At 36.3% G+C, this 144,179-nt stretch overlaps 1 pseudogene; it reads left to right on the forward strand.

The window, feature by feature from the left end:
- Nucleotides 1-67,606: 67,606 nt before the first annotated feature.
- On the forward strand, nt 67,607-68,511 carry LOC100983488 (large ribosomal subunit protein eL18-like; annotated as a pseudogene).
- The last annotated feature ends 75,668 nt before the right edge of the window (nt 68,512-144,179 follow it).

Here is a 144,179-nt window from a genome sequence, read left to right on the forward strand (position 1 = left end):
ATAGTGCCGCAATAAACATATGTGTGCATGTGTCTTCATAGCAGCATGATTTATAATCCTTTGGGTATATACCCAGTAATGGGATGGCTGGGGTCAAACAGTATTTCTAGTTCTAGATCCTTGAGGAATCACCACACTGTCTTCCACAATGGTTGAACTAGTTCACAGTCCCACCAACAGTGTAAAAATGTTCCCACTTCTCCACATCCTCTCCAGCACCTGTTGTTTCCTGAATTTTTAATGATTGCCATTCTAACTTGTGTGAGATGGTATCTCATTGTGGTTTTGATTTGCATTTCTCTGATGGCCAGTGATGATGAGCATTTTTTCATGTATCTGTTGGCTGCATAAATGTCTTCTTTTGAGAAGTGTCTGTTCATATCCTTTGCCCACTTGTTGATGGGGTTGTTTTTTTCTTCTAAACTTGTTTGAGTTCTTTGTAGATTCTGGATATTAGCCCTTTGTCAGATGAGTAGATTGCAAAAATTTTCTCCCATTCTGTAGGTTACCTGTTCACTCTGATGGTAGTTTCTTTTGCTGTGCAGAAGCTCTTTAGTTTAATTAGATCCCATTTGTCGATTTTGGCTTTTCTTGCCATTGCTTTTGGTGTTTTAGACATGAAGTCCTTGCCCATGCCTATGTCCTGAATGGTATTGCCTAGGTTTTCTTCTAGGGTTTTTATGGTTTTAGGTCTAACATTTAAGTCTTTAATCCATCTTGAATTAATTTTTGTATAAGGTGTAAGGAAGGGATCCAGTTTCAGCTTTCTACATATGGCTAGCCAGTTTTCCCAGAACCATTTATTAAACAGGGAATCCTTTCCCAATTTCTTGTTTTTGTCAGGTTTGTCAAAGATCAGATGGTTGTAGATGTGTGGAATTCTTTCTGAGGGCTCTGTTCTGTTCCATTGGTCTGTATCTCTGTTTTGGTACCAGTGCCATGTTGTTTTGGTTACTGTAGCCTTGTAGTATAGTTTGAAGTCAGGTAGCATGATGCCTCTAGCTGCCAAGGATTGACTTGGCAGTGCGGGCTCCTTTTTGGTTCCGTATGAACTTTAAAGTATTTTTTCCAATTCTGTGAAGAAAGTCATTGGTAGCTTGATGGGGATGGCACTGAATCTACAAATTACCTTGGGCAGTATGGCCATTTTCATATTGATTCTTCCTATCCATGAGCATGAAATGTTCTTCCATTTGTTTGTGTCCTCTTTCATTTTGTTGAGCAGTGGTTTGTAGTTATCCCTGAAGAGGTCCTTCACATCCCTTGTAAGTTGGATTCCTAGGTATTTTATTCTCTTTGAAGCAATTATGAACGGGAGTTCACTCATGATTTGGCTCTCTGTTTATCTGTTATTGGTGTATAAGAATGCTTGTGATTTTTGCACATTGATTTTGTATCCTAAGACTGCTGAAGTTGCTTATCAGCTTAAGGAGATTTGGGGCTGAGATGACGGGGTTTTCTAGATATACAATCATGTCATCTGCAAACAGGGACAATTTGACTTCCTCTTTTCCTAATGGAATACCCTTTATTTCTTTCTGCTGCCTGATTGCCCTGGCCAGAACTTCCAACACTACATTGAATAGGAGTGGTGAGAGAGGGCATCCCTGTCTTGTGCCAGTTTTCAAAGGGAATGCTTCCAGTTTTTCCCCATTCAGTATGATATTGGCTGTGGGTTTGTCATGAATAGCTCTTATTATTTTGAGATACGTTCCATCAATACCTAGTTTATTGAGAGTTTTTAGCATGAAGGGCTGTTGAATTTTATCAAAGGCCTTTTCTGCATCTATTGAGATAATCATGTGGTTTTTGTCTTTGGTTCTGTTTATATGCTGGATTACAGCTAACGTCATAATGACAGGATCAAATTCACACATAACAATATTAACCTTAAATGTAAATGGACTAAATGCTCCAATTAAAAGACACAGACTGGCAAATTGGATAAAGAGTCAAGACCCATCAGTGTGCTGTGTTCAGGAAACCCATCTCACATGCAGAGACACACATAGGCTCAAAATCAAGGGATGGAGGAAGATCTACCAAGCAAAGGGAAAACAAAAAAAGGCAGGGGTTGCAATCCTAGTCTCTGATAAAACAGACTTTAAACCAACAAAGATCAGAAGAGACAAGGAAGGTCATTACATACTGGTAAAGGGTACAGTTCAACAAGAAGAAATAACTATCCTAAATATATATGCACCCAATACAGGAGCACCCAGATTCATAAGGCAAGTCCTTAGAGACCTACAAAGAGACTTAGACTCCCACACAATAATAATGGGAGACTTTAACACCCCACTGTCAACATTAGACAGATCAACGAGACAGAAAGTTAACAAGGATATCCAGGAATTGTACTCAGCTCTGTACCAAGCAGACCTAATAGACATCTACAGAACTCTCCACCCCAAATCAACAGAATATACATTCTTCTCAGCACCACATCGTACTTATTCCAAAATTGACCACATAGTTGGAAGTAAAGCACTCCTCAGCAAATGTAAAACAACAATAATTATAACAAACTGCCTCTCGGACCACAGTGCAATCAAATTAGAACTCAGGATTAAGATACTCACTCAAAACTGCTCAGCTACATGGAAACTGAACAACCTGCTCCTGAGTGACTACTGGGTATATAACAAAATGAAGGCAGAAATAAAGATGTTCTTTGAAACCAACAAGAACAAAGACACAACATAACAGAATCTCTGGGACACATTCAAAGCAGTGTGTAGAGGGAAATTTATAGCACTAAATGCCCACAAGAGAAAGCAGGAAAGATCTAAAATTGACACCCTAACATCACAATTAAAAGAACTAGAGAAGCAAGAGCAAATACATTCAAAAGCTAGAAGAAGGCAAGAAATAAGTAAGATCAGAGCAGAACTGAAGGAGATAGAGACACAAAAAAACCCTTCAAAAAATCAATGAATCCAGGAGCTGGTTTTTTGAAAGGATCAACAAAATTGATAGACCCCTACCAAGGCTAATAAAGAAGAAAAGAGAGAAGAATCAAATAGACGCAATAAAAAATGATAAAGGGGATATCACCACTGATCCCACAGAAATACAAACTACCATCAGAGAATACTATAAACACCTCTACGCAAATAAACTAGAAAATCTAGAAGAAATGGATAAATTCCTCGACACATACACCCTCCCAAGACTAAACCAGGAAGAAGTTGAATCTCTGAATAGACCAATAACAGGCTCTGAAATTGAGGCAATAATTAACAGCTTACCAACCAAAAAAAGTCCAGGACCAGATGGATTCACAGCCGAATTCTACCAGAGGTACAAAGAGGAGCTGGTACCATTCCTTCTGAAACTATTCCGATCAATAGAAAAAGAGGGAATCCTCCCTAACTCATTTTATGAAGCCAGCATCATCCTGATACCAAAGCCTGGCAGAGACACAACAAAAAAATAGAATTTTAGACCAATATCCCTGATGAACATCGATGCAAAAACTTCAATAAAATACTGGCAAACCGAATCCAGCACCACATCAAAAAGCTTATCCACCATGATCAAGTGGGCTTCATCCCTGGGATGCAAGGCTGGTTCAACATATGCAAATCAATAAACGTAATCCAGCATATAAACAGAACCAAAGTAACTGGGAAATTCTACCAAATATTTAAAGAAACACTGAGACCAAAAACTGTACAATCTCTTCTACAATAAAAAAGAGGAGAGAATCTTCCCAGTATGTTATTTGAAGGTATGTATAAACTGATAGCCAAGTAGAAAAATACAGCCTATAAAAGAAAGAAAAGTACAGACTAATATTTCCCATGTAGATTCAAAAACCTTTAACAAAATATTAGCAAACAGATTGAGCATTATATAAAAATAATTACACATTATGACCAAGTAAGTTTCATTCCGGGGATGCAAATCTGGTTCAGTGTTCAAAAATCAAACAAAGTAATTCGTTATATTAATAAGGGAAGGGAAAAAGTCCCATGAGCATACCAGTCAATGCAGAAAAGTCTTTGAAAAAAGCCATCACTCATTTATGATAAAAACTCCACCAAAATAGGAACAGAGATCTTCCTCAAGTTGATAAAGAGCATCTACCAAAAAACCCTACAGCTAACATAGTACATACTGTTGAAGAACTGCATGCTTTCCCCTTAAGATCAGGAACAAGGCAAAGATATTCACCCTCACCAACTGTGTTCACCACACTGAAGAAAATTCTAGCCAATGCAATAGAAATATATGGTATAGGGATGAAAAATGAAGATATAAAACAGTCCTTTTGTGCAAGTGATATGAATGTATACTTAGAAAGTCCCATAAAATCTATCATAAGAAAAAAAAACAACAGCCTAGAATAAGTAAATTAACCGAAATAAAAAAACCCCATAAATCTATAATTTCATTCAATGTCCTAGCAATAAACAATACCAAGTGATATATTTTTATAGTAGCTCAAAATAATGTAATACATAGGTAAATCTAATATAATAGACACAGGATTTTTATACTGAAAACTGTATAATTGTGATAAAAAATTTTGAGTATCTCAGTAAATGAAGAAACATAACATGCTCATGGATTGTAAAACTCAATATAGAAAAGATGTAAGTTTTCTTCAAATTTACATATAGATTTAATGCAACTGTTATTAGAATCTTAAGACTATTGGAGATATAGACAAGATTATTCTAAAATTAAATGAAAAGGCAAAGAACTGGAAGAGCAAAAACAATTTTGAGAGATAATAAAGTGGAAGGAATCAGTCCACTAATCAGTCTTTCTTTCTTCTTTCTCTCTCTCTCTCTCTCTCTCTTCTTTTTTCCTTCCTTCCTTCCTACCACAAATTGCACTGCTAAGCATTTATTCCAGAAAACAAATTAAAAAATTATGTTCACAAAAACCTATACACAAATGTTTATAGCAGTTTTATTTGTAATAGCCAAAAACTGGAAACAACTAGATGTTTTTCAACAGCTGAACTGCTAAAGAAACTATGGTATAACTACAAAATGGAATGCTATTCAATAATTTCATAGAATGATCTGTTGATACACGAAACAACATGAGTGAATCTCCAGAGAATTATTCTGAGTGATAAAAGAAAGGCGTGGAACAGAAGTGAGGTGGATGCATCTATAAAAGGGCAATAGAAGAAGTCTTTATGCTAGCAAAAACATTCTACATGCTAACTATATTAATGACAGTAGTCTGGTTGTGATGTCAGACTATAGTTTTTGCAATATATTGCCATTAGGAAAAAATTGGGTAAAGGAAATATAATTTGTCTCTATTATTTCTTAAAACTGCAGATGAATATACAATTACTTCAAAATAAAATTTTTAAATAAAAAAGATAAATCCATATTTAAATGTAAATACAGTATGTTATACTCAGAATACATTGAGGGTGATATTATAGAGAAAAAACTATAACCAGATATTTTACTATATCAGATAAATGTTGAAGTAATATGCCAAACAAATTATCGGCTTTAAGTGTTGCATAGAAGATTTAATCCTTTTCCTCTTTGCAGGAGCTCCATATTATCATGAGTTTCATTAGAATGCCATGTGCCGTTAGAGATTTGAACCTTTTCAGTTTAAGTTGCTAGAAGCTCAACATTGGGAATATATTATGCTCCTATGTCTAATCTCCTTGTTATTAGATACATTTAGTTAAAATAACCTAACAATCCATTTAATAACTAATTTGATTATTCATTATATTAAATGATAAAGAAAACATTAACAGCAAACATTCTTCATGCACCATTTTAATTTTATATGAAACACAATTTGCTTATTCTTGCTAATTTAAAAATTTTAATTTTCTTTTCAAAAATAACAAAGATGAAGAGTTTCAAGTGTTCATCCCACCACAGAAACATCAATTTCAACAACTATTTATACACAAAACACCTTCACAGAGCTAAAGAAACCCAGTGAGAGATTCAAGAACCTGGGTAAAGCACAAAAAGAAGGAAAAAAATGCATTAATGAGCATAGGAAAGATAGTTTTATATTACCTTCTTTACCCTTTGCTCAACCCCAGGCAGCACAACCTGGAGAGAGATATCTTTGCTTAGGAGAAGGAGAAGGAAGTGAGCACTGTACTTTGCCTTGGACCCCAGAGAAAGTCCACCCCAGTTAAATCCAGCCTTACACAGGATTTAATGGACCCAATGGACCCAGACTCCACACTGGTACTTACAACTGAGCCTCCATGCTCACTCCATTGCCAGACTTGATTCTACAACCCCAGGTTCTAGGCCCACAAGTCGTGGCAGACTTAATCTCTAGGCCACCCAACAGCCAGACTGACCCCGGTGGCTTCAGGTTCCAGACAAGACCCAGCACAGACCTCCACACCCTGTAGTCCTAGTCCTCAGGCTGACACCTGAGGACTTAGCCAACAGTTTGGGCCCTGTGGATACAGACTCCAGGGTGTGCAGCCCCAAGCTCCAGACTGGTGTCCAAAGACTGAGCCTTCAAGCCCACCTTGGTGCCAGGCATAATTTCATACGCTCATGATCTAGTGTGCACAATGGAATCCTAAGGACTCAGGATCCAGGCCTTTCCCAGTGGTCTTAGGTACCAGGCCTACCCCCATGGACTTAGGCACCAGGCCTATCCCTTTGAACCCAGGCTCTATCTGAGCCACCCAACATCTAACCAGCCCATGTAGACTTAGGCTCAAGGCCACCCCACTGCCAAGTCAACCCCTGTGAACCCAGGATTTATGACAGCCCCTACAAGACAGGCTCCAAGCTTACCCTAATAGATACAGGCTAAAGGCCCATTCCTTCAGACCTAATGAATAGGTTCACCCCAGAGGATCCAGGCTTCGGGCTCAGCCCTGCAAACCCAGGTGCCAGGCCAACCCGTCCAAGGAATCCAGCAAACTATAACTCCCTCAAACTACACTAGATGGCATACTGAGAATTTTTATATGGGCTGACTGATCCTGGACTTTCCGAGGCAAAGCCAGGCTGCAAAGACTGGAATAAGTCCCTACTTTTTCAAAGTGGCAGACATCAATGTAAGGCAACAAGAAACATAAAAATCCTAGGAGACATAATAGTCTTAGTCCATTAGTGCTACTATAACAGAATATCTGACTGAGTAGTTTAGAATGAACAGGAATTTATTGGTTCAAAGTTCTGGAGGCTTAGAAGTTCAACATTAAGATGTTGGCAGCTTCAGTGATTCTGATTTCGTGATGGTACCTTGAATATTACATTTTCCCTCAGGGTGGAATTCTTTGTCTTCACATGGTGGAGGACAGAAGAGTAAAGATGAAAAAAAAAAAAAGCCAAATTTGTCCTTTATAACAACACTGATCCCACCCATAAGAGCAGAGCCCTAATGGCCTTTTTACCTCCTAAATTCTCAGTTTCTAACACCACCACGACAGTGACCAAATTTTAACATGAGTTTTGGAGGGGACAAATATTCAAACCAGAGCAAACACCAAAACACTACAATAATCTCCCAATAGGCAGCCACACCCCACCCCCAAAAAATGAAGATATATAAATAGGCTGACAAAAAAAATTCAAAATAATTGTTTTAAAGAAGATAACAAACTTCAAGAAAATAAAAAGAAAGGATTCAATAATATTAGAAAAATAGTAAATGAAAAAATAAAAAACCAAAGATGGTAATTAAAACAAAATGAAACCATGGAGATGAAAAAAATACAATGATTGAAGTAAAAAATGCAATAGAGATTATCAAGAGCAGAATTATCAAGCAGAAGAAAAACTCTCTGAACTCAAAACTAGGTTATTTTAAAATATACAGTTAGAGAAAAAATGAAAGAATGCAAAGGAATGAAGAAAGCTTATGGGACAGAACTATAGGGCAAATTTTTTGAGTTATAAGAGTTAATGACAGAAAATAGAAGATCAAAGGGGAGGAAAGATTATTTAAATGAATAATTTAAATATTGTGGGAAAGATAAATAATCAAGTACAGAATAGTAAAAGGTCTCCAATTAGATTCAATGCAAATAAGAATACAGCAAGGCATATTATAATCAAAATATCAAAAGTCAAAAAACAATGAGAAAATCATGAAAGCTGCAATAGAAAAGAAGAAAAATGATATAAAAGGGAGTTCTAATAAGGCGAACACCTTATATCTCAGCAGACACATCACAGCCAGGAAAGAATGGGATGATATATTCAAAATGCTGAAGAAAAAAAACAAAAAAAAAAGTTCCAACCTAGAATACTAAACTCAATAAATCTGTTCTTCATAAATGAAGGAAAGATAAACTTTCTCAGATGAACGAACGTTAAGAATGTTCATCACCATTAAACATATCTGACAAGAAATGCTAAAGAAAATGCTACAAACTGAAATCAAAGAATTCTAATTAGTAACACAAAATAATATGAAAGTATAAAGTTCACTGTTATAAGTAAATATATCATCAAATTCAGAATACTCTGAAACTGTAATAGTGATGCATATATCACTTATATCTTAAGTATGAAGGTTAGAAGATAAAACTATAAAAAATAATAGCAAAAAATCTGTTCAGGGAAATACCATATAAATATATGTAAATTGTGACATTAAAAATGTAAAGTTTTTGGAAGGAGTAAAACTATTTTGTAGGCAAATTTGTTAATTTGTTTAAGGTAGGCTGTAAGATTTTTTTGTAAGCCTTATGGTGACCACAAAGCAAAAGCCAATGGTAGAGACAAAAAGATAAACAGCAAGAAATAAAAGTATATTATCAGAAAAAATCACTTAATTACAAAAAAAGACAGCAAGGAATAAAGGATTTACAAATAAAGCAACAAAATGGTAGTAGTAAGTTCTTACTTAACAATATTTACCTTAAATATAAATGGATTAAATACTTCAATCAAAAGACATAGAGTGACTCAATAGATTAAAAAAAGAATCAACTACAGAAGACTCACTTCACCCATAAAGATGCATATACCCTGAAAGTGAGGAAGTACTAAAAGATTATTTCATACAATTGGACAACAAAAGGAAGGAAGAGTAGCTATACTTGTATCAGATAAAATAGACTTTATGTCAAAAACTGTAAGCAGAATAAAATAGATCATTGACATGGTTTGACTCTGTGTCCCTACCCAAATCTCATCTCAAATTATAATCCACATGTGTCAAGGGAAGTAAGTTATTGAATCACGGGGGCAGTTTCCCCCACTCTGTTCTCCTGATAGTGAGTGAATGCTCATCAGATCTGATGGTTTTATAAACGGTAGTTTTTCCTGAACTATCGCTTTCTGTCTTTCCTGCCACCTTGTGAAGAAGGTGCCTGCTTCCCCTTTTCCTTCCACCATGATTGTAAGTTTCCTGAGGCCTCCCTAGCTTTATGAAACTGTGAGTCAATTAAACCTCTTTCCTTTATATATTACCCAGTCTTGGGTAGTATCTTTATACCAGTGCAAGAACAGACTAATACAATTATTATTTTATAATGAAGGAGTTAATTCAACAAGAAAATATAATGATTATAAATATATTTGTACTAAACATTGAGTAACCTAAATAAATACAGGAAATATTAATAAACCTGAAGAGAGAGAGAGATTGCAAAACAATAATAGTAGCATACATGGAACATTCTCTAGGATAGATTAAAAACCCTGGATGCAAGAGGAGAGGGAGATGAGCACTGTATTTTGCCTTGGACCTCAAAACTAAGCCTGCCCCAGTAAAACTCAGCACTGAAGTCTCTTGTAGCCCCAGATTAAAATCTGGTATGCACAAATTGATCATCCAGGCTTTTTCTAATGCCAGAGTAGATGCCACAACATTAGGCTGCACTCCAGCATGGGCAACAAAAGCGAAACTCCATCTCAAAAAAAAAAAAAAAAAAAGGGCGGGAAGAGAGAAAATAATAAAGATCTAAATGAAAATACATAAAATAGAGACTAGAAAAGTAAGAGAAAACATTAATAAAATTAAGAGTTGGCTTTTTGAAAGTATACACAGTATCAGCAGACATTTAGCTGGACCAAGAAAAATACAGAAGATTCAAATAAATAAAATTAGAAATATAAGAGGAGACATTACAACTAACAGCATGGAAGTACAAAGGATTACAGGAGAGCACTATGGAGAATTATACACTCCTCAAGATGTATAACCAGAGGAAATGGATTCATTTCTAGACCATACAACCTACTAAGACTGAATCATGAAGAAATAGAAATTCTAAACAGACAAGTAACAAGTTAGGAGATTGAATCAATAACAAAATATCTCCCATCAAAGAAAAGCCCAGAACCTGATGGCTTCACTGATGAATTCTACCAAACATTTGAAGAACTAAACCAAGCTAACTCAAACTGTTTCAAAAAATTGAAGAGAAAGAAGTACTTCCAAATTCATTTCACTAAGTATCATTATCCTAATATTAAAGCCAGACAAGAATACTATAATAAAAGTTACAAGGCTATATGCTTGATAAACACATGTATAAAAATCCTCAGCAAAAACATAGCAAGAAAAATTCAATACCACATTAAAAGGATTGTTGACAATTCACCATCACCAAGTAAGATTTATCCCAGGAATACAAGAATGGTTCAACAAAGCCAAATCTATAAACGCAATATAGCGCATTAACAGAATGATGTACAGAAATTACATAATCATCTCAATAAGGCAGGAAAAGCATTTGACATAATTCAACATCCTTTCATAATAAGACTCTCAACAAATTGGTATAGAAGAAATGTACTTCAACACAATAAAAGGGCATATATAACAAACATACAGCTAGTATCATATTCTAAGGTGAAATTTGAAAGCTTTTCCTCTAACATCAGGAATACAAGGATACTCACTTTCGCTGCTTCTATTCAACATAGTACTGAATGTCCTAGCTAGAGCAATTACACAAAAGAGAGAGAGGCAAGAGACACTAGAAATGGAAAGAAAAAAACTACATTTTTCCTATTTTGGGATAATATAATCTTTTATGTAGAAAACCCTAAAGATGCCACACTAAAAAAAATCTCTAAGAACTGATAAATTCAGTACACAAAAAATTTAAAAACCATAGAAAATAAACAAAAAACAGCACAAAACATTGCAGCATTTCTACACACTAACACAAAACTATCCGAAAAATAAATCAAGAAAACAATTCCATTTATAACAGCTACCAAAAAATACATAGGAATAAATTTAACCAAGCAGGTGAAAGCCTTGTACACTCCAAATTATAAAACAATAATGAAAGAAAATGAAGAAAACTCAAGTATATAGTAGGAAATCCCATGTTTACAAATAGGAAGAATTAATATTGTTAAAATGTCCCTACTTCCCAGAAGAATTTGAAGATTCAATGCAATTCCATCACAATTTCAATGACATTCTTCACAGAAACAGAAAAAAATCTAGAATGTGTACGAAACCACAAAATACTGAATAGACAAAGCAATCTTGAGCAAAAAGAACCAAGCTGGAGGTATCACACTACCTACTTTACAAAGCTATACTAACCAAAACATCATGGAACTGGCACAAAAACAGACACATAGGCGAATGCAACAGAATAGAGATCCCAGAAATAAATCCACATGTGTGGTCAATTCATTTTTACAAAGTTGCTAATAACACACAATTGGGGAAGAAAGCCCTCTTCAATAAATGGACACATGGATTATCTACATGCAGAAGGATGAAATTAGGCCAACATCTCACACCATATAAAAAAATCAACTCAAAATATAGTAAAGACTTAAATATAATTCTTCAACTGTAAAACTAGTAGGAAAAAATAGGAGAAAAGCTCCTACACACTGGTTTCAGCAATGATTTTTGAGATATGAACCCAAAAGCACAGGCAACAAAAGCAAAATTAGACAAATAGGATTACATCAAATCAAACTGCTTCTTCTCTGCTAAGGAAACAATCAACAGAGTGAAGAGACAACCTACATAGTAGGAGAAAGTATTTGCAAATATACATCTGATAAAGTACTAATATTCTAAATATATAAAGAATCTAAACAATTCAATAGTAAGAAACCAAATGACCCAATTTAAAAAAATGAACATAAGATCTAAATAGGCATTTCTCAAAAATATATACATACAGATGGCCAATGAGTATATGAAAAAATGTTCAAAATCACTAATTATCACAGAAAAGTAAATTAAAACCACAATGAGATATCACCTAAAACCTGTTAGAACACATATTAACAAAAAGGTGAAAGACACTCGTTGATAAGGATGTGGAGAAAAGGGTACCTTTGCACATTATTTGTGAGAATATAAACTAGTGCAACCATCAAAGAAAACAGTATAGAAGTTCATCAAAAATTAAAAATAGAAGTACCAGATCATCCAGCAATTCTGATTCTGAATATATATCTAAAGAAAATGAAATCACTATGCAGAAGGAATGTCTTCACTTCCATGCTCATTGCAGTATTAGTCACACTGGCCTTGATACGGATTCAACCTAAGTGTTCATCAACAGATAATGGATTTTAAAATGTGGCATATATACACGATGGAATACTATTCAGCCTTAAAAAGAAAGAAATCCTGTCATTTGTAACAACATAAATTAACCTTAAGGATATTATATTAAACAAAACAAGCCAGGGACACAAAGACAAATACTGTGTGATCCCACTTATATGTTGAATCTAAAAAAGCTGAATTCATACTAGTAGGGAGTAGAGTGGCGGTTACCAGGGACTGTGGTGTGGGGTAAATGTGGGGAGACATTAATCAAAAGATACAAAATTTCACTTATATGGGAGGTGTAAATTCAAAAGATCTATGGTACAAAATGATTATTATAGTTAATATCAATGAATTTTATTTTTGAAAATTGGGAAAAGGGTAGTTTTTAAGTATTTGCATCACAAAAAAAATCAGTGTTAGGTAATATATATGTTAATTAGCTCATTAGCGATTTTATAATGTACACATATTTTAAAACCACATGTGCATGATAAATATATACAATTTGTATTTGTCAATTTAAACATTTAAAAAATCAATTAAATGTGAAAAAAGGCAAATGGATTCCTAAGGAATAATTTTTAACTACACTGCAGCTGTAGAAAAGTATAATTGAATATGATCTTTTTAAGTCAAGTAATTATTAGACCAAAATTTCTTACTAAAATGACAGCTTGGTAATATAACAGGTTTTCAAGGCATTAAAGCCTCAGAGCTCATTAATATGTTACCTAGAAGTAAGCTACTGTAAATTTATAAATAACCTGCTACACAGAGGAATTAACAAAAAGCTTCAAAATCACTGTTTAATTTTAAATTTGCTAACAGTTTATCAGCTGAGATGATTAAATGGCAAATTATAACTTAAACTCTATTATACTGATGTAATGTAATTAGTGGTGTCATAAGGCACACCTACAAGCTTCAGAAGTATTGAAATTTACTCACAAGGCTGACACTTAATGCCTTTGGAAATATTAAAATTCCTCTCAGTACTCTTAATACATCTTTTTTAATATAGTAAAAAATGTGCTTTCTAAATTGAAAGTACCCTGGTTTGAGAGAAGTTTAGCTATTACAATCATTCTTCCAGGATTTTCTTTTAGAAATCCAATTTAAATGAATGTTTCAGATGACTAATTTCTTAAGCTTGTTATCTCCAATATTTGAACTAATTGGCAGTTATTAACCATATAACACATAACATTTTGCCACCTAACATCACTAACAAATTATTATTGAAATATGGCCCAGTATGTCACTTGCACCTGTAATCCCAACACTTTGGGAGGCTGAAGCAGGCAGATCACCTGAGGTCAGGACTTCGAGGCCAGGCTGGCCAACATGATGAAACCCCATCTCTATTAAAAAAAAAAAATACAAAAACTAGCCGGGCATGATGGCGCACAGCTTTAGTCCCAAATACTAGGGAGGCTGAGGCAGGAAAATTGCTTGAACCTGGGAGGCAGAGGTTGCAATGAGCCAAGATAGTGCCACTGCACTCCAGGCTGGATAACAGAGTGAGACCCTGTCTCAAATTTAAAAATATGTATATATTGAAACAAGACAAAATTTTATTAAAATAGATTTTCTCCCTTTTTGGGGAGTGGTGGAGATTGATTTTCATATCAGAATTTCTTAGAGACCTGAAAATATAAGTTATCTATTTTCATAATGTCCTTTTTTATAGTTTTATTTCATTTTTTAAAAATGTGTACATATTTACAAGGTACATGAAATATTATGTTATATGCATATAATGTGCAGTAATAAAGTCAGGGTATTCAATGTGTCCATCACCCAAGTACAAGACATTTTTAAATATAGTCATCCTATCAAACATTGTATTTATTCCTGATATGGTATGGCTGTGTCCCCACCCAGATCTCATCTTGAATTCACACGTGTTGTGGGAGGGACCCAGTGGGAGGTAAGTGAATCATGGTGGCAGGTCTTTCCCGTGCTGTTCTTGTGATAGTGAATAAGTCTCAGGAGATCCGATAAGGGGTGTTTCCCTGCCTTTTGCCATGATTGTGAGGCCTCCCCAGCCACATGGAACTGTAAGTCCATTAAACCTCTCTTTCTTTTGTAAATTGCCCAGTCTCAGGTATTTCTTTATTAGTACCATGAGAACGGACAAATACAATTCCATCTATATTACTGTATGTTTGTATGCATTAGCCTATTTCTCTTTATCCTCCCCCCCCCCACTCCCTCTTCCCAATCTATACTTTCTATTTTTCACTCTCTACCTCCATGTGTTCAAAAGTTTTGGCTCCCACATATAAATGAGAACATGCAATATTTGTCTTTTTGTGACTGGTTTATTTCACTTAAAAGAATGGCCTCCAGTTCCATCTGTGTTGCTGCAAAGGACATGATTCCATTTTTGTATGGCTGAATAGTATTCTATCGTGTGTATATACCACATTTTCTTTATCCATTAATCTGTTGATGGATGCTTAGGTTGATTCCATAGCTTTTCTAATGTGAATAGTGCCATAATAAATGTGTGAGGTGAGTGCAAGTATCTCTTTGATATATTAATTTATTTTTCTTTCAGTAGATACTCAGTAGTGAGATTGCTGGATGGAATGGTAATTCTATTTTCAGATTTTTGGAAATGCTGTTATCTCTATTCTTAAAAAATCTTTCCAAATCCCTAAATCACCCTTAAATCTTCTATGACTGCACCTCTTAGTCTCCATGTACCTTCATAAATGTTGTTAGATGCCCTTCCAATGTGCTTGTATAGAACTATGCATTTACATGTGTCATTGCACATTTTATTACTTCTTCCTCTCACGATGATATAAATTCTTTGAGGACTAAAACTGTACCTTATTTACTGTTACATACCAAAGATCTCACATACTTCCCATAAATATTGTGTGCAACATTTGTGCTGTGGAATTAATAAATATTTGTATGTAGTCTATTGAACTTCAAAGTATTTTGCCTACTTCCAGCATTCTTGTATTTGATAAATAGGTGATGGTTATACAAATATTTTATACACTTACAGACTTCTACAGTTTTTCTTAGTCTTTGAATTTTCAAGTGCTTTTCATTTTTTCTTTTTCATCATATGGTATGATGGTTTAACTTATTACTTTAGGGTTTTTTGCAAAATCCATTATGTTTTCTCATAAATAATTCTCCAGAAATGCATACAGAATTCCAACTATGTTTTTATTGCTTTCATTATTATATTAGTCCAGTTTCATGCTGCTGATGAAGACATACCCAAGCCTGGGTAATTTATAAAGAGAAAGATTCAGTGGACTCACAGTTCCATGTGGCTGGGGAGGCCTCACGATCATGGCAGAAGGCAAAGGGCACATCGTACATGGAGGCAGATGAGAGAATGAGAGCCAAGTGAAAGAGGTTTCCCCTTATGAAACCATCAGATCTCATGAAACTTATTCACTACCACGAGAACAGCATGGGGGAAACTGCCGCCGTGATTCAACTATCTCCCACCAGGTTCCTCCCACAACACGTGGGAATTATGGGAGCTACAATTAACGATAAGATTTGTGGAAGACACACACAGCCAAGCCATATCAATTACATAAAGTGCATTAACTCACCAAATGAGAAAATTAATCTGAAGCCCCACCAAATAAGAGTTACCAAATAAGAGTTAAGAAGAACAACATTAACAGATGTTAGTCTAACATAGTAATTTTCCAGATTTCTAAACTGTCAATTAATCAAGTATTATTTGACTCATGCTTTTGCTTGATAGATTCTTTCAGTAACCATGTATATTTCAGTAGTCATGTTCAATTAAGGTAGCAATGGGAAAAATATTCTTGAGATTAGCTCACATTTTAAAGATCTTCTTGATTTGTTTCCATTATTCTTCACTATACTATTTGGCACATTTTAAGTCATTCTTCTTTGTGTATGCCTCTGATTAGTGTTTGAAAGTAGTTATCTTATTCCTCATTTCATCCTTTGACAGTGTACATATTGAACACTTTTTATCTTGCCACATTAATCATTTCTCAAGGTTCTTTAATCATTTCATTCAAAATATTCACTCAACTTTCCCCAGTCAGCTCATAAATTTTTGATTACACAGTGTTCAAATTTAAATGCAAAAATGAAAACATGGTCCTACAGGAATACTGCAGACTACAATTTCTTGCTATGATTATGTTCAATGGGATAGAAGCATCTTCAATTACTCCCAACATAGGAAGACTTCAGAGAGGCAATTTAAAGGCAAAAATTCAAACAAATAGTCTATAACTGCTCTTTTATTGGTACAAAAACTTATTTTTATATCTTATCTAGCTAACTATGGTTTTAATTTTTTCTAATATCTTGTTTTGCAATAACAAAGTGAACTTACTTTATTGGAATCTACTGCTGATTTCTAACTTTTCTAACTTCATTAATAGAAAAAATTAATGTCACTGTATTTCAAATGAATATATACTTTATATTATTCAAAGAAATTATGTCTTTATAGATGATAATTCTCAAATTACCTGTTTTTTTTTTAACAATTTTCTCCTCTTTTCTATTCCTTTGGAGACTGGTTTGCATGGATGAATAATGAGATGCCTGTGGTTTCTGACTTCTGATTAGTTTGGCCAAAGGAGAACACAGGAAGGAGTTCAAATAAAATAAGGTCAGGGTATTCATTCTCTTGATTCCTTTCCTATAGAGTTAATACTAAAAAGCAGTGTCTCTTGACTGAAAGTCACTGCTATTACTACAAGAAGTCTCCATAGAGAGATAAACTTCCAAAATGGTGGAGTGAGGATCTCAGTGAACTTGTTCTCCCTCTAAAACCATTAAAATGTGGGCAAATCAACTAAAATCAACGATTTTAGTACTCTGACAATTAACACAACTACATAAAGGTAGGAAAATAATCTATCTGAAAGGTACTACTGAACCTTGGTAAGAGAGCAGGTTCTGTGATGTTTCCCCATTCCCCTTCCTTTTCCAGTTCAGTGGTACAGTAGACAAAAGCCAGCAATACAGCAAAAGAGAGAGAAAGACAGACAGAGAGAGAAATAGATTGAGAAAGATCCCTAAACACTCTTAGACCTCTGTTAAAAGCACCATCCCCAGAGGGCTATCAACATTTTGTCTACATTTGAAGTTCACTGGAAAATATATATTCTTAGAGTACAGTGGCTATTTGATTTGATCTAGAACTCCTCTCAAAAGAGGGAGGAGAGTCTAACACTACGATATTACCCATAAAATAGCAAACTACTGGTCATATCTCACTTACATAAAGTTGTGATTTTAGTTGGGCCATACGAGAGCCTGCACACATCTTTAAAAGGAAATCCTGGGGAAGTAGATGGCCATAGGATACTTTGAAAAGTGTCCAGTTATTCCTAGGAATCTAAAAGATTGTATGCTTGTGCAAGCCAGTGCACATGCCGGAGAAGACCTGAGACAGAAGACAGCACCAGTGGATCACCGTTGATTGACCCTGAAGCTTTGCAGAAGAAAGTGCAAGCTAAGTTTGTCTTGTAAACTGCCTAAAGTTTGAAGGTATGCCTTATCACTCAGGTCATCTTTTCACAGAGTGAAATATATAAAGACAATGAAATTAAAAAATCTCCCAAGCAATCATCAGCTCACATTAAATTACACTGAATAAAGCATGACAACTAAGAAGTCAAGCTTAAAATTCAAAATAATAATAATAATAATAAAGCCAACAGAGAACTCAGGGGTAACACACTGGAAAGAATACAGAAACTGCAAATTTGTTTCAAGAATTATGCTAAATAATGAGTAAAAAATTAAAAAAAATATATCCCAGCAACAAATAACACAAATGAAAACAAAAAGTGTAATACAGACCTTGATGGGGGTGGGGCACGATGTGGAGGAATTTGATCCCCACTTGTTACAATACAGTATATAAAATGTCCAGTTTTCAACAAAAAAATGAAGTCCAATGGGACAACAAAGTATGAGTCAGGGGCTTAGATCTTTGGTTCATTAATAGTCCCATCACCCACTGCCACTCCGCATCCCTGCGACGGTTCTCAGCTGCCTTCTCCTCTAGTCCTACTCAGTGTTCATGTAAGGATCTACATTTACTGTCCACATTGGGGTGTAACATCATATAGTAAAATAATAACACTCTTAAAGATCAACAGAGATCATGGCAGAAAGGAAAAAGGGTTCTTTTTCTAGCTTTTGAAAGAGAGACCCTACATTTGAATTTTGTACTGAGCCTTTTAAATTATGTAGTTGGCCCTGCTCCAAATGAATACATTTCACAATGTCAACAAATCAAGAGCCTCATGCTTCTGCAGTTGACATTAATGTACTCACACTTATGAAAGTTTGCCAATCCCTGACCTCTGTTTAATACATTCTCACAAATCTCTATAAAAGTCAGTAGTTTGTTCTTCTAGAAGTGACTGTGTCTGGTCAATATAATGTTCTCTTACTTTAGTTTGCAATAAATTCAGCTGAGTGGGATTTGGTGATTATTGTGGTTTGTTTCAGATATTTTGTGATAGTCTCATTACTTGAGAGAACCAACATTTGGGTATATAAGGATGAGAGATCTGATTATGTGTTTCCAGTGCCCTTAACGTTAAAAACAATTTGTTCAAAGAGAGGGTGGTTATTTGGAATTGATAAGAAATACTAAGAAATAGCACTGGTGCTCTATTCTCAAAAATTTTTCCCCACATATTCCAGGAAAGAGCTTCATTGCTAATGAAAAACTATGTTTTCATAATATAATCATTCTAGGTTCAGGAAAATAAGAAAGTTATCATTCATTTATAATTTATTGAAAACTTTTCCAAACCAGTGGTACCTATGTGACTACCAAATCGTATATGCTCAAAAATGTTACATTAATGAAGTTATTAAACAACACATTAATCATCATTGAATTTTTCCTCTCAATTGTGAGCTGAACCCACATTGAAAAAGTGAACAAACGCATGCAAAGACTAGGAGAAGCAAATTTTTAAATGATAAAATGCAAATAAATCATAAAGTAAAATATGTAGTAAAGACTAGTCAAATTAGTGGTATCATAAAAGTGGATGTATGCAAAAAAGATAGGCAATGGTACTTATAAGAAATATAAGATAAAGTGAAGAAGAAATATGACTATGTCTTAAACATAATTTCTACCTTAGTTTAATTTTCTTGAGCTTGCTGCTTCAGATGACCTAAAAGTATCCAGAAATGCCTTTGACATGCATGCTATATATTGGCAATGGTTTATATACACTAATTTGGAAGGAAATAATAAAATAGATCAAATATTTAGATGATTTTATATAGAAAATAAACTGATGTTTACCTATTAACTGTTTATATACTATGAGGGCAAGTAAATTGGTAATGTATGTTAAAATTTGTTTTGTCCCACAATTAATATAAAAAAAGAAGTTGAGGTATTATATCCAAAATATTCTAGAATTCACTACTCTTCATTTTTATCATTAGAAAACAAATCCTCACTTTGATTTTAGATTTAAGAGCCTTTCTCTAATAAAACCTGTCAGAATGGCATTAATATTCTTGTGGTATTTTTATTGGTATATCTCATTTAACATGTCCAGTAATGAATCTTTTTTATTATAAGACATATCTATTTTTATAAATGCATTCTCTTGGTATAACAGGTTTGTAGTCACTCTTACTTTTCCTAGTAGAAGGAGTGTTTTAGTACATCATAAAGAATATATAAGTAAATGAAACTGTAGACATGAATTATAGATTCTTCTTTTGTTTTGTACCTCTTTTCTTTGCTCTACTTAGAATTTTTTATAGTTTGGTGAAATAAAAGAGAAGATTGACAAGGGGAATTGTCACATACAATAGTTACCAGGTAGGATGTGTTCACCTAGTACTGGCTATGGTCAAGTGGTGAATTGTGTGGTTGGTCTAGCATTTTATTACTTTCCTCATTGTGTTTGGATATCTAGAGGGCAGGACTTTATATCACTGCATATTAGAATAATTTTATCCTAACATGTACATGAATAGAAGTTCTATCTTTAGGAGTATATTTTAATCTACTCTCTCAAAATTCATACTTAAAAGAAATTTATAGGCTACTCGTACCTGCAAGGCTTTCAAAGGATGTTACTGTTTGGCATTTTTTCAATAGAAGAAAAATATTTCTTTTTTTTCTGGTGAAATGATATATACATATATAATTAGCCAGTTGGACTCAGTTTACATGATCCCAATTTTGTTGGCAACATCCAAAGCATCGTAATCAGGAGCCAGTTGAACATATGCCTTCTCTCCCTCAGGCCTAATCAGGGTGTTGACCTTGGCTACATCGATGTCATAGAGCTTCTTCACATCCTGTTTGATCTGGTGCTTGTTGGCTTTAACATCCACAATGAATACAAGCATGTTGTTGTCTTCTATATTCTTCATGGCAGACTCAGTGGTCAGCAGAAACTTGATGACAGCATAGTAGTCAAGATTATTTCTCCTGGGGGCACTCTTCTGAGGATATCTGGGCTACCTCCAGAGTTTCAGTGTCTTGGACGGCCGGGAGGTGGGTGACATATGGATCTTATTTTTTTTGTAACTCTTGACACCCTTCAACATTGCCTACTTGACTTTGACCTTCAAAGCCTTGCTTTGGCTCCTGCTTTAGGAGGGGTAGGAGCTTCCTTCTTCTCCTTCGAGCCATCTTGTGAAAAGGGTCTCTGAGGCCCATTACAATGGGCTTATAGCACTCAAAGATAAATATTTCAATTGAGGGAGGAGCCAAGATGGCCGAATAGGAACAGCTCCGGTCTACAGCTCCCAGCGTGAGCGACACAGAAGACGGGTGATTTCTGCATTTCCATCTGAGGTACCGGGTTCATCTCACTAGGGAGTGCCAGACAGTGGGCGCAGGCCAGTGGGTGCGCGTACCATGCGCGAGCCGAAGCAGGGCGAGGCATTGCCTCACCTGGGAAGCGCAACGGGTCAGGGAGTTCCCTTTCCGAGTCAAAGAAAGGGGTGACGGACGCACCTGGAAAACTCGGGTCACTCCCACCCGAATATTGCGCGTTTCAGACCGGCTTAAAAAACGGCGCACCACGAGACTATATCCCACACCTGGCTCGGAGGGTCCTACGCCCTCGGAATCTCCCTGATTGCTAGCACAGCAGTCTGAGATCAAACTGCAAGGCTGCAGCGAGGCTGGGGGAGGGGCGCCCGCCATTGCCCAGGCTTGCTTAGGTAAACAAAGCAGCCAGGAAGCTCGAACTGGGTGGAGCCCACCACAGCTCAAGGAGGCCTGCCTGCCTCTGTAGGCTCCACCTCTGGGGGCAGGGCACAGACAAACAAAAAGACAGCAGTAACCTCTGCAGACTTAAATGTCCCTGTCTGACAGCTTTGAAGAGAGCAGTGGTTCTCCCAGCAGGCAGCTGGAGATCTGAGAACGGGCAGACTGCCTCCTCAAGTGGGTCCCTAACCCCTGACCCCCGAGCAGCCTAACTGGGAGGCACCCCCCAGCAGGGGCACACTGACACCTCACACGGCAGGGTATTCCAACAGACCTGCAGCTGAGGGCCCTGTCTGTTAGAAGGAAAACTAACAAACAGAAAGGACATCCACACCGAAAACCCATCTGTACATCACCATCATCAAAGACCAAAAGTAGATAAAACCACAAAGATGGGGAGAAAACAGAACAGAAAAACAGGAAACTCTAAAATGCAGAGCGCCTCTCCTCCTCCAAAGGAACGCAGTTCCTCACCAGCAACGGAACAAAGCTGGATGGAGAATGATTTTGACGAGCTGAGAGAAGAAGGCTTCAGACGATCAAATTACTCTGAGCTACGGGAGGACATTCAAACCAAAGGCAAAGAAGTTGAAAACTTTGAAAAAAATTTAGAAGAATGTATAACTAGAATAACCAATACAGAGAAGTGCTTAAAGGAGCTGATGGAGCTGAAAACCAAGGCTCGAGAACTACGTGAAGAATGCAGAAGCCTCAGGAGCCGATGCGATCAACTGGAAGAAAGGGTATCAGCAATGGAAGATGAAATGAATGAAACGAAGCGAGAAGGGAAGTCTAGAGAAAAAAGAATAAAAAGAAATGAGCAAAGCCTCCAAGAAATATGGGACTATGTGAAAAGACCAAATCTACGTCTGATTGGTGTACCTGAAAGTGATGCGGAGAATGAAAACAAGTTGGAAAACACTCTGCAGGATATTATCCAGGAGAACTTCCCCAATCTAGCAAGGCAGGCCAACGTTCAGATTCAGGAAATACAGAGAACGCCACAAAGATACTCCTCGAGAAGAGCAACTCCAAGACACATAATTGTCAGATTCACCAAAGTTGAAATGAAGGAAAAAATGTTAAGGGCAGCCAGACAGAAGGGTCGGGTTACCCTCAAAGGGAAGCCCATCAGACTAACAGCGGATCTCTCGGCAGAAACCCTACAAGCCAGAAGAGAGTGGGGGCCAATATTCAACATTCTTAAAGAAAAGAATTTTCAACCCAGAATTTCATATCCAGCCAAACTAAGCTTCATAAGTGAAGGAGAAATAAAATACTTTACAGACAAGCAAATGCTGACCGATTTTGTCACCACCAGGCCTGCCCTAAAAGAGCTCCTGAAGGAAGCGCTAAATATGGAAAGGAACAACCGGTACCAGCCGCTGCAAAATCATGCCAAAATGTAAAGACCATCAAGACTAGGAAGAAACTGCATCAACTAACGAGCAAAATCACCAGCTAACATCATAATGACAGGATCAAATTCACACATAACAATATTAACTTTAAATGTAAATGGACTAAATTCTCCAATTAAAAGACACAGACTGGCAAGTTGGATAAAGAGTCAAGACCCATCAGTGTGCTGTATTCAGGAAACCCATCTCACGTGCAGAGACACACATAGGCTCAAAATAAAAGGATGGAGGAAGATCTACCAAGCAAATGGAAAACAAAAAAAGGCAGGGGTTGCAATCCTAGTCTCTGATAAAACAGACTTTAAACCAACAAAGATCAAAAGAGACAAAGAAGGCCATTACATAATGGTAAAGGGATCAATTCAACAAGAAGAGCTAACTATCCTAAATATTTATGCACCCAATACAGGAGCACCCAGATTCATAAAGCAAGTCCTGAGTGACCTACAAAGAGACTTAGACTCCCACAAATTAATAATGGGAGACTTTAACACCCCACTGTCAACATTAGACAGATCAACGAGACAGAAAGTCAACAAGGATACCCAGGAATTGAACTCAGCTCTGCACCAAGCGGACCTAATAGACATCTACAGAACTCTCCACCCCAAATCAACAGAATATACATTTTTTTCAGCACCACACCACACCTATTCCAAAATTGACCACATAGTTGGAAGTAAAGCTCTCCTCAGCAAATGTAAAAGAACAGAAATTATAACAAACTATCTCTCAGACCACAGTGCAATCAAACTAGAACTCAGGGTTAAGAATCTCACTCAAAGCCGCTCAACTACATGGAAACTGAACAACCTGCTCCTGAATGACTGCTGGGTACATAACGAAATGAAGGCAGAAATAAAGATGTTCTTTGAAACCAACGAGAACAAAGACACAACATACCAGAATCTCTGGGACGCATTCAAAGCAGTGTGCAGACGGAAATTTATAGCACTAAATGCCCACAAGAGAAAGCAGGAAAGATCCAAAATTGACACCCTAACATCACAATTAAAAGAACTAGAAAAGCAAGAGCAAACACATTCAAAAGCTAGCAGAAGGCAAGAAATAACTAAAATCAGAGCAGAACTGAAGGAAATAGAGATGCAAAAAACCCTTCAAAAAATTAATGAATCCAGGAGCTGGTTTTCTGAAAGGATCAACAAAATTGATAGACCGCTAGCAAGACTAATAAAGAAAAAAAGAGAGAAGAATCAAATAGACGCAATAAAAAATGATAAAGGGGATATCACCACCGATCCCACAGAAATACAAACTACCATCAGAGAATACTACAAACACCTCTACGCAAATAAACTAGAAAATCTAGAAGAAATGGATACATTCCTCGACACATACACTCTCCCAAGACTAAACCAGGAAGAAGTTGAATTTCTGAATAGACCAATAACAGGAGCTGAAATTGTGGCAATAATCAATAGTTTACCAACCAAAAAGAGTCCAGGACCAGATGGATTCACAGCCGAATTCTACCAGAGGTACAAGGAGGAACTGGTACCATTCCTTCTGAAACTATTCCAATCAATAGAAAAAGAGGGAATCCTCCCTAACTCATTTTATGAGGCCAGCATCATTCTGATACCAAAGCCGGGCAGAGACACAACCAAAAAAGAGAATTTTAGACCAATATCCTTGATGAACATTGATGCAAAAATCCTCAATAAAATACTGGCAAACCGAATCCAGCAGCACATCAAAAAGCTTATCCACCATGATCAAGTGGGCTTCATCCCTGGGATGCAAGGCTGGTTCAATATACGCAAATCAATAAATGTAATCCAGCATATAAACAGAGCCAAAGACAAAAACCACATGATTATCTCAATAGATGCAGAAAAAGCCTTTGACAAAATTCAACAACCCTTCATGCTAAAAACTCTCAATAAATTAGGTATTGATGGGACATATTTCAAAATAATAAGAGCTATCTATGACAAACCCACAGCCAATATCATACTGAATGGGCAAAAACTGGAAGCATTCCCTTTGAAAACTGGCACAAGATAGGGATGCCCTCTCTCACTGCTCCTATTCAACATAGTGTTGGAAGTTCTGGCCAGGGCATTCAGGCAGGAGAAGGAAATAAAGGGTATTCAATTAGGAAAAGAGGAAGTCAAATTGTCCCTGTTTGCAGATGACATGATTGTTTATCTAGAAAACCCCATCGTCTCAGCCCAAAATCTCCTTAAGCTGATAAGCAACTTCAGCAAAGTCTCAGGATACAAAATCAATGTACAAAAATCACAAGCATTCTTATACACCAACAACAGACAAACAGAGAGCCAAATCATGAGTGAACTCCCATTCACAATTGCTTCAAAGAGAATAAAATACCTAGGAATCCAACTTACAAGGGATGTGAAGCACCTCTTCAAGGAGAACTACAAACCACTGCTCAAGGAAATAAAAGAGGATACAAACAAATGGAAGAACATTCCTTGCTCATGGGTAGGAAGAATCAATATCGTGAAAATGGCCATACTGCCCAAGGTAATTTATAGATTCAATGCCATCCCCATCAAGCTACCAATGACTTTCTTCACAGAATTGGAAAAAACTACTTCAAAGTTCATATGGAACCAAAAGAGAGCCCGCATCGCCAAGTCAATCCTAAGCCAAAAGAACAAAGCTGGAGGCATCACACTACCTGACTTCAAACTATACTACAAGGCTACAGTAACCAAAACAGCATGGTACTGGTACCAAAACAGAAATATAGATCAATGGAACAGAACAGAGCCCTCAGAAATAACGCCGCTTACCTACAACTATCTGATCTTTGACAAACCTGAGAAAAACAAGCAATGGGGAAAGGATTCCCTATTTAATAAATGGTGCTGGGAAAACTGGCTAGCCATATGTAGAAAGCTGAAACTGGATCCCTTCCTTACACCTTATACAAAAATCAATTCAAGATGGATTAAAGATTTAAACGTTAGACCTAAAAGCATAAAAACCCTAGAAGAAAACCTAGGCATTACCATTCAGGACATAGGCGTGGGCAAGGACTTCATGTCCAAAACACCAAAAGCAATGGCAACAAAAGCCAAAATTGACAAATGGGATCTAATTAAACTAAAGAGCTTCTGCACAGCAAAAGAAACTACCATCAGAGTGAATAGGCAACCTACAACATGGGAGAAAATTTTCGCAACCTACTCATCTGACAAAGGGCTAATATCCAGAATCTACAGTGAACTCAAACAAATTTACAAGAAAAAAACAAACAACCCCATCAAAAAGTGGGCGAAGGACATGAACAGGCACTTCTCAAAAGAAGACATTTATGCAGCCAAAAAACACATGAAAAAATGCTCATCATCACTGGCCATCAGAGAAATGCAAATCAAAACCACTATGAGATATCATCTCACACCAGTTAGAATGGCAATCATTAAAAAGTCAGGAAACAACAGGTGCTGGAGAGGATGTGGAGAAATAGGAACACTTTTACACTGTTGGTGGGACTGTAAACTAGTTCAACCATTGTGGAAGTCAGTGTGGCGATTCCTCAGGGATCTAGAACTAGAAATACCATTTGACCCAGCCATCCCATTACTGGGTACATACCCAAATGACTATAAATCATGCTGCTATAACGACACATGCACACGTATGTTTATTGCGGCATTATTCACAATAGCAAAGACTTGGAACCAACCCAAATGTCCAACAATGATAGACTGGATTAAGAAAATGTGGCACATATACACCATGGAATACTATGCAGCCATAAAAAATGATGAGTTCATATCCTTTGTAGGGACATGGATGAAATTGGAAACCATCATTCTCAGTAAACTATCGCAAGAACAAAAAACCAAACACCGCATATTCTCACTCATAGGTGGGAATTGAACAATGAGATCACATGGACACAGGAAGGGGAATATCATACTCTGGGGACTGTGGTGGGGAGGGGGGAGGGGGGAGGGATAGCATTGGGAGATATACCTAATGCTAGATGACGAGTTAGTGGGTGCAGCGCACCAGCATGGCACATGTATACATATGTAACTAACCTGCACAATGTGCACATGTACCCTAAAACTTAAAGTATAATAAAAAAGAAAAAAAAAAGAAAAAAAAATATTTCAATTGAGGTAATGTAAGTCTAATAAGTACATGGAAGAAAAGGATGCAAAAAGAGAAAAATGATTGAAAAGTGATAGAAAGATCTATGCAAAAGTAAAAATAATACAAATGCATATGAAACAAAAGATTTGCCAGAGAAAATCAAAATAATTATTGAAATAATTGAATATTATTCATTGAATATTCAATTGAATATTGAAATAAATAATTGAAATAATTATTCATTAATTTTTCAGTAATAAATGCATATTACTTAAAACAGTATCATATATCCACTAACAGTTTCTTTTATTCTAAAATATAATGCTGATTTTTCTGAAATAAACATGGAACATTCTTGTTTCCTCCTCCATGAAATCATACAAAATATGCAACTTAGCACAGTTGTGCCTGGTGAAGGAAAGCACTTTCCAAGATGTTTGTCACTACTGAGAATGGTGAAGATGTAGAAATTGTGGACTTCATAACAATTAAATTTTCTCTCTATGAATTTTATAAATCTTAATCTACTTGTGAATGGAAAGAAGTGTAAGAAAACGGGCCTTTTTTTAAATTTCCATGTGGTTAAGATGGGCATGGTGGTCAGCACCTGTAATCCCAGCTACTCAGGAGGCTGAGGCAGGAGAATTGCTTGAACCAGGGAGATGCAGGCTGCAGTGAGCTGAGATGGCACCACTGCACTCCAGCCTGGGTGACAGAGCAAGACTCTGTCTCATAAAAGAAAAAAAAAAGAATAAGAAGTGCATTTACTAATAAACCAAGGGTCAAAGAAAATATCACAATACAAAGCATAAAATAATTTGAACTCAAGGAAAAATCTTGAATATGGAAATATGTGGGATGAAATTAAAGTTGTATTTAAAAGGAAAACACTTATTAGAAAAGTAATCGCTGGCATCGAGGTCCTCTTAGAAACTAGGAGAAAATATCAGGCAAGTAGCAAGTACTTTTGAGTTTACTGAATGTAATAGCTCAGTATTGGTTAAAAATTAAAATTCCTGTATGGAAAAAAATTTGTAGTAACAAGGGGATAAGGTCTTAACACATCTATTATTAATTCAGTTAAACACAATAGCAGTTGAAGAGGTATTTAGCAATTTTTAAATTTTCTAATACCTTTATATCAATTATAAAGTGCCTTCTCCCTATGTCATCTCCAGAGTTTTATTTAAAAATAAACATATGAAATGATTTTAAAGGTACAAGGTACTGTGGCCAGCGCAGTAGCTCACGCCTGTAACCCCAGCACTTTGGGAGGCCGAGGCGGGCAGATCGCAAGGTCAGGAGATCGAGATCATCAGGGCTTACAGGGTGAAACCCCGTCTCTACTAAAAATACAAAAAAAAAAAAAATTAGCTGGGCATGGTGGCGGGCTCCTGTAGTCCCAGCTACTTGAGAGGCCGAGGCAGGAGAATGGCGTGAACCCGGGAGGCGGAGCTTGCAGTGAGCCCAGATCGCGCCACTGGCTCCAGCCTGGGTGACAGAGCGAGACTCCGTCTCAAAAAAAAAAAAAAAAAAAAAAAAAGGTACTGTTTATGAACTGATAATGTTTTCAGAAACTAGTTAAAATGGTTTTCTTGTTTATTAGTTATATTTAGGACACTGAGAAATAACCAGGAATAACAGTTACATAAAATAAAAGGAGCTGTTAAAATAATTAAGAAAACAAATGAGTTTTTCCTACTGGGATGATATTCAGATTTATACAACAGTACTTTTCTCCCTAGCTATAGTTACCAAATACTTGATACTGATCAAATAAGACTTCAAAATAATTCTGGAGAAAAAATAATTTAAAAACCAAGTATGACACTTTAAAAACATAAAAACACTTTGGGAGTCCCAGGCGGGTGGATCACTTGAGGCCAGGAGTTCGAGACCAGCCTGGCCAACATAACAAAACCCTAACTCTACTAAAAATACAAAAATTAGCCAGGCATGGTGGCGGATGCCTATAATCCCAGCTACCTGATGACTGAGGCATGAGAATTGCTTGAACCCAGGAGGTGGAGGTTGCAGTGAGCTGAGAAAGGACCACTGCACTCCAGCCTAGGCAACAGAGTGAGACTTTGTCTGAAAATATATTTAATATAATTTAATTTAAAAAATAAAAATAGTAAAGATTTTATTAAAAAATAAAAATCACTAAAGAAAAAATTATTTGGTATCTTTTTTAACACCTTACTGGGGTGTTACTCTTAATTAAAAATGAAGTTTTTGTAAACAACACTACAATCTCATATTACTTGCCAATGAGAAATATTACAGGTTTGTAGGCCCCCGGCCTGTTTTCTTAAAGGAAAAAAAAAGCTTCTTATCCCATATATTTGAGTGGCTGTAGAAAATCACCTAGCCAATAAAATTGGTAAAGACAAATTCTGGAACTGTATGGACTTCCCTCAGTTTTCTATCCTGCCTTGATAAGCTGCCTACTAAGCTATGAATCAACTTTAAAAGGATAAATGGGCCAGTGTAACAATCACAGGCCTAAGAACAAATGCCTGGGGCCAGCGACAAATGCTGAGGGAGGATGAGCTAATTCTAGTAAACCAAACTGCCTATGCCATGGGTGACAGCCTGTGAGAGAGCGTGGAATTTCACCACAAGAGAATAACGTGTGTGAGGGCCAGGGCAGTGTGGCATGTTGATGAGCATGGAAGTACTTCATGTTAGCAATGCATTTCTGTGCTCTTCTGACCAAGAGGGAGTGCCAGAGGCTGTCATAGGTGAGGCCTTCGCAACTATCTTAAGTAATATCCTTGAAATTTAAACAACTTCAAATGAAACTTATGTTAGTTATCTAAACTTAAAAAAAATAACAGAGCATATACAGAATTCTCAGAAGGAGGTAAAAAAAGATCCAGGGAGAAACAAAACAAATCAAAATGAAGAAAAAAAGAAGATGCAAATATAATGGGGTATCTTAGTGACCAGCAAAGAAGGGGAGAATAACTGCCAAGAAATAAGGTGCTGATTGTCTTTCTATTTACCTTTCAATCTTTATGTTCTGGTACTTACTTTAAAACTTTACTACATTTTCTTCTCTGTGTTTCTTGATGCTACTCATCAATTTCCCCTTGTTGTTTTCCAAGTCCCTTGTTTTATTTTTCCGCAAAGAGATTGGGGAAGTTGGAGGACTACCCAAGTTTCCTCAGCAGGGGCATGCAGGCTTGTATGTTCCTTCTACAGTAAACTACAAGAAGGGAGGATGCTTTATCATCCACCACTTGTGAGGTGTTAGGACTCCTCCAATGACTAGACCTGATCTGCTATACCCAATGACCCATTTAGGGAAACCTAAAAATTAGAGAAAGGGAGATCACTGAAAAAAACAAACAAAAAAATGAAAGAACAAAAACAGCAAACCCACAGTGAGTAAAACAGAGTGCTAGAGGAAACACATAGCAGTGTATAATTTTAAAAGAAATACAGTAAGAGCAAAATATACAAGACTTTCTAGATTAAAAATTAGTTATTATTTTTTAGTTAGCAGTATAATACATGGAATAAAGAAATGTCTGGCCTCTGTGGAAAACTCATTTAATGGTCTAAAAAACCATTATTCCAAAATCAAATTAAAAATATAAATAAATGGAAATTATGAAGAAAATGATTAAGAGGGAGAATATTGATCCATGAAAACCAACATGAACATATTAGAAGGAGCCATAATGGGTAACATCCCAAGCTGATGATGAGGACATCCACATGGAAGGGCTTCCCAGTGTGGGATGTCAGAGCTTAAATGGAGTGAGGAAGACATTCCTGTGGTAAGGGGATAGCCTGGCACATAGGGCCAGAAACTGAGCAGAATGAGAAGGGAATCTCCATGGGGGTGTGGCCCAGCACAGGGCATTTAGTCTAACAGGTAAGGAGGGAATCCATCCAGTGTGGTGTGTTGGAGCCAGACCAGGGTGAGAAAAGCTTTCCCTGGAGGGCACCCAGTGTGGGGTGTTGGAGACAGAGGGATGAAGAGGATATTCTTGTACATGAGGTACATGGTCCTACATGGAGTATCTGAGCCTGAGTTAGAAAATAGGGTGTCTAAGCAGAACAAAAGCTTCATGCACGGTTTTGAAGACTGAGTCAGGTATGAAGGTCATCTACGTAAAGAAAAGAGAGTGGGATGAGCAGTCTGCACTTGTTGTTGAAGCTGTCCTGGAGAGCGAGGGGCAGGGTTTCAGAGTGGGGTGATGAGGATTTGCCAGAAGGTGCATCGGTGCTGATAGGAGATTGACACATTGTGGTTTTAATGAAATAAATAAGTACATTAAATATAAGGGAAGCCAGGTTTCTCAGTATAGAAGAAGGCAGTCAAAAATATGGAGCAAGCAAAATGAACAATGGTGGCTTTACATTGGAAGTATTGGTATATACCCACTGCCTTCAAAAGGAATAGATAAATGTGTAAATAATTTTAGACATGATGTGTTTATGTGTGTATATACACAATACATATTTATATGTATACATAACTTTTTAAGTTCTGTCCATTGAGAAGGTTTGGAAGCAGAACATTTTAAAAAAGGACTACATCCAGCACCCAGATATTGGCTTCCGAATGCCATTTTCTAGAAAAATAACCAGGGCAAATTCTAGGGATTGAATAGATGACATATGCTACCTTCCTCCACTTTTGACTCCAATTCTACATAATAAATTATAAGACAAGTATAAGAAAATTCAGAAAAGTTCTATTTTTTCCTAATGTGACTATATTTCTTCTTTTCTTACACTGTGAAAAAAAACTAAGTTATTTTAAAAGAAAAATGTGCCTTATATTGTTGATCTATTAAGGAGATAGTTGGTCTGAGCATTGGATAATTCATCTCATAAATATGGATTAACTGGTTGTCTCATTCTTCACCTTGTATGACTCGTTTATTTTCCTGAGCTGATCTGTTTTGCTATGCATTTTTCCTCTGTCAGCCTGCACTAGGAAGGGAAGCTGTAGTACGTTTACATTTGTGACCATAAGAGTAAGATGAGATAGGAACAAAGCTGCCATTTATCCAAGGGCAGGACAAGGCCAAGCAAAGACTACAATTTAGAGACACAACTTCTGGTGACTCTTTTATGGGCATCCTCCTCATGATAATAATATATTGATAAAATAAGTCACATATAAATTATGACATTAATTAGGTATAGAGTGATGTATAGCAGAGGGAGGAGTTTTGACTGTGGATAATGGATGAAATCACAGCTCTTTGGCCACAGGTGATGTAAAAATGTACTGAAGTTTCAACATAGAGAACTTCACAGAACTTCACTCTGTGGATCTGTCTCACTCTGCAACATGAACATAGTTAGTGGATATGTCCTGGGTATAAGTACCTCAGTGTGGCTTCCCTTGTGCTATCTAGACCCATTGCTATATGGGCAGAAGCCCAAAGCCTGGATGACAGGAAAGTACATTCTCTAGGTGACTGTGATGAATTGACTTGAACTGTTAACGACAGTAGCTGCTTACTCCACCGACTGATTTTTCTCTTCTCTCCTACCACAGAGAAGGACTGAGTGTCCTCAAAGTTATAAAGATTTGGAAAGGCCTCATGAGAATAATGAGGATGATAGTAACAATAACTACAACTAAAATTAAGTTGTTAGTAGCAGTATTGAGCACTTCATATAGACTGTTTCACATAGTCCTCAAAACAATTACATGATATCTATACCATCATTATAACCTTTGGAAAAGATAGATAAACTAAGGCTCAGAAATGTTAAGACCATGCCTATAATAGCAGGGTTAGTAATAAGTGGAGGTTTAATAGTAACCTTGATCAACATTTGTGAATGTTAAACATTTAATTAGTAGTAACATATGGGCTTTGTAGTTTGTAATGGGAGGCAGAAGGACATTTTCCTCATATCCCTCAAAACAAGTCCGCATACAGCTGTCTTTTCTAAATATCTTGCTGATTTTGACTAAACCTACACTGAAGCCATTGTAGTATGCAAAGGTAAGTAAAAATAAATAAATAAAATTAAAAAAAAACAGGTTTTCTCCATAGGTAGCAGAAAATAATACGCCTGGACTTCTTGTAAATAATCCGCTATGTCTGAATCAAAAGCTTAGAATTGCCTCATATAACTATACAGCAAACTATGCCTTGACAACACAGATATGGCCTTTGGCTTTCAAGAGCTGCCCAGGGTTGAAAAATCCTTGATCTATACCAGAGTGTGTCTATTCTTGTTTTAGTGAATGTATATAAAAAAAAAACAAACACTACCCCATCTGTTTGGTTTATCATTTACTATTTACAGCAAATCTTCAGTTTGGAAGTCTGATCAATATAACCTTAGAATCATGCAGAGTCATCTGGCCCAGCTTGAGCTTTACCCTCAGAACAACAACAACAACAAAAATCAGTAAGGGGAAAAATGAGAATTTGATTTATAAACACTAGTACATTTAGGGGCTTTGATCAGTGGGCAAAGGAAGTAAACTATCACCACAGGAAAATCCAGCATTTTCAAAAGAATGCTTCTTAGAATTTGTCTGAATTCATCAATACTCACATTTATTGTATTGGATAATCTCACAGTTAGAGCTTATTATTTTAAGAATACTTCTGGCAGTATTCTGGGATGTCAATTACACACGGATTAAACCAAACCACAAAGCAAGACGTTCTGATTGCTCTTACAATTTCTGTTTTTGTTTTTTTTCTTCTCAGTTTTCAGCTATAGCATTTAGAGGATATCCTCAGAGTAGTTGAATTTGAAGATGAAAACGGGTGGGAAAATAGCTCAGAATTTATTTACATATAGACTTCCTCTGCTATTATTTTCTTCCTTCAGAAAACTGATTCCTTCAAAACAAGGTATAAGAATCTTAGCTTGCTTCCACACTCTGGAAGACAGGGAAAGTTTTGTTTTTTTATGACAAATATGAAAATATTGTTGTCGCAATGACAAGAAAAGACTGCATTTGCTCACAATAAATTGTTTACACAAAAATTTCTGTGGAAATTAGAGTAGAAATTAATGTTTCCAACATAATTATGTCCCCATTTAGATCATCGACTCTAAGTCTGAGAAACTCTAATGTAGTCTCATAGAATCCTGTTTTACAGAGTAGTTGACCAAAGAAGACCCTTAGGGAATAAATGAAGTAGTTCAAAAGGAAGTAGATTTTAATAAAAACCTAAATGAGTAGCATCAGAAAACTGACCTTACCATACATTACAAATAATTAAAATTTCTTCTACAGAGAGAGCTATCTTTTACTCACTCAGTAACGTGTGACTAGCCTCAAATGTCAAAAAAGCCAAGAAAGAAAATTAATAAAAAGTGAAAAGGAAATGAAGCAGAATAACAACAGCATTTGGAACACAAAAGCATAGGCAGCAAAACTTCGTTATTAGTATACGAGAGAGATTTAAGAAGTCATGCTGCTATAAATGCCTAGCAGCATTATTGTCAGCAGAATGAATCTCAACCCAGGAAGACGAGGACTACATGAGGAGGAAAGAGTGATTTAAAAAGTCAGAAGTGGACATGTTGGATGCATTGCAATCAATTTTCGATGTGTTTTAGTTAGCCATGAAATATATATTAGGCCATTACTATGGTTCTTTTTCTCAGATTATTTGTTTCAAAATTAAAAGTTAAAGAAATTCATACCACTGTTGCTTAAGTAAAGACACCAGGACCTACTATCTCATCATGGTCATGTGGTCCAGGTAGAAAATATGTTAATTTTCTTTAGTAGGCCATGAATTTAAAAGTCTCTTAGGAATTATTCCTAGTTTGGGTCCACTTATAGGCTACTTGTGTGTATGTGTGTGTGTGTATGTGTGTGTGTGTATGTGTGTGTGTGTGTGTGTGTGTCTACCATATAACAACTTTTTGGTCAATGAAACCACATATGCAACAGTGGTCCCATAAGATTATAATGGAGCTGAAAAATTCCTATCACCTAGCAGCCATGGGAGCATTTTTTCTATATTTTAAAATGTACAGATACACAAATACCATTGTGTTACAATAGTTTCAGTACAGTAACATGCTCTACAGATTTGTAGCTTAGGGGCAATAGGCTACACCACATAGCCTAGATGCGTAGAGGTTTATGTGCGTATACTTTTCGATGTTCATAAATGACAAAATAGCCTAGTGACACATTTCTCAGAATCTATCTCTATTATTAAACAATGCCTAACTCTATAGTAATTACTATCGATCAATTGATAGACACACACACAAAAATATAGCCTTCACCAGTTCATGCTGCTATAACAAATTGTCACAAACTGGGTGGCTTGAATGACATACATTTATTTTACAAAGTTGTGCAGAGGTTGGGAAGTACAAGATCAGTGTGCCAGCAGATCAGTGTCTGGTATGGGCATGCTTCCTGGTTTGCTGATGGCCATCTACTTACTGTATCTCTACATGGCAGAGGGCAGAGAGCAGAGATATGGGGCTAGCTCTCTCTTATTGTAAGGACACTAATCCTATCATGGCAGCTCCATCCTCATGGCCTAATTACATCACAACATCCCCATATCCCAAAACCATCATATTAGGGGTTCCATATATGAATTTGGGGGTGATACAAGTATTCAATCCAAAGCATTTCACTCCTGCCCGCTAAAATGCATGTCCTTCTGACAATCAAAATATATTCTTTCCATTCCAACAGCCCCATAATTCTTAACTTGTTCCAGAATCAACTCAGTTTAAAGTCCAAAGTCTCATCTAAATGTTATCTAAATCATATAGGGGTGAAACTCAAGGTATAATTCACTTTGAGGCAAAATTCCTCTCCAACTATAAACCTATAAAACCAAACAAGTTATGTGCTCCCAAAATTTAATAGTGGGAAAGACATAAAAGAGGAATTCCCATTCTAAAATGGAGAAATGGGAAAGAGAGGAGGTAATAGGTTTCAAGAAAGTCCAAAACCTAGCAAGATAAACTCCATGAGATCTCAAAGCTCAAGGATATTCCTCTCTAGCTTGACACTCTGTCCTCCATGCCCACTGGGGTGTCAGCCTCATCCCCACAGCTTAGTGGAGTAATGCCCATGCCACAGCTCCCTTCCAGGGACTCATTTATATTCTCTGCTGGGACAGGATTCACTCCTAGGGCTCCCGTGGGCAGCCCCATACTCACAGCTTTTCTTGCAGGCCTCTTGCCCTGTTGAAACCTAGGCAGTGGCCCCACTGATCTGTGAATCACCTGGGTCCTTCTTCCCTTTTCTTGAAAGAAAAGCACATTCGTAGCCTTCCTTCATTTCATCTTATTTTCTCTGTTCCCTTTCTTTCCAACTTGCAATGTTTATGCTAGTATAATACTATCTCCATTCCTGGTTTGTGTTGAGATAGCTGATTAAGTCCATGGGTCACACTCATACTAATCTCCTTATCAACGTGTCAGCACATTCAGTGTCTGGTGAGGACCTGTCTCCTGGTTTGCAGATGGCCATTTTCTTATTGCATTTTCATATGACAGAGAACAGAGAGGGCTAACTCTCTTCCTCTTCTTCTTGGGATGCTAATTTCATCATGGGAGTTCCACTCTCATGATCTAATTACTATTAAAGTACTTATTAATTTGGGGAGGACACAAACATTTAGTCCATAGCATGTATTTTCTTTTTTTCTCATAGAAGATGCAAATTAGCTTTGCAATTATTGTATAATAGACTTTACCCCAAGCTTATCTCTTTCTCTTTAGTCCTATCTAATGGTGGCATTTTTGTATGCAGCCCCATGCATACCTCAAGGCCTGGGAGTAAGATAGTTGACATTTTTGGGGAACTAAATCTCCTCATCTTCTTCACAATACACAGGTTTTCCTAAAGGTCTTACCAATAGAGTTTATTCCTCTGTCCGCTGTCAACCCACTCTCTTACTATCTAATTATCTCCTTGATCTAATGCTGCCTCATGACTTTAGCACCCAGACAGTGGTCTGTATTTCTCTGTTTTCACACCACCTTCTGTCAACATAAACAAACTTATAGAATTGCAAAGATAAATAGAAAAATACATAATGATATTCAAAGATTTCAATACTCTTCTCTCAATAATTGAATGAACAATAAAACAGAAAATCAATAAAGATATATAAGACTTAAAATGATATCAAAGAATCTGATCTAACTGGCATTTATAGAACACTCAACAGTAGAATACATATTTTTACTGTCCACAAAGAAAAACCAAATTAATTATAAAACATATCAGTTGAAATTTGAAATGTGTTTTCTAACCACAGTATGAGTACCTAAAAAATTACAGAAAGATGTATAAACAACTATAGAAGATATAAAATCAAAATAACATACTTCTAAATAACTCATCTCAAAAGAAAAACTATGAAACATTTTCATCTAAATGAAAATGATAACATAATATTTTTAAAACGTGCGTGATGTCACTAAACCAGTACTTAGAAGGAAAATTATGGCTCTAAATGCCTATTTAAAATGAAAATAGATCTCAAATGTATTATCTTAGTTTGCATCATAAGAAGCTATAAAAAAGAAAGTAAATCAAAACTAAAGTAAACAGAAGTGAAATAAACAAAGGGGGATACAGATGGAATATAAAACATATAAACAATAGAGAAAAATCAGTAGTTCAAAACCTGGTTCTTTCAGAAGTTCCATAAAATTGATAAACTTTTAAGCATACTGATTAGGAAAAATAAAAAGTGACAGATTACTAATACCAGGAAAGACAGAGGTGACATTACCACAGATGTTACAGATATTAAAAGGGTATGGGAATATTATAAAATATTTATGCCAATAAATTTGACAACTTAAGTGAAATAGATTAATTTCTTGAGCACATATTAATAAAGCTCACTCTAGTGTAACTAAGATCACTTCCCCTGCCACAAAATAATCCTGGCCCATAAGACTTTCCTGATTTAATTCTGCCAATATTTAATAAAGGAATAACTACCATTTCTAATCAAACTATTACAGAAAATTGAGGAAGAGATAATACTACCAAATTCATTCTACAAGAACAACATTTCTATACCAAAGCCAGACAGTAATGAAAGAATTAAAACTTTCATCGGGACAATTTATTCCTGGGATGGAAAGGTAGTTCAACATAGAGAAGACAATTAATAAATGTGATATACCATGTTAAAGGACAAGAATAAAGGACAAAAACCATATGATCATCACAATAGATGCAGGAAAAGCTTTTGATAAAATTCAACATCCTTTTATGATAAAAACTCTTAATAAATTAAGCATAGAAGGAATGTACCTCAACACAACAAAGGGCATATATAAAAAGCCTGTGACAGGCCGGGCGTGGTGGCTCACGCCTGTAATCCCGTAATCCCACACTTTGGGAGGCTGAGGTGGATGGATCACCTGAGGTCAGGAGTTCAAGACCAGCCTGGCCAACACGGTGAAACCCCCTCTCTCTACTAAAAGTACAAAAAATTAGCCGGACATGGTGGTGGGCACCTGTAATCCCAGCTACTCAGGAGGCCGAGACAGGAGAATTGCTTGAACTTGGGAGGTGGTGGTTGCAGGGAGCCAAGATTGTGCTGTTGCACTCCAGCCTGGGCAACAAGAGTGAAATTCTGTCTTAAAAAAAAGAAAGAAAGAAAGAAAAAGAGAAAGAGAAAGGAAAGAAAAAGCCTATGACCAACATTATGCTAAGGTGAAAAGTTGAAAGCTTTTCCTCTAAGATTATGAATAAGACAGGGATGCCTGCTTTCACCACTACTATTCACTACTATTCAACATAGTATTGTAAGTTCTAGACAGAGCAATTTGACAAGGAAAAGAAATAAAAGATATCCAAATAGGAAAGGAAAAAGTTTGTCTCTGTTTGCTGATGATATGATTTTTTATAGGCAACTCTAAAGACTGCATCAAAAAAACTGTTAGAACTGATAAACAAATCCAAGAATATTTTAGGGTACAAAATCAACATGCAAAAATTTTATGGTACAAAATCAACATACAAAATATTTTAGGGTACAAAATCAACATAAAAAATTAATGGCATTTTTTCACACTAATAAATTATCTGAAAAAATTAAGAAATTAAACCCATTTACAGCAGTATAAAAAATACTTAGGAGTAAATTTAACTAAAGAGTGAAAGATCAGCATACTGAAATAATAAATCATTGATGAAAGAAATTATAGAAGGCATAAATAAATGGAAAGCTATCCCATGTTCATTATCAAAGTATTAACATTGTTTCTTTTGGCTGCATAAATGTCTTCTTTTGAGAAGTCTCTGTTCATACCCTTTGCCCACTTTTTGATAGCTGGAAACCATCATTCTCAGCAAACTATCGCAAGGACAAAAAACCAAACACCACATGTTCTCACTCATAGGTGGGAATTGAACAATGAGAACACATGGACACAGGAAGGGGAACATCACACACAGGGGCCTGTTGTGGGGTGGGGGGATGGGGGAGGGATAGCATTAGGAGATATACCTATGTTAAATGATGAGTTAATGGGTGCAGCACACCAACATGGCACATGTATAATACATAACTAACCGGCACATTGTGCACATGTACCCTAAAACTTAAAGTATATTAAAAAAAAGTGTTAACATTGTTTAAATGTCCATACCACACAAAGAAATCTGCAGATTCAATGTAATCACTTTCAAATTTCCAATGTTATTTAATATAGAAATAGAAAAAAATTCTTAAAATTTGTTTGGAACCATAAAAGATCTCAAATAGCCAAATTAATCTTGAGAAAAAAGAACAAAGCTGGCGTTTTTATGTTACCTGCCTTCAAAATATACTACAAAGCTATCCTAATCAAAAGAACATGGTACTAACATAAAAATAGACACAATGATTAATGGAAGGATATAGCACCCAGAAATACATACACATATTTATGGTTAATTGATTTTTGACAAAGGTGCCAAGAACACACAATGGAGACAGAACAGTCTTCAACAAATGGTACTGGGAAAACTTGATATCATTGCATCATTATTCACAGTAGCTAAGATATGGAGGCAGTATAGGTGTACATCATAAATGGATAAAGAAGCCAGGCACGGAGGCTTACACCTGTAATCCCAGCACTTTGGGAGGCCAAAGCAGGAGAATCTCTTGAACCCAGGAGGCAGAGGTTGCAGTGAGCAGAGATCATGCCACTGCACTCCATCCAGCCTAGGCAACAGTGAGGCTCTGTCTCAAATAAATAACTAAATAAATACATACATAAAATGTAGTGTATATACACAGTGAAATACTATTCAGCCTTAAAAGGAGATGGGGGGATCTTGTCATTTTCAATAACATTAATGAGTCTGGAGAACATTAAGTTGAGTGAAATAAGCCAGGCACAGAAATACAAATAATGCATGCTCTCACATATAGATGGAAGCTAGAAATGTTGAACTCATAGAAGCACAGAATAGAATGATGGTTACCAGAGATAGGGAAAAAGAGAGATATTGATCAATGAGTACAAAGTTTCAGTTAGGAGGAATAAGCTTTAGTGATGTATTGTATGGAATGGTGAGTATAATAAATAATAAGTTGTGTATTACAAAATTGCTAAAAAAGCAGATGTTAAATGTTTTTAACACAAAAAAATAAGTATGTGAGGTGATGGATTTCTTAGTAAGCCGATGATATTATTCCACATCATAAACATATATCGAAACATCACCTTGCACTCCATAAATATATATTTCTCAATTTAAAATAAAATTTTAAAATAATAATTAAAAAGAATATAAAATTTATAATACAAATTCTCCATGAACACAATTTTTAATAAATGAAGTATCTAATATATAAGAAGAATTTCATGGTCAAATAGGATTCTGTCCAAGAGAAAAAATTCTTAACATTGAAAATTAGTCAATATTAAATATCATTTAAAAAACTAAAAAGGAAAGAATCATATGATCTTTCAAAAGATACAGGGAAAGCATTTGACAAATCCAACATTCTTTTCTAATAAAAATTCACAGCAGAGTCAGAAGAAAAGGGAGTTTTCTTAAAAAGATGAAAGGTAACAAGTAAAAATTTACAGCTAACGTCATATTTCATATGCTTGCTTTCCCAAAGCCAAAGAGGGACAAGGATATCTGCTCTCAGTAAATCTATTAAATATTTTACTGGAAGTATGATCCAGAGCAATCAGACACGATAAAGAAATAAAAGGCATCTAGATTTGAAAAGAAGAAATAGAGATGCCATAATTTTCATAAGACAATATGATCTATATAGAACATCCTACATAACTAAAAATGTGCTACTAGAACTAACAAGTGAGGGTAGCAAGGTTGCATAGGTTAAATACATGGAAAAACCCTGTATTTCTACATAAACAGATCTAAAAACAAAACACCCTTGATTATCTCAACGTGTCTACAGAAAAGGCTTTCAATAAAGTTTAGCATCCCTTCATGTTAAAAATCCTCAACAAACTAGACACTGAAGGAACATAACTCAAAATAATAAGAGCCATCTTGGACAAAACCACAGGCAACATCATACTAAACGGGAAAAAGCTGAAAGTATTCCCCTGGGAATCAGAACAAGACAAGATATCCACTCTCACCACTCCTATGCAATACAGTACTGGAAGTTCCAGCCAGAGCAATTAAACAAGAAAAATAAATAGGCAGAGAGGAAGTTAAATGATCTCTCTTCACAGATGATATGATTCAGTACCTAGAAAATCCCACAGTCTCTGCCCAAAGGCACCTAGGTTTGATAAACAACTTTAGCAAAGTTTCTGGATACAAAATCAATGCACAAAAATCAGTAGCATTTCTATACACAAATAATATCCAAGCTGAGAGTGAAATCAAGAACACAATCCCATTCAAAATAGCTGCAAAAGAAATAACATACCTAGGAATACAGCTAACGAGGGAGGTGACAAATCTGTATAACAAGATTACAAAACATTGCTGAAAGAAATCAAACATAACAGAAACAAACAGAAAAAATATTCCATGCTCATGAATAGGAAGAATCAATGTTGTTAAAATGGTCTTTCTGCCCAAAGCAATTTATAGATCCAATGCTATTCCAATAAAAAAACCAATGACATTTTTCTCAGAATTAAAAAAAAGATTATTCTAAAATTCATGTGAAACAAAAATAAGAGCTCAAATAGACAAAGAAATCCTAAGGGAAAAAAAAAAACAAAGTTGGAAGTATCACACTACCCAACTTCAATATACTACAAGACTATAGAAATAAAAACAGCACGGTACTGATATAGAAACAGACACATAGATGAATGGAACATTTGATCTTCAACAAAGTCAAAAATAACAAGCAAAAGGGAAAGGACTCCCTATTCAGTGGTGCTGGGATAACTGGCTAGTCATATGCAGAAGATTGAAACTGGACCCCTTCTTTTTACCATATGCAAAAACAACTCAAGACAGATTAAAGACTTAAATATAAAACCTAAAGGTATACAAACCCTAAAAGAAAACCTAGGAAATACTATTCCGGACATAGGACCTAGCAAAGAATTCATGATGAAGACTCCAAAAGCAATTGTAACAAAAATGGGACTTAATTAAACCAAAGAGCTTCTGCACAGCAAAAGAAACTATCAACAGAGTAAACAGATAACCAATAGAAAGTGAGAAAATATTTGCAAACTATGCAACTGACAAAAGTCTGGTATCCAGAATCCATAAGAAACTTAAGCAAATCAACAAGTAAAACCCAAATAACCCTGTTAAAAAACCAGCAAAGAATATTAACAGTTGCTTCTCAAAGAATACATACCGGCAGCCAACAAGCATATGAAAACATGAGAATATCACTAATATTAAAGAAATGCAAATCAGAGATACCATCTCACACTAGGTAGAATAGCTATTATTAAAAAGTCAAAAAATAACATAGGTTGTTGAGGTTGCATAGAAAAGAGAAGACTTACACACTGCTACTGGAAATCTATTTAGTTCAGCCACTGGGGAAATGAGTTTGGAGATTTCTCAAAGGATTTAAAACAAAACTACTATTTGACCCAGCTATCCCATTACTGGGTTTATTCCCAAAGGAATATATATCTTTTGGCCATAAAGACACATGCATGCCTATGTTCATCACAGCACTTTTCACAATAGCAAAGACATGGAATCAAACTAGGTCCCCATGAATAGTGTGTTGGATAAAGAAAATGTGATACATATATATAATAGAATACTATGCAGCCATAAAAGGAATGAAACTATGTCCTTTGCAGCAACATGAATACAGCTGGTGGCCATTATCCTAAGTGAATTAATGCAGAAATAGATAGCTAACTACCGTGTGTTTTCTTTTATAAGTAGGAGCTAAACACTGAGTACACATGGACACAAAGAAGGGAACAATAGACATTGGAGACTACTTGAGCGTGAGAATGGGAGGATGGTGAGAATAAAAAAAAATCTACCTATTGGGTAATATGCTCATAGCCTCAGTGAAAAAATAATCTGTACACGAAACATGCATTTACCCATGTGAAAAACCTGCACATACACCCCCTAAATAAAATCAAGTTAGCAGAAACAGAAAACAATTATATGTCTAGATTTTGCTCACAAGCTATTGAAAAGGGAAGAAAAATACCATTTATAATAGCATCAGAAATTCGAAATACTTAAGATAAATCTGGCAAAAGATAGAAAAGAATTATATATTGAAAACTACAAGATGTTGCTGAGAGAAAATAAAGCAGATCTAAAGATGTGGAAAGATATATGCCATATTCGTGGATTGGAAGGCACCATATTGTTAACATGTCAATTCTCCACAGACTGGTCTATAGATATAACATAAGCCCATTCAAAACTGTTAAGAGGCAGATTTTCTGAAATTGACAAACTGGTTATAAAATTCATATGGAAATGGCAAGGACCAAGCATAGCCAAAATATTTTGAAAAAGAACAAAGTTGGAGGACAAATATTACCCAACTGCAAGATTTATTATAAAGTTACAATAATCATGACAGCATGACAATGAGAGCATTAAAATAAAAACATATTTCAATGGAACACAAAAAAGCCCAGAAAAAAAAATCCACTCATAAATGAACAATTTTGACAAAGATCCAAAAGTAATTAGGTGTACAACAAATAGCATTTCAACAAATTGTGCTAGTACAGTTGGATATCCATATGTAGATAAAAGTTACTTTAATTTATACCTCATGCCATATTCAACAGTTTACTCAAAATGAATCATAGAACTAAATGTAAACATATTTATAAAACTTCAAAAAATTGGGTTATACAAATAATTGTATGTAATATCAAGCCATGACAGATTTTTAGGCAGTTCATTACACTATATGATCTACCCACATCCACCAAAGCCATCTATACAAATGTTCAGAGAAGCTTTAATTTTAGAAGCTAAAATTGGAAGCAACCCACATGTTCTTCAACAAGTGAATAAATAAACAACTGTAGAGTATTAATACAATGAATTACTACTAAGCAGTAAAAGCATAAGAACTATCAATACACATAACAACTTGGATAAACCTCAAATTATGTTAAATAAAAAAGTCAGGAAAAAAAAGGAGCCCACACTAGACAATTCTAAGAAAATCAAACTAATATATATAGTGAAAAATAGAGAAGTGGTTGGCTGGGAACAAAAAGGAGTCAGAGAGGAATAAGAATGAAAGGGAACAAGAAAACTCTTGGGAGTGGTAAATGTACTTATTATCTTGGTTCTACACTTATGTCAAAACTTACTGAATAGTACACTTTAAGTACAAGAGGTTTCTGTATTGTATGTCAATTGTACCTCAATAGAGTTATTTAAAATATACAAATTACATCATCAAAATGTCTTCTTTGATACCAAATTCTGTGGTCACATCTATGCCTTGTTTTAATTGTCAAGTCTGTAGCATTTGATATACCTTTTTTTTTCTCTTTGAGAAAAGGAATTTAAAATTCTGTCATCATTCCTCTTTTTTCTCTCACCACTCTTTACCAGTCACTTTTTCAGGTTGCTCTATCTCTGCTTAAACCATCTCTGCTCATCTATTCTATTTTGGAACACTTGTTGCAGCTCATCTTATTTAGCCCAATGACTTAAACTTCCCTATCACATCCAAATGCAAGCCTCCAGCCTGTATTCCTTTGAAGTATTTCAGATTCATATATTTCTAATTAGACAATATTCATAGTGGGCTTCTTAGAGATACTATGTTTAGAATGGAACTATCAATTTTACCCCTATTTTATTCTTCCCCAAGTTCTCACTATTTCAGTAAATGGTACCACCATCTACCCCTTATGCTTAAAGATAAAATTGTAATTACTATTTTTGATTCTGTCCTTTTCCTCCCAGCTTCTACCCAATATAACAGGGAGCCACATTGGCTTTATCTTCAATGTACAAGTGAATCCAATTATTTTTCACCATTTTTACTATAATCATTATTGACTAAGCCATTATCACCTCTTAAATAGGCTATTGCAATAGTTCTCTTACCGTCATGTAAACCATTTGCCACACAGTAGAGTGATACTTAAAATTGCAAATGAGACTTTTATTACTGGTTTACTTAAAACTCATCTATGTCTGCTCATTACTCTTATGACAAAATCCCAACTTTTTATGGCCTAAATGGCTCTACATGATTCTAACTTCACATCCTATCTCTTTTCTCCTGACATCCAGGCACCCTGGCCTATCTTCTATGCCTTATGCACACTGTGTCTGGTAAGGACTAGAATTACTTCTGATTTTTTTTTCAGCTCATACAAAAATTGCTTTAACAAAATGAGGACCTAAGTCTGAAATATATACCATTTCAGTTCTCAATGATAAAAACATTTCCGCCAACTTAACAACAGTAAAGAAACGTAATACAAGCTTGACTAAATGCTCATAAGCAAAACCAGTCCTGCTGTGCTGACTGGAATTGCCTTAAGGCAGCAATAAATTCATCATTAAATGTTTTCAAGCATCAATAGCTCTAAACTTCCCCATGCAGAATCAATCACTTTTTCACCTAAACTTCCATATAACTTTATAATTGACATTTTAAAATCATTTGCCTATTAAGTAAATATAAGTATTTTGTTAAATGCCACCCTGGCCGTCTGGACTATGAGTTACTCAAGAATAGGATCCTATATTCTACAGAACCAAGATCATCTTTTGTACAACTTCCCATCACTTCATACATATTGTGAACTCCAATTGCCTGCTGCTTTCTTTGACCAATTTACTCTTAGTCACTATTCAAGAATTGTCTTCTAAGAATAATGCTTGATACACAGCAAGCTTTCAATATATTTATTGAACTAATTATTTATATTACAGTAGTGGTGATAATTTCTTGGGGTGGTAGAGTTAGGGTCAAAACATCCAGAAAACAAACATTTCCAACGTTTCTATTAGCTCCAGGTGTCTTTGCCAGCAGAGCTCAAAAAGAAATGTGGCTGGGCATGGTGGCTCACGCCTATAATCCCAGCACTTTGGGAGGCCGAGGCAGGTAGATCACAAGGTCAAGAGATTGAGACTATCCTGGCCAAATGGTGAAATCCTGTCTCTACTAAAAACACAAAAATTAGCTGGGCATGGTGGCACACACCTGTAGCCCCAGCTACTGAGGAGGCTGAGGCAGGAGAATCACTTGAACCCAGGAGGCGGAGGTTGCAGTGAGCCGAGATTGTTCCACTGCACTCTCCAGCCTGGTGACAGAGTAAGACTCCATCTCAAAAAAAAAAAAAAGAAAAGAAATGTGATTTTCAAAAATGTACATGTGACAGATAAAAATATTTTCCTAATGTGTCCCCTTATCATGAGATGAGTTTATCTTAACTCTTATTTATCTGTTTTTAATGCTCAGCCATAAGACTCAGTGTTCCTGGGAAGAAGGAAAATGTGACATAACAGAAAGAAAAAGGGGAAGCAGAAGTCCAAAGGAAAAGGGGAAGTAGAAGTCCAAAGAAAAAGGGCAAGTAGAAGTCCCATTCCTTCTACCCAGAGAATATGTGAAAAGAAGGAAAGAGACACATGAGGGGAGCTGGTCAGGAATCAGTTATTGATATACTGCCTGTATGGGGCTAAACGTCAGTGTAAGGGATTACATTTTAATGTTAAGGAACCTGAAAACATCAGGACAAGTGACATACTTCCATAGGCATAGCCTGGGTGAAAATATAGCATTTTGTGGGAAGCCTGGCATTTGGTTTATTCCCAATTCAAATGTGAGGCAGGAGCACTAGAATGGCACAGAAACAAAGAGATGTCAAGATCAATCAGACTGAGACAAACTTCATATCCCTTACTCCCTATAGTCTGCAAATAGTACTTAGTGTATCTAGAACACTCCACATGCCTCAGTGAGCTGACTTAGAAATGCTGACTGTAGGAGATTGGTCAGAGTGGTGAGAGAAACTACAGGGAAAGGAGCAGGCCTTCTGAAAGGTCAGAAGGCTCTGCAGAGCTTTAGGGGAGAATAGCTGAAGGCAGCTGTTCTCTCACCTTGAGGCAGAGGGCAAGGAGTAGGTACAAGGGAGTGTAGGGGAATTCATCTTAAACAGGCTTGTTTATTTATGTTGACCAGGAGCAGACCTTTGATCATCCACATGCCTGATGTTCCCTGAAAGGGGAACAATAAATGTTAATTACCCACAGATTGTGTTTGCTCCAGGCTTTTGGCATTGTGCCTACACTGAATAAAAGCAAGTAGCTCCAGCTTCTCAGGGTGGCGGCACTTTGGCCACTAGAGACCAGCAGTCCCCTAGCTGCTCTTATACTGTGTACCTGTGTCTGAGTACTCCTTTCATCTGTCGGTTAGCCAGGTCTGCGGGAAAGACCCGGCAGCTGAGAGAACCAGTTGGCCAGTGAAATTATGAGATTGATAAGAAGTGTAATGAGTGAGATCTTTACAACAGGGAGCAAGTAGTGTGGTCTGTAGACTTCAGCCATGGAAGCTTGCAAAACGCCAGGCAGGAGTAGTGTCATTGGGTTGGGCAGTGTTGGGAACAAGCCCCCCAAAATCTGGCCATAAACTGGCCCCATAACTGGCCATAAACCAAATCTCTGCAGCACTGTGGCATGTTCATGATGGCCATAACGGCCACGCCGGAAGGTTGTGGGTTTACCGGAATGAGGGCAAGGAACACTTGGCCCGCCCAGGGCGGAAAACCGCTTAAAGGCATTCTTAAGCCACAAACAATAGCATGAGCAATCTCTGCCTTAAGGACATGATCCTGCTGCAGTTAAGTAGCCTAACCTATTCCTTTAATTCGGCCCATCCTTTGTTTCCCATAAAGGATATTTTAGTTAATTTAATATCTATAGAAACAATGCTAATGACTGGCTTGCTGTTAATAAATACATGGGTAAATCTCTGTTCAGGGCTCTCAGCTCTGAAGGCTGTGAGATGCCTGATTTCCCACTTCATACCTCTATATTTCTGTGTGTGTGTCTTTAATTCCTCTAGCACCACTGGGTTAGGGTCTCCCCGACTGAGCTGGTCTCAGCAGGGCAGCAGCATAGTGTGTAGACTAGACTAACCTGCACATATCAGAGAACATCAAAAAACAGAAAGGAGCCTGCCTATCCAAAGGCCCAGCTCCTTCTCACTGTAGTCAGGTAAGTCACTCTCCAGGGTAGGAGAGAAGGAGGGTGAAAAATTCTGCAAGAACTTTTGCCCCCAAGAGACAAAGTCAAAAAGACAGTATTAGAATGGAAGTTGAATCAGTTTTAAGTGCCTTCTCCTTCTCCAATCTCCGTTCCTTCCCAGTAACCCTACTGTGTAATGTCTCATGAAAAAAATGGAATCAGTTATAGAAAATAAAATATAATTTCTATGATTCTTTAATAACTCTGCGCAGTATTTGTTTCCACATTAAACTAAAGTAAGAAGGCTAAACCTCTCAACTCCACTAGCAATTGTGCACAGTGCTGCTAAAAAGAGTATTATTCAACATAAATCTAATCACAAATGTCAAGTTAGGACAGTTTAGGCAATATGAATGTCATTTCCTATGATTAGACACATATATAATTCTTACTGAGTTGGACTTAAATAATATGGCTACTTTTCTTGATTCCTTTTCACCAACAAAGATTATATTCTACCTATTGCCTGCCCTTGTGTTAGCACTTGGCACTCTTTATGAGTTGGTCAAAACAAATAACAAGTATAGCCCTCTGATACTTTAAAAGAGGAGGACTATATTGCATTTAACTAAAAGTTGTTACAAAGGAACCACTAAGCATCTTGAGGCCCCAGTTGACTCTATGACAGCAAGTATGCGAAAGTACAGAGAAAATAGGCAACACAAACAAAAAGAGAGAGATAGATTGACTGATTGATTCATTGTCAAGTCTTCTTTGGAAACTGAATTCGAAAGTGTTAAATTCAATTCCAGTTGCAAAGACTTCATCCGTAAATGGGGTGCCTTAGACTGCAAATAATTATACCTGAGTTTTGTAGGACAAGCAAAAACTCCACAAGCAAGCCAGAAAGAGAACCCACTGCAAAAATGCAAACACTAAGTTGGGTATTGCAGTCAAGGCAGAAAATAAGCTATGCAATTTGTGCAAAACTAACTCAGCTTATACCCATTGCCTCTAAATTTAGAAGCCAAGACCAGAGACTGAAGAGTGACCTCAATAGCTCTCAATCTTTATACTGAATAGAATCTCACCATGCTTTTCATTTGCATTTCTTTGATGATTACTTATGTTGACCATTTTTTCATATGTTTCTTGGCCACTTGTAAGTCTTCTTTTGAGAAAGTGTGTTTGTATCTTTTGCCCTCTCTTTAATGTGGTTGGTTTTTGCTTGTTGACTTGCTTAAGTTCCTTATAGATTCTGGATATTACACCTCTGTCAGTTGCATAGTTTGTGAATATTTTCTCCCATTCTGTACATTCTCTGTTTGTTGATAGTTTCTTTTTCTGTACAGAAGCTTTTCAGTTTAATTAGACCCCACTTGTCAAATTTTTGTTTTTGTTACAATTGTTTTTGAGGATTTCATCATAAATTCTTTCCCAAGGCTAAATGGTGTTTCCTAAAAGGTAATGCTTAAACACTTGTTGGTGGGAATGTAAATTAGTTCAGCCATTGTGGAAAGCAGTTTGGAGATTACTCAAAGAACTTAAATCAAACCTACAATTTGACCCAGCAATCAATACCAATAGTAGGTATATATCCAAAAGAAAATAAATTGTTCTACCAAAAATACACGTGCACTTGTATGTTCATTACAGCACTATTCACAATGTCAAAGACATGGAATCAGCTTAGCTGCCCATCAACAGGGGACTGGATAAAGAAAATATTATATATACACACACACACACACACACACACACACACACACCATGGAATACTATGCAGACATTAAAAATTGAAATCATGTCTTTTGCAGAAACACGAATGTTGCTGGGAGTCATTATCCTAAGCAAGTTACCACAGGAACAGAAAACCAAATGCCATATGTTCTCACTTATAAGTGAGAGCTAAACATTGGATACTCATGGACATAAAGATGGTAGCAATAGACACTTGGGACAAATACACTTCCTGTCTAACTGAAATTTTGTACACTTTGACCAACCTGTCCTCTTTTGCAATCTCCTCCCCCACTTCCAGCCTCTATTACCTACCGTTCTACTCTCTACTTGTATAAATTTAACTTACAAAGTTCTACCTGTAAGTGAAATTATGCAATACTCGTCTTTCCGTCTGGCTTATTTCACTTAACATAATGTCCTGCAGGTTCATCCATGTTGTCACAAATAAGTAGATTTCCTTCTTTGTAAAGGTGAAATAGTATTATATTGTTTATATGTACCAAAGTTTCTGTATTCATTCATCTGTTGTTATGCACTTAGGCTGATTTCATATCTTGTCAGTTGTGAATAATGCTTCCATGAAAATGAGAGTCTGTATACTTCTTCAACATACTCACGTCATTTCCTTTTGATATACAAAAAGAAGAGGCAGGGCTGAATCATATAGTAGTCCTACTTTTAGTTTTCTGAGAAATTTCCATGCTGTTTTCCATAACAAGTGCACTAATTTACATCATCTCTAATAGTGTATAAGGGTTCTCTTTCTTCACATCTTCAACGGGTGTGATCTTTGGTCCTTTAGATAATAGCCATTCTAGCAAGTGAAAGATAATATTTCATTATACTTTTAATTTTCATTTTCCTGATTATTAGTGATTTTTAGCATGTTTTCAGAAACCTGTTCGCCATTTATATATTTTCTCCTGAGAAATGGCTATTCAGATTTTTTGCCCATTTTCTCTCACTTCATAGGTTTTTTTATTTTTTGCCCATTTTATGATTTTTTTGCCCATTTTCTCTCACTTCATAGGTTGTCTCATCACTCTCTTTATTGTTTCCTTGGCTGTGTAGAATCTTTCTAGTTTGATATGGTTCCATCTGTCTATTTTTTGCTTTTATTGCCTATGCTTTTGTTGTTACATCAGGAAAAAAAAAGATTATTGTCCAGACCAACATCATGGAGCATTTCCCCTGTTTTCTTCTACTAGTTTTACACTCTAAGACTTATATTTGAGTCTTTAATTTATTGCAAGTTGACCTTTGAATATGGTGTGACCTTTGAATATGGTGTGAGATAAACATCCAGTTTTACTCTTGTGCATGTGGATATCCAATCATACCAACACCAATTATTGAATAGATTCCCCTTTCCCCATTGTGTGATCTTAGCACTTTTACCAAAAATCGATTGAATGAAAATCTGTGGGTTCATTTTTGGGCTCTCTATCCTGTTCCATTTGTTAATGTGTCTGTTTGTATGCCAGTGCCATGTTTTGAGTACCACAGCTTTTAATATATTTTGAAATCAGTAAGTATAATGCCTCCAGCTTTCTTCTTTCTCAAGATGGATTTGCTTATTTGGGGTCTTTCATGATTCTAGACAAATTTTAGGATTTTTTATTTATTACTGTGAAAATGGCATTGGAATTTTGATAGGGATTACATTAAATCTGTAGATCACTTTGAGTAGTTTGGACATTTTAACAATACTAATTCTTCCAATCCATGAACATGGGATATCTTTTCATTTATTCGTGCCTTCGACAATTTTTTTCATCAATGTTTTATATTTTTCAGTGTATAGATTTTTACCTTCTCAGTTAAATGTATTCCTAAGAATATTGTTTATCTATTGTAAATAGTATTGTTTCCTTGCTATCTCTCCTACATAAGTCATTATTAGCGCATACAAAAACTGCTGATTTTTATATAATGATTTTGTATATTGTACTTGTATTGAATTTATCAGCTCTAACAGTTTTTTGGAAGACTCCATAGGGTTCTCTGTATATGAGATCATGTCATCAGCAAACATAGACAATTAAACCTTTTTTACTATTGGGATGTCTTTCCTTTTCCTTACCTAATTGCTCTGGCTAAGACTTTCAGTACTATATTGAATAGAAGTGTTAAGAGTGGGCATCCTTGTTTTATTTCAGATCTTAAAGAAAAACCTTTCAACTTTTCATCACTGAGTATGAAGTTAACTGTGGGTTTATCATATATGACCTTTATTGAGTTAAAAAACATTACTTTTATATCTAATTTGCTTTTCCCACAGTCTTCACAACCTGCAGACCAGGAGATTCCCTCAGGTGCCTACACCACCATGGCCCTGGGTTTTGAGCAGAATACTGGGCAGCCATTTGGGCAGACACCAAGCTAGCTGCAGGAGTTTTTTTTCATATCCCAGTGGTGCCTGGAATGCCAGCGAGACAGAACTGTTCACTCCCCTGGAAAGGGGCCTAAAGCCAGGGAGCCAAGTTGTCTAACTCAGCAGGTTCCAACCCCATGGAGCCCAGAAAGCTAAGATCCACTTACTTGAAATTCTCACTGCCAGCACAGCAGTTGAAGTCGACCTGAGACTCTTGAGCTTGGTGGGGGGAGGGGCATCCTCCATTACTGAGGCTTGAGTAGGCAGTTTTCCCTTCACAGTGTAAACAAAGCTTCCAGAAAGTTTGGACTTGGTGGAGTCCACCACAGCTCTGAAAATTCCAAAAACCAGAATGCCTCTTCTCCTCCAAAGGATCACACAACTCCTTGCCAGCAAGGGAACAAAACTGGACAGAAAATGAGTTTGACGAATTAACAGAAGTAGGCTTCAGAAGGTGGGTAATAACAAATTCGTCCTCTCTGGGCAGGGCATCTCTGAAAAAAAGGCAGCAGCCCCAGTCAGGGGCTTATAGATCAAACTCCCATCTCCCTGGAACAGAGCACCTGGAGGAAGGGGCAACTGTGGGCACACCTTAAGCAGATTTAAATGTTTCTGCCTGCCAGCTCTGAAGAGAGCAGCAGATCTCCCACCGCAGTGCTTGAGTTCTGCTAAGGGACTGACTGCCTCCTCAAGTGGGTCCCTGACCCCCGTGCCTCCGGACTGGGAGACAGCTCCCAGCAGGGGTCAACAGACATACAGGAGAGCTCTGGCAGACATCTGGCAGGTGCCCCTCTGGGACGAAGCTTCCAGAGGAAGGAACAGGCAGCAATCTTTGCTGTTCTGCAGCCTCCACTGGTGATACCCAGGCAAACAGGGTCTGGAGTGGACCTCCAGCAAACTCCAACAGACATGCAGCAGAGGGGCCTGACTGTTAAAATGAAAACTAACAAACAGAAGGGAATAGCACAAACATCAACAAAAAGGACATCCACACAGAAACTCCATCTGAAGGTCACCAACATCAAAGGCCAAAGGTAGATAAATCCATGAAGATGAGGAAAAACCAGCAAAAAAAGGCTGAAAATTCCTAAAACCAGCATGCCTCTTCTCCTCCAAAGGATCACAACTCTTCACCAGCAAGGGACAAAACTGAACAGAGAATGAGTTTGATGAACTGACAGAAATATGCTTCACAAGGTGGGTAATAAAAAACTTCTCTGAGCTAAAGGAGCATGTTTGAACCCAATGCAAGGAAGATAAGAAGCTTGAAAAAAAGGTTAGAGGAAATGCTAACTAGAATAACCAGTTTGGAGAAGAACATAAATGACCTGATGGAGCTGAAAAACACAGCACGAGAACTTCATGAAGCATACACAAGTATCAATAGCCAAATCAATCAAGCAGAAGAAAGGATATCAGAGATTGAAGATCAACTTAAAGAAATAAAGCACAAAGACAAGATTAGAGAAAAAGAAAGAAAATGAATGAACAAAGCCTCCAAGAAATATGGGACTATGTGAAAAGACCAAACCTATGTTTGATTGGTGTACCTGAAAGTGACGGGGAGAATGGAACCAAGTTGGAAAACACTCTTCAGAATATTATCCAGGAGAATTTCCCCAACCTAGCAAGACAGGCCAACATTCAAATTCAGGAAATACAGGGAACACCACAAAGATACTCATCGATAAGAGCAACCCCAAGACACATAATCATCAGATTCACCAAGGTTAAAATGAAGGAAAAAATGTTAAGGGCAGCCACAGAGAGAGAAAGGTAGGGTTACCCACAAAGGGAAGCCCATCAGACTAACAGCTGATCTCTCTGCAAGAAACCCTACAAGCCAGAAGAGTGGGGACCAATATTCAACATTCTTAAAAAAAATTTTTTCAACCCAGAATTTCATATCCAGCCAAACTAAGTGTCATAAGCAAAGGAGAAATAAAATCTGTTACAGACAAGCAAATCCTGAGAGATTTTTGTCACCACCAGGCCTGTCTTACAAGAGCTCCTGAAGGAAGGAATAAATATGGAAAGGAAAAACAGGTACCAGCCACTGCTAAAACATACCCAATTGTAAAAACCATCGACGCTATGAAGAAACTGCATCAACTAACAGGCAAAATAACCAGCTAGCATCATAATGACAGGATCAAATTCACACATAATAATATTAACCTTAAATGTAAATGGGCTAAATGCCCAAATTAAAAGGTGCAGACTGGCAAATTGGATAGAGTCAAGACCCATCAGTGTGCTGTATTCAGGAGACCCATCTCACATGCAAAGACACACATAGGCTCAAAACAAAGGGATGCAGGAAGATTTACCAAGCAAATGAAACGAAAAAAAAAAAAAAGCAGAGGTTGCAGTCCTAGTCTCTGATAAAACACACTTTAAAACAACAAAGATCAAAAGAGACAAACATGGGCATTACATAATGGTAAAGGAATCAATGCAACAAGAAGAGCTAACTATCCTAAATATATATGCACCCAATACAGTACCACCCAGATTCATAAAGCAAGTTCTTAGAGACCTCCAAAGAGACATGGACTCCCAAACAATAATAGTGGGAGATTTTAACACCCCACTGTCAATATTAGACAAATCAATAGGACAGAAAATTAACAAGGATATTCAGGACTTGAACTCAGGTCTGGACCAAGCAGACCTAATAGACATCTACAGAACTCTCCACCCCAAATTAACAGATTATACATTCTTCTCAGCACCACATTGCACTTATTATAAAGTTCACCACATAATTGGAAGTAAAACACTCCTCAGCAAATGTAAAAGAATGGCAATCATAACAGTCTCTCAGACCACAGTGCAATCAAATTAGAACTCAGGATTAAGGAACTCACTCAAAACTGCACAACTACATGGAAACTGAACAACCTGCTCCTGAATGACTACTGGGTAAATAACAAAATTAAGGCAGAAATAAATAAGTTCTTCGAAAACAATGAGAAAAAGACACAGTGTACCAGAATCCCTCAGACACAGCTAAAGCAGTGTTTAGAGGGAAATTTACAGCACTAAATGCCCAAAGGAGAAAGCAGGAAGATCTAAAATCGACATCCTAGTATCAAAATTAAAAAAAACTAGAGAAGCAAAAGCAAACAAATTCAAAAGGTAGCAGAAGACAAGAAATAACTAAGACCAGAGAAGAACTGAAGGAGACAGAGACACAAAAAACCCTTCAAAAAATCAATGAATCCAGGAGCTGGTTTTTTGAAAATATTAACAAAATAGCTAGTCAGCTGGGCAGACTAATAAAGAAAAGAGAGAAGAATCAAATAGACACAATAAGAAATGAAAAAGGGGATATCACCACTGATCCCACAGAAATACAAACTACCATCAGAGAATACTATAAACAACACTATTCAAATAAACTAGAAAATCTAGAAGAAATGGATACATTCCTGTAAACATACACCCTCCTAGTTCTAAACCAGGAAGAACTTGAATCCCTGAATAGACCAATAACAAGTTCTGAAATTGAGGCAGTAATTGTTAGCCTACCGACTAAAAAAAGCCCAGGACCAGACAGATTCTCAGCCAAATTCACCAGAGGTACAAAGAGGAGCTGGCACCATTCCCTATGAAACTATTTCAAACAATAGAAAAAGAGGGACTCCTCCCTAACTCACATATTGAGGCCAGCATCATCCTGATACCAAAGCCTGGAAGAGACACAACAAAAAAAGAACACCTCAGACCAATATCCCTGATGAACGTCAATGTGAAAATCCGCAATTAAATTCTGACAAACCAAATCCAGCAGCACATCAAAAAGCTTATCCAACACGATCAAGTTGGCTTCATCACTGGGATGCAAGGCTGATTCAACGTACGTAAGTCAATAAACGTAATCCATCACATAAACAGAACCAGTGACAAAAATTACATGATTATCTCAATAGATGCAGAAAAGCTATTCGATAAAATTCAACACACCTTCATGCTAAAAATTCTCAATAAACTCAGTATTGATGGAATGTGTCTCAAAATAATAAGAGCTATTTATGACAAACCCACAGCCAATATCATACTGAATGGGCAAAAACTGGAAGCATTCCCTTTGAAAACCAGCACAAGAAAAGGATGCCTCATCTCACCACTCCTATTCAACATAGTATTGGAAGTTCTGGCCACAGCAATCAGGCAAGAGAAAGAAATAAACGGTATTCAAATAGGAAGAGAGGATGTCAAATTGTCTCTGTGTGCAGATGACATTGATTGCATATTTAGAAAACCCCGTTGTCTCAGCCCAAAATCTCCTTAAGCTGATAAGCAACTTCAGCAAAATCTCAGGATACAAAATCAATGTGCAAAAATCACAAGCATTCCTACATACCAATAACGGATAAACAGAGAGCCAAATCATGAGTGAACTCACATTCATTATTGCTTCATAGAGAATAAAATACCTAGGAATAGAACTTACAAACGATGTGATGGACATTTTCAAGAACTAAAAACCACTGCTCAAGGAAATAAGAGAGGACACAAACTAGTGGAAAAACATTTCATGCTCATGGATAGGAAGAATCAAAATCATGAAAATGGCCATACTGCCCAAAGTAATTTATAGATTTAATGCTATCCCCATCAAGCTACCATTGACTTTCTTCAAGAATTAGAAAAAACTACTTTAAAGTTCATAAGGAACCAAAAAAAAAAAAAAAAATCCCATACAGCAAAGATAATCCTACGCAAAAAGAACAAAGCTGGAGGCATCACGTTACCTGACTTCAAACTATACTGCAAGGCTAAAGTAACCAAATCAGCATTGTAGTAGTACCAAAACAGATATATAGTCCAATGGAACAGACCAGAGGCCTCAGCAATGATGTCACACATCTACAACCATCTGATATTTGACAAACCTGACAAAAGCAAGCAATAGGGAAAGGATTCCCTATTTAATAAATAGTGTTGGGAAAACTGGCTAGCCATATGCAGAAAACTGAAACTGGACTCCTTCCTTATACCTTACACAAAAATTAACTCAAGATGGATTAAAGACTTAAACGTAAGACCTAAAGCCATAAAAACCCTAGAAGAAAACCTAGGCAATACCATTCAGGACATAGGAATGGGCACAGAGTTCAGGATTAAAACACCAAAAGCAATGGCAACAAGAGCCAAAATTGGTAAATAGGATCTAATTAAACCAAAGGGCTTTTGGCCAGACACGGTGGCTCATGCCTGTAATCCTAGCACTTTGGGAGGCCGAGGCAGGTGGATCATGAGTTCAAGATATTGAGACCATCCTGGCCAACATGGTGAAATCCCATCTTTAGTAAAAATACAAAAATTAGCTAGGTGTGGTGGTGCACGCCTCTAGTCTCAGCCACTCAGTAGCCCTATGCAGGAGAATCACTTGAACCCAAGAGGTGGAGGTTGCAGTGAGCCAAGATCACACAACTGCACTCCAGTCTGGCAACAGAGTGAGATTCTGTCTCAGAAAAAAAACAAACAAACACAAAAAAACTTCTGCCCAGCAAAAGAAGCTATCATCAGAGTAAACAGGCAACCTACAGAATGGAAGAAAATTTCTGCAATCTATCCATCGACAAACGGTTAATATCCAGAATCTACAAGGAACTTAAACAAACAATCACATCAAAAAGTGGGCAAAGGATATGAACACACACTTCTCAAAATAATACATTTATGCAGCCAACAAACATATGAAAAAAAGCTCATCATCACTGGTCATTAGAGAAATGCAAATTAAAACCACAATGAGATAGCATCTCATGTCAGTTAGAATGGTGATCATTAAAAAGTCAGGAAACAACAGATGGTGGTGAAGATGTGGAGAAATAGGAACACTTTTACACTCTTGGTGGCAGTGTAAATTAGTTCAACCATTGTGGAAGACAGTTTGGCAATTCCTCAAGGATCTAGAACCAGAAATACCATTTGACCCAGCAATCCCATTACTGGGTATATACCCAAAGGATTATAAATCATGCTACGATAAAGACACATGTACACGTATGTTTATTGCAGCACTATTCGCAATAGCAAAGACTTGGAACCAAGCCAAATGCCCATCAATGATAGACTGGATAAAGAAAATGTGGCACATATACACCATGGAATACTACGCAGCCATGAAAAACGATGAGTTCATGTTCTTTGCAGGGACATGGATGAAGCTGGAAACCATCATTCTCAGCAAACTAACACAGGAATAGAAAACGAAAAACAGCATGTTCTCACTCATAAGTGGGAGCTGAACAATGAGAACACATGGACACAGAGAGGGAAACATCACACACTGGGGCCTGTCGGGGGGTGGGGGGCTTAGGGAGGGATAACAGAAGAAATAGATGATGGGTTGATAGGTGCAGCAAACCACCATGGCTCATGTATACCTATGTAACAAATCTGCACATTCTGCCCTTGTATCCCAGAATTTAAAGTCTAATTTTAAAAAGAAAAAAAAAAGCATAAGACTTCATCAAATTAAAACTTTTGTGCTTCAAAGGACACTATCAAGAAATGAAAAGACAGCCCATAGGTAGCTCACCCAAATTAAAAATAGTCACAGGATTTGAATAGGTATTTCTCCAAAGAAGACACACAAATGGCCAATAAGACAAAGAAAAGATGCTCAACATCATTAGTGGCAAGATACAATTTCACACTCACCAGGATGTCTACATTTAAGACAACAGCAAGGATTGATGAGAATGTGGAGAAACAGGGTCCCTCGTCCATTACTGGTAGAAATGCAAAGTGCTGCAGTCATTTTGGAAAATAGTTTGTCAGGTTTTCAAGTCTTAATAATAGAGTCGCCATATGACCCAACAATTCCACTCCTAGGTGTACCCAAGATAAATAAAAACACGCCCACAAAAAACTTGCACATGAATCATCATAGCAGCATTACTCATATACTCAAAAAGTAAAGAGAGTCCATAATTCCATCAGCTGACAGGAATGAATAAACAAAGTGTCATATACTCATATAACAAAATATCATTCAGAAATAAGGATCAAGAATTTGTACATAGAACAACACAGGTAAACCTTGGAAACATTTACACTAAGTGAAAGAAGTCAATCACAAAAGGCTGCATATCATGTGATCCCATTTATGTGAAATGTCTAGAACAGGCAAATCTATAGTCAGAAAAATCAGAAGAAGTTGCCTGGGACTGAGTTGGGAAGGTGGCAGCAGAGAAGGAATGGGGAATGACTGTTAATGGGTATGGGGTTTTTGGAGGAAGAGAGTAATAAAACTATTTGAAAATTAATTTTGGTGATAGTTGCTCATCCTGCAAATATATGAAACAAAACTGAACTGTACACTTTAAATAAGGAAATTATATGGTATGTGTGAGGTGTCATATTTTCTATTCTCTGGAAAATAAATGTTTCTTAAGAAATTTTAAAACTATAACTTCTGTGATCTTACAATAATCTCAGTATCTTAGAAATTTTTTTAGCAGCATGTCAAAAAGACTCAAAGTTTGTAGTTGCAAGTAACAGGGAACACAACTCCAAAAGGCTTAGCCAATAAAATAATTCATAATCCCACATAAGCAGAACTTTAGACTAGGGTAGTATTTGAGGTTAATACGGTTGTTTAATATTTTCATTCAAATCCCAAAGTATCTTCCATTTCATCCAGTCTGTCACTGTTAGCATGTTGTCTTCAGTTTAGCTTCTCTCCTAACCCTAGACAGTTGCTAAAATCTCATGTACCACATGCTGACATGTCAAAGACAACTTGCAAAAAAAGGGATTGCTTAAAAGACTCTTTATAAAACTTTATAAACCTCAAACCCTTCCCAGAGCCTTCTGGTAGATTTACTGCCCTCACAATAGTTGTTTACAACTGCATCACATGCTTTCTCAGGGTGGATTTTGTTTAGTGTGAATTTTGTTTAGTGTAGGGGTGCATGCTGAAAAAAATTCACTCTATTGGGCTGGAGAGGGGCCTGCTCCTCTGCAGAACATGAAGTGTGGAAACAAGAAACCCAGGGAGTTCATTAGCTCAAGTACAACAGCTGCTAATTATAATAGGGAAGGATGCTTATCTGCTATATATAATCATTTCATTCTTATTTCTACTCTATTAATTAAAATGTGCACTATTTTAGTTCCTACTCACTTGAATCTATTCATTTCTAAAACATACAATATTTGGCTTTCCATTCCTGAGTTACTTCACTTAGTATTTACCTTATGCAGAAAAAAAAATGTTTACTATCTCCAGCCATTCACTCCTATAAAGTATTTTTTCTACTCTCCAATGACAGCAACTGGTTTTATGATTGTTCTTAAAATAAATAAAAAGTGATTTAGAAATTACGGTAGTAAGTTAAAGACCACTTTATCCAACTGCAAGGTTTTGCAGGCAGGAGACCAATAAATAAAAAGGAGAGCAATTAAGAAAAGGAGAAGAGGAAATAGAGAAAATCAAGGAGATAAAAGAAGAGAAAGGAGGTAGAAGAAATAGAGCAGCCAGAAGAGAAGAGGAAGAGGGAGAGTAAGAAGAGATAGGGGAGGAGAAATAAGAAGAGGAAGAAGCTAAAATGAAAAAACAAAAGGAAGAAAAGAGAAAAGGAAAGATAAAGGCAGACACATAAGACTGCAACATAAAATGTGCCATTTCTCCACACTTTGACATATAACCATATGGTAACCAATGTTGGCAGCAAAACTTTATAGCACAAAAACCTTCATGTAAGCAAATATAAAAAGTCATTTAGAAGTTGAAGTTATCTCAGAAAGGAATGCAGGTGGTGGCAAGTCAATCTTACTGTATTATAAATGTATGTAACAAATCACTGAAAAAAAAGTGATGGGGAAAATACTGATAATAACTTTGGAAATGAGGACTTCATATAAGCATTGTACTCTAGTTGACAAAACTCTCTCACATGTAAGTAGACATTAACAATTCTTTCATTTTTTAAATTTCCATTGGTTATTGGGGAACAGGTGGTGTTTGGTTACATAAGTAAGTTCTTTAGTGGTGCTTTGTGAGATTTTGGTGCATCCATCACCCGAGCAGTATACATACACTTCACCCTATTATAGTCTTTTATCCCTCACCCCCTGCCAACCCTTTCCCCCTGAGTACCCAAAGTCCATTGTATCATTCTTACGCTTTGGCATCCTCATAGCTTAGCTCCCACTTATGAGTGAGAACATACAATATTTGATTTTCCATTCCTGAGTTACTTCACTTAGAATAATAGTCTCCAATCTCATCCAGGTTGCTGCAAATGACATTAATTCATTCCTTTTTATGGCTGAGTAGTATTTCACCATATACATATATATATATATATATATATATATACACACACACACATACACACACACACGTGTATATATATACACATATATACACACATATATAATACACACATATACACATATATATACACACATATATATATACACATATATACCACAGTTTCTTTATCATTGATTGATGGGCATTTGAGTTGGTTCCTTGTTTTTGCAATTGTGAATTGTGCTGCTACAAACACGCATGTGCAAGCATCTTTTTCATATAATGACTTCTTTTCCTCTGGGTAGATACCCAGTAGTGGGATTGCTGGATCAAATGGTAATTTTACTTTTAGTTCTTTAAGGAATCTCCACATTGTGTTCCATGAATAACGGTGGTATTGTGATGGGAACTGCGTTTTGAAGATTGCTTTTGGGACTAACATTTCTGATACTGCTACCTATAAATATTGGAAATGAGCAAATAAATAAATGAGTGGCAAATTGTTGGAGCCAAATTTCATATTGTTGGAGTGAAAATTTACAGATAAGCCAAATAAGAAGGCTGGAGTGACTTATGTGGTGATGGATTACAGTTGAAGACATCAGTGTGAACTCATGTTTAATTTCATAAAGATACAAGTGGTTACATAAAACAAAATTTATAGATATGCCTATATTCATGGGTTATTAATGCATATATTATCCAGCTCTGTCAGCTGAGAGGGCCTAAAAACAATGACACCCAGTAGTAATAAGCAGAATAGTGCTCAGATCTAGAGTCCTAATACTATTCTCCAATAAAATAAGCCAAGGCTCCTTGGAGCAATGTCTGATTCTGAAACTTCGGCAGAAAATACAACAGATGAACTGGGAGAATCTTATTGTGCCAAAAAAGTATTAACACACTCACACAACACACACAAATACACACAATTATGGAGTTATGTCAAAAGGACACAGGAGTCAATTGAAAGATTTGCCAAGGGCCCAAGCTAAAACAAGTCAAGCAAAGGAAAAGAAAAAAGAACAAAATAGTATTGGGTTATAACCCAAAGTATAAAATAAATATCTACGTACATACTGAAAAAAAATCAATAAATAAATGAATGGGAGTGAGAATAGGCAAATCTCCTATACAGAAGAATTCCAAATAGCTAATGAAGACTCTGTGTCCTCAAATGGTGAGAGCTAACTCCTCACTTCTTAAATCTAGGCTGCATGTAGTAACTCCTTCAGAGAATACAGTATAAAAGGGGGGGATGGATACAGTAATATTACTCTGGAAAATTGCAGTGGAAAAACATGGCAAATGATACCTGACCCAGGTGATCAAGGTCATTATAAGCAATCATACAGTGAAAGTACATACTCAAGATTATAAAAATAACACTTTATGTCTACAGCATTTCTCTGTAAAACCTACAACCCCAGTTTAATCATGAGAAAAACAGTAAAATCCCAACAAAAAGGCACCCCACAAAAATACCTCATTGTTGTCAGTTTTCATATTTCTTTCAACTCTTTTTTTTTTTTTTTTGAGACGGAGTTTTGCTCTTATTGCTCAGGCTGGAGTGCAATGGTGCAATCTCGGCCCACTGCAACCTCCACCTCCCGGATTCAAACGATTCTCCTGCCTCAGCCTCCCAATTAGCTGGGATTACAGGCATGCACCACCATACCCGGCTAATTCTGTATTTTTAGTAGAGACGGGGTCTCTCCATGTTGGTCACGGTGGTCTCGAATTCCCAACCTCAGGTGATCTGCCCGCCTTGGCCTCCCAAAGTGCTGGGATTACAGGCATGAGCCACCGCACCCGGCCTCTTTCATCTCTTTTTATCTGAAACAGTACCTTAGTTTTCTTGTTTTTTATGAAGTTGATAGTTTTGAAGGGTTTCATTTATTTTATTGACTGTTCCTTAAACTGGGTTTGCTTGATGTTTTCTCATAAACAGATTCATGTTACAAGTTTTTCTAAGAGATTCTATAGAAATGATATGTTTTTTTCAAGTGCATCATATTCATAGGCAAACGTCTGCTCTGTTCCTTTATTGGTGATAACTTTGATCACTTAGTTTAGATAATATTTGCCAGATTTATTTTTCACTGTAAAGTTAATCTTTTTCCCTTTCTATTTAATAAATATCTTATGTCAAAATGTTAAGATGCTATAAATATTCTGCTTCTAATTAAACTTTTATCCACTATTTTTAACATCCGTTGATTATTACCCGAAACAACTATTAATGTGATAGTTACCAAATGGTAAGTTTAGAAGGTTTCATCAGTCTTTCTATAGCTTTCAATTTGCAGTCCATGTACCCCTGATTTAAGTAGGTAAAAATATTAGAATAGTTGATATATGGAGATAATTCATTTATCCAAGGTTTTAAAAGGTATTTTTAGAATAGGAATATGTCAACTAAAAAAAAAGCTTCTGTAGCAATATACAAAAAGTTATTTTCAATATAATAATTTAAACATTTTCTGTATTTAGTTTAGATCTTTACCATATTTTTTGATGTTGACTAAATGAATATTTTAAGCCATTTTTTAACTTTTATCTAATCAAGATTCACTGTTCTGTCACAAAATAAAATTATGGTGTGAATAGAACTCATTTTTGAATACGACTCCAAGCAAATTATGAGTTTTTCTGTATGCAGTGGAATGAAACAAGTTTAAAAGTAAATCAATATACTCAAATTTACTTCACTAGTATTTTACAGCATTTACCAGACAGTGTATCATATGACAGTTAAAGTGAATCTCTATACAACCTGATAGAATGAACTCCCAGAAGGCAATGGTATTATCTTTTTTTGTATTAAATAGGAATACTTATCTTATATTGTTCATATAATGGAATGGATTTAGTCTGTTTAATGTATGTTTCTATAAACAGCTTATTGCTAAAGAAATAAAATGTTTTAAGATAAAAGAAACTATAAGAGCATTTAAAAACCAGAAACGTATCGCCTTTCAGCCTTTTGGCTAAGATCAAGTGTTAAAAGTGGAAATATGGCTAAATTATAAGCAAAAACAGGGATAGCCATAAAGAAACTGTATTAAAGTTGTACCTGAAAAGAGAACTATGACCAAATGTGCCAATTTATCAGAGAATATCTTTCTATAATACTGACATGAATGAAAGACAACTGGAGTCCAGTGGCCTTTGGTTTTGTTATTATATTCAACATATAAAAACAGAAGGCTATTGCACTAATTCTAGAATAAAGAGTTATTTGAATTATACCACCATATATTTCATTCAGATGACACTATATTGTGATCGTCTGCCAAATGTTGTCAGGAATGCTTACGCTTACTAATATGTCCTTTTCTGGGCAACTGTCTTCTAATACCTGGGTTTTTCCGAAAGTAACAATTATCCTCTGCATTTCTGAAGGCATTACATGGGGGCAAGGGGGGTGAGGAAAGCAGGTGGAGCAACAGATTTTCACTCAGAAATTCTTTCTCTCCAGAGACTTTTTGAGCCTACTGGCAGAAGAAACCACTCTCTTCGCACTTGGAATGGTATTAATGTTTCTTCTTGCCTATTTTAATCTATCTTTCACACTACTAGACAACAAGATTCCAGAATTTCAAAATCTTAAAGAATTCAATCTTTTCCTACAACTATAGGTGAAAATTTTAATTTCGTATTGTAGAATCCTCAAATCTTAATAAGCTAAGCGAGTTTTAAATGAGTCAATATACATTCTCTGTTATATTCAGCTTTTACTATTTCTCGTCATTCTTCAGTTTTTAAGTTTGGACATCAAATTTTAAATCCAGAGTAATTAATGATTAATGAAATATTCAAATTTATTTTAAATGAAATCATAACTGAATGGGGAAAGGTGCTGTATTTTTTTGTGAATATAACCACATATTTACTTGACTCTTCTAAAACATCTAAATCCATCACGGCTTTTTTCTACCTATTCCACCCCTTGAAAACCTCCAAAGTATCTGTATTCTTTATCCCAGTATTTAACTATTACACATTGCTATAATGTTATATTCTGTAATGTGAATACATAATACATAGTTACATTATCAGTACTGCTGCTAAGTAAATCACTAGGTAGAGAAGGATGTATTATTTATACCACATAACACTTAGAATTCTGCTATAGAATAAACTAGAATACAGAGCAGGTATAGGTGCTATTACATGAGTTCTCACTGCTACATAGTTTTGATAATTAATTTTAATGTCAATTCTATGAGGTAGGCATTATGATAGCCAATGTACAGATGTGGAATCTGAAGCTTGAAGTGGTCACATAACTTTTTGAAGATGATTCAGCCAGTCACTGAGAAGGATATAAATCAAATGCACTTTTCTTTAATCACAGCCTGTGACTTTTCTACTACACAATACCGTATCTACACCTTTACCAAATAAGTACTTGTTTCTACACGTTCCCTTTATTTGTTCCACGTGTGGATTTTTATAACTTTACCTTAATTTTATGCTCATTAAAGAAAAATAATATATCATATTACTTTTATATTCTGTACCTTATGAAGAATCAGTATGGTTTCTGGCCATGGCAAAATGGAAGAAGGGCCTCACATTAAGTCATAATATACTCCAAAATGTCAAAATGAAGTTTGCATGTTACAATTTATATATCCAAGAGTGAAAAATGCTGACAATCCCATACATAGTAGGGCATCACATATGGCAGAGGATGACATATAACTGGCAACCATAAATAATTTGTATTAGTTTTAAGACAATGTAAAAATTATAAATTATTCATCTATATAGAAAGTAAAAACTAAGGTTAATTCACTCTGTGAGAAAAATTTGTCACAAATCTTCAAGGCAGGATGTGTCTTTTGCCCTGCCCCAACTTTTATGGTAGAAATCACTTTAGAAATCTATTTTAAATCTGTGTTCTATTTAAATGGATTTTGTAAAGTTAAATCATATGGAGTGACGCAAATTCCATTTAGATAGCGAAGTCTCTTTCAAAACATAGGCAATAAACTATTCTACAGAAGATGCAGGGTTTTATAATTTTTTTAAAAAATGTAAATTTGTTCAATTATATATAAACCAACTGTGGATTACCAAAACATGGAATGTCATAAAACTTACAAAATAAGTTCTTACAAAATAAAGGACTATTGACACTTAAAAGTTGCATTCAAAAAATATTGGGGGAGAAAAACTCTCAGTTGTTATGCTACTTTAACGAAAGCTAGTATTTTATCAACTGTGATTTTTTAAAAATATATTTATTGTAAGTTATGGGAGGGGAAGACTCAAAAAAGCTGTGGAACTAGGAAAGGTTTTTAAAAAGAGAGGTTTTTCCCTTAAGTTGTTAGAAATGGAAAACTAAGCTTTATGGACCTGGCCCAGTGTAGGCGCCATCATGGGAGTTCACATCCGCCACAACAAGGACCAAAGGTTCAGCGCAAGGAGCCCAAGAGCCAGGATATCTACCTGAGGCTGTTGGTCAAGCTGTACAGGTTTCTGGCCAGATTAATCAACTCCACATTCAACCAGGTTGTGCTGAAGAGGTTGTTTATGAGTCGCACCAAACAGCCACCTCTGTCCCTTTGCCAGATGATCCGGATGATGAAGCTTCTCGGCCGGGAAAACAAAACGGCTGTGGTTGTGGGGACCACAATGGATGATGTGCGGGTTCAGGAGGTGCCCAAACTGAAGGTGTGTGTGCTGCGCGTGACCAGCTGGCCAGACCGCAGCAGCATCCTCAGGGTGGGGGCAAGATCCTCACTTTTGACCAGCTGGCCCTGGACTCCTGCAAGGTCTGCAGCACCGTCATGCTCTCCGATCTTCACAAGGGTCCAGAGGTGTACTGGCATTTCAGCAAGGCCCCGGCAACCCGGCACAGCCACACCAAACCCTACGTTTGCTCCAAGGTCCCAAAGTTTGAGTGCAGTGGAGGCCTACGGGCCAGCCGAAGATATGAAAACAAACCCTGGATCCTATCCTCTTATTAAAATGATTTTGGATACTGACAAAAAAAAAAGAAATTAAGAAATGGGAAACTATGGCTCCTCCTTTAGTGAAATTGAGAGGTGAAGCAGGCTGGGCTTCTGGGTGGGGTAGCGACTTGGGGAACTTTTCTGTCTAGCTAAAGGACTGTAAATGCACCAATCAGCGCTCTGTGTCTAGCTAAAGGTTTGTAAACGTACCAATCAGCACTCTGTAAAAATGCACCAATCAGTGTTCTGTGTCCAGCTAAAGGTTTGTAAAAACACCAATCAGCACTCTGTAAAAACGGACCAATCAGCACTCTGTAAAATGGACCAATCAGCAGGATGTGGGTGAGGCCAAATAAGGCAATAAAAGCTGGCCACCCCAACCAGCAGCAGCAACCCACTTGGGTCCCCTTCCATGCTGTGGCAGCTTTGTTCTTTTGCTCTTTGCAATAAATCTTGCTGCTACTCACTCTTTGGGTCCACACTACCTTTATGAGTTGTAACACTCAACGCAAAGTCTGCAGCTTCACTCTTGAAGTCAGAGAGACCACAAACCCGCCAGCAGGCAGGAACAACTCCCGACGTGCCATCTTTAAGAGCTGTAACACTCACTGCGAAGGTCTGTGGCTTCACTCCTGAAGTCAGAGACACCGTGAACCCACCAGGAGGAACGAACAACTGTGGACGCAGCACCTTTAAGAGCTGTAACACTGACTGCGAAGGTCTGCAGCTTCACTCTTGAAGTCAGCAAGACCAAGAGTCCATCAGAAGGAAGAAACAACTCTGGACGCGCCACCTTTAAGAGCTGTAACACGCACTGTGAAGGTCTGGGCTTCACTCCTGAAGTCCAGCGAGACCACGAACCCACCAGAACAAAGAAACTCTGCACACATCTGAATATCGGAAGGAACAAACTATAGACACACCATCTTTAAGAACTGTAACACTCACCACGAGGGTCCGCGGCTTCATTCTTGAAGTCAGCGAGAGCAAGAACCCACCAGAAGGAACAAATTCTGGGCACAAAATCAAAGCCTGCTAAAAGATGCCTGGAAAGGATTTTAAAAGGTTTCTTTTCCCAAAGCTTATCCAGGGCATAACAAGGATTTTCACAATTTAAAAAGAAGACTAAATTAGCGCCAAGAGAAAAATTAAGAAAGTTTCATTTGTCAATTATGTGCATGTGCACATGCAGTGTGACATTAAATTCCATTCCAATTAGTTTATTTTATAAAGAGGGTAACTTAGTGTTGCTAATTGTGTATGGTCACCTTTTGACCTCAAGACAAATTTGGCAAAAGAAGAGGAAGACCTATGCATTGCAAACTACAAAACGTCGCTGAGAGAAATTGAAGAGAACGTAGACAAATAGATACACTGTGCTCCTAGTTCAGACAACTGAATAGTGTTAAGATGTCAGTTCTTCCAAAATTGATCTATAGAGTTAATGCAATCCCAATCAAAATCCCAGCTTTTTAGTAGAAATTGATAAGCTGACTCTAAATTCTATACAAAAATGAAAGGATCTAAACATTTGAAGACAACATTGATTAAAAAGTTGGTGGATTTATACTACCCGATTATAAGAATTATTTTAAAACAACAATCAAGTATGGTACTGGCATCAAGACAGATAATAAAAATAGAAAATGAAGTCTAAAATAAACTGACAAATCTATAGTCAACTGATTTCTAAAACACACAAAAACAATTTAATATAAAAAATCATTTCAAAAAATGTTACTGGAACAATTCAATATCCATACTAAAACCCAATATTATGTCACATGGTATAAAATAACCCAAAATGATCATAGACCTAAATGTAAAAAGTAAAACTGTAAAATTTCTTGAAGAAAGCATAGGTGAAAACGTTTAAGACTTTGGATTAGGTAAAAATTTCTTGGATATGACAGCAAAAAGCATGATTCATTTTTTAAAATGATAGCACTTCATCAAAATTAAGAATATCTTCTCTTTGAAAAACATTATTAAGAAAATGAAAATAAAGGCCAACCTGGGAAAATACAGTCACAAATAACTGTCTGAAAAAGTACTTGTATTCAGAATACATTTTTTAAAACTCAAAATATAAGCACAAACAAACCTATTAAAAATAGGCAAAATATTTGAATAGACACTTCACCAAAGTAGATACAGTAACCACATAAAAAGGTTTTTAATATCATTAGTCATTAGTTACACAGAAATTAAAACCATAATAAGGTATCACTACACACCTTTCAGAATGGCCACAATTATCAAGACAGCAGACCAAGTGTTGGTGAGAATGTAGCGCAACTGAAGCTTTCAAACACTGCTTCTTGGAAATGTAAAATGCTGCAATCACTTTGGGAAAAAAAATTAGCTTTTTTATTTTAAAGTTAAACATATACCTGGCTTATGTCCCATATATTTTACTCGTAGATGTATATACCTAAAAATAAATGAAAGAATATCTTCATACAAAGGATTTTATATGAATGTTCATATGGTCCTTACATGCTGTTGCTCAAAACTGGAAATAACCCAAATGTCCAAAAACAGCTGAATCAATAAATGGATTATGGCGTATTCATAAAAGGGAATACTATTCAGCTATAAATGTAATGAACTAAGGATGCGTGTAGCAACATAGAGGACTCTCAAAATAATAATGCTGAGTGAAAAAGGCAGACAAAAGATGGTACATACTGTAGGATTCAATTTATATAAATTTATGGAAAATATAAAGTAATCTATAATGGCAAAAAGCTGTTCAGTGATTATCTTGGGTAAGCTGAATGGGATGATGTGATTACAGAGAAGGACATTCAGACTTTGCCATAATAGATATGTTCATTATCTTGATTATAGTGATGGCTTCATCAGCATACAACTAGGTCAAACATATCGAATTGCATACTTCAAATATGGGCAGTTTGTCATATATCAATTATACTTCAATTAAGTTGTAAAAATAGTTATAAAAGCAAAAGGTATGTCTGCACTGTTTTATATATATTCATTTTAATTTAAAATGTGTGGAATTGGCCACTTGTCTGACTTTTCTCTCTACTAAATAAAAATAAATACTATTTACTCATACTTTTCTATTTCTGTTGTTCATCTGGTGTCAAAGTTCACATGAAAAGAGAAATTGTAAATTATATATTACAGAATACAGGAAATCTTCAAGTATTATGCTCTCCAATTATACCATAATTACAAGATGATAAGGGTAGGAATTATAACTATCTCAATGTCTGTGCCCCTGTTTGTTCTCTTAGCTTTCTCTCCCTTAGTAGAAAAAATGATGCAAGAACTTTAAGCAAACCTGTCACTCCTATGAAATTCAAATTCTAATCCAAAAATTGTTTTAAAGTGGCCCCTTAAAATGCTTCAGGGCACATATATAAACAAAGTATAGCTGGAACTTGTGAAATGTAGCATAGAATGTCTAGTCCACAAGATTCTTAAATTCGAAAAATGTACATGAGCTAGGTAATAAAAACTTTTCACTTCCTAAATATCACGACTTAAGATTTCTTCTTTTCTGAAAATACTAAGTACATTTTATTAATATATTTCTAAAGGGAAAGCTAGAACACCAGACAGGTAAATTAAAGCATATTATAATCATCTACTTATGTATTTGCAAAAGCGTCAAATCTGTTATAAAATAAATCAATTCCCCTTAGGAAATTTATTTTGATGAGAATCACTTTTTAAGAAAGCATATGCTGTATTGATTTACATTGTTAATATATTTAACTCTACGACTATAGATATTATGTAATAGTCAAGACACACATGGAATTTTCATTTTAACAATAAAATCTCCCTAAGGCAACAGAATTCAGAAATAAAGACAGTTACAGAAAGCCCATTCTTCTCCTTTCCATTGGCTAAATTCCTCTTCTCCTCAAATCAGCCATCCCTTGAAATAAGAAAAGCAAGAGAAATTTATAAACTGAGAGTGGCATGATAGAAGATAAAGAGTAGGAAAACATATAACTACCAGAGCAGCATATCGTGACCTTTTCCACATCATAGCACACATAGGAAAATATAATATTTGTAGGGCACACTGCAGTAAGTTGAGAATGATTACAGCTAGAGGGAATTCTACCAATTCTAGCCTCCTAAGGCCCAATCAGACCATGTCAAGGGCCACAGGGAGAAAATCTCAGACATATCCATCACTCATTTGTGGTATACCCACTGTGTGCTCTGACACTGGGAATAGTTAAGCTAGAGGATTTTTATGTTCATCCACAACATGGAAAATTGGAAAAAGGAATACTGAATTTTCTATATCTTACACCTTAGAATAAGCAGGTTGGTTTTCCCCAGGATTCCCTAATACTTGTGATCCATATGGTAGCATTACTTCCAGACCTCATATTTATAAATAATTATATTCCTGAAAAGGTACTGTGTTGAAAATGTTATAATTTAAGTGCATTTTCCCCCAGTACACATATTTTACCAGAGACGTTAATGTATTGTGACCAAGTTCAAGACCACTAATAATTCAGTATGCTACAACAACCATTTAATTTACTTATTTTATATAAAAGAACTACTAACCCCATATATCTTTGTTTAAAGTGGTTATAAACAAATAGACAAGACCATATGTAACTAATACCATGAAATCATATATAACATGTATGTGCCTCTATAATTCCTCAGTCTTAATATCAGAAATTGGATAAACCTGCTTTGGGAAGAAAAGAATTAATACTGGCCAGATTTACCCTTTTGCCCAAAACAGCCAAAGAAAGAAAAATATATGTTAAGCAATGGTTTTCAAGACACATCAGTGATTCCCAGATAAGTAGGAAAAAAAAATAGTCCCCAAGATTTTCTCAGTTTGCTGCCTGGAGAGCATATCCTGATCATAGGACAAGGAAGAAGAACCCCAGGCAGAGCCCAGTAATTTCCCTCAGATGAGCAGATGGATCTGGAAGTCTGAAGAGACCAAGGTGGCCAAAATTCATTAGGTGGAGTACCAAAAAGGATAGAGTTATGAAGATAAAGTACTCTAGAAATCTACAGAAGATCATCACATGCATATGAGGAAGCTACCTAATATCTAAGAAAGAACCACCTGAAAGTATTAAGGGAACAAATCCCTTAGCCAGTGTGGAAAAAACTCATAATTCAGATATATCAAGTGAAGGACTCAGAACTGGTTTAAAATCAGCCCCACAGAAAACTTTGTCCTGGCCTCACTTAACAAAACATAAAAGCAAGTCCCCAAATGAACAAAATGTTTCCAAGTAACTTAACTGCATCATATAACAAAGCCCAAATATATTTATAGAAATACAAACATATCCAGCACCTAAGAAAATAAAATCTACAAAGTCTGGCATCCAATAAAAAATTATTAGCCATGCAAAAAAGCAATAAAATATGAACCATGATGAGAAGAAAAACCAAGTAGGCAAAATCAGCACAATTTACAAACTGAATGTCATCAAAACTAAAAACTTCTGCTCTTCAAAAACACACCACTGCAAGAATGAAAAACAAGATACAGACTGGGAAAAACATTTGTAACTTACATATCTGATGAAGGATTTTTATCTAAAATGCATAAAATCTCTCAAAGCACAATAACACAAGCAAATTAAAAATGGGCAAAATATTTAGGCACATACCAAAGTAGACAATCACAAAACCCATATGACAATAACCCCACTATCATTAATAATTAGAGAAATGCAAATTGAAACTACAATAAGATATCAGTATGTACCTATTAGGATGAAACTCTCAAACTGTGAAATGAACAATGGTACAATGGCTTTAAAATGTTTTGGCAGTTTCTGAAAAAGTGAAACATACACTTAAGATATGATCCAGCCATTCTACTTCAGGGCATTTACCCAGGAGAAATAAAGCAACTGTCCGCACCAAGACTTATACATGAATGTTTAAGCAATTGTACTTATAATTGCCAGAAACTAGAAATAATCCAAATGCCCATTTGGACAAATAAATTCTGATATAAACATACAATGAAATACTACTTCTTTGTAAAAGGGGATTGATTATTGGGCACATAACAAAGTGGATGAATTTCAAAATTATTATGGTGAGGGAAGGTAGCCAAACAAAAAGCACATACCCTGTAATTTCATTTACATAAAATTCTGGCAAATGCTGACTAATCTATGGTGACAGAAAACAGATCAATTGTTGTCTGGGATAAGAAAAAACAGAAATGGATTAAAACAAGTGATTATGAAAGGTCAAAAGAAAATTTTGGGGTGTGATGTGTTCAGTATTTTGATTATGGAGATGGTTTTACAGGTATATAAATATGTCAAAGCTTATCAAATTGTACATTTTATGTAACTGCTGTTACAGTATGTCAATTAAACCTCAATACAGCTCTTAAGATTTTTAAAATCAAACAAAAGAAACATTTATTTTGGGATTTGAATATTATTGTATTAGGAATTGTACTAGAATAAAAACCCCTGTGTTTTCCATACCTTGACTAACTTCTCCCCAGGGTGAAGAAGTGATTTGTTTGATTGGTGAACTTCAGAGAAGAAGATTGTTCTGGTGGCTCAGCTCCTTCTGGATTCCCTCTTCCCGGATCTGCCTCCCACAGAGAGTATTCACTCTGGTCTTCCCTATGGCGTGCAGCAACAAACCTGGACTCTTAAAAAAAATACATAAATAGCTCATATTATTTGCAATGAAATTTGCCCTTATTTATTTAAGAAATATTTTCAAGTACTCATTATGTATCATACATCGTTCCAAGCTTGAGAGATAGTAGAGAGATTGTATTCTACCTTCATGAATACATTCTAACTGCAAGTGATTGACTGAATTATTGGACCCAGTACTTCAGCATTTCTTATTTCTACCTAATTTTCCTTCCTTTATTTAGAAAAAGAAACAGTAATGAATATGTTGCATACCATCATTTCTTAGTTCCTCTGACTACAGCCCTCCATTTGTACTCTTCCCTTGGTCTATGTCAGTGTTAATAAAAGAGTTGGTCTCAAACTTCATTGTGAAACCAATTAACCTAATCGTCTTGTTAAAACACAATTAATGGAACCTATACCTAGAATATTTGATTCAATAGATCTGGAGTGGAATGCAAGAATTTGCGTTTTTAACAAGTTTCCAGGTGACACTAATGCTGCTGATCATGGAACACACATTGAGAGCCGCTGTGTTAGAGGCAAGTCTACAGGTGCTCCTAGGAATTTAAGGCGAAGTTGAAGCTTATGAAAGAAAGACTTAGACTGCTGTCAGAGCTGGCCCTACTCCTCCAGACTGTCTCCTATTGGAGCACTTTTCTAAAAATACCTTGATAACTCATGGTTTTTATTTTCCTAAAAGGAGGTTAGTTCTTTAAATGTTTACTACCTACAAAGTTCATTATTGCTGACTCCAATTTTTTTTTTTTTGGATTTTTCGTGCCTTCTTTAATATATGTTAAATTCTGATACATAAATGGTTGTTTCTAAATTATTCTATTCCACTGGTCTGTTAGTTCTTGATCCCAAACCTGCTAAAATCACATGTTAATTCTGTTTTTGTTTTGTTTTGTTTTTATTATTATTATACTTTAAGTTTTAGAGTACATGTGCACAATGTGCAGGTTAGTTACATATGTATACATGTGCCATGCTGGTGTGCTGCACCCATTAACTCGTCATTTAGCATTAGGTATATCTCCTAAAGCTATCCCTCCCCCCTCCCCCCACCCCACAACAGTCCCCATGCTCATGGGTAGGAAGAATCAATATCATGAAAACGGCCATACTGCCCAAGGTAATTTATATATTCAATGCCATCCCCATCAAGCTACCAATGACTTTCTTCACAGAATTGGAAAAAACTACTTTAAAGTTCATATGGAACCAAAAAAGAGCCCGCATTGCCAAGTCAATCCTAAGCCAAAGGAACAAAGCTGGAGGCATCATGCTACCTGACTTCAAACTATACTCCAACGTATTTTTTCTACATCTCTCTTGACAATTTTCAGCTTAGACAATTTCCACCCTCCCTTCTCTTCATTATTAACCAATTATTGTTACTATGTCATCTGCAAGGTGAGATATCTTATTGGTGTAGATGGTGATAAGATAATATAGAACCAGACTGAGTTATAAAGATTTTCAGAAAGTGCACCAGGAATAAAGGTCATTTGGGTGTACCTCCAGCTTGGAAAATAAATGATTGTGGTGTGAGATATTGATTTATTACCCTAGAACCAAATCATCCTAACTTGGGTACTGTCTGTATCTATAAATAAGAGTTTTGTTTGGGTATCTAATATCTGAGTGAGATCTGTTTAAGATTAAGAAAGGAGAAGAAGGGTCAGCACTTGACTGAGTGTATGCAGACTTAGAGAGAAGAGGGTACCTTGCTGTCTCTCACCACAGACCCAGGCTAATGTGTCAAATATTGCAGTAAGAGGAGCCAAAGACAGTAGCTGCTAAGTTGGTTGAACTGTGATGTAATTGTAGACTTTCCTATTTGAATTTATAAACTACAAGTCTGTGGCATACCTTCTTCTTTTAATCCACAGGTATCCACCTGGCTCCTCCAGTCCAAGTTGAGAAAGTTTAGTGTTGTTCTTAAGCATCTGGCCATAATTTGCCATAATTCTTCCCTGTGTTCTGAAATTTGCCCTGTGCATTGAATTTTGATTCTTCTTGAATCATCTGGGTTTCCCTTCAAATGGATCTCTTATTTCTCATTATCAACTCTTTTTCTCTGGCAAGTAGACAAAATGTAGCAACCATGGATGACTGGCTGACCGGTGTCACTGTAGCAGAGTTCAACTTTAGTAATCAATAATATATTTTATCAGAGCTTCTTGCATGAATTAAGATGACAAGGCTATCACTTTCGAAATTGCTTTATCATACATTTATCATCATTATTAAATGAAACAATTGTATTTCAAATATACAACTAAGTTTTAATATTTAAATTCTTGTGTGTGTGTGTGTATGCGCAGAAATCTGTTAATACTAAACTTTAAGTAGCTAAAAATGCTTTTTAAAATTCAAAACAATGTGTCATTACTCAATTCACTAAAAAGAGAAATTGTGTCTCAGGAAGGAATAAAGATAAAAATGAACAAAAGAAATCTTGTTTCAGGAAGAAATAAAGATAAAACAAAAACGTGAAATACAATCTAACTATTCCAAGCTAAGAAATAAGGGAAAGAAACATTTTAAACTAAATATAATCCTCTCTCTCTTTCCCTCTCTCTCTATATCTCTAGAGAGAGATATATATATAGATATACATACATATTTTATATATGTATATAAAATATAAACATATGTGTATATGATATATATATACAAAAAACAAGTATTTGAAACCATCAAGTTTAAATTTATTTTCATATACTTTATAAACTAAAAATTAAAATTACTAATGCTATAAAAGCATTTTCTTAATGAAAACTAATATTAACATTACAAATTATAATTTTTTTACATTCTAAAAATTCAACCTAACATGTTCACCTTGCCTAAGTTTTCTAATGAAAGGTAGGTAGGGATTATTGAACAGTGATCCAACAACAAAAATTATAGTTATAGAAAACTTATTTCTGTGTACTAATATATCTTTATCTGATGTCTAGGGAAATCTACTAGAGTAGTAAATAATGATTAGCCATTTGAATTACCATTGGAATTACCAAATTACTTTCTTATTACTAATAATTTGCCAATAAAAATTTGTGAAATACAACTCTCCGATACATAAGCATGTTACATAACTGACAATAGCAAACATCTAGAACAGACCTGTGTTCATCTGCTAAAATGGATGCTGGCTTCCTAGCAAGCTAGTAACACTTAGCCAACACTATACCTCTGCCAGAGTCAGTGCTAGGACCTGAAGAAGAGTTAATCTAAGAACCAGCTGGAACAATCAGGGACTTTGTGACTTCTTACAGTATATTCTAGAGGTAAAAAATACGGTAAAGGCTAGAGGTAAAAAGCTTCCTAGACTCAAGAAATTTAATTTATTGGACACCACAGTGTTGTTATGATGAGAGTGTATAGTCTAAATCAAGGTTTGAAAAATCAGTTTTTTAGGTTGGAGGTGAATTTTATGTTTGTTGTTTTTCCCCCTCCTGGACTGCCACTTCTGCAGCCCATTCTCTTGGCATGCTAAGTTTTGTCCTTTTTTAGGTCCATGTTCACTAAGTGGGCAATGCATGGGGGTCTTCCTTACTGTTATAGTTGTAGTGGGATTTCCATATAGTTTCCATAAGTTTTCTGTACTGAAGCTAAAGAAGACCATTAAAAGTCACTGGGGTAAAATTTTTTCAGGCAAAATTAATGCTTGAACAGGGACTTGATAATTAGCCTCAAACTCTACTAAATAGACTTCTTGTAGCCTTACCAAAGTTAGTAATGACTAAACGTAGATTTCTCATTTGTAATTTTTCTAAATATACTGTACATTCGTCATATTCATGAAGGCATCCTCATATCCAGCCACATAAAGCTGACACAAAACAAAAGAATGAAAAATTTGTACATTGCCAAAATAGGTGTCAAATTCAGTAAGTACTAATACCAAAATATTTTATTATTAATTACTCAAAACATACTTATTTTTGTATAAACAAGGTAGAAATAATCATAATGCCTTAGTCATCTTATCCTTCTATAAAGCATGCTATATAAAGAGGGTGGCTTAAACAATATGTACTTCTCACAGTTCTGGAGGCTGGGAAGCCCCACCATCTGGGAGCAAGCCAATTTGGTGTATGGTGACATCAGAAGTAAAGTGTGAGTGCAAGAAGCAATGGTATACAGAAAATCGATGCTGAAAGATATATTAATATAAACATTAATAGCATAGACAAGAGTTAAAATGTTTACTACTGGACATAAAATATAGAATTAAAATTGAAGACAAATAAAATTTCTACTTGTGATATTATAAAAACGCAAAGTAAACTCACAGTAAGCATAAGGAAGGGATAAAAGTTAATAAAAATAATGAGTTGGAAAATAAAAATAAATTAGAGGATTGATGAAGTAAATTTACAGTATGTTGAAAAGACTAATAGTGGATAAATATTTTGCATATTTGATTCCAAAAAATAAATATAAAAGTAGAAAATAAAGATTCATAAGAGATTAACAAGATAATAAAAGAATATTGGGAGATATTCCATGTCAATTATTTGAAAATGAAGTGCTATGGTTTGAATATTTATCCCCTCAAAACTTTATATCAAAGATGAGTTGGTTGAACATTAGAAAATTCATTAATATAGTTTATTTTACTTATACATTAAAGAAGAAAAAAATTCTCTATTTTTAAATACTGAATATAGAATCTGATCACATTTTAAATTAAAATTTTTAATAAATTATAAATTTAAGGGAATTACTTTAATTAAGACTACGAGTAAAAGTTCTTAAGGCATTGTAATACACAATGGTGGAAAGTTAGAAGCATTTTATTAAACTAAGTCTAGAACAAGTTTATTTGTTTTTACTACTTTTGCTCAACATTGTACCTGAAGTCCTAATCTACATAAAAAAAGTAATAAAAGCAAATTAAACATATAAGGATTAAAATGAAAAATTATTCTTATTTGAAGATGATACAACATCTTATATACCAGACAAAAGATAATTCACAGATAAATTATTAAATATGTATAAGGGAGGTAAGCAGTTACCTAATAAGAATTTTTTAAATTTTCTATATACCTTCAAGAAACAGCTAGAAAATAAGTTTATAAATATCATTTGTAATAAGAATAAAAATGTAAAGCACATAGGAAGAATTGAAGATATGTAAGCTCTTTAAGGAGAAAATGAAGGAAGTTTATAATACAATATAAGAAAGACCTAATAGCAAAGTTCCAGTTTGTTGGGTGGCCTTAAACAATGGAAATTTACTCTTTCACAGTCCTGGAGATAGAAGTCCAAAATTAAGGCATCAGTGGGGAAATGTTCTCTCTGAGACTCTAGGTCTAATATTTCTTGCCTCTTTCTAGCTTCTGGTGGTGGCTGTCAAACTTTGGCACTCATCCATCTGCAGTTGCATCACACCATTCTCTGCCTCTTTTGTCACATGACATTCTCTCTGTCTCTTCTCAGAAAGCTGCCAGTCAGATTGGATTAAGGATCCACCTTACTTCAGTATGAACTGATCTTAACTAATTACACCTGCAACAACCAACAGCCCAGTTTCCAAATCAGGTCACATTCTGGGGCGCTAGAGGTTAGTATTTCAACATACCATTTAGGAGGACACAATTTAACCCATAACAGTGTGCTCTCTAACACTCCAAAATTCATGTCCTTCTGATATGCAAATTACACTTATCCCATGCCAACATCGCTGGAAACTGTAGTTCATTCCAACACAACTGTAAGTCCAAAATTTCATCTAAATATTATCAAATCAAAGAGTCCTAAATATCATCATCTGAAACATTAGATACAAGGGCTCTTTCCTGGATAATCACATCCCTATTCCTGGCTTCTGCTGAGAGGGTTGATTGAATTCGCGAGTTACATGCCAATCATTTTAGTAAATGGTTGCCCAGTCACACCCTTGGCTCTGTTGCCAGAGCACACTATCTGAAGAGGCTAATCATTTTCCAAATTATCAACTGCTGGTTTCCTCTGACTTGACTTAAATCATTTCCTAATTTATTCTCACATTTTCCTAAAACAAAAACAAGAAACCATGTTGCATTTTCCATACTTTGCTCAGCTAAATATCCAAGTGCATTACCTACAAGTTCTACTATCCACCTAACAGAAGAAGATAATTCAGCCAAGTCCTCTGCTACTTTATAACAAGAATCACTTTTCTTCCATTGTCCAATAACATGTCCCTCATTTCCATTTGAAACTTGACCACAAACACCTTTAACTTTCATATTTTTCATAACATGTGGCTTGTGATGATCTATGTTTTTTTTTCTATTTTTTCTACTTTTAAAACTGTTTTTAATGTTTTTATTTCAATAGGTTTTGGGGGAACAGGTAGTATTTGGTTACATGAATAAGTCCTTTAGTGGTGATTTCTGAGATTTTGGTGCACCCAACACCTGAACAGTGTACCCTGTACCCAATGTGCAGTCTTTTGTGCCTCCCCACCCCCCACCCTTTCCCCCGAGTCCCCAAAGTCCAATGTATATCATTCTTATGCCTTTGCGGATGTACGTATTCTTTAAAATCATAGAAGCTTTCTTTACCGCTTTCCTCACTTCTTTCTGAGCACTCACAGGATTCACTTGTAATGTCCACATTCCTACCAACAATTTCTTCAGGGCAATCTAGGGTTTTTACTACCAAACGCCTCAAAATGCTTCCAAGATCCTACCAATTACTTACTTCAAAGCCACTTTTATATTTTAGTTATCGTTACATCAGTCCCTGTCATTCCAGTGCCAGCATCTTTATTAATTTCCTAACACTGCAATGACAAAGTACCGTAAACTGGGTGCCTTAAAACAACAGAAATTTATTTTCTTGCCATTCTGGAAACTAGCACTTTGAAATCAAGGTGTCAGCAGAGGCATTCTACCTCTGAAACTCTAAAGAGAATGTTTACTTGTCTCTTTAGCTAAGTGGAAGCCCCAGTTCTTGTGTTCCCTACCTTGCAGCTGAGTTACTACAATCTCTGCTTCTGTCGGCAGATGGCATTCTCCATGTGCGTTTCCGTATCCATATTTCCTGCTATTTACTAGGCGCTTACCCATCTCAGACTCAGAATCCAAATGTTTTAAGAAAGGGATTCTTAATTTAGCCTCTCAGCCTGTGCACAAAATTTGAAAGAAATCTATGTTGACTATTAAAAGCTGATCAGGTAAAGACCACCAGAAACAAATCTATAGTCTGACAAGATCAGATTTATTGGCTCAATGCAGCAAGGGATAGCAGTCCAGAGGAATTAGGAATGCTACTTGACAAGAGGAAGGAGGGTGTCCTTTTGTAAGGCTTTGGTTCATTCTGAATAACCTGGGAGTTAACCCAAGAGAGAGAACCCAAGAGAAGTAGGAATCAGTATGAAATGTTTGTTATTTCTGAGAAAAGATCAGGATACATGAGATAAGCTAGGGATTGAGTATTAGAATGTGGTAGGGGCCAGCTTAGCAACTGAGTATCCCCAGTAATAGATGGGTATAGAAAAACGAATTTGGTGGCATCGTTGATAATAAAGCAATAATCACTCAAAGAGGGGATTGTTTTGGCATTCTCCAGCTGCAATATAACTTGCCTAGGGGAAAAATAATGTTTCCTGTTAACTTTGCAGCTGACTTTATCTGTGTCTGTTCTCCCAGACTGATTAATTGCAGGGCTGCTTTTTTCTTTCTCAGTCTAAGTTGATTTTTCTCCCTTTCAGTCTGGAAACATTTTTACTCTTTCATGACCAAAATTCAATATGGTATGGATTGTTTCCCACCATCCTAAATTTTGTCCAAAGATCACTGCATTTGTCAGTTCCTTCATAGATAATGCTTCTTTAGAGTTGTTTTCAAAGAAGAGTTCTGTTTTATCTCTTCTGACTTTTGTTGTTTTCTTTGGTTGGTTTTGGGGAGGAGAGTTAAGAAATATTATACTCCCCCATACTTCACTCAATGAAGAAATTATTTTAAACGAGTACAAGTTTATCAAATGTAATCTTAGTAAACATTTATTCACTACAGGGTGACTTTGATAGAATGCCACATGATATGATCAGTCAACAACTAAGGTTAAAAATAAAACAAAACCCTAAACTGCGTAATGGAACACTTAGTTATTTTGTCAACATATGTGTGTAATTTTTGATTAACATATTAGATTATGTCTCTATACAAATAACACCGGCTTGGAAAATAATTTAATCAATTAATCAGTTATTTTCATGTAATCTGTGTTTTCCAAGAATAGGTAAATGTTAGTGTACTATTCCCTTGCCTAAGAAGATCCCCCTCACTCAAAAAGAAAATTTTAAACAGTGAATATCAAAAGTTATCAGTTGTAGGGCAATCTCAAGGAGATCCATGCAGATTATTTTAAAGGTGTTTGTGGATCACAAAAGCATAAGATGGAATTTGATTTTATAAAGCATAGTTTAAAGACCATGCAACCTAATACTTCAACATAAATGCTAGAAAAACAGCAATGTAATTGAAAAGGGATCTTTAAAATTAATGGAAATTATGAATGTTTACTAAAAAAATTATTTTAATGCAGATAAAGAAAACCCACATGTCCTTAAACATGTAATGAAATTGCTAGCTGTAAAACACTTCCCTTCATTTATACCTGTGAACTTCATTGTCCAGTACATTCATAAAACAAATGTTTTTCAAAATTTAATACAAACTTCTTTGAATTGGCATCGTGTTTCTGGGAAATGCTGTGGTTGTAACATTTTTTTTTCACAAAAGCAATTACTATGAGTACATTTTACAAGTAACAAATGGAAAAAGGTATATAGTCACAACATGGATTAAATGTTTATTTACACAAAATTAAAATAGCAGTAATAACAAGCAAATCAATCCTGTAAATTAAACGAAGGCCAGCCCAGGAAGATACTTAGTGGGGGGAAAACATACACTCTTAAAAATAGAAGCCTCCCTCCACCAAAAAAAAAGAAGAAGAAGCCCATCTTTTAAAAAGAGTTGAGCTAAACATAGAAAAGAGAAGGCATGACCAATAAAAGGGTGGGTTAAAAGAGGAATTATGGAAAGAAATTATATTTTTTTAAACTGTGTATTACCAAGACTAATACATACATAACACCAGATAAAGGTCTTATCATAATTGCATCATTGGTATGAACTTTTTCAAGCAGAGTTCTAAAATAATTTTTGATGGAGAAATTTGCTTACAACATATACAACATATAAACTCAACTGGAATCCACCAGTTTTTAAAAAATGAAATAATCCTTTAAGGATATAAAGAATTCCAAAATCTTGTAAAGCCCTAAAAAATTAGAAATCTGATGGAATATTAAACTTTAGCAAAATATGTTTTAAGTCAGTTTAACAACAAAGTTATTTTCCAGTTTTAAACTATTTAAGTTATCTTGTTACCAATATGATGAAATGTTCCTCTTTACTATGGGTGCTATGCTTTGCCCCCTGAATTCTATTATTAGTGTGTGTTTGTGATATTTTTTCCCATCATTTTACTTTTAACCAAATATCTATTTAAGTGTATCTCTTGTAAACATTATGGTCTTCAAAAGGTTTGATCTCTTTAAAGACAGACATTCTGATGATTATCATGGAGAGTTTGGGGGTTTATGTTCTGAGCTGGAATGTAATCATAGATCTTTTGGCAGAGTGGTCAGCTTTTACACATAGAGTGGAACAACAGACACTGGGGCCTATCAGAGGCTGGACAGTGAGAAGAGAGAGAGGATCAGGAAAAATAAGTAAAGTGTACTAAGCTTAATGCCCAGATGATGAAATAATCTGTACAACAAACCGCCATGATACAAGTTTACCTATATAACAAACCTGAACATGTACTCCTGAATTTAAAAGTTTAAAAAAAAGAAAAGTGAACCACATACCGTATTTTTTACTTAATGCAGTGAATAGCAGTGGATGCAACCATACCCAGTAGTCAACCTGTCCCCTCAATTTAAAACATTCTTGTTATTTTCAATATTCTCTGGGAAATGAAACACTCACAAAATCTGATTCCATTTAAAGAGAGAATTAAGTCTCACTCTCACCTTTCCTGCTTCCTCCAAATATTCCAGGACTCAGCCTCAGTCATTCTTCTTGATCATTTGTCAGACAAGAAAATGCTGGGGGAGATTAACTGGCATATCTGAGCTAGTAAGTCAGACTCCAGTGTGAAAATTGCACTCCCTGCCCCTAATTCAAGGCAATTTCCTTCAAGACTATTACATTTCTCCTCTACTCCACCTGAAAAATGTTGTAGAGTCCTGTTACTAAAGCATCCTATTGCCCCTCCCCAAACCTGGAAACACACATACAAACCTACACTCATTTACCATTATTGTTTTTAACACTAAGTAAGAAAAGTGCAGCTATCTAAGTCACTCCAGACATCATCACCACTCTTGGTAAAATTGATCTCAAAGCTTGGCCTTAGTCATGTATTCTTGAAAATGGAGGATAAATTCAACTATCAGTTTTCCTAATTGTTTTCCACAGGTCAGAGCTCAAAATTCTTATCTCAGATAGATATTTGTGTGTGGATTGTGTGTGTGTGTGAGAGAGAGAGAGATGATTGTTTTCTGATAAATTGGTGTTTGAATGTGAATACACTCCTAAAGTGATATATAAAATACTTTTTGTCATCATTGCTGGATAGCAGGCACTATGCTTGTTCGTGTTGAAGATGCAATGTTAGCAGTACGTAGTTTCCTCAAATAAGTTAAACCCCAAAACTGACATTGTTAGGCAATTATAGAAAAAACTGTAATTCTAAACAGAAGATAAGGTCTTCGACAAATAAGTGTACACAAATGCAAACAATACCAGGAACATAAGGAATGGCTTTATGAAGAATCATCATTGGATGCTTTTATCCCCATAGTAATATTCAAAGATACACAAAAGGGAGGTGAGGAGGTGACTATTATTCCCACCTTATAAATGACAGTGCTAAAACTCAGAGAATCCAGTTGCTTAGCTCATGTTTATCCAGCTAAGGAGTAAAGGAATCATTTTTCCAACTCAAGTTATAAAAATTCAAATACCAACTATGTATTATCTTTTAGAGCACTAACTTCTATTTCTAGCCAGCTAATGGGCTTAAACTAAATTATTTTTAAAAATCCTATGATTACGGCATCCTCTGGTGAAAACGAGAATATTTTTATAGTTATGATCCTATGTCTTTTATTAAGTCCATTCAAGTTTCGACATTTGTCATATACCAAAATAATTCTATAAGTTTCCATTGGTAAACTACACAGGAAGGAAATAGGAATTGTGCCTTCCACAAAGAAACTATGAAATCATTTTTCCTAGGCAATCTATGACTCAGAAAACCATATCCAAATATTTCATTTTGGAAGACTGACATTAGATAAATAATAAGCGGTGCAGGAAGGACTCCAATAGTAGGCAAATGGCCATGTGATTTTTTGTGTGTTTTTTTTTCTGTTAATTTAGTGCTTTATTTGGAGCTCCTTATTGCAGTTGTAATAAGAAACTGGTGCTGCTGCTTCATGTGTGGGTGATTATGGGGGAAGATGGCTGTCAAAAGTAGAAGATGCCCACGAGATGTCTGAAAATATAAAACTGCTTGTTGCAAAGTGATTGCTAGGGTGTATCTGCCATGTACAGGCTACCCAGTTGCTAGTCACTAAAATTTGAATGAGACAGTCATATTGAAATGTAGTATTGAAAGCAAGCTTTTAATTTTAATTAACTACATTAACTGAATTTTTCTAATTCTTCAAAGTAGAAATGTAAAAATTGCTGGTTACATATAACACTGCTTGTATTCACCATTATTCAATTATCAGCACATAAAGCACTTACTCAATTTGCTACTATTTAAAATATCACAAAACTGCCTTGTGCTTGTGATGTGTTAATATTAATAATTTATTTCATTAGTCATTTGCACATACAGATATTGTTTACATTTCTAAAAAATATCTAGGTATACTGAGCCAGTAGAATAGGGCCTGGAGGCAGGGAACCTAAGGACTTCCTAGAGCTAAATTAAATGTAAAAACCCCAACCTTGTAAGCCCAATAACTATGTAACTCGACTTGAACTATGGCAGGACACATCCTCTTCATTTGCATAGATTGTACACCAAGTAAATAACTTTGTAACCTCACTTCATCCTCTTCATTTGCATAGGGTGTACACCAAGTAAATAGCTTTGTACCTTTACTTCATCCTCTTCACTTACATAAGGCATACACCAGGTAACAAATAGAAACCTCTAGAGGGTATTTAAACCCCAGAAAGTTCTGTAACCAGGCTCTATAACCCCTATGCTCGTCCCGTTCCCACCCTGTGGAGTATACCTTCATTTTCAATAAATCTCTGCTTTTGTTGCTTCATTCTTTCCTTGCTTTGTTTGTGCATTTTGTCCAATTCTTTTTTCAAGATGCCAAGAACCTGGACACTCTCCAACAGTAAGAATACTAGGCTATCAATATTGTGGTAAAATTGTATGTATTCACAAAAATTCTGAAATAATCACAAGTAAATTTTACACTTGTACAGGGAGATAAATGAATGTGATAAATATATTATCTGACTAAAATTATGCAGGACTTACAGGACTACTAAAATTTTCTTTGTGATTCCAATAATATATAAAAGAAGTAGACAAGTATAAAGTAACTGGTAGGAAGCACTATCACCCTATCCTGTAAAAAATAGGGATTTTAGAAAAATTAAGAAATATAATGACTATCTGAAAATAATCATATAGCTCCAAAATCATCTCCTTTGACTCCATGCTCCACATCCAGGGGGCACTGATGAAACACCTTGGGCAGCTCTCCCCTATGGCTTTGCAAAGTGCAGCCCCTGTGACTGCTCTTACAAGTTGGAGTTGAGTGCCTGTGGCTTTTTCAAATGCAGAGTGCAAGATGCTGGTGGATCTACCATGCTGGGGTCAGGAAGGCAGTGGCCCTCTTTCCACAGCTCCACTAGGCATGCCCCAGAAGGGAGTCTGTGTAAAGGTTCCAACCCCACTTCAGCATGATTCAGTACAAGACTCAAAACCAGGGAAGCCAACAGTGCAGCCATTAGTTTGAAACCTAAAGCCTAAGAGCCCCCAAGAGGTGAATGGTGCAAATCCCAGATCCTAAAGGATGAAGATCTCTGGAGTCCGATGTCTAAGGGCAGGAAGAGAAGAAGCAAATATCTGACACAAGGAAAGAGAGAGAGCAAGAGGCCCAGCAAGCTGCATATACCTTCTTCTACCTACTGTGTTCTAGCCACACTGGCAGCTGACTGGATGGTATCCACCAACATCGAGGGCAGGTCTTCGTCTCTCATTGTGCTCTCTCAAATGTCAGTGCCCTCTGGCAACACCCTTATAGACACATGCAGAAACAATCCTTGATCAGCCATCTAGGCATTCCTCAATCCAGTCAAGTTGACACCTAGTATTAACTATCACAGTGACCATCTGTGGTGTTTTCCATTCAATTCAGCAACCGTTTCTCCAGTCCTCCAAGACCAACTGGGTATCCAACAATTCAGTTCAATTCTGACACTATTCATAGTTATTGCAGACCCACAAGATTGTCTGTGGCTGCCAGCCGCAAATGGGGTGCCCAAGCTACCTACACTTCAATCAAGCTGACTACAAATTTAGGAGTTCCCACAACCTGAACTTCCATTCAGGTTCAATAATTTTCTAGAATGACTCACAGAACTCAGAAAGTGCTATACTTACTATTACAGCTTTATTATAAAGGATACAACTCTGGAAGAGCCAAATGGAAGAGTTAAATTGTGCATAGACAGGGGTGGTGCAGAGCTTCCATGGCCTCTTTGAGTGCACCACCCTCCCAACACGTTAATGTGTTCACCAACCTGGAAGCTCTCTGAACCTCATTATTCAAATGATTCTATAACACAATTTCCAATGCCTTCCCTATTCCTGGAAGATAAAGAGGAGCTGAAACTTCAAACCGTCTAGTCATGTGATAGGCTTCTCTGATGACCAGCCTCCATTTTGAAGCTCTCTAGGGGTCCCTCAACCAAGAGTCCTCTCATTAGTATACAAAAGACATACTTATTTCTCAGGTAATTCAGATTGTAGGAACTCTATGCTAGGAACCTGGGCCAAAAAACCTAATATATATATAGTTATTATACCATACCACCCTTAACCATTTAATCCTCCAAGGCTTCATGGAAACCATAAATCCAGTTATAATTACCAAACAATGCTAACAGATTGGTATGTCCTGAAAAATCTCACAAACCCAAAGATAAAGTATTATCGCTATTTAATTAATTTATTTTATAACATTGCCCAAACATCACTATCATGCTTCAAGTAACTTTAGGAATAAGAATGTGGTCAATCTGGACATGCTGAGATTAACCTGTATTAGTTCTCATGTTATCTGAAGATAATCTATTCCCCTTTCTATTAGAAGGAAAAAGCTTTATTAATCAGATTATAACTAAAACTACAATTCACCATCAATATCAGTGACAAAGAACAACAGTACATTAGAATGTATGTTTTTCATGACCCATCAGCTGGTAAAGTGAATGAGAAGTGGAGTACTATAAGGTGAGAGCTGAAAAAATAAATAAATAAAATGCCATGCTTAATTTCCCACGTAAACTGAGCAAAAATGTGCCCTCATAGATACATAGACAACTTAGCACATGTCAATAGTGATGAAAGGAAAAGGACTGAAAGCACAAAGAATAGTTATTTACATATGTATGTACATATGTGTGTATTCTTTAGAAATATTAGCAAAACAGCTGTCAAGGGAGAGCACTAAGCTAAATATCATAATATTGTGAGAGACTCCTACAAACCACTTAACTTTATCACAACTAACTGATTTCATAATTATGAAGCATTATTTCTTGTGGGCTAACAGCAAGGTTTGCTACATATAAAAGGCATGGTTTTAAGCAAAATAAGGACCTGTTTAAATTTTTTGCATAAGACAAACAGCGGTCTTCTACCCAAAATATCTTTAACATCAGCCTGTCTTAGAACCTAAAAATTTATACCATAATTATTCTTCTCTTTTTCTTCATCTCCTCTCCTTTTTCTCCTCCCCCTCCTTCTCTTTTTGTTTTTCCTTCTTTTGCTCTGTAATGTTAAACATGGCTCTTAAATTCCAAGCATTACCTGAGAGGGGTACTCTATTATGCCAAATCAGTAATTAACACCTTCAAGTAGTTTGATACTTATCAAAAAAGAGGAAGAAAATAGTAACTTGGTAAACTTAGATACAGATGATCAAAGAGAAAGTCAATAGCATAAGACTGCCAAGTCAAAACTCCTTGATGACAGAGCTAAAAGTAATAGAAAAAAAAGAGGTGAGTCTGGAAGATGAACTTTATCCTTTTCATTTTATCAGACATATTGGGTACTTGAAAAATATAGAGGAATCAAAGTGGCTGACTGGATGCAGGTAGTTTGTGCTTCCTCCACAGAGAAGAGTCAGAATAGTAAGTAGATATTCACATTTAAAACAGGTCATCTAGGAGAGAATGCTGGGATTCATCAGATAAGAGACACGAAGTGCCAGAAGTAAGTAAGAAGAGGGTTTGAGTTAGCTTACCCAACCAGGAACTGACTAAAAGCCAGAAGAAGCTCCTGGACATGGGGAAACAGTAGGAGAGGAATCCCCAGAGCTGTGAAATGGGCTTTATTAATCTTGGCTACAAGAGAAACCTTCAACCGACTGGGGCCATGTGCCTGGCATATGGAGCTGCTTAAAGACTGTGCAGAGACATTGCTCCAGAAGGGGAACCCACACAGAATCCCACAGTCATCTGAGCTCAGAGCAGCCTCAAATGGGAGCCATTTCAAGTGGTCAGATACCAGGCATCTACAGACAGAGCTGCAGCCATTGCACTGCTCTAAGGAGTGAGAGGGAGAATGGTTACATATACAACTCTGGGAGTGTACTTGCTGCCCTGCTATAAGCTGCTGTTGAGACTGAGATGGAAATGAACCACATTCCCCGCAGCTTTTTGCTCACACTGCTTGCCTAGGTGGTACTCTACCCTCTTTGATTCCAGGCCCAAAGCACCATTTTGAGAGTTTAATGCTGAACTGCACTACATCCTTGGCCTGAGTTTGGACTGAGGTGGCTATAACCACCTCAAGGCCAAGGACCAACAGGGAAACCAGGCTATTCCACATTTTATATATATATATATATATATTGAGAGAGAGAGAGAGAGAGAGAGAGAGAGACACGGAGTCTCACTCTGTCACCCAGGCTGGAGTACAGAGTCACAATCTCAGCTCACTGCAGCCTCCACCTCCCAGGTCCAAGCGATTCTCCTGCCTCAGCTTCCTGAGTAGCTGGAATTACAGGTGCACAACACCACACCCAGCTAATTTTTCTATTTTTAGTAGAGATGGGGTTTCACCACGTTGGCCAGGCTGGTCTCAAACTCCTGACCTAGTGATCCACTCACCTCGGCCTCCGAAAGTGCTGGGATTACAGGCATAAGCCATCACACCCTGCCTATTCTATGCATATTTAAGACAACACCCACTACCTCACAACTGGCTGCTGTCAGACTGAGGCTTGAGCAGGCTTTATCTGCCACAGCTTCTTATCCATGCTCCTTGCCTGAAAGGCACCCTATCCTTTCTAGCCATAAGCCCAGGGATGGCACCATTTTGAGAGTTTGAAAACACTGTTTGGAAACCTGGCAGCAGTGGCCACAACAGGAATTTTAGTCTCTGGCTAGAGATTGGAGTTCTTGCTCTGGAATTGGGAAAGGGCCCTCATAGGCAGAATCGAGCCATGAATATTATCTAGCAGTAGATGCTGGAATTAGGCTCTCTCCCATTGCAGGACTGGAGCAGGAAGAGTTGCTGAAGCTGATGATTCTACCAGGTGGTGAGACATGCAACCAGGAATACCTTTGAAATATGATCTCTGTCTGCATGTGTCATTGCCAGATGCACCCAGCCTGCTTCCTTGGATAATCAGGGTACAAACCAGGGTATAAGCCTTGGTGGAGTTCACCTCAAAGGGAGCAGGAATTGCAGCCCACCAAAGCCCCTTTTGGGTCAAAGAAAACACAAGCACAGTGCCAGTCACTGAATGCAGCATCACCAAAGTCCAGGAGAAGACACACAGAAGGTGTCATTGCTTACCCTCCATTTCCCTCCTCGGTGCACTTTTACAGACTCAGCAGCAGCAGCTCTTCTTGTTGGGACTCAGGAGTATGGGCTGAAAGACACTGCTTCTCAGGCTTCTTCAGTGGCTCCACCACCACTGAAGATAAAGGTGCACTGGGGGAGGGCACATTTCATGTTTCTCCATTGCCTCTGCCCCTGTTCCTACCTGCTCGCTCTTATTCTTAAGTACCATATACTGGATTGCAGCCTGAATTATGCCACCAAACAAAATTACATCATTACAACAAGCAACATCTGAGAAACCCACTGCATGAACCTATCTGCAACTAAAGAACACATACAGAGACTTGGTACCCTGAAAGCAGCCAGAAATTATGCCAACCAATCATATATAATATACACCACGGTCATACCCTCAAAGGAAACAAAATAAAAAATCAAGAAGCCCTATTTAAAAGATAACAAATTCAAAAAAAAAAAAAAAAGCCGTATCATCCATCTAGATGAGAAGGAACTACCACAAGAAATTCAGCTACACAAAAGCCAGAATGTTACATCCCCTTCAAAGGATCCCACAATGTCTCAAGCAATGGATCCTTACAGAATGATATCTCTGAAATGGCAGATATAGAATTCAGAATACGGATGACAAATAAACTCAGTGAGATCCAAGAGAAAGTTTAAATGCAACACAAGCCAGAAAAGCAACCTAAGTTTTGAAAGATGACATAGGTATATTAAGAAAGAACCAAACAAAACTCTGGAATCGAACAATTCACTACAGGAATTCAAAATAAAATCAGAAACCTTAACAACAAACTAGACCAAGCAGAACAAAGAACTTCAAAGTTCAAAGTCCAATCCTTCAAATCAACCCAATCAGACAAAAATCAAAACAAAAAATTTAAATAATGAGCAAAGCCTTCAAGAAATATGGGATTATGTAAAGCAACCAAATCTATGACATACTGGCATTCCTGAGAGAAAAGAAGAGAAAGTAAGCAACTTGGAAACCATATTTGAGAATATAATTCAGGAAAATTTATAATGCCTAATCTTGCTAGAGAGGTCAACACGCAGAGATAAAAACCCAGAGAAATCCTGTTACTATGCAAGAATACCATCCCCAAGACCCGAAGTCATCGGACTATTCAAAGTCAATACAAAAGAAAAAAATCTTAAAGGCACCTAGGGAAAAGGGTTGCATTACCAATAAAGGGAAGCCTATCAGAATAACAGCAGACTTCCCAGCAAAAACCTTACAAGTCAGAAAAGATTGGAGACCCAATTTTAACATTCAAAGAAATTTCAGCCAAGAATTTCATATCCTGCAAAACTAAGCTTCATAAACAAAAGATAATAAAGTCTTTCCCAAACAAGCAATCACCAAGGAAATTTGTCACCATCAGATTGGTCCTACAAGAGATACTTAATGGAGTTCTAAACATGGAAACTAAAGAAGAATACTTGCTACCAAAAAAGCACATGCAAACACATAGCTTGTGGATCCTATAAGGCAACTACACAATTGAGACTATGAAGCAAGTAGTTAACAACACTACAACAGGAACTAAACCTCACATACCAATATTAGTCTTGAATACAAATGGTATAAACAATCCACTTAAAACATGGAGTGGCCAATTAGATTTTTAAAACAAACACACACACAGACACACACACACACACACATACACACACACACACTATAATCCATCCTTCTGCTGTCTTCAAGAGAGAAATTTCACATGTAATTACACGCAGAGGTTCATTGTAATTGGATGGAGAAAGATTCATTATGCACATGGAAAACAAAAAAGAGCAGGGTTTGGTGTGTTAGTCTGTTCTCATGCTGCTAATAAAGGCATACCAGAGACTGGGTAATTTATAAAGGAAAGACGTTTAATGGACTCATAGTTCCACGTGGCTGGGGAGGCCTCACAATCATGATGGAAGGAGAAGCAAAGGCACATCTTATATGGTGGCAGAGAAGAGAGTGTGTGTAGGGGAACTGCCCTTTTATAAAACCATCAGATCTCATGAGATCTCATGAGATCACTATCACAAGAGCAGCACAGAAAATACCCAACCGCATGATTCAATTATTTCCAGGTCGCTCCCGTGACACATGGAGATGATTACAGGTCGAGGTGAGATTTTGGTGGGGACATAGAGCCAAACCATATCAGTTAGTATTCTTCTATCAGATAACTTAGATTTTAACAACAGTAAAAGGGAACAAAGAAGAGCATTTCATAAGGATAAAGGGTCGCATTCAACAAGAAGACTTAATTATCCTAAATATATATGTGGCCAACATTGGAGCCCTGGGTTTATAAAACAATTACTTCTAGACTAGGAAAAGACTTAGACATATAATAATAGTGGGGGCCTTCAACATTCCACTGACAGCATTAGACAGATCATGAAGGTAAACACTAACAAATTCTGGACTTAAAATTGACGCTTGAGCGATTAGACCTAACAGATGTCTATAGAATACACCACCTAACCAAAGAATATGCATTCTTCTCATATGCACATGGAAGATACTCCAAGATTGACCACATAATCAGCCATAAAGCAAATCTCAATAAATTCAAAATAACTGAAGTCATACCAAGCATCTTCTTGGATCACAGTAAAATCAACAGAAATCAATACCAGGAGGAACTCTCAAAGCCACACAAATGCATGGAAACTAAACAACTTACTCCTGGAATGACTTTTGAGTGAACAACAAAATTAAGGCAGAAGTCAAAATGTTCTTTGAAACAAATGAAAATAGAGATACAACATACCAAAACCTCTAAGATACAGCAAAAGCATTGTTAAAGGAAAAGCTTATAGCACTAAACACCTACCTCAAGAAGATAGAAAGGTCTCAAATTAACAATCTAACCTTACATTTAATGGAACTAGGAAAACAAGAACAAAGTAAACCCAAAACTAGCAGAAGAAAAGAAACAACAAAAATTAGAGCAGAACTAAATGAAATTTAAACTCCACAAAAAAACAAAGGATCAACAAAAAGTAAAGTTTTTTTTGAAAGGATAAACAAGATTGATAGATCACAATTGATAGATTGATTGATAGCTAGATTAACAAAGAAAAAAGATATCCCAATAAGGACAATCAGTAATGACAAAGGTGGCATCATAAAGGATGCCACAGAAATACAAAAGATCCTCAGAGACGATTATGAACACTTACATGCACACAAACTAGAAACTCTAGAAAAAAGTGGATAAATTCCTGAAAACACACAACCTCCCAAGGTAGAACCAGAAAGAAATGGAAATCCTGAACCGACCAATAATGAATAATGGAGTTGAATCAATAGTAATAAAAAAGCTACCAACCAAAAAAAGGCCTGGTCCAGATGGGTTCATGGCCAAATTCTGCCAGCATATACAAAGAGCTTGTATCAATCTCATTGAAACTATTCCAAAAATTTGGGGGGGAGAAACTCCTCCATAACTCATTCTATAAAGCATGTACCATCCTGATACCAAAACCTGGCAAGACACAACAAAAAAGGGAACTACAGGCCCATGTCCCTGATTAATATAGACGCAATATATCTTCAATAAAATAATAGCAAACCACGTCCAGCATCACATCAAAAAGTTAGTTCAACACAATCAAGTGGGCTTTATTCCTGGGATACAAGGATGTTTCACCATACACCAATCAGTAAATGTGATTCACCACATAAACAGAATTTAAAACAAAACCATATGATCATCTCAATATATGCAGAAAAAGCATTCTATAAAATACAACATACATTCTTGATAAAAACCCTCAACACACTAGGTATTAAAGGAACATACCTCAAAATTATAAGAGCTAATATGACATATCAACAGCTAGCATTATACTGAAGGGACAAAAGCTGGAAGCATTACCCTTAAGAACCAGAACAAGATATAGATGTTCATTCTCACCATTCTTTAAAAAAAAAAAAAAAAAAACTTTTAAGTTCTAGGGTACATGTGCACAACGTGCAGGCTTATTACATAGGGATACATGTGCCATGGTGGTTTGCTGCACCCATCAACTCATCATTTACATTAGGTATTTCTCCTAAGGCTATCCCTCCCCCAGTCCCCCACCCCCCAACAGGCCAGGTGTGTGATGTTCCCCTCCCTGTGTCCATGAGTTCTCATTGTTCAACTCCCACTTATGAGTGAGAACATGCAGTGTTTGGTTTTTTGTCCTTGTGATATTTTGCTGAGAATGATGGTCTCCAGCTTCATCCATGTCCCTGCAAAGGACATGAACTCATCCTTTTTTATAGCTGCATAGTATTCCATGGTGTATATGTGTCACATTTTCTTAATCCAGTCTATCATGGATGGACATTTGGGTTGGTTCCAAGTCTTTGCTATTATGAATAGAGCCACAATAAACATAGGTGTGCATGTGTCTTTATAGTAGCATGATTTATAATCCTTTGGGTATATACCCAGTAATGGGATTGCTGGGTCAAATGGGATTTCTAGTTCTAGATCCTTGAGGGATCACCACACTGTCTTCCACAATGGTTGAACTAGTTAACAGTCCCACCAACAGTGGAAAAGCATGCCTATTTCTCCACATCCTCTCCAGCATCTGTTGTTTCCTAACTTTTTAATAATTTCCATTCTAACTGGCATGAGATGGTATCTCATTGTAGTTTGGATTTGCATTGCTCTGATGAGCAGTAATGATGAGCATTTTTTCATGTGTCTGTTGGCTGCATAGATGTCTTTTTTTGAAAAGTGTCTGTTCATATCCTTTGCCCACTTTTTGATGGGCTTGTTTGTTTTCTTCTTGTAAATTTGAGTTCTTTGTAGAATCTGGATATTAGCCCTTTGTCAGATGAGTATGTTGCAAAATTTTTCTCCCATTCTGTAGGTTGCCTCTTCACTCTGATGGTAGTTTCTTTTGCTGTGCAGAAGCTCTTTAGTTTAATTAGATCCCATTTGTCAATTTTGGCTTTTGTTGCCATTACTTTTGGTGTTTTAGTCATGAAGCCCTTGCCCATGCTTCTATCCTGAATGGTATTGCCTAGGTTTTCTTCTAGGGTTTTTATGGTTTTAGGTCTAACATGTGAGTCTTTAATCCATTTTGAATTAATTTTTGCATAAGATGTAAGGAAGGGATCCAGCTTCAGCTTTCTACGTATGGCTAGCCAATTTTCCCAGCACCATTTATTAAATAGGGAATCCTTTCCCCATTGCTTGTTTTTCTCAGGTTTGTCAAAGATCAGATGGTTGTAGATGTGTGGTGTTATCTCTGAGGCCTGTGTTCTGTTCCATTGGTCTATATATCTGTTTTGGAACCAGTACCATGCTGTTTTGGTTACTGTAGCCTTGTAGTATAGTTGGAAGTAAAGTAGCATGATACCTCTAGCATTGTTCTTTTTGCTTAGGATTGTCTTGGCAATGCGGGCTCTTTTTTGGTTCCATATGAACTTTAAAGTAGTTTTTTCCAATTCTGTGAAGAAAGTCATTGGTAGCTTGATGGGGATGGCATTGAATCTATAAATTACCTTGGGCAGTATGGCCATTTTCACGATATTGATTCTTTCTCCCCATGAGCGTGGAATGTTCTTCCATTTGTTTGTGTTCCTCTTTTATTTTGTTGAGTAGCGGTTTGTAGTTCTCCTTGAAGAGGTCCTTCACATCCCTTGTAAGTTGGATTCCTAAGTATTTTATTATCTTTGTAGCAATCGTGAATGGGAATTAACTCATGATTTGGCTCTCTGTTTGTCTGTTATTGGTGTATAGGAATGCTTGTGATTTTTGCTCATTGATTTTGTATGCTGAGACTCTGCTGAAATTGTTAATTAGGTTAAGGAGATTTGGGGCTGAGACAATGGGATTTTCTAAATATACACTCATATCATCTACAAACAGGGACAATTTGACTTCCACTTTTCCTAAGTGAATAACCTTTATTTTTTTCTCTTGCCTGATTGCCCTGGCCAGAACTTCCAACACTATGTTGAATAGGAGTGGTGAGAGAGGGCATCCTTGTCTTGTGGCAGTTTTCAAAGGGAATGCTTCCAGTTTTTGCCCATTCAGTATGATATTGGCTATGGGTTTGTAATAAATAGCTCTTATTATTTTGAGATACATTCCATCAATACCTAGTTTATTGAGAGTTTTTAGCATGAAGAGCTGTTGAATTTTTCAAACGCCTTATCTGCATCTATTGAGATAATCATGTGTTTTTTGTCATTGGTTCTGTTTATGTGATAGATTACATTTATTGATTTGCATATGTTGATCCAGCCTTGCATCCCAGGGAAGAAGCTGACCTGATCATGATGGATAAGCTTTTTTATGTGGTGCTGGATTTGGTTTGCCAATATTTTATTCAGAATTTTTGCATCGATGTTCATCAGGGATATTCATCTAAAATTCTCACTTTTTTTGTTGTGTCTCTACCAGGCTTTGGTATCAGGATGATGCTGGCCTCATAAAATGAGTCAGGGAGGATTCCCTCTTTTTCTATTGATTGGAATAGTTTCAGAAGGAATGGTACCAGCTTCTCTTTGTATCTCTAGTAGAATTCAGCTGTGAATCCATCTGGTCCTGGACTTTTTTTGGTTGGTAGGCTATTAATTATTGCCTCAATTTCAGAGCCTGTTATTGGTCTATTCTGAGATTCAACTTCTTCCTGCTTTAGACTTGGGAGGGTGTATGTGTCCAGGAATTTATCCATTTCTTCTAGATTATCTAGTTTATTTGCATAGAGGTGTTTATAGTATTCTCTGATGGTAGTTTGTATTTCTGTGGGATCAGCGGTAATATTCTCTTTATCATTTTTTATTGCGTCTATTTGATTCTTCTCTCCTTTCTTCTTTATCAGTCTTCCTAGCAGATAAATTTTGTTGATCTTTTCAGAAAACCAGCTCTTGGATTCATTGATTTTTTCAAGGGTCTTTTGTGTCTCTATCTCTTTCAGTTCTGCTCTGATCTTAGTTATTTATTGCCTTCCGCTAGCTTTTGAATTTGTTTGCTCTTGCTTCTTGAGTTCTTTTAATTGTGATGTTAGGGTGTCAATTTTTTTATCTTTCCTGCTTTCTTTTGTGGATATTTGGTGCTATAAATTTCCTTCTACACACTGCTTTAAATGTGTCCCAGAGATTCTGGTATGTTGTGTCTGTGCTGTCATTGGTTTCACAGAACATCTTTATTTCTGCCTTCATTTCGTTATTTGCCCAGTAGTCATTCAGGAGCAGGTTCAGTTTCCATGTAGTTGTGTGGTTGTGAGTGAGTTTCTTAATCCTGAGTTCTAATTTGATTGCACTGTGGCCTGAGAGACAGTTTGTTGTGATTTCCATTCTTTTACATTTGCTGAGGAGTGCTTTACTTCCAATTATGTGGTCAATTTTAGAGTAAGTGTGATGTGGTGCTGAGAAGAATGTATATTCTGTTGATTTGGGGTGGAGAATTCTGTGCGTGTCCATTAGGTCTGCTTGGTGCAGAGTTGAGTTCAAGTCCTGAATATCCTTGTTAACCTTCTGTCTCATTGATCTGTCTAATATTGACAGTGGGGTGTTAAAGTCTCCCATTATTATTGTGTGGGAGTCTAAGTCTCTTTGTAGATCTCTAAGGACTTGCTTTATGAATCTGGGTGCTCCCGTATTGGGTGCATATATATTTAGGATAGTTAGCTCCTCTTGTTGAGATGATCCCTTTACCATTATGTAATGGCCTTCTTTGTCTCTTTTGATCTTTTTTGGTTTAAATTCTGTTTTATCAGAGACTAGGATTGCAAACCCTGATTTTTTTTTTTTTTTTTTTTTTTTTTTTTTTTTTTGCTTTCCATTTGCTTGGTAGATCTTCCTCCATCCCTTTATTTTGAGCATGTGTGCATCTTTGCACAAGTGATGGGTCTCCTGAATACAGCACACTGATGGGTCTTGACTCTTTATCCAATTTGCCAGTCTGTGTCTTTTAATTGGGGAATTTATCCCCTTTACATTTGAGGTTAATATTTTTATGTGTGAATTTGATCCTGTCATTATGATGTTAGCTGGTTATTTTGCCCGTTAATTGATGCAGTTTCTTCATAGCATTGATGGTCTTTACAATTTGGCATGTTTTTGCAGTGGCAGTTACCAGTTGTTTCTGTCCATGTTTAGTGTTTCCTTCAGGAGCTCTTGTAAGGCAGACCTGGTGGTGACGAAATCCCTCAGCTTTTGCTTGTCTGTAAAGGATTTTACTTCTCCTTCATTTATGAAGCTTAGTTTGGCAGGATATGAAATTCTGAGTTGAAAATTCTTTTCTTTAAGAAGGTTGAATATTGGCCCCCACTCTCTTCTGGCTTATAGAGTTTCTGCTGAGAGATCCACCTTAGTCTGATGGGCTTCCCTTTGTGAATAACTTGACCTATCTCTCTGGCTGCCCTTAACATTTTTTCCTTCATTTCAACCTTGGTGAGTCTGACAATTATTTATCTTGGGGTCGCTCTTCTCGAGGAGTATCTTTGTGGTGTTCTCTGTATTTCCTGAATTTGAATGTTGGCCTGCCTTGCTAGGTTTGGGAAGTTCTCCTGGATAATATCCTTAAGAGTGTTTTCTGACTTCCTTCCATTCTCCCCATCACTTTCAGGTGCACCAGTCAAACATAGATTTGGTCTTTTCACATCGTCCCATATTTCTTGGAGGATTTGTTCATTTCTTTTTACTCTTTTTTCTCTAACTTTGTCTTCTCACCTTATTTCATTAATTTGATCCTCAATCACTGACACCCTTTCTTCCATTTGATCGAATCAGCTATTGAAGCTTGCGCAGGCATCACGAAGTTCTCATGCCATGGTTTTCAGCTCCATCAGGTCATTTAAGGTCTTCTCTACACTCTTTATTCTGGTTAGCTATTCATCTAACCTTTTCTCAAGGTTTTTAGCTTCCTTGCAATGGGTTCGAACATGCTCCTTTAGCTCAGAGAAGTTTGTTATTACTGACCTTCTGAAGCCTACTTTTGTCAGCTCATCAAAGTCATTCTCCGTCTAGCTTTGCTCCGTTGCTGGCAAGGAGCTACGATCCTTTCGAGGAGAAGAAGCACTCTGATTTTTAGAATTTTCAGCTTTTCTGCTCTGGTTTCTCCCCATCTTTGTGGTTTTATCTACCTTTGGTCTTTGATATTGGTGACCTACAGATAGGGTTTTGGCATTCTCACCTGTCTTATTCAATATAGTACTGGAAGTTCTTGCCAGAGCAATCAGGCAAGAAGAAGAAACAAAAGGCATCCAAATAGGAAGAAAATAATTCAAACTATGTCTCTTCACAGATGATATGATTCTATACCTAGAAAATCCTAAACATTCTGCCCAAAGGCTCCTAGAACTGATAAACAACTTCAGTAAAGTCTTAGGATACAAAGTCAGTGCACAAAAATCTGTAGCATTTCTATGCATCAATACTATTCAAGCTGAAAACAAAATCAAGAATATAATCCCACTTGCAATAGCCACAACAAAATAAAATACCTACGAATACATCTCACCAAGGAGGCAAAAGATCTATACAAGAAGCACCACAAAACACTGCTAAAAGAAATCATAGATGACAAACAAATGAAAAAGCATTTCATGACAATGGATTGGAAGAATCAGTATCATTAAAACATTCATACTACCCAGTACAATATACAGATTTAAGACTATTCTATCAAATTACCAACATCATTTTTCAAATAATTAGGAAAAACTTTTCTAAAATTTACATAGAACCAAAACGGTTGGAATAGCCCAGGCAATTCTATACAAAAAGAATAAAGCCAGAGGCACCACATCACCTAACTTCAAACTATATTACAAGGCTACGGTAGCCAAAACAGCATATTGCTGGTACAAAAATAGACATATGGATCAATGAAACAGAATAGGTACCCCTAAAATAAAGCCACACACCAATAATCAATTGATCTTTGGCACAGTCAACAAAAATAAGCAATCGAGAAAGGATACCCTATTCAATAAACGGCACTGTGAAAACTGGCTAACCACAAGCAGAAGAATGAAACAGAGATTCATTGTGTGTGGGAACACAAGTTATTTCAGCCCCTGTGACCATATACAAAAATAAACTTTAGATGGATTAAACATTTAAATGTAAGACCTCAAACTATAAAAATCCTGAAAGGAAACCTAGGAAATTATCTTCTAAATATTGGCTTAGGCAAAATAATTTGTGACTACATCTTCAAAAGCAAATGCAGCAAAAACAAAAATTGACAACTGCAACCTAAAGAGCTTCTTCACAGCACAAGGAACTATCAGAAGAGTCAATAGACAACCTACAGAATGGTAGAAAATATTTGCAAACTATGAATTAACAAATAACTGCCATCTAGAATCTATAAGGACCTTAAACAAATCAATGAGAAAAATACAATCCCCTTAAAAAGTGAGCAAAGAATATGAACAGATGTTTCCCAAAAGGAGACATATAAGCAGCAAACATATGAAAAAAAAAAATACTCAACATTACTAATTATCAGAGATGCAAATCAAAACCACAATGAGATACAATCTCACACCAGTCAGACATGCAATTTATCTATATAACAAACCTGCACATGTTCCCCTGAACCTAAAAGTTAAAAAATAAATAAATAGAATTGCAAACACTGGCCCCGCCACCCCCACCAAAAAAGTAAAAAAAATAACAGATATTGGTGAGGTTGCAGATAAAAGGGAATACTTAAACACTGTTGGTGGGAACACATATTATTCCAACCCCTGTGGAAAACTGTCTGGAGGTTTCTCAAATAACTAAAATAGAATTACTACTTGACCCAGCAATCTCAATACTGGGCAAAAGGAAAATAAACTGTTCTACCAAAAAGCCACCTGCATTTGAATGTTTATCATAGCACTATTCACAATTGTAAAGACATGGAATCCACCCAGGTGCCCATAAACAGTAGACTGAATAAAGAGAATGTGGTACATATAAACCATGAAATACTATGCAGCCATTAAAAAAGAATGAAATAATGTTCTTTGTAGTAACAGGGATTTCAGCTGGATGCCATTATCCTAAGCAAATCATTAGTAACAGAAAACCAAGTACCACATGTTCTCACTTATGAGTAGGTGCTAAACACTGAGTACACATAGACACAAAGTTGGGAACAATTAACACTGGGGATTTCTAAAGGGGGTAGGGATGGAGAGGAATCAAGTATTGAAAAACTACCTATTGGGTACTATGTTCATTACTTGGGCAAAAGTATTGTTAGAAGTCCAAATCTCAGCATCAGGCAATATATCCATGTAACAAACCTGCACATGTAACCCATTGAATCCAGCGTAAAATAATGAAATGAAATGAAATATATGATCCTATCCAAATCTGAGAATAATAAAATATAATGGGATTTTCCAAACCAAGGTAAATTGTTAGTTTACCATAGGTATTCTTGTGTAGCAGACACTTTCGACCACTTTCCCATACATATCTGCTCCCTCTCTCCTTTCTTACAGAACTATGATTTTGTTCATGTATACCCTCTCCTCCTGAAATTTCTGAGAAGTCTATAATAATCTTCAGCCCCAGTGAGTGAATCTTAAATTTCATAAATCAGTCTCAGTAATTATATTACCCTACACAATTGATCTAAGCATAGATATGTGATGCAATTCTAGTCAATGTAACCCGAGTGTTAAGACTACTAAGGGATCATGGGAAAGGTATCCTCACAAAATCCCACATTATCTCTTTCGTCTGACACTTCTGTCTAGGTATGCCACCTGGAAGTGTTGCAGTCTGGAATCTGGCCTGAAGACAAAGCCATTGTGGTGAGAATTATAAAAAGGAAAGGCGATTCCTTCATTGTGCCATTGACTAAACCAATCTTAGAACAGCTCTGACTGCCCTTCTTGTCATGTGGGAGAATAAATTCCTTTACTGTTGAAAACACTTCCAGCTGATTTTCTGTTACCTGCAGCCACTGAACTCCATATTGTCAAATCTCAGGTACCCTTTTCAGTTCAACTCTTGACTAGAACATACAGAAGTTTTGACACATTTACTTATTTCCCCCTTATTGAAACATTTAGTTTCTGTGAAACTGGTGTCTCCTATTTTTTTCTCCTTCATTAGGAAATACAGTGATACTTCTCCTTTGTGAAATTACTAAAATTTAGAATTCCTCAGGATTTCTCTTGGGTCTCTCTTTTTCTTTTTTTCTTTTTTTTCTCTTTGTTTTTTTATTTTCTTGCAGTTGCTTCATACTTGATATTTCTTCCTTTGACATTTGCTAACATCTATGAGCTAATTACCCTAGGTAACTTGGTACAGACCTATTCTCTGAATTCCAGGTATATATTTTGACCGTCTTGTTGAGACATCCTCTGATATTCCACAGGTTTCTCAAACTGAAAAAGTCCAAAATTGAGTCACTGAGGCTTGACACTAAACTGCTTTTCCTTTACACAATGCCAAACACACTTGCAGTTACCGGTTGGTCGCATTAGAAACCTAGGAGTCATTCTTGGCTCATGTCCACACCTGATATGTCTTTCACCCGTCTACCTCTCTTTATTTCTATTACTGTCTTTCTTGGTTGAGGGCAGTAATACCTTTAGTATTCTCAATACAACAGTTGCTTAACGAATATTCCCACTTTTGGCTTTGTAGGATCCATCTCCTATGCAGCAGCCAGAGTATTATTTTAAAAGTGCAAATAGATTCCATATTAACGGCCTCTCTCTTCAATGCTATTTCTATATATAGACCTAAATCCAAAGGGTTTGAAGGTGCTGAGATGGTCACATAATCTGAACCAGCTCACCTCTCCAATATTATCTCATATGATTCTCTGACCCATTCACTATGATCTAAACACACTGGTCTGCTGTCATATCTTTAAAGGAGACACACCTTTCCTCTCCCAACTATTTCACTGAGTTAATTCCTGCTCATCTTCCAGGTTTCAGCCTGAATATTACTTCAAATGATGACTGCCAGAACCACCCCATCTAAATTACATCCTTAACCTTTATTGTCTCTCATGCACTGTTCTAATTAATTTTATAGCACATAACATTTAAACAAACGTGTATACATATATACATATACATATATACATATGTGTATAAAATACATGCATGTGTATGCATATATATACACGTAGTATATCCTCCTACATCATAAACTCTAAGTTGACAGGCCAGTGCCTGTTTTGCCCATCTAGCAAATCACAGAGAACTTAGAATCCAGCCAAAGAAAGAACTTTTCAAAAAGTCCTAGACAAGTGACAAGGTCACAGGCAGGAAAATAAGCAAATTTATAATGCTAGGCTTGAAGTATCTAGACCACTACCATGGCTGTAATAAACAGGGCTGGCCTAGGTTCATGCTAAAGCAGAGACAGACAGCTTTTACAACATTTCCGTATTGTCTTGATATTGATATTCTTAATCTTCCATTGTGGTTAGATACAGAACTCACTAGGTATCCCCAAGCAGAATAGAATAAATAACATTTATTCCTCATGGAAAATGTCTTATTCTTTAAAGCCGCCATGATAACATTATAATGAAGTGCATTGTTATTTAATACTGATTTGCTGAGAATCAAATAAAATTATTGATTCTTACAGATTATTTGAATGCTGCTACTGCAAAGAAACCGTGTAGTGGAAATACGACATTTACAGTCCATCAGAGCTAAATTTGAAACTGATTCCTGATAATTATTAGTTATAGATTTGGGAGAAGTTTATCTTTTTGTACTGTTTTCTTATTTATATAAATAGGGATACATTTACTTCTGATAGGGATTTTCATGGTGTTTATGAAAGGATATGTGTGACAGTAAATTTCTCAGGTCCTGCCAGAGAATGAGAAGCTACAATGCTGCAGATGATCAAAAGCTGATGACATAATCTTATTGTACTTTTAGTGCTATCTGTTAATGAAGAAGCTAATGTGTACAATGTTTTCAAGAGAGGGCAGAGTTAGAGCTATTAAGAATCATTCATGTGGACATGAAATTTGAGCTAGAAGGAAAAGCCAGGGGAACAAGATAAAGAATTTAGTGGTTCATGGCTAAGTTACTTTCAAATGTGATTCCATTGATCCATTTATTGAAAAAAAAATTATCAGCTCACACATTTATAAATGTCAATGAATGTATCAATAGTTTGCCCAAGTTTATATTCTAGCATATTGTTACTTTTTATTATACTGCAATATACATGAAACAATATTTTGCTTCCATTTCTGAGGCCTAATGAGCCATATAGATGCGAAATCATGCTCAAATCTAATGGAAAGTTGCTTTACAAAGAATAATGCTGTAACTCATCTATGCATAAACAAGAATTATAATGCCCTGAAAAGCTGAATTCAAAAGACCAAAATTGAGCGGCAAAGACTGTTTCACACTGAGCCATATGAAAAGTGATCTCCTCTATTTGACTTGTTTAAGTCTTACTTCTATCTTTGAAATTAAACACTCATAATTTGCATTTTAACATTTCTGAAATTCTTCTAGAAATAGCATCAAAATGATCCACAGAGAGAATGCTATTTATAATATGTATATAAAGGGAAGTATCACAGTTTAAATACACACATTTATTTTTCTACCCATGCTCCACCACATACAACATTGATGGGCTACACTGATGTTATCAAATGAATTATGGACAAGGGAAATATAATAAAATACTTCTCTTTACCTGTCTCTCAATTCAATTATGAAACCTCCAACTCCAAACCTCAAAAAGACAAATAAAGACAAATCATCTTTATTTGTCAAGTCCTGTATAAACCATGCCCAACAATAAGTTCTCCACACCCCATTTTCCACCCTCAATAATACACACTGGGAAAATAATCCCTTAAAAATTTTGACTACTCTACTCAATTGTTTGCTTCTCTATGACTTCTTAGCCTTGGAAAGTAAATCTTTATTTTAATAACCATAGAAAGTGTAAGGTAAATCCTATTAACCATAAATAGAGATGAATCCTTTCTCCCTCATTCTGCTACAGTATATTTTATCTTTGGGAATATTTTCTTTAAAAATCTTTATATAAAGTTTTTTCACTTATAAAATATAAATGAAAAATTGAGTCCATCAAAAATGATCCCTGTCATGAATTTTAACATTTAATAATGGGAAAATAGAATCATATGCACAAAAAGAAGAAAATATGCACAGCAAATTATGCCTAATGGTATTTAAGCTAAATATTTTAATGAAAATCTTATGCCTTGAGACAAGTCCATATTCTGAGTACCCAATTGGGTTTTTATAATTATACGTACAACTGTAACTACTATGTTAAAGTACAAACTTTAAGCACCTGTTGTTTCTGCTAACCTATAACATACTCTTAATGTTTGCCCTCTCTTAAACATAGTTTTAATACTAAAAGTAATAACCACTCAATCTCCCCTATCTCTTTCTCTCACTCCCCACTTCCATCTCTCACTTAAGCACATTATTCAAATTGAGTTTGGCTTTTTTGTGTGTGGGGGCAGGAATCATATAATATTGGAAATATAGGACAAGAGGAAAAAAGTCAAAAGAAAGATAATAACTAAATGACGTCCAGTGTAAAATTATATAAGAATATGCTGCCTCCCCTTGTCACAAATATTTCACAAAGCCACAAAATCCATCTTTACACAGATCACGTTTGCAGCTCAGTTGGATGTAAGTAGGAATTAGCTACAGCTCACTAAACACTTCATCACATTATCTGATTGCATTTAAATTGTTTCTAGGTAATTCACGGAACAGATTATTTGCAGGAGCTCTGGGAATAGCAACACTTTCCCTCAACAAGAAGTAAGGTTACCCTGTTCATCTATTTTTAAAGTTAAATCTCTTTCATACCCAGTGTGAAATTTTTAACAAAGTCTGATTTGCTGTTAAAGATTTTGCACACTGCTACATAATTCCACTTAACACTTTCAGCTAGGAAAAGACCTGAATGCTAATCTGAACTCCACCAACAATAACTGTTTCAGGCAGTACACAAGTTAATTTCAGATTCCAAAACTAGTTTCATCATCTCTTTCCCCTAGTTTGTTTTTTAAATAGTCTTTGAAAATTATGGAATTATAACTATTCATTATGTGTTTTCTCTCAGGGCTAGATGACTTCAATAAAGCAAAGAGGAAAATGTCTCAAAAATATTCTTACTCTTCCCACTCAAACAATATAAGAGGTGCATATTCAATGAGCAGCAGTAAAGCCCTTCTAAAGTGGGTAGGTGTAATTTGTCTTTGTCATTTCACTTGACACTTTTTGGTCAATTACGATGCCATCCAATGTGAGGCACCATTTCTCAATGAGCTTCACAAGGTAAGAAATCAGCTGAAAGGAATAGATTCCACAAGAAAAATAGATATAGCATAGTCAAATAAATTTGGAACATGCTAGGACAGCTTAGTTGAATAAAACCGGGTTTTTTAAAGACTTTTCATAGATTTCAGTATATTAATTTAAATTATAAAGCCCCTAGAATGAGAAGGTGCATATATAGTTTCTCAAAGCTTATAAAAGAAGAAATGCACAGACTACAGACTGAGACAAACGTGGTCACAGATATAGGTTACACCACATGTTTGAGTAATGAAAATCTTTCTGATCCTTAGTTTCCTCATCTGCCATATGATAGAGTGAATAAGAGATGGTATCCAGGGAGGAACACACCAATGCCCAAATCCCAGGGCTGTCGCTTATTTGCTGTGAGTTACAGGCAATTTACTACAAGCTCTCCATATCTCAGAGTCTCCTTTTAAAAAATAAGGAACATAACAATAATATCTACCACCAGATTTGTTGCAAGAATTACAGTGCTTAATAGTTATAAGGTGCCTAAAACAACAGGTGTTCACTAAATATGATTTTCTTTCTGTCGATTCCCTTCTGTCCCATACCCAGAGTCATTGTTGGGATATTTGAGCCTCCAAGCCTCAAGCTGGAATTAGATCCAGCTTGGAATGAGATCCAGTGGAATTAGATCCACTATATATATATATATGTATGTATATATATATACATATATATATATATAGTGGCATGATTAAATCAAGCTTATTAAATAACCATCACCTTGCTTACCTATCATTTTTTAGGCACGACATTTGAAATTTGTTCTCTTACTTTGAAATATATAACACATTATTTATTTACATCATCAACAGAATAAAACTTTTAAAACAATAGCATTTTAAATAGCATCAAAAACAAAGTGCTAAAGAAGAGATCTAACAAAGCTTTTGTACCAGGAATATATAAAACTTTACTAGAGAAATTAAAGACTATTTTAATAAAGAAAGAGAAATGTCATGTCCATGGATAGAAAGACTTCTCAAATTGATACATAACTTCAATGTTATCCCAATAGAATTCTACAAATTATTTTCTTTTGGAAATTAACAAGCTGATTCTAAAATTAATAGATACATAAATAAGCTCAAAATAGCTAAAAGTAAATTAGAAACATCTACCATCCCAAGAATTTTTATAAAATTACAGCAATTAAGATGATGTGGTATTTGTGCAAGAGATAAACAGGCCAATTGGACTGAATAGATAGTCCACAGCTAGAACCACTGAGAAATGGACACTTGATTTTGACAAAATTGGCACTATAGAGCAGTAGTAAAAAGAAATAATCAAGACCTTTTACTAGTTGAGAAGAAAAAGATGACAAAGCAATTTTTATATGGGCAATAAATTTGAATAGGCACTTCACCAAACAGGAGAGAGCAAAATAATCAATAGCTTTTTTAAAGTTGCTCAACATTGTTATTGCTCAAGGAAATACAAATTAAAGCATCAATAGAATACCACTATATAATCTACCAGCATGGTTGGAATAAAGACACAATCACACACCCTGATAATGTCATATGATAGCATGGATGTTGAATAACTGGAACCTCATACACTATTGATGAAAATAGAAATGTAAATTGGTACAATCACTTTTGAAAACTGTTTTACATGATGTATTAAATTTGAACATGATCCAACAATTTCACTCCTAGATTTGTAGCAAACAGAAATGGTTTTACATGACCCAGAAGACATGTACAATATTTATAGCAGCATTATTCATAATAACTCCAGACAAAAAAATACTAATGTCTGCCAGCAGTTGAAAGGTTAAATAAATTGTAGTTTACTAAGAAATATCATTATATGATACAATACTATACAGAAATAAACTTAATAAACATCAGATGCCACAACCAAATTGATGAATTTCACAAGAAACATTTGAGAGAAAGAATTGCACACAAAGACATATGCTGCATTATTTAATTTGTATGAAACTTTTGAAAACAGACAATTCATAATGTTTGAAATCAAAGCAGTGGTTACCTTTGGGGAGGAGAGCAAGGTTGTGAAGGAAAGGGCTTCTGTTGCGCAGGTAGTATCTTAATTTCTTGATCCATGTAGTGTTCACTTTGTGGTAATTTATTAGGTTGTAATCTGAAGATATGTGCCCTTTTCTGTATATGTGTTATATCTTAATAACAAAAATGTCTTATCTAGAAATCTCAATATTGTCATGTCTCTCCACAGCATGAAATCTTTCAACAGTTCCACAATGTCTTAAGGATAAAATATAGACTTCATGAAGCCTTTGAGTTGACTTCTTAACCTCATTTTCCACCCTTGTCATTGAGATACCCAGTTTTTTAAACACATAAAACTGTTTGCAGTTTCACAGATACTCTCTTTTGTGACTTTGCCCTTAGCATAAAGTTTGGAATTTATAAAATTGCCCTTCCTTGTCCACTTAGCTAATTCTACTCATCCGTAAAGTGCCACCTTCTCCTGAAAGCAATGTAAAAAACACTAGCCTAGGTAAATTTCTCTCATTTGTGTCCTACAGGACCCTGTCATGCTTCAGTAATAGCTCTTAGAACTATTTTAAATATCAGTTCTACAGGTCTATCTTTCCCTACAAATTAGTAATGCATAATTCCCTAAGCCTTATAAAAACACAATTCTTGCCACACAGGGGACACTTTATAAGTATTACCAGATTAAATTGTCTGCCTGGCAATTGGATGGAAAACAGCTTCAGTTATAAACAATTAGCTTGTTTAAGCATATTCACCAGTTGTGTTGTACTTGGAAAGAGTTGGATAGAGGAAGCTTAACTAAAAATTTTAAACAAATATTGTCCATTCCAAGATGGCCAAATAGGAAGAGCTCCGGTCTAGAGATCCCAGCGTGATTGATGCAGAAGACGGGTGATTTCTGCATTTCCAGCTGAGGTACCTGGTTCATCTCATTGGGACTGGTTGGACAGTGGGTGCAGCCCATGGAGGGCAAGGTGAAACAAGGTGGGGTGTTGCCTCACCCAGGAAGTGCAAGGGGTGGGGGGATTTCCCTTTCCTAGCTAAGGGAAGATGTGACAGACCGTACCTGGAAAAACGGGACACTCCCTGCCCAAATACTGCACTTCTCCCATGGTCTTAGCAACCAGTAGAACAGGAAATACTCTCCCATGCCTGGCTTGGTGGGTCCCACTTCCACAGAGCCTTCCTCACTGCTAGTGCAGCAGTCTGAGATTGACCTGCGAGGCAGCAGCCTGGCGGGGGTAGGGGTGTCCGCCATTGCTGAGGCTTGAGTAGGTACACAAAGCAGCCAAGAAGCTCAAACTGGGTGGAGCTAACCACAGCTCAGCAAGGCCTACAGCCTCTACAGACTCTGCCTCTGTGGGCAGGGCATAGCTGAACAAGAGGCAACAGAAACTTCTACAGACTTAAATGTCCCTGCCTGACAGCTCTGAAGAGAGCAGTGGTTCTCCCAGCATGGTGTTTGAGTTCTGGGAATGGACAGACTGCCTCCTCAAGTGGGTCCCTGAGCCCCATGTAGCCTAACTGGGAGACACCTCCAAGTAGGGGCCAACAGACACCTCATACAGCAGATGGCACCTATGGGACAAAGCTTCCAGAGAAGGGATCAGGCAGCAATCTATTCTGTTCTGCAATATTTGCTGTTCTGCAGCCTCCAGTGGTGATACCCAGGCAAACAGGGTCGGGAGTGGACCTCCAGCAACTCCAACAGACCTGCCGCTGAGGGACCTGACTGTTAGAAGGAAAACTAACAAACAGAAAGGAATAGCATCAACATCCACAAAAAGGATATCCACACCAAAACCCCATCTGTAGGTCACCATCATCAAAGACCAAAGGTAGATAAAATCACAAAGATGGGGAGAAACCAGAGCAAAAAACTGAAAATTCTGAAAACCAAAGCGTGTCTTCTCCTCCAAAGGATCATAGCTCCTCACAAGCAACCGAACAAAGCTGGATGGAGAATGACTTTGATGAGTTGACAGAAGGAGACTTCAGAAGATCAGTAACAACAAACTTCTCCAAGCTAAAGGAGCATGTTCAAACCCATTGCAAGGAAGCTAAAAACCTTGAAAAAAGGTTAGACGAGTGGCTAACTAGAATAAACAGTGTAGAGAAGACCTTAAATGAGCTGATGGAGCTGAAAACCATGGCACGAGAACTTCGTGATGCATGCACAAACTTCAATAGCCAATTCAATCAAGTGGAAGAAAGGATATTGGTGATTGAAGATCAAATTAGAGAAATAAAGCAAGAAAAGAAGTTTAGAGAAAAAGAGTAAAAAGAAATGAAAGAAGCCTCCAAGAAATATGGAACTATGTGAAACGACCAAATCTACGTTTGATCGGTGTACCTGAAAGTGACGGGGAGAATGGAACAAAGTTGGAAAACACTTTTCAGGATATTATCCAGGAGGACTTCCCCAATCTAGCAAGGCAGGCCAACATTCAAATTCAGGAAATACAGAGAACGCCACAAAGATACTCCTCGAGAAGAGCAACTCCAAGTTACATAATTGTCAGATTCACCAATGTTGAAATGAAGGGAAAAATGTTAAGGGTAGCCAGAGGGAAAGGTCGAGTTAACCACTAAGGGAAGCACATCCGACTAACAGCAGATTTCTTGGCAGAAACCCTGAAAGCCAGAAGAAAGTAGGGGCCAATATACAACATTCTTAAAGAAAAGAATTTTCAACCCAGAATTTCATATCCAGCCAAACTAAGCTTCATAAGTGAAGGAGAAATAAAATCCTTTACAGACAAGCAAATGCTGAGGGATTTTGTCACCACCAGGCCTACCTTAGAAGAGCTCCTGAAGGAAGCACTAAACATGGAAAAAAACAACCAGTACCAGCCACTGCAAAACCATGCCAAATTGTAAAGACCATCGATGCTATGAAGAAACTACATCAATTAACGGGCAAAATAACCAACTAACATCATAATGACAGGATCACATTCACACATAACAATATTAACCTTAAATGTAAAGGTGCTAAATGCCCCAATTAAAAGACACAGACTGGCAAATTGGATAAAGAGTCAAGACCCATCAGTGTGCTGTATTCAGGAGACCCATCTCACATGCAGAGACACACATAGGCTCAAAATATAGGGATGGAGGAAGATCTACCAAACAAATGGAAAGCAAAATAGCAGGGGCTGCAATCCTAGTCTTTGATAAAACCAAAAAAGGTTTAAACCTAGACTTTAAACCAACAAAGATCAAAAGAGACAAAGAAAGACATTACATAATGGTAAAGGAATCAATTCAACAAGAAGAGCTAACTATGCTAAATATATATGCACCCAATACAGGAGCACCAGGATTCATAAAGCAAGTCCTTAGAGATCTACAAAGAGACTTAGACTCCCACACAATAATAATGGGAGACTTTAACACCCCACTGTCAACATTAGACAGACCAACGAGACAGAAGGTTAACAAAGATATCCAGGACTTGAACTCAGCTCTGTACCAAGCAGACCTAATAGACATTTACAGAATTATCCACTCTGAATCAAAAGAATACACATGCTTCACAGCACCACATCTCACTTATTCTAAAACTGACCACATAATTGGAAGTAAAGCACTCCTCAGCAAATGCAAAACAACAGAAATCACAACAAACTGTCTCTCAGACCACAGTGCAATCAAATTAGAACTCAGGATTAAGAAACTCACTCACAACCATACAACTACATGGAAACTGAACAAAGTGCTCCTGAATGACTACTGGGCAAATAACAAAATGAAGGCAGAAATAAAGATGTTCTGTGAAACCAATGAGAACAAAGATAGAATGTACCAGAATCTCTGGGACACATTTAAAGCAGTGTGTAGAGGGAAATTTATAGCACTAAATGCCCACAAGAGAAAGCAGGAAAGATAGAAAATGGACACCCTAACATCACAATTAAAAAAAGAAGCAAGAGAAAACACATTCAAACGCTAGCAGAAGGCAATAAATAACTAAGATCAGAGCAGAACTGAAAGAGATAGAGACACAAAATCCCTTCAAAAATCAATGAATCCAGGAGCTGGTATTTTGAAAAGATGAACAAAATTGATAGACTGTGAGCAAGACTAGTAACAAAGAAAAGAGAGAAGAATCAAATAGATGCAATAAAAAATGATAAAGGGAATATCACCACTGATCCCACAGAAATACAAACTACCATCAGAGAATACCATAAACACCTCTACACAAATAAACTAGAAAATTTAGAACAAATGGATAAATTCCTGGAAACATATAACCTCCCAAGACTAAACCAGGAAGAAGTTGAATCTCTGAATAGATCAATAACAGGCTCTGAAATTGAGGCAATAATTAATAGTCTACCAACCAAAAATAGTCCAGGACCAGAAGGATTCACAGCTGAATTCTATCGGAGGTATGAAGAGGAGTTGATACCATTCCTTCTGAAACTATTCCAAGCAATAGAAAAAGAGGGAATCCTCCCTAACTCATTTTATGAGGCCAACATCATCCTGATACCAAAGCCTGGTAGAGACACAACAAAAAATGAGAATTTTAGACCAATATGTCTAATGAACATCAGTGTGAAAATCCTCAATAAAGTATTCGCAAACCAAATCCAGCAGCACATCAAAAAACTTATCCACCACGATCAAGAGGGCTTCACTCCTAGGATGCAAGGCTGGTTCAACATATGCAAATCAATAAACGTAATCCATCACATAAACACAACCAATGACAAAAACCACGAGTATCTCAATAGATGCAGAAAAGGCCTTTGACAAAATTCAACAACCCTTCATGCTAAAAACTCTCAATAAACTAGGTATTGATGGAACGTATCTCAAAATAATAAGAGCTATTTATGACAAACCCACAGCCAATATCATACTGAATGGGCAAAAACTGGAAGCATTCCCTTTGAAAACTGCCACAAGACAGGGATGCCTTCTTTCACCACTCCTATTCAACATAGTTTTGGAAGTTCTGGTCAGGGCAATCAGGCAAGAAAAAGAAATAAACGGTATTCAATAAGGAAAAGAGAAAGTCAAATTGTCCCTGTTTGCAGATGACATGATTGCATATTTAGAAAACCCCATTGTCTCAGCCCAAAATCATCTTAAGCTGATAAGCAACTTCAGCAAAGTCTCAGGATACAAAATCAATGTGCAAAAATTACAAGTATTCCTATACACCAATAACAGACAAACAGAGAGCACCAAATCATAAGTGAACTCCCATTCACAACTGCTTCAAAGGGAATAAAATACCTAGGAATACAAATTACAAGGGATGTGAAAGACCTCTTCAAGGAGAACTACAACCCACAGCTCAACAAAATAAAAGAGGACGCAAATGGAAGAACAATCCATGTTCATGGATAAGAAGAATCAACATCATGAAAATGGCCATACTGCCCAAGGTAATTTATAAATTCAATGCCCTCTTCATCAAGCTACAAATGTCTTCTTCACAGAATTGGAAAAAACTACTTTAAAGTTCATACGGAACCAAAAAAGAGCCCTCATTGCCAAGACAATCCTAAGTAAAAAGAACAATGCTAGAGGCATCATGCTACCTGACTTCCAACTATACTACAAAGCTACAGTAACCAAAACAGCATGGTACTGGTACCAAAACAGAGATATAGACCAATGGAACAGAACACAGGCCTCAGAAATAACACCACACATCTACAACCATCTGACCTTTGACAGAACTGACAAGAACAAGAAATGGGGAAAGGATTCCCTATTTAATAAATGGTGCTGGGAATATTGGCTAGCCATATATAGAAAGCTGAAACTGGATCCCTTCCTTACACCTTATACAAAAATTAATTCAAGATGGATTAAAGACTTAAACGTTAGACCTAAAACCATAAAAACCCTAGAGGAAAACCTAGGCATTACCATTCAGGACATAGGCATGGGCAAGGATTTCATGTCTAAAACACCAAAAGCAATGGCAACAAAAGTCAAAATCGACAAATGGGATCTAATTAAACTAAAGAGCTTCTGCACAGCAAAAGAAACTACCATCAGAGTGAACAGGCAACCTACAAAATAGGAGAAAATTTTCGCAACCTACTCATCTGACAAAGGGCTAATATCCAGAATCTACAATGAACTCAGACAAATTTACAGGAAAAAAAAAAACAATCCCATCAAAAAGTGGGCAAAGGACATGAACAGACACTTCTCAAAAGAAGACATTTATGCAGCCAAAAAACACATGAAAAAATGCTCACCATCACTGGCCATCAGAGAAATGCAAATCAAAACCACAATGAGATACCATCTCACACTAGTTAGAATGGCAATCATTAAAAAGTCAGGAAACAACAGGTGCTAGAGAGGATGTGGAGAAATGGGAACACTTTTACACTGTTGGTGGGACTGTAAACTAGTTCAACCATTGTGGAAGTCAGTGTGGCAATTCCTCAGGGATCTAGAACTAGAAATACCATTTGACCCAGCCATCCCATTACTGGGTATATACCCAAAGGACTATAAATCATGCTGCTATAAAGACACATGCACACATATGTTTATTGCTGCACTATTCACAATAGCAAAGACTTGGAACCAACCCACATGTCCAACAATGATAGAATGCATTAAGAAAATGTGGCACATATACACCATGGAATACTATGCAGCCATAAAAAATGATGAGTTCATGTCCTTTGTAGGGACATGGATGAAATTGGAAATCATCATTCTCAGTAAACTATCGCAAGAACAAAAAACCAAACACTGCATATTCTCACTCATAGGTGGGAATTGAACAATGAGAACACATCGACACAGGAAGGGGAACATCACACTCTGGGGACTGTTGTGGGGTGCGGGGAGGGGGGAGGGATAGCTTTAGGAGATATACCTAATGCTAAATGACGAGTTAATGGGTGCAGCACACCAGCATGGCACATGTATACATATGTAACTAACCTGCACATTGTTCACATGTACCCTAAAACTTGAAGTAAAATAATAACTAAAAAAAAATAAAAAAAGAAAGAAATAGTTGGAAATAAATGAATGTGAAGGAAGTTTACATCAAAGATATCTGACACAATCTAAATACAAAAGGCAGGGCTAATTAAGCAACATTCTTTGATATAGAAGACTACTCCCTCCTACTCATTACTGTTTTTTTAATCTGTTTTCTGGTTTCTGATTTCTAGTATAACTAAGGATTAAATTTTGAGTTGTTTTTAATTTTAATCCAAACAGCCCCTTGTGGCTAAATAGTTACAGTATTGAATCATGTAAGACCAGGTAACCTATATTCTGCCCCAAAGCAAACTACCCAAAAAACATGGAATATTCTGTCTAGAAAGGGCCCACTCTATGTCTAGAAAGATGTCCAGGCCTGGTTTCTTGCTTCCTCTCCGGTATTAGATCACTTTTTTTAACCTGTTTTCTTCTCTTGGCATTATTCCTTAATGAAAAACAGTGAATTATGTATATAAATTTATAATAGCTTAAATGAAAGGAGAAGTTATTTAAAACGTGTGACCATGCTTCCTGAAATGATTTCTAACCTTTACATTTGGCGAACAAGCTAAGAGATGGCATTTGCAAAGGTTTCCTAGGATGTTACTAACATTAACTATTTAAGATTTGCTCTGTGCCCTATTTAATAAAAAGTGACTTTTCTCTTATTTGCAGCAAGGAAAAATTGGTCTTACTTGCAATATAAATCAAAAAGCTGGTCTCAAGTCTGTGTCTTGTGATCTCACCTCTCAAAAATAAATAGTCCCTCACACTGAGTCTCTCTTGTGACACCGGGAGGTGGAACCAGCCACACATGGCCTCCTGTTCTCATATGCTGCTTGGGTTAATACTAAGGTTCAGTAGTTGCTGCCACAGAGGCTAAAAAGGAGAAAGATATCACCACTTGGTTCTCTGCTCCTAAATCTGCTTTTCCACCATGGCATCTTCTTTCTTCTCACCCTGCCCACTATTGCCCAGCCCACAGAGTCACCAGAAAACTTGTCTGGAATGTGAGAGAACTGAAGAACCCAAATGGCAGCTAGGCAGGTTTAATCCTATAGAGAGTTGTGCATTCTTCATTCACCTGTTATTTGGTATTTGGGAGGCAATACACAACACAACTATTCATCGCACAGGCTATGGAGTCAGACAGAAGTGGCCTCAGATCTCGGCTTAAATAGATACTATGACCTTTGGCAAGCTCTTGAACTTAACGCTCATTGTGTCTATGTTTTCTCATTAGTAAAATGGAGATATTAAAAGCTGCTCCAGAGAATAATTATTAGGATAATTTAAATAATACATATGAATTTGTTACCCTGTCTCTGGCATAGAGTCTCCAAATGACAGCTATAATAATTTTTAAAAGGATAAAATAAGTGTAGGTATAACTTAATAACAATGATCTTAGAAAGTGTTTATTACCCAGCTTTATATCCCTGCTGAATTCCCTATGTTGAATTCTGCTCTTTACTAAAATTGTAAGCCATTTATGGGGGCATTTAATATGTCAGTTGTTTAATTTTGAAAAATGAATATTACCTTTGTAAAATCATCTGGTCAAGAATTTACATTACATTACACTTAACACAGAGACTTCCATTGTACTTAGAATGTCTTCATCAAGTTTATTAAAAAGATGTAAGGCTTGGGGAAATTTACATCTGATATTCAATTACCAGTTTTTTTTTACAAATACGAACTCTGTATGTTTAAGGCATACAACTTGATGTTTTGATATATAATATATACATTGTGAAATGATCACCATAATCAAGCTGATTAACGTATCTATCAACTCAGATACCATTTTCTTTTCTTCTCTCTTTTTCTATGTGGTAACAACACTTAAGGTTTATCCTCTCAGAAAATTGTGAGTACACAATACAATATTGTTAACTATAGTCACCATCCTGCATATTAGAGCTACATAACTCACTCATCTTGTGTAACTGTAGAATCACTATTAGCAAAAAGACAAAGAGAAGTGCAGGTAATGATGTGGAGGAAAGAAAAATTTGTACACTGTTGATGGAAATGTAAATTGGTATAGCCATTATGGAAAATAGCCTGGAGATTTCCTTAAATGTAAAAAATAGAAATAACATATGATCCAGCAATCCCTCCTCTGGGTATATATACAAAGGAAATAAAATCTTCATTTCAAAGAGATATCTCCACCCCCATGTTCATTGCAATATTATTCACAATAGCCAAGTTATGAAAACAACCTGAATGTTCACTGACAGATGAATGGATATAAACACACATGCACACACACACACATACACCAAATATTATGAATGGTGATCATTAAAAAGCCAGGAAACAACAGGTGCCAGAGAGGATGTGGAGAAATAGAAAAGCTTTTACACTGTTGGTGGGACGGTAAACTAGTTCAACCATTGTGGACGACAGTGTGGCAATTCCACAAGGATCTAGAATTAGAAATACCATTTGGCCCAGCCATCCCATTACTGGGCATATACCGAAAGGATTATAAATCATGCTGCTATAAAGACACATGCACAAGTATGTTTATTGCGGCACTATTCACAATAGCAAAGACTTGGAACCAACCCGAATGTCCATCAATGACAAACTGGATTAAGAAAATGTGGCACATATACATCATGGAATACTATGCAGCCATAAAAAATGATGAGTTCATGTCCTTTATAGGGACATGGATGAAGCTAGAAACCATCATTCTGAGCAAACTATCACAAGGACAGAAAACCAAACACCACATGTTCTCACTCATAGGTGGGAATTGAACAATGAGGACACTTGGACACAGGGTGGGGAACATCACACACTGGGGCCTGTCGTAGGGTGGAGGGAGAGGGGAGGGATAGCATTAGGTGATATACCTAATGTAAATGATGAGTTAACAGGTGCAGCACACCAACATGGCACATGTATACATATTAACAAACCTGCACATTGTGCACATGTACCCTAGAACTTAAAGTATATAAAAAAAGAATGAAATTCTTCCATTTGCAACAATATGGATGTGTCTTGAGGACATAACACTAAGTAAAATAAGGCAAACACAGAAAAACAAATACTGTATGATCTCAGAAGTACATACTAAAGCAAAATCCCACACCAAAAGAGAGGGGAAAGGAAGGCAGCTATGCGGGCAGTTAGGGCAGATCCTTGGTAGAATTCTTTCCAACAAAGAGCAGCCTGAAAAATCAAGCAGCAAGCACAGATAAGGAAGCAAGGTCTACCATAAAAACACCTTTGTCCATTCAGTATGATATTGGCTGTGAGTTTGTCATAAATAGCTTTTACTATTTTAGATACATTCCATCAATACCTAGTTTATTCAGAGTTTTTAGCATGAAGAGGTGTTGAATTTTATTGAAGGCCTTTTCAGCATCTATTGAGATAATCATGAGGTTTTTGTCATTGGTTCTGTTTATGTGATGGATTACATTTATTGACTTGCGTATGTTGAACCAGCCTTGCATCCTAAGGACGAAGCTGACTTGATCGTGGTGGATAAGCTTTTCATGTCTGCTGGATTTGGTTTGTCAGTATTTAATTGAGGATTTTCACATCGATGTTCATCAGGGATATTGGCCTGAATTTTCTTTTTTTGTTGTTGTTGTGTCTCTGCCAGGTTTTGGTATCAGGATGATGCTGGCTTCATAAAATGAGTTAGGGAGGATCCCCTCTTTTTTGTTGTTTGGAATAGTTTCAGAAGGAATGGTAACAGGTCCTCTTTGTACCTCTGGTAGAATTCGGCTGTGAATCCGTCTGATCCAGGGCTTTTTTTGGTTGGTAGGCTATTAATTACTGCCTCAATTTCAGAAGCATTCCCTTTGAAAACTGGCACAAGACAAGGATGCTCTCTTTCACCACTTCTATTCAACACAGTATTGGAAGTTCTGGCCAGGGCAATCAGGCAAGAGAAAGAAATAAAGGTATTCAAATAGGAAGAGAGAAAGTCAAATTGTCTCTGTTTGCAGATCATATGATTGTATATTTAGAAAACCCCATCATTTCAGCACAAAATCTCCTTAAGCTGATAAGCAACTTCAGCAATGTCTCAGGATACAAAATCAATGTGCAAAAATCACAAGCATTCCTGTAAGCCAATCATAGACAAAACAGAGAGCCAAATCATGAGTGAACTCCCATTCATAATTGCTTCAAAGAGAATAAAATACCTAGGAATACAACCTACAAGGGATGTGAACTATCTCTTCAAGGAGAACTACAAACCACTACTCAAGAAAATAAGAAAGGACACAAACAAATGGAAAAACATTCCATGCTCATAGATAGGAAGAATCAATGTCATGAAAATGGCCATGCTGCCCAAAGTAATTTATAAACTCAGTGCTATCCCCATCAAGCTACCACCAACTTTCTTCACAGAATTAGAAAAATCTACTTTAAATTTCATATAGAACAAAAGAAGAGCCTGTACAGCCAAGAGAATCCTAAGCAAAAAGAATAAAGCTAGAGGCCTCATGCTACCTAACTTCAAACTATACTACAAGGCTACAGTAACCAAAACAGCATGGTACTGGTACCAAAACAGATACATAGACCAATGGAACAGAACAGAGGCCTCAGAAATAACACCACACATCTACAACCATGTGATCTATGACAAACCTGACAAAAACAAGCAATGGCGGAAAGGATGCCCTATTTAATAAATTGTGTTGGGAAAACAGGCTATCCATATGCAGAAAACTGAAACTGGATCCCTGCCTTACACCTTATACAAAAATTAATTCAAGATGGATTAAAGACTTAAATGGAAGACCTAAAACTAGAAAAACCCTAGAATAAAACCTAGGCAATACCATTCAGGACATAGACATGGGCAGAGACTTCATGACTGAAACACCAAAAGCAATAGCAACAAAAGCAAAAATTGACAAATGGGATCTAATTAAACTAAAGAGCTTCTGCAGAGCAAAAGAAATTATCATCAGAGTGAACAGGCAACCTACAGAATCGAAGAAAATTTTTGCAATCTACCCATCTGACAAACGGCTAATATCCACAATCTACAAAGAATTTAAATTTACAAGAAAAAACACCAAACAACCCCATAAAAAAGTGGGCGAAGGATATGAACAGACACTTCTCAAAAGAAGACATTTATGTGGTCCACAAACACATGAAAAAAAGCTCATAATCACTGGTCATTAGAGAAATACAAATCAAAACCACAATGAGATTCCATCTTACACCAGTTAGAACGATGATCATTAAAAGTTAGGAAACAACAGATGCTAGAGAAGATGTGGAGAAAAAGGAATACTTTTACACTGTTTGGTGGGAGTGTAAATTAGTTCAACCATTGTGAAAGACAGTTTGGCGATTCCTCAAGGATCTAGAACTAGAATTACCATTTGACCCAGCACTCCCATTACTGGGTATATAGCCAAAGGATTATAAACCATTCTACTACAAAGATACATGCACACTTATGTTTATTGCAGAACTGTTCACAGTAGCAAAGACTTGGAACCAACCCAAATGCCCATCAGTGATAGACTGGATTAAGAAAATGTGGCACATATACACCATGGAATACTATGCAGCCATATAAAAAAGATGAGTTCATGTCCTTCGCAGGACATGGATGAAGCTGGAAACCTTCATTCTCAGCAAACTAACACAGGAACGGAAAACAAAACACCGCATGTTCTCTCTCATAAGTGGGAGTTGAACAATGAGAACACATGGACACAGGGAGGGGAACATCACACACCGGGGCCTGACAGGGGGTGGGGGACTAGGGGAGGGATAGCATTAGGAGAAATACCTAATGTAGATGACAGGTTGATGGGTGCAGCAAACCACCATGGCAACAAACCTGCATGTTCTGCATATGTATTGCAGAACTTAAAGTATAATAATAATAATTAATAATAATAATAATAATAATAAACCTTTGTCTTTTATGCAACCAGTGAGTTCTGTCCACACACAGTGGGCTTTCCTTTTTGGGCATACTCAGATAAGGGAACTTACACTAGGGACTTCCTTAAGACATGCTTGCAGCTGCAGAGATAAGAGGATTTACACAAACTAAACATGTCCACAATGGAAAATTCCATCTCCTGACACATGACTCAGGCTAAGGAACCACATGCTCACTAGAGGGGCAGGGTGGAGCTGTCACAAATTTCTGCTTTATGCAAATAAGATACCTAGTCCTAACTGGTTTTTTCTACCTTATGTAAATGAAACACCCCACCTCATTCGCTTTTGCATAAAAGCCTTTGTACTCAACTGTGAAATGCCAACCTTCCTCGGGCCCCCTCCCCACAGTGGATAGCTTTTCTCTGTCTCTTATTAAACTTTCACTCAAACTCACCCTCGATGACCACACCCCTTATTCTTCTTGGTCGTGAGACAAAGAACTTTGGGTAATACCTCAGAAAATGAGACTACTTCACTAATACCTCCCCAATTTCACTAATTCTTTGTACCATTGCTTCTAGGATTTCCCTTATCAAGAAGCATTGGCATGTATCAGTCATTAATCTGTCATTCTTCTTTTTTGGAAATCAATGTCCAAGTCTTATAAATTTCACAACATTGATATGTTAAATATCTTTCTATTTCCATACCCACTGCCTTACTACAGATTCTTAATATCTCGTACTAATGATATTCTCATAGCTTCCTAAGAGGCCTTGCTCTGTCTCCATTTATAAGCTCTCTAAAGCTCCCAAGTGATCTTTGTATAATGCAACCTGATCATACCACTCCTTTGTCTGGAGGCCTGCAGTGATTTCCATTGTTTAGATTATAAAGCTAAACCTTTAACCATGGTATACAAAACTATTCGTGTTATGTCCCTGGCTTTCTTTCCAGTCTCAGGTCTACTTCCTGTGCCTTGTTTTCTCACACTATTTTCTAGCCTTGCAAAACTGCCTAAAGATACCCAACACTACTTGCTACTTTTAGATACAAGCAACAGAAACCCACTGAAAGCACTTTAATATGTTGGAATTGAATGCTCATCCTGATGATAGAATAGTGTAGATGGCCAAGCTGAAAATGGAAGACAATTGTGACAAAGGTATTAATAGGTCATAGAATCTGATATTGGAAGTACAATTCATGCCTTGAAGAGTAAACTCTGAATTAGAAAGTCTTTATGAAGTTGGCAAATTTATACATGGTCTCTAATTTCTGTCTCTCTGAGTCTGTTCCATTTTTTTTATTTTGTTGACATGGTCTCTCTGTTCAGCTCATCTTGCACATGGAACAACATGATCACCATCCAGAGTATATAAAGTCCTCTCAGCTCCAGAGCCATGGCCAACTGATGATTCTATGTTATTTAGTTAAAAATCTAGCCCATTTACTCACTACTTGGCAAAACTTTAGCTCTATAGTCAAACCACATGTTGATTGTCTCACATCCTTGTTTCTCCACTTAATCACCAATATCTTCCTTTATACAGAAAAATAATTGAGCATTATTTCCCTGTGTGTGGTAGGGTCAGGAGGTGGTGAGGTAGTGGGGAATTTAGCAGTTTAAGCTAGAAGTGGCAGGTTGGTAGGACAAGCATGTGACTAACATCCAGTACATACACAAAACCTCTGTGCTTTCATCTGAAATATGCTCTTCTCCTCCTTGTCTGCTGGTGATAACCATCCATTTTTCAAAACACTGTAAAGTTTCTGGAGAACAGGGACTTTGTCATGCTCGTTAGTATATCTCTAGCCTGGAAAATACCATGTAATCTTTAAATAGTTGTTGAATTAATGAACAAATACATTCTGGTTATTTTCCTATAAGGTCATCCCTACCAAAAAATGGCCACTCCTTCCTTTATACCCCATTAGAATACCCTCTATGCATACCTTTATTAGAAACTAAAATACTGATGTACTTATTTGAGTCCATCACTTTACTAGACTGTGACCTCCTTGAGGAAACACCTTGAGAAAACATGACTTATTAATTTCAACATTTCTAATCCAATGTAGATGCTGAAAAAAAATGCCTGTTGAATCAATGACTGAGTAAATGAGCAACATTAACAAGCCCTTCACATTCATAGTGTCCTTTTGTTCCTCTTTTTTAACAGCACTATTTTATGTAAGGTTTCAGGAAGCAGAAATAAGTAAAGCAGCACAAATTTTGTCACTGTGAAGAACATGTCTTACCCTGCAAGCAAACGTATTTTTCAGCCCATTCCTTTTCCTTTCTCTGCTGGCCATCCACTGGAGAAACTGGTCTTCAACCCACCCTCTCTCTGAAGAACACTAGAGAATTTTGGTAAAGATCCTGACATAAGACTTTGACTGATTTATTCCAAAGACACAATTATAAAACAAGTCTCTGGAATATACTAATTGGATCTGTTTTAATATCCTTTAATCACAACACATATAATTCTTTTGCTTGGAGATCACCTAAAGTCTATAATATGCCCAAAACAATCAGATACATTGTACTTTCATCCCTTAATGAACTTTGCTATATTTTGTCTTTTCCAGTAAATTACAAATGAGTCACAGTTTGGAAATAATTCTAAAAGAAAGCACTTTCCAAGCATGGAAGTGGTAAATATAAACTTCAGCTTATGACCATCCATCAGAGTTAATTCCCATCAGGGATTTCTTCCTTAGTTATTTGTTTCTATAGACAATGTAAAGCAAAAGTCAAAGAGTGAACTTTGAATAGTAGCAAATTCTTTATATATTTACCAGCTTGTTTCCAACACTAATTTTCTTCAATATATAAATAATTATATTAAATTTTTTTATCTATGAAACAAACTAGAAAGTGAAATTTTCTAAGTTCCTATTCTCTGGAAGTAACCCTAACGAACACTAATTTTTTTTTCAATAACTTGTTTTCAATAGCATGTAGGGTTGCTTATCATTTTTAGGTTTGCCTAATTTTATTAGAGTTGCCTCAAAGTTTTAAATAAATTTGGTTGAATAAACCAGTAATAGTATTTTTGGAAAGTATCAAAACAGGCATCACTAATTTGCTTATGTTGATGCAGGGTCATTTTAAACATGCAATATAGACAAGCATTCTCTACAATAACACTGAATAATTACAATGACAGTATTTTTTGGTCTCTTCTGCTCTCTCATATGACAGTGAAGTGGCTAATTGCTCTGCAACATAGCCTATTACAGCCACAGTTAATTAACTGCAATAATTACCTATGGGACTTTTCTGTACAATTAGAAAGTTTCAGATATAACAAATAAAATTTGCTTCCCCTTTTGAGGTGTGTAGCTATATTATATTTAGCAAACATACATTTTTATTTATGGTAAGTACACTCAATTAAGATTATCCTCAAGCACCATGAGAGTGAGATAGGAATCCACTTGCGGACAAGTTACTAAAAGTTTTCTTTGAAACAATAGTCACACTCAACATGTTTTTCTTTTGAAAGTGGTGGATACAGCTGGGCACGGTGGCTCACATCTGTAATCCTAGCACTTTGGGAGGCCAAGGCAGGTGGATCACGAAGTCAAAAGATCAAGACCATCCTGGCCAATATGGTGAAACCCCGTCTCTACTAAAAATGCAAAAATTAGCTGGGTGTGGTGGCAGGTGCCTGTAATCCCAGCTACTCGGGAGGCTGAGGCAGGAGAATCACTTGAACCCAGGAGGTGGAAGTTGCAGTGAGCCGAGATTGCACCACTGCACTCCAGCCTGGCGACAAAGTGAGGCTCTGTCTCCAAAAAAAAAAGAAAGTAGTGGATACTTATAACCATTATAAAACTCAGGGTGTAAAGAATAGCCTGGAGCAGGCAGAAGGAGAATTCAGCTGCTCCTTTTTCATTTTAAATAAATCCTAGGGAGAATCAGTGTGGTTGAAGCAATGCCCCACAACTGCCTCCAGCAACTCTGCAACCCCCACTCCTCCCTATCCCCCAACACAAAGCTGAAATCCCCTCACTTCACCAGGCTCTTGGGCTCTTTCTAATTTGTTAAGTGTTAGATGAAAGAAAAGAAAAAAAAAAACTTCAAGAGAGATAATTAAGGTCTTAGAAAAAAGAGTCATCACAATGAAAGGAGACAGTTTGTCTCACTTTTTTGGATAGAATAATAAACTCAATGAGTAGGCAAAACTGTTTCTGGCTAAAATGATAGAGATGTGAATGACAGCAATAGAACAGGGCAGAACTATTGGGTGGGAGAATCTAATGATACAATTTTTAGAGAAGATATTGTCCTCTCAGAACCCCAACACCCAGCTACCCACTAGTTTATTGAATTTAGTCAAAAGTTCTTTTAAAATGGGGAGAAAAGGCAAGATACTGGAACCTTACTTTAGTTAATAATTGCTTTTCAGGGAAACATGTATTATGTGCTTTTTAAATCTCATGCTGTTTGAAGAACAAAAATTTACTAATAAATGTTACATTAAAAATTAGCCAAAAATTATAAACCAAGCAGTTTACTAAATTACATGGATAGTCTTTTTCCCTGACAACTTAGTAAGAACTTTTTAAAAAGCATCTTTTAGCATTAGCCTATAGATAATCCTTGGGTGGATATAGGTTGAATTATGCTATAGATTAAAAGTATTAGAATTATAGGATCAATGTAAAGTATTAGGCACAGGAAGAAATACAAATGGCCAAGAAAACATGAAAAAATGTTCAGTGTCATTAGACATTAGAGAAATGCATATCAAAACCACAGAACTTCCCACATACTAGGATGGCTATAATAAAAATAAAACATTTTTAATAGAAAATTACAAGTGTTGATGATGATGTAGAGAAATTAGAACTGTAACACATTGCTAATGGGAATGTAAAATGATTTAGTCACTATAGAAAAGAGTTTGATTGCTCCATAATAAGTTAAATGGAGAATTATCATATGACCCAGGAATTCCATTCCTAGATATACCCAAAAGAATAAAAAACAAATGTCTAAACAAATACTTGTTCACAAATATTCAGAGCAGAACTGTTCATAATAACCAAAAAGAAAGAAAAACTGAAAATGTCATCAACTAATGAAGGAATAAACAAAATGTGGTATTACCAAGCAATGGAATATGTTCAGTCATAAAAAGAATAAAGTACTAGTATATGCTACTGATACAGGAGGTAGAAAGAAATTATTTAGGCAGACCGTGAGGGCAAAAGAGTCCTCAGCAAAGCTTCCCTTCTAACAAAAACCAGCCCCCAAAAGCATTTCTTTTCTAACAAAGAGCAGCCTGAAAAATGGAGCTGCAAATATAAATAAGCTAGAAGCCTGCATGGGCTAATCCTGGCAGCTGCACCAATAGAAAAGGGCTACCTCGGGGCCAGGCATATCCAACATAGAGGCTACATCTTCCCTTTGTGTTACCATGTGTACAAGAACAAAGAAATGGACAACATGGCACAGCTCAGGCAGAGAACTTGCCTGTGTAATAAACGATTAGGGTGGAGGCTACCAGAGATTTGCATCCTAGGCAAATGACACACCTGGTGGTCTAACCAGTTTTTCATGCCCTATGCAAATCAGACACTGCCTCCTCACCAGCTTATCTATAAGACCCCCTGCATTTCACCAAGGATTCAGCAACCCATTTTTCTGAGTCCCCTCTCTGCAGCAGAGAGCTATTCTCTTTCTTTCACATATTAAACTTCCACTCTCAACCTCACTCTTTATGTGTTCACGTCCTTGTTCTCCGTGGCCATGAAACAACAAACCTCAGGTGTTACTCCAGACAATGAGGCCATTTCAGTACCCACATGAATGAATCTGAAAATATGATACTAGTTAAACAAGTTAGACACAGCCACATATTGCATGATTTTGTCTATATGAAACATCCAAGTAGGTGACTCTATGGAGATAATCAGCAGATTAGTGGTGGCAGGGGCTGGGTGGAGGAGAAAATAGAGAATAGCTGCTTGGTGGGTCCAGGGTTTCCTTTAGGGTTGATGAAAATATTCTGAAACTAGACAGCGGTGATAGCTGCACAACACTGAATTTACTATATGCCACTGAATTGCATACTTTAAAATGGTTAAAAGGAGAAATGTTACATTATATGTATTTTATTACCCACGAAAAGTATAGAAAAAGGAATAGAATTGAGGAAAATAGTTGCCTTCAAATGAAAGTTAATGTCTCTACAAAAAACAAAACAAAACAAAACAAAAAACCTTGATTTTGATTTTGTAGTCCATAGCACTTGCTAAAAACATACCACTTAGGAAGCTTACTGATGCTTCTCATAAAGCCCAATGTCACACTTCTCATTGGTGCCCTTTCAACCTCCAGACCGGGTGCTTGAATCAGTGTCAGTTTTGTGGCACTTGACGCTTTGACATATGTTATAAAAAATGGACTTTGTTAAAAACTTATTTTTATTTTAATGTATTCATTTTAAAAAATGGTGCTTTGCATTATTAAGAAGTATCAACTCCTTCAGCTACTTTAATAGAAGATTGAAAATGATGATCTCCACAAGTCTCTGCTCATGACTCCTATTCTCCCTCTTCCAGAGACTAAATGTTATAACTAAGGTTTTTAGTTATGGTTTTTTGTTGTTGTTGTTGTTTTGTTTTGTTTTGTCTTAGTCAGTGATCTCATGTATGAGGCTTAATGTCAACCTTAGCCCCTTAACATGTTCGGTAATCATCTTAAAATAACACTCACTGTAGGCCAGGTGTGGTGGCTCACACCTGTAATCCTAGCACTTTGGGAGGCTGAGACAGTCAGATCATGAGGTCAGGAGATCGAGACCCTCCTGGCTGACACGGTAAAACAGAAACAAAAAAATACTCATTGTAAATTTGTTACTCAACTTTAAAAAGGAAAACAAAGCATTTTATTGATATTTGTGGATATATTGGCCATATGAAATAAATTAATTTGTGTACTCATGGTAGACCACACTACCTTGCAGTCCCAAGCTGCCATGATGCTTGTATTTAGAACTTGAGATGAATCGTTAGTTTGAGGAGCAGAGGTTTCTAGTCACCACAAATTCATAGTGAAAGATAAACCAAATGCAGAGGTCTCACCACCTACATGCCAATCTGAGTGTCTGTACAGCAGGTTAAAGTTTAACCAATCACAGAGGTTTAGGCAAAAGGAAGAAAGTAAAAGGAAAAATAATTTTCCTACTGCTCCACAAAACATAGAATCTATAAAAAAAATACAATTTAGATGGTTCACACTGCACAGAAAAAAAAATGGTATTTACAATATGACCTCTAAGTGAATGTAGTAAGACAGAGTAAAGAAAAACACAAAGAGCTGACCATTACAAGTATAAAAATTAAGGTTCAGAAGAGGAGTTAAGTTTTGGCTGGAAGGATTTGAGAAAGTGGGATTAGACTTCGGCTTTATGGTATGGTTAAGAACAGACTTTGTGAAGTGTCAGACATCATATGCCAAAATCCAGGTGTCAGAATGAAAGCAGTGTGTAAGGCCAATACTAACGAGTCAAATCTGACTGAACTCAGGAGGCCATGTTGGGATGTACTAAAAGATAATAAAGTGAGAAATGCAAGATGGGCCAGAGAATAAAGTTCCTTAGATGCCTAGGAGGAGTTTGGATTTATACAAAGGAAAATGGAAAAACAGTGATTTTCTTCGAGCTTGCCTTCTGCTGAAATTCTCAGACTAGGAAGATGGCTTGGTTTCAGTATGCTGTATGAGGAGAAAAAAATCTAGTTGAGGAAACCATCTGGAAGTTGTTAGAGTGAGTTAACTATGCAATGATGAAGAGCAAAAATGGGGAAGGGATGTGGAAGTAGAGGAGGTACAGAGCCATCTCAAACAAACAATAGGATGTTCTCACAGAACAGGTAGAAGGCAGAGAAGGCAGCAGAGGTGGCTAGCCTGGATTTCTGAGAGGAAGCAATGGGGAGGGTAGGAAAGTGAGGTTAATTCTGTTGATGTTAGGCTTGAGGGAATATTAGGGCATCTAATTAGATGACACATCAGGAAAAAAATGCTACCTTTACCACTAAACTTAGTGTATTTCAAATGTAAAACAAGATAATATACGTGAGCATATTTTCCAAGTTACATAAATGTAGAGTATGTAAAAAAGATGTCTTCATTGTTATTTCCTTTAATAATAATTATAATATGAGAAGGCTGAGATTTGAGGAGGCTCAAGGCTGGATAGAATAGTGCATATCTCCTTGATGTAACTAAAACCTCAAGCATGCATGAATTTACTTGGTAATGTGGCTAGATAAAGAGCAATAGGATAATAACGTTCAGACAAAGTTCAAGAAAAAACTAATGCGGGAATTTCAACAGGAGATTTAGATTTACATACCTGAGTAAAGGTTGTGTTTTCTTTGTCATAGAAGTTGAATTTGGCATCAAATTCAATATTTAGACATAATGGGCAATTCAACATACTGCAACTTTTTAACTGTTACTGCTGCAACACACAGTAACACGAATACATATACACAGAAGCAAAATAAAAAAAGAATTAGATGGCCAGTGGTGTTATAGTGTGCAAAGCAATGGTTTTACCATATTTTCAGTCACCCTTATGAAACTAAAATAATGGTTTTATTAAGAGATTTGTCTGTTTGTTGTTTGTTTATTTGAAGTGACCAGCCAGGGTGCTATGAGATTTGTTTCTTTGCAATTCAATAGTATCTGATTAGAGAAAATTACTCTGTTGATTTGCCTAGTGAAAGGAAGCTGATTATCCTTAGCTTTGATAAGTAAATTAAAACAGCTAAATTCTATAGAGACTGAAATGAAGCCTTGAGTGAATTAATGGCTAAGAAAATCAATAGGCTATAAATTTCTTGTCGGTAACAAGATTTAATTTAAAGCTTATGGCAGAACAGTTGTTTTGTACAGAATTCCTCTAACAGATTTTTTTCCTGAAAAACAGTTCATTTCAGACTTGTCTTTTCTCATTATTTAACACTCATAAACTAAAATAGTTGTGCTTATTCTAATTATTACAGTTTTTAAAGTACCTGATCAAGTCACAGAAATGAGATCTCTGGAATGTTACCCAGAAATTGCACCCACATTCCGTTTGTAATACATTCAGTAATGAGCATGTTATTACCTTTAGGACAGCAATAAAAATAAGTACGATTATTGACATGGCAATATAATTGTATCACAATTCAAAAATACAGTAACATTTAAATAAATTAGGTATTCTATAGCAAGATAAAGAAATAAAATGCTGATGTAAATACATAAGAGAGAAAACTCTAGGGCCATTTTATATCCTAAGTAAAATACTATCAGGAAAATATCATAGATTATAAAACATTTGACTTTTGCATAAACTCTTAACAAATTTCTCATTTTTTCTTGCCCCATACAGAATTTTTCTTTTTTCTCACCCAATATTATTTATGTGTGTGTGTCTCCTCAAAAACCTTATTGAAATGTAAGATTTCCATTCCTCAATCAGCTCAGCATTCTGCTCCATTTAGCAGCTCTAAGGATTTGCAGAGGGCAAGTCATGCCAAGCCAGAGCTAAATATCATAATTGACAAAGTGTGTATCAGCAGTTAATGACCTTCTCTAGAAAATAGGAGCACAACATAAAGAAAACATACAGAAAGAATACAAAACTGCAGTACTTTTTGGAAACGGTAAACCCTATCCTGATTGTATATATTTACTAAACATCTTAAATGCTCAAAGATCCAATGCTTATCCTTTTCAGCTTAGGATTTTTCCTCATCCTTAAATAATACGAAGTAGAGGTCTTTTTGTTTTTGTTACTCATAATAACGAAATAGAATGCCAGCCCCTTGAGGTCAGGGAATTTGTCTCACTTGTTCCATTATAAACCCAGCACTTTAAAAGTGCCTAGTGTGTTAGCAATTATTAATTGTTAAATGGAGATGCTTATGTAATGATACAAATATTTGTTGAATATGACAAAGCTAAAGGCTGTCTTTCATCTGGGAACATATCCTAATTTACTGTGTTTGACTAATGTTGGATTTTATATCTGAGTCTACATAGGCTGGATCACATCAAAAAAATTATCAGAATGTACTAAGATAATAACTAAAAATGAAAAAAGAAAGCAATATAAAGCAGTCAACAACATACATAAATATTTATTTGAAAACAGTCCACCTCTGGATCTTGATCTCATCTCCAGAGATATGGAGGGATATCTTGACCTTGTAAGAGAAAAGTTGTACTGAACACTTATTAAACATGACAAGAAAGATTTTATTCAAGACAAGTGCAATAGGAGTCAAGGCTATTGCAGTAGGGTAGAGGGCCTGGCTGAAACAAAAGGCAGGAGGACTTTTAAATGCTGGGGTGAGGTAGTGGAAAAGTACCAGAGGACTTTGGTGTGAGGGAGTGGGGAGTTGGTTAATGTGATTTAAGTCATCTGTATTTGCTAATTGGCTCCTACCCTTCCACAGAGATTAGAAGACAGTGGCCTTATCTTTCTTGATTATATTTCTAAGGGTTGGCCTCAAGGTCTTTGAGAAATGCACTCCAGTGTTGTAACCCTGGCAAGAGGCCAGGGGAAGATTTACATCTCAAAGAGTCAGAGAAAGAATTTACAAAGGAAAATTTTCTTAGGTAAATGCTCTAAGAAAAGGAAGGTCAGGGACCTAAAGTCAAAATGCCTGTCTAAAATTTAATAGAGCTGAGGGGAATATTAAAGCTCTCTTGGTAATGAACTTAGAACTAATTCAGAATTGTAAAGCTAGAGAATAGCTGCAAAATTAAGCAATGACACTTATTGGTCAGAGCATGCTCGCTGGGTGTCCCCATATACAAAAATGGGTTCCTTTCAGCTTCCTTGATTTTTTTCATTTTGCCTTATTATATTCACTGAAGTTAGATGAATAAAACATTATTTAAGCCATCAAGCAGTCTTTTAAAATTCAAATATTTTTAAGACCAATCACTCAAAAATCACAAGAGTGATGAGGACTTCATCAATAGTACTGGGAATGAAAAATTAGTTCCCTAACAACTGACTTGGAGGCAATATAGAAAGGAGGTAACAGACTCCAAAGCCATGTTCAAATTTGGACTTCACTCCACTCCCTATTGTCTAAATTTCCTTGTACTAGTTATTTACACAATTTTCTGTGTTTTCTCGTCTGTAGTAAACAGACACACAAGTTTATTGGGCTGTTTAAGTAAATTAACATTATTCAGCACTTAGAAATATAGTTATAGTGTTAGCTATTTCTATTAGTGTTTTGTGAATTGAAGAATTTTTTTTAAACTTTCAAAAAATAGATAAATAGAAACTTTAAAAAAGTATTTCAAGTTGAATTCTGATTTGCTGTTTTGCATTTGCTCTCTGGAAGCAAGCCTTACTTTCTCTGTCATAAATTTTCTAAACGTGCCCAGTTAAATTCTGACTGAACTAAGAAGGATAATATATCTTCTGGCATTGATATTCAATGCTTTGATTCTTTACCAAAAATTAGCCAAAAAATAAACATGTATTACACTAGTATTTCCCACAGAAGCCCCAAATGTAACCATGTGATCCTGAAATAAAGCATACGTGTAACTAGATGAACTTTCAACAATTTATAGTTGAGAAAAAAGTCTGTCTTCCTGTACTGCCCTTGCTAGAAGGTAAAATAGTAAATTCTTTTTCAGGCAAATAAATAATATAGCACAGAAACATAATACATCACTATAAGTTGTATGAATAATTATGATTAAAACTTACATGCAAACCTATTGCAGGAAATAAGGAAAAGATAGATTCTGTAATCAAAAGTTGTAGTAACAGTCTTTTAAATTGTATAGATGGCATATATACCACAATATGCAGATAATTGAATATTTTGTTCCTGAAACTATTTGTGAGAGTTTAATTCTACCTTGCTTGTGAACAGCATTTTATATTGAAAAAGTGAATATTCATATTTGACTTTGGCTTAGGAATGAGAGATATTTTGTTTCTTCCCTGGAATATTAGCAAAGTTAACAAGAGTATTATCAGAGAACTGTGTTTTATTTTTACTTGTTTTATTTAAACTTATTTTGCTAAGTGACACATACATATAAATAAATTTTCATTTTAATTGTAGATGTGATTTTTGTTTTATTTTCCAAAAAACAGTATTCATTTTCATAAGGTCCATGGAGAAACACTTCTTTTTCTGTATCAGAAACATTTGAAATTTATCATTATATATCAGCAATAGTTCTAACTTTTGGCTAGAGAACCTGATTGAGGCATGTGAATAATGATAATAATAATAATAATAATAATAATAATATTGAATGTTTGTATAGCTCATTATGGTGTTTAAAAAATTTCACTCAGATTAAAGTTTAATTGAGCAATGAACAATTCATGAGTTAGGCAGCCCCCAGTTTCACAGCAGATTCAAGGAGACTCCAGGGATGCCTCATGGTGAGAATAAATTTATAGACCGAAAAAAAAAAGGGGGGGAGAAGTGATATTATAGAACTTTCTCCTTATTTCAGCTGAAAATAGGGTCCTTGTCACATGCCCATGAAATATTAGGCTTACAGACACTTTGAAGGGTGAGGAAAATGAAATTTATTGAGAAAAAAAGCGGGGGGAAAAGGGAAACAGGGACCCTCAGCAAAGTGACAGTCCTGCTAGTATAGGCTTCCTGCCTTGCAGATTGAATTCCAGGTTCCATTCTGGGACAGGAGAAGCCAGGCTCCTCCTTCCTGCAAATGATGGGAACATCCCAAAACTCCACCCTGTTCTCCCATTGCACAGGCTGGAGTTCCCCTAGGGACCTCTCCACACTTGGCTGTCTCAGCGACATATAGAAATCAAAAGTGAGGTATAGAAACAACTGGGTTGGTTACAGCTCATCGTTGGCCTTATTTCAACACAGTCTGAACACTCAGCAGTGTATGAGTGGTTGAAGTACGGCTCGTGGGATTGGCTAAGACTCAGCTATTGTTACAAGCACATACTCCTAAGTTAGGTTTTCAATCTTGTCTACCTATTAAGTTAGGTTGCAGTTCATCCACAAGGACTCAAATATAGAAGTAGAGTCCTTTTCAGGCCATAGTTTGCTTTAACAATGGTTTTGAAAAGTAAGTTGATACCCATTACCATATACACACAAGCCCGCAGTACTGTGAGATTGGTATTCTTAGAACCCTAATTTCATTGACAAAGAAACTGAGATTCTAAGTGTAAATGACTTCCCTAAGAGCATGGTAATAGTAACTAACTCCAGTAAAAGATTAGAACCTGTATCTTAAGTATTTTATATTTTCTGAAGAAAAAAAAATAAAGTTAGATGTCTAACACAATATTTTTTAAATCCTGAAAATTCTCATGCTCTCAAACACCTAAATATGACACAGAAATTATTAAAGATGTCCATTTTTAAATATAGGTGGAGAAAAAAGGAAAAATCTCAAGAGGCTAGAAACAAAGCAGGCATAGAAATCACTGAATACAGCAGCACCTGGAAACATTTGCTGATTCGTGGCAACAAAGAGCTTTTATTATAAAAAGCTAATGGAGAGTCTGAACACAGAAAACCCTTAAAGCTTGTGCCTTGGAAAAGATTCACCATTAGTGAAAACATAAGTTAGAAAAATAACCATACACTGCCAAAAGAAATAGCAACAAAATTTGTTGATCTCTGATTCGGTCATGGGTAGAGAGATTTATTGCCCCCTGAGAACTTTACCGTAAAGTAAGGCCACATGCAGGAATGATATTTAAATGGATTTAAATGGTTACTACTCACTTGGTTTAAAAGTCTTAATTAATTAATTTAATTTAATTAATTTAAACCAACTTTCCTGGATTTGATAAGCACCCAGGTACCTGAGGAAAGCCCACCTTCTCATTGTAGGCATCATTGAATTAACATGTGGAATATCCCAATAAAACCATCAGATACAGCGAGTAAAATAACACAAATAGAACTTCAGACTCTTCAGATGTTGTAATTATCAGACACAAGCTACAAAATCCAGCATGTTTAATGTTTTTAAGGATGTAAATGAAAAAAACCAACAACATGAGATAATAAGAGATCACCAAAAATGAATTAGAATATAAGAGGATAAAAACCTACAGAAACAAAAATACATACAATAGATGAATTAAAAAACAGAACAGTTAACCAATGAGAGCCTGAGTGAACTAGAAAATAGATTACAGAAAATTACTGGAAAGTCATATAGGGAGGAGTGCAGGGAGAAAGAGAGAGAGAAAGAAATAAAGGGAGAGAAAGTAAAAGACATAAAGGACACTGAGAGGTCTCACACATATCTAATTGGAGTTTCAAAAGAACAGAAAAATAGAATGAGGGATCGATAATTTAAAGAGATAGCTGTTGAGATTTTCCCAGGGTTAATAAAAAAATATAATTCTCCAAAATTAGAAAGTACAGTTAATCCCATTCAGGGTAAATAAAATGAAACCAACAGTACCTTTCAAGTTTTGAGGAAAATAAAATTGAACATATAATTGCATACAAGGTGAAATAATCTTTTAAAAAGAATGCAGATTGCAAGAATTTAACCAACAGACTAACAGCTGAGGAATATATTTGAAAGAGAAGGTTATGCCAGAAACAAGGTCTGAGACGAAAAACATGGGAAAAATAGAAAATGGCAAATGTGGGCAGTAATCTAAATAAATATTTATAGACTGCATAAAATAAAATAAAACTTCTATTCTCAGCAGTACTAGATAGCCTGACACTCCAACTGAAAACTATTGAAAATGCCAGAAAAAATATATTTTATAGACTTTAAAAAGACATCAGTGAACTGTGAAGGATCTCTGAGGTCAAAAAATATGTGAAAGGGGAATTTAGACTCTTAAGCAGGAGTCGATAAGCAATGGGCCAAATCAAAACCATGGCCTGGTTTTTTATGGCTCTGGAGCAAAGAATGGTTATTACAGTTTTAAAGAATTATAAGAAAAATTTAAAAAAAATAGGCAACAGAAATAATGTGGCCTGAAGTACGTGACCTGCAAACACTAAAATATTTGTTATATGGCCCTTAGCAGAAAAAGATTGCAACTCCCTGGATCTATAGAGTCCAGAACATAAGTGGAGCCCTATATTTGTCATTTCCCTTAAGGAAAGTTGCCAAGTTTAATACTTGTGAGGGGAAAAGTCCACAGCCTACTCAAATTGTAGAATCTTTTAGGAGAACCCCCCCAAATCCAAAGATAATGACCTCAGCATAAGGGAGTCCTAACAACGCAGATACATATTCAGTGAGCAGCAAGGAAAATGATCTGCCTTGAAAATAGTCACAGACTAAAGGGAGAAAACATTTCCTCTAAGGATTTGCAACATTAAGTTGGTTCTCAGGTAAGTTTGCATTCTGAATCCTGAGAAATGTGAGAAACCTGAAGGAGAATTAAGCGTGACGTGGCCCTGGCTGGAAAATAGTATTTTCAAATGCCTGGGGGAAGCAAATATAAATCTCTTCTCAAGGGACCCACTTTCAATTCAAACATCAGAGAATACTCACTGATAAATGTCCAAGAAAAATGGTGGCATTTTTTTTATTATACTTTAAGTTCTGGGGTACATGTGCACAACATACAGGTTTGTTACATAGGTATACATGTGCCATGTTGGTCTGCTGCACCCATCAACTCATCATTTACATTAGGTATTTTTCCTAATGCTATCCCTCCCCCAGCTCAGGCTTAATGAAGCATCTGACTCATACAGACTTAAAATACTAGAATTATCAAACAATATAAAATAAGTATACTTACTATGTCTTTTTTTTTTTTTTTGAGACAGAGTCTCACTCTTGGTGCCCAGGATAGAGTGCAATGGCGCGATCTCAGCTCACTGCAACCTCCGCCTCCCAGGTTCAAGTAATTCTCCTGTCTCAGCCTCCCAAGTAGCTGGGATTACAGGCATGCACCACCACCCCCGGCTAGTTTTGTATTTTTAATAGAGACAGGGTTTCTCCATGTTGGTCAGGCTGGTCTCAGCCTCAGGTGATCCACCCACCTCGACATCCCAAAGTGCTGGGATGACAGGCGTGAGCCACCGCGCCCAGCCACTATGTTTAAATATATAAAAGTATGAAATATAAAACGCGAGAAGGTATAAAAGATGGCCCACCAAAATGGTAATTAAACCCTGGAAGGCATATCAGAGACAACTCTCTGCTCTGAACTCCACCCTACCTGCAGAATTTAGAGCTCCCAGTGTCTCAGGGGTTTCTTCCTGCCCCTGGTACCCTGACCTGTCCCAGTGACTGGGGCCTTGGTACCTCTTTACCCTGTGTGACCCCTGCCTCAAAAGTCATAATGGATCAGAGGTGATGGCATACATTTTTTCCTAGTATGTGTGAGGCTACTTGTTCCCAGATGATGTTACCTGCACATCTCTTCCCTCCTTCTAAGAAAACCACTAGATACTCTAGAGGAATAAAAGCACCATTCATACTTGGTCGTCTTATGGTTGAGTACTTAGTGGACCCTCTGTATATTGCCAGGTAGTTACTGGAGGGGTGGTATTGGTTAGAGAAAACTCTATTCAAGAGCCATGAATTCATTTTTCCCCTTTCCTAGATAACACTTTTACTTTAGTTTTTACTCAGCATTTTATATTTTAAGAGACTTCTAAATTTGGCATTCACTTCCTCTATAAAAGTAAAAATGTAAAACTGATAGATATCTAACACCATAGATAGCTATTATAAATATGTATAATCAAGTAACCATATGTTCAAGAATCCTGCCCTCTGAGAACATTGACCCATAACTGCAGTTTTAAATGTTGTTTTCCTCTTTTAAATTTCTATTTTTAAATGGCAATATTATTAGTGGTTCTGAATGCCAAGAAATGAATGTCTCCATAATTAATGGAAAAAATACCTTACACATTGACATTGGCAGAGTTAATTTTCAATAACTGAGGAATTGTGGCTAATAAATAATGTTCTAAAATCTAAATATCATCTTTGTTCAATCTTATTTTCCTCAATATGCTTTGGCAAAGACAATTATATTACCACAGAAATCATTCAGCAATGCAATGCCAAAAATATATTACAAGAATGCAATGTGTTTTTGTTGCTATGTTTCTTTTTTTCTTAATACATATCTCTAAATAGATATATATGGCAAGAAAGTCATTAACTGAGGAAAATCCAAGTCAGCGAAGAGAGAGTTTATATGCTAAAAAGTCAAATAATGAAACATTTTTCACTCCACTTAGGTATGTGAGGGACACTCCATGTGCCAGTCATTGTAATAAGTGATGGCAATATTAAAAAAGCCAGCCTTCTTTCTTATCCTCAAATAAGTGGTAGTCTAGCAGAGTCACTATAAAATAAATATTAATAAAGAATTGAAATAGTAAATCCAATAGCCTTTAATTGTAACACACACAGAGGAGTGGTACCAAACTCAGGTTTCGTCTGGGAAAATAGGGAGAAATTATGATACCTTGGGTTTGAGATGTTAGTGGTTCCCGAGGTCATGAGTAGCTTTAATGCCTCGGAGAGAAAATGTGGAAAGGCTGTTTTGTGCAATACTATTCAAAGAGGCACTGAGGATTTGGTCTTAACTCTCTCCCCAGACCACAGGCACAAAAGGCCATAGATTTAATCATAATGACTTCCTGTAGAAGCGTAGTCATAGTGGAATGCCCAATTCTACTATCAACTCCCTTACACAAGTATTATCTCTGTCTTCCACAATGAATGAAGGACAGAGAACATATTCATTCACTTTCTTTCATCCCTACCAAGACTGCATTATTAAAAACCTATTCCTCAGTTCTTTCCTCTATTTTAGTTATTACTAATGAGAATTATTCAGGTGTACAAATCTGGGAAGAGCATTTGAGACATTTTGGGTTCTCTAAGAAGCAGATGCCAACATGGAATTAGAATTAATTAGAGGTAGTGTCTGTAAAAATGGAAGCAGGAGAAATAGACCAGGAGAGTCTTCAGACCATGATACTGGTCTGACATCTGTGAGTCCCCTTTTAGAATGGAAGTTCTGTAAGTACAGAGAAAGAGCCAAATACAGAGAAAATTTTCAAATTAACCATTTGGTCCCTATAATAGTAGGGTCTAATGTGCATAAATTAGATTTACTCTTTGTTTTCTGATAATGATTTCTTTCACTGGTCAGGGCCACTTTGGGCAGCTATCTGCCCTTGATATGAATAAAATGGCTCCGAATTCCCAGTAGATCAAGTCGGAAAAGGTATAACAAATTACCAAGTTGAAGGGTCATCAATAATTGCCAAGTATATTAGACACAAAATGTAATCATAGTTTAATCTCTTACAATCCACTAGGTTGGTGCAAAAGTAATTGTGGTTTTTGCCACTACTTTTAATTTTCATTTTCCAGTAATTTCTATTGATTATATTGTCTTTCTCCAGAAGTTATATTAGCTTAATTACCTCAAGTCATCTACTACAGATATAAGTTAAAAGAAAAGGTCTTTGTGCTTAGGATACTCTCAAGAATACTCTGGTGGGTCTTATAAAAAATAGAATTTGCAAAGCTACCATTTATTTTTATAGGCAAATTCCATCCTCTTCTGCCACTTATTTTTCAGCATTGCTTGGCAATCTTGTTACTTTTCAGGCCTGTCCTTAATAATTTAATTCAAACACTTCATCTTCAGGTGTTTGAATTTTTCACCTGGTTGCGGGCCCCTAATGCCAGAGCGTGATACTTGTGAAAATGCTCATCTAGGGAGCTAGGAAAAGTAGCCTGGTTATTAGCGAGTGAAAACATGCAAGACTAACTAAATGTGATTCAATTTTACAAAATTTGAAAGAATGAACAAAAATACAAGAGACATATTTTGTGGGGACTAGAGCAGACACCACATCCTTATAGAGCTTACAGTATCTTATACTTCTCTGCCACATTGTTCTTAGGAGCATCAGTACATTTTTATTTAGATCCTAATAAGTGTCCCTTTCTTATTTTCAATTAATGACATTTTCCCCTGTCCTGTCTTTATTATAAAGGGAGAATAACTATGCATTCTTATTATACCTCTTTCTGTCTACTGGCTAAGAGTTTATTGTAATAAAATCTGAGTGTCTGCCACAACCAATGCCCATAAGTGAAACATGAATCTGAAGGGCTCATTCTTCCTAATTCTGCTATTCTTGTGACACATAAGCCATAACAACACTGACAAATTAGCTACAAATGATTAGATCAGAAGCTGGTGCCCAACTCAAGGGCAAACATGTCTAGGCTGGAAATGAAGAAGGCCACCAATCCTTGAGGAAGCCTGGCCTAAATTCTGCCTAATAGGGGTGTTCTATATATAATGATGAAAAAACTGCCCAACCAGAGCTTGTCTCTTGGGCCTCTGACAAACAGACAGTCACCAAAATGTGTTATTGTTCTGTTTCTCAGAATGCCTATTGTATACTTCTGTTATGGGAACAGTCAGTTCCAGAATGAGCAATAGTTAAAAGGAAGGCAACACTTTTCATTTTTTGGTCTTTCACGGTTCTGTGTAACTTTGCAGTAAACTTATCTCAAAGGAATCCTGGGTAAGATTGTTTCTCATAACGCTATAGAGTGTAACTAATGTAAAGTACTTACAGATTTATTAACTCTCTCTTTCAAGGGTCCCAAAGACCCCCAGTTTCAGTGATTCATTAGAAGGACTCAGCCCCAGAATATAGTCATACTCAGAACTATGATTCAGTGCAGGAAAAAAATACGAAACAAAATTCACAAAAAGAAAAGTTATTTGGAGTGATGTTGAGAAGAAACAAGGCTCAAGCTTCCAAGAGTTCTCTCACAATGGAGCCACAGAAGATATGTGCACAAGCATTTACATTTTGTGTGCTGGGAGGATTTTTTAAAGGGAAGAATGGAAGATCCTTGTGACCAGATTGGGGTATGACTACAATATGTAAAATAAAAAAGTATATCAGATTTAGCTAGCTGGGTAACTAAGAAATGGTTGCTATTGATTATCCCTGTTGAATTGTAAGGAAAAAAAAAAAAACCTTGAATGCCACATTTCCAATCAGACACATTCATAGAAGTTAGTGTCTTGCGTAGTTGGTTAGATTAATTGCACTAGGTTAACTGCACTAGGATTAATTGCATCAGCAGACAAACAAGAGCTGAACTATATTCTAAAGAATTAAAATGAAACATTACGTTCTAATCTTCATTAGAACAGAAGCAATGTTAATGGCCTTTGCTGTATCATCTACTCAGCTTGGAAAGCCTCACTTTTTCCATTTGGAGAAAGCCATGGGAGTATGTTTGGGTCCTAAACTGTCATCCTGAAATGGATATCATGAAGCCAATGGCACAGCTTTAATCTGGGTTTATGTTTCTTACCTCCACTCTTGTCCTTTGTATTAGAATCCACTTCTCACTGGTCACCCCACTCCCAGGTTATTCCACAATGAGCAAGATCTTAACTCTCCTTATTTTCTTCTAAAACCCTCAGAAAAGGTACAATTACAATTGCATTGAATACTATTCTTTATCAATTACTATTTTAAATAAACTTAAAAAATTCTAAATAATAAAAAATTAGAATTTTTAATTTGGATTCAGCAGAGAATTAAAAACACAACTTATGTTTCATTTTAAGCCAATAAATTAAATGCTGTCTGAACAACTGCCAAGGCTTCTGTTGCTTTCTAAATAAAGAGAAAAATACCAGCAGAAGAAGATTCTCAGGCTTATCTTTTCATTTATGTTTTGGTTCAGAAGTTAAGCAATACCCATAAGAACAATTGAATAACTTCAAGGGTGCTACCTAAATTTATGCTAACTGGATTTGGATTTATAGTCCTAAATTCTTCCTAACAGGTTTATAATCTTTACTAGTCTTAGAAATGTGTACCTTAGAAAAGCACACATAAGGAGCTTAAAGAGATCTAATTTCATAAAAGAAATCTTAAGTGGCAATGACTAATAA

This window comes from Pan paniscus, chromosome 4 (genome assembly GCF_029289425.2).
Source record: "Pan paniscus chromosome 4, NHGRI_mPanPan1-v2.0_pri, whole genome shotgun sequence".
NCBI classification, from domain to species: Eukaryota; Metazoa; Chordata; class Mammalia; order Primates; family Hominidae; genus Pan; species Pan paniscus.